The 143,290-nt window shown below is 44.3% G+C and overlaps 1 protein-coding gene across 3 annotated transcripts; it reads left to right on the top strand.

Moving 5' to 3' along the window:
* Positions 1-46,982: 46,982 nt before the first annotated feature.
* Positions 46,983-125,998, top strand: CTDSPL (CTD small phosphatase like). 3 transcript variants are annotated; one of them, XM_063416737.1, is made up of 9 exons: positions 46,983-47,503; positions 92,169-92,323; positions 99,203-99,235; positions 102,762-102,815; positions 105,920-106,021; positions 110,938-110,994; positions 117,706-117,798; positions 119,444-119,629; positions 121,485-125,998. In XM_063416737.1, exons 1-9 carry the CDS (start codon positions 47,428-47,430, stop codon positions 121,608-121,610), a joined length of 882 nt encoding a protein of 293 aa, XP_063272807.1. In that variant the 5' UTR covers positions 46,983-47,427; the 3' UTR covers positions 121,611-125,998. The 3 variants fall into 3 exon arrangements, with proteins under 3 accessions (XP_063272807.1, XP_063272823.1, XP_063272814.1); XM_063416744.1 differs by lacking the exon at positions 102,762-102,815 and having other exon boundaries at positions 46,986-47,503; XM_063416753.1 differs by lacking the exons at positions 99,203-99,235; positions 102,762-102,815 and having other exon boundaries at positions 46,985-47,503.
* Positions 125,999-143,290: the final 17,292 nt, after the last annotated feature.

Below are 143,290 nucleotides of genomic sequence, written 5' to 3'. Positions count from 1 at the left end.
CAGGAGGTTGAAGTGGCACTAAGGAACTCCACTGGGCTTGGCTCCCAGGTTGTTTTTCTCCAGATTATTTTCCCCTTGGATCATAGTTCCTAAAACATCCATCTGCTCTCAAAGCCCAGGCAATTCTGCAGGGGGACAATGTCCTTGGCTCACTCAGGGGACAATGCTGTTTTTCCATGTAGAGGTGAGTCTGTACCCAACATTTTTACCTGACTGACCTTCCTGCTGTCCCAAACAGGGCTGCAGTGTCCTGCCTGCACATCAGGAGTGACTCTGGGCACCTCCTGTGGGGGAATTCACTGTTCTGGGACAGCACACGTGCTGTGGGTCAGGCTGTGGATGATCACAGAAGCACAGGCTCCAGCCCAGCTCTTAGTTAGGTGACACAGACACAGCAGATGTGCTTTTAAGACAGAGACAAAGCCCTTAAAAGCCAAGATTAAAAGGCTCTTCCAGGACTCTCCTGTGTTAGACCAACACAGTGAGCTACAGCATCATGTTAAGCAAAAAGAAGTTGTAACTGTTGACCAGTCCCTGCTCCTCAATTCCCAGTGCCAAAGGCAGAGAAGAGACCCCCAGACCTTGCTGAGGTTAGAACTGACTGGATTTGCAGTCACCCAGTCCATTAATTACCAAAATACCAAGGCACAGTCCTGCCCACATTTGGGTGAGCATCACCTCAGCTGAGATCTCACCCTCTAGAGCGAGGTGGAAGGTCCTCTCTCCCAAAAAGAGAAGAGCCAAAGAGGGTTTGAGAGATGAGAGCCCACTCAGGGGCCCCAGTGCTGTGCCTGCAGCTGGAAAGTGAGTCCCACCCCAGCCACATGTGCTGTTTCCCCTGTGGCATCTGCCCTGCAGAAAGCCCCATCTCACCTTCTCTGCTTCCAGCTGCAGAACTCTGAGGTGAGGCCAGGGCTGAGAAACACCAGAGATCAGGGAGGCAAGAGGAGCAGCAGAGAGCAGCGTTTATTTACTTCAAGCACAGGGAATGGGGAAAAGCTGAAGCTTTACTGCCCAAGGAAAATTTTTAATTAATTTTTGGGGGATGTGAAGTGGACGATTAAAGAATCTCCCACCATGTGTGCAAAGGAGATGAGCACTAGTGCCTCACCCTCTAGGCAAATCTCAATGCAGGTAATCAGTTGTCACTCAAAACCATCCCTGGGGTTTCCCTTGCAGCTGGAGCCCCTTTCCTCATCCCAAACTTTTTCTCATTTACCCTAGCATGGACAAGAGTGATTACTCATGAGATAACAGCATGACCCAGGAGACTCAGCCTCTGTCTGCAAAGTCATGTAAAAAATCTCCCCTGCTCACCCTGGCCTCAGACAGAACTGGATTTTATCAAATATTAAGCAACTGAATATATTTTTCCCCCTCTTTTGGGGCTTTCTTGATCTCTGTCCATACAGATCTGTTTCTCTTCCATTAGGGTAGGGAAGAAGATGACTTAAATCAGTGCAAAAAGCCCTGGGAATGAGAACTGTTTCAGTGCCAAAGCTGTCACAGGGTTTGTCCCAGATCCTTGCCATGAAGCCCCTGGTGTTGCTCAATGGGTCAGCATTACTCCTATGAGTCATTTTGAATCCTTTTTCCTGGAGGACAGGCAAGGGCTGCCAGGCTGGAAGTAGAACAGCACACACAGAGCAGCCACAGGACCAAACATCTCCTCTAAACATCATCAGCAGGTGACAGATTTTTGGTTGCTGCCTTGTTTTCTCTCTCCCCATCACCCTTTTCCAGCGTGGCTCCAGTCCTTTCGCTCTGTGTTTCATTGCATGCAGAGTTTCATTAAAAGAAAAATAAAAAAGCACATTTTACACCACTCCACACATGTAAAAATAGAAAAGGGAGCCTTGAACAGAAGCTGCATTATGTTTGGAGCAGGTTCCTCCTGCCAGGCGTGACGTGATGCTCCTTTCCAGGCCTTGGCATGTTTCAGGAAGGGTTCATCCTTCCTGCAGGCACTCAGGGTAGCTGGGGCCAGAAACCCGACAGCTCCACTCACAAATTCCTGTGCAAACCTCGTGGGCAGCCAGCCAGGGCATGAATCACAACCCAGGTTCAGGCTTCCGGTGGGATTGAGGCTATTTTTGTCCCCTTTTGGCTAATCCAAAAGAGGAGGTGTCCTACTGCCTCTGGTTCAGCCTCTTGAGGACAGATCCCTTTGTCTATGGCTTCCAAAGCTTTTAGAAATTCAAGTGGGTGCGTTTATAGTCCCAGTAAAGGATAGATGCAACCAGGTACCTTTAAATCCATGAAGACCAGAAGCAGCTTAAAATATTTTCTGCCTTAGGCTCATGGTCCCTAAAGTCCCCAAGTCCCGAGGGGCGTGACAATCTGTCTGGATCTGCCTGTGGACACCTGTGGGTGGCACTGGGTGCTCAGTGGGCAAGGTCAGGGCATTCTGGAGGTGTGATTCACCTGGCATCTTTTGGACACCTTCTTCTTGGCATTCACAAGATCTCCACGGCCTGGCAAAGGGAGTTGAGATGATGAAATTCCACCAGGGCATCCCTGCCCTGTGCCTGGGAGAAGCAGATGGAGGTGACAAGGAGACACCAGCTGGGTGCTCCCATCCCCAGGCAGGAGAACTGACTGACCCAGTGCCAGCACCTTTGCAGAGCCCAGTGCAAAGGAGAAAAGGAGGGAAAGGAAACACAGGCAACAAAATATCTAGGCAGAGCTCTGGACTTTTGAGCACGCAAACTGTTAGGGTACTCCTGAACACTTGGGTGCATAAATATTAAATAAGCTGCAGCGAGGAGGAGAGAGGTGTCTGTGCTGTTGGTAGCCTGGGGTGGGGAGCAGGGGCTTGGCCATTCCACACATCCCAACACAGCCTTGGACCAGGCACAGGAGGAGCCAGGGCAGCGCTGAGCAGCCCTCGGGGGGCTCTGCTGTCATGGAGCAGCTCCTTGACAGAGGCTGGCCCTGAGGTTCCCTGCTTGTTGTCCGGACTGCTGAGACACTTAGCAAATCCCATGCAGCTAATTACACTCTGGTTCGATGCCTCATAGCCTCTGGTTCTGTTTCTCATGTTAATTAGCAGTACCCAGCAGGGAAAACACATCCTCACCAGTCTTGCTTCCCCCTCTCCACGAGTGAAGGGAAGGAGGCTGCTGAGGGGAGCTCTACTCCACGGCCCTCAGAACTGAGAGGGTGGGACACGCTCCACCACACAGCCAGGCTTGCTGCAGACATGTTCCTGTGGCACCAGGAGCAACTGATAGAAAATGTCCCTTGTCAGGACCTTGCAGAAAAACTCGTGGGAGGGGATATGGTGTGTGCAGCTGGCTGAAGGAGGAACAGACATCCCTTCTCCTTCTGGCCTGGTTCCCTATGGCATTACACATGGCAGTGTTTCCTGTGGGCTGAGTGTCTCACAGCAGCTTTGGGGACCTGTCTGTGCATTAATTTAGTCCAGACCAACCCTCTCCTGGCCCTCGAGGGCCATCTCAGCTGGCAGCATTTGAAGCCCCTTGACAGCGCATGAAATCTAAGCAGCGCTTCTGCAGGCACAGGTGGGGGACAAGCAGCCACTGAGTTGGCTGCAAAACCATTAAATCTTGGCTTGGGAGGAGATTGGAGGCAGACAATCTCCAGCTGGCACGATCCCAGCTGTGCCTTGGCACTGAGCACACAGCCAGTGGCACGGGGAGGGCTTGCACACAACTGCAGCTGGGAAACAGAGGTGCCTGAAGGCCAGGTGGGATGGAGAGCCAGCAGAGGCACAGTGGGTCTCAGCTGCTGCAAGCTCACCTGCAGAGATGTCTCCTGAACGGTCAGAAGGAGTTGGGTGCTCCTCATGGGGCACCTGCAGCCAGCACTGTTCTTCTTTGGGCCAGGAGGTGTCAGGAGCCAGGGCTCAGACCCAGGTCACTGGGCTGATCACCCCTTATTTCCAGAGGAGAGGATGTGAGGGGAAGTGTGTGACAATGATGCCTGACCCCAGAAAGGCCTGGGGAGGCAGAGGGGACCTGCAGAATGCCAGACTGTGGAGCAGTGTTGCAATGAAAGCTGGAGAGCAGCAGAGCAGGGAGCACTGGCCTGGACCCCCATCTCCCTGTCACAGAAGAGCATCCCCAGCGTGTGACCAGAAACCTGAGTGTGTCCCCCGGCCAGCAAAGGCAAGGCAGGCTCCTTCCCTCCAGACCACTGCTCCCACGGGGTCTGCAGTGACCTGACTGTTTTATACCTGCTAAAATCCAGCCACACAGCTCCTGCAGGGTGAAAAATCCCCAAAGTGCAGCCTGCAGCTGGTTGAAACCCACGGGCACCCCCAGGCACCCGGAACACGGGGAGCTGCTGGGACATCCCCTGGCTGGCAAAGGTGCCAGCTCCTGCCCTGGCTCCCTCTGTGCCTGCCTCAGAAATCTGCCGTTGTTGCCTCTGTTCACCCCACCCCACCAATCCTTTTTCTTTTCTCCTTGGATTAAACAAACCCCGCGGTGCTTCCAGCATGACTAATTCCATAATGACAGCAATATCCCCTGCCTCCCGTGCAGCCCGGGAAGGTGCCAAGCACCATTAACGTGCTGGTACACATTGCTATTGCACAATCAGCTGGATCTTCCTGGGGGAAAATGAGCTGAATTAGACACTCTCCTTTGCTGGGATAGCAGGCACCAATGGGGATTTCCACGAGAGAGATGGTTATAAAAGGAAAATCCATACGACGCTGCCTGGAAAAACTGCTGTTGTCTGACAAATGCCAAGAAGGAGCCCGTATCTCTCTCTGACACACATTCATGTGGCTGTGAAAGTGAAGGGGCTCTTTTCTTCATTCCTCCCATGCTCCATGTGCTGCTGCTCTCACCCTCTGTGTGGCTCTGTTCATGTCTTCTCTCGGGGGCTGAACCTGTGGCAAAGGCTGCAGCAGGGTTTCTTCAGCACCACTCGGGCTGGGCTGAGCTGAAAAGGATGTGATCCTCAGCCTGGCACAGCAAAGAAAATCCTGGGAGCACACCTGGAGAGGCTGAGCACAAGCCACAGGCTCCTGGTGAGATCTCAGCACGGTGCTCTGCCCCTCAGACACCCCAGCTCTGCAAGGAGGGGTGGGGATGTGATCTGGTGTGTGGCATTTGGCTGTCACATACCAGAGGAAAGGACTGGCATAGTCTCTATCTCATTACCCCGGAGTGATTTTGGACAAGCAGCCAGGTAAAGAACTGAATTAATTATTCTGCTTTGGCAAGGAAGACGCTGCCCATGAAGTCTCATTACTGATGCATTGCCGAGGAAATGTGTGGCAGGAGGGAGGAAATCTCACCTGCAGTACTTCCAATGTAATTCCCTCCTTTGTGCCCGAAATTAAAAGCCAATGACTGGAAATGCAGCCGAGAAAGGCTTTAACTTGCAGCCACTAAGTGTTGAAAACTGACACACCTGATGATGGATGGTGAAACATCTCTTTAATTTCATTGCTCTTGCCAGCAATAACAGCCTTTGTTGGCTCTGATCTCTGGGCTGGCTCTCCTGAATCGGGGGCAGGCAATTCCCCATCCCCTCCTCCAGGGATTCAGGCCTCTGGGTACAGCCCTGCGCCAGCATTCCCCTTTATCCTCGCAGTCCCTCTCTCCTCTCTGCTAGATTTCCCTGACTTGGAAGCACTAATCCCTCCCCGGCATGCAGGAATGTTCCAGATGACTCTGTTTATTATTAATAAGTTTCTATATGTGTGTGAAAGTCCCTGCAGCTCCCTGCTAAATGAACCTCCAGAGGCAGATTTTGTACTGCTTCCCTTGGCTGCCTTTCCCCCCTCTCTGCAGAGTACAACACCAACGGGTTTCCAGCAGCACGTAGGGGATGGGGAGCAAGGAAGGATCAAATCAGCTTTTGGGAGCTTTGTTTGGTTGTGACCAAAGATGTTTTCTAGGTGATGGCTGAGCTGTGAATTTGGAGTGTTACCTGCATTACTTCCTGCCCAGCACAGCTATTGTTTGTAGCCTCAAGAGTAGTTGGCTCACCTCAGTTTTGTTTGGGAGGTGAATGTTGGTTAGGACATCACCCAAGTCAACCCAACACTCACATTTAATGTGATTCATTCTGTGGTTGTCAAATGCTTGTTGAAGAAGCCTGCAATGTTTTGTGAGTATGATTCATAGAATCGTAGAATCGTGGAAAGGTTTGGGTTGGAAGGAACCTTAAAGATCATCCAGTTCCATCCCCTGCCAGGGCAGGGACACCTTCCACTATCCCAGGTTGCTCCAAGCCCCATCCAGCCTGGCAGTGGACACTTCCAGGGATGGGGCTTCAACAACAACCCTCAGCAATGTGTTCCAGTGCCTCACCACCCACACAGGGACAAATTTCTTCTCACATCCAGTTTAAATCTACCCCCTATCATCTTAAAGCCATTAAAGAATCTCCCCGTCTTACAGAGAGGAGACAGTGAGAGGCAGAATGAGTGGCCCAAGCTCAGAGCTGGGATGAGAGCTGCAATCACAGCCCAGCATGGTGCCTTTCCTGGTGATCTATGTCAAAAACAGGGGGCAAGAAGGTTTTTAGCAAAATGTCTTGTTTTCCTGGGGAAACAGCAGCCTTCACAGGTTATCATAAGGCTTTTATTTTTTATTACTCTTCAGCTCAGCCAGGCTGGATGAATTGTCCCCCAGTGTAAGCACCAGTGCTGCCCGTGTTTTGGGGCAGCTTTGCTCCACAGCACAGCAGTTACCCAGAAGGAACTGAGAGAAAAGCTCTTGGTTTCCTCTCCCATAAACAGGTTTTCCCCAGGCTTTGGCTTACACACATCCAGAGGGCCAACACTCTGTTTTCCTGACGTCCCCTTCCACAGCTCCTGAGCTGGACTTGCGTTGTGGATGTAAAATCCCAGCTGGGTTTGGATAGGCACGTTTACACCCTTACCTGCTGAAGGAGGGGATGGTTAACAGGATGGTTGCCTGGACAATGTCAGGTGGTTCTCACACAGACAAACTCCTTCCCCCTCACAAATGGCCCATCACAGGAAATTGGATTGACCCCCACTTTATTTATCGTCACCATCTCTTGCTCTGCTCTGTCAGAGACTGATGACTGCTCCCAGTGTTTGCCATCCACCCAGAGCTCAAGGAATACTATAAGGCTTTTTGGAGAGATGCAATCACAGAGCTGTGGGCAGTTGGCCAGATTAATTCCTGATTACAGTGTAAAATATATGGCCAGTGATTTCTCAAATTCCACAATCAGCTGTTTTAGGCAGCCATAAAATATAATACTGCTCATATAATGACTAAAATCCATCTACAACACCAGGAGGATTTAGTTCCTTCTTCTAGGGTTGGCTCTCTATTCCTCTGACCTTCTTCACACTCCTTTGGGTTGAAATCCCTCTCCTTCTACCCAGGGGACCCTCATGCAGCATTCAGGATGAAAACTTCCAAGCTTTCCATAAATGTGATGGAAACACTCTCCTGATTTTGAAATTCAGGGCAAATCCGTGGTTTTCTGGCACATTTTTCTGCTGTCTGTTGCTGACTTTGTCACACATTGTGGGCTTGCTTAGATGAGCAATTAATTGGTCGAGGCAGGATTGCTTGGGAAAAGTCAAGTGAGAAATGCCTTTCATAGAACATCAAGCTGGATTCAGTACTCAAAATCATGGGAGAAGTGCTGTCACAGGACATATTTGCATGGTAAGCCAAAGGGGGAAAAAAGTGATGAAGATGAACACTGGAGTGAACTGCTTTGTACTGGCCAGCTCTGGTGGTGGGAGATCCTTGCCAGGACCTGAAATATCAGTGCCACAGCCCCACAGTGCAAACTCTGCAACCTGCTCTGTGCTCTTGGACCCCTCAAAGTCTTGAAGGAGTTAAAGCCCTAAAATCTCCCTTGCTGACCTGTCCTAGGGGCTGCCCCTGGCAGGCAGACCTGTTCCCAAAGGATTACAACCCGTATCTGTCCCGACCCAGCAGCTCCCCTGTGCAGGAGCTGTTATTGCCCTGACCAGCCCAAGGCTCTCTCACAGGAGGTCTCCCCCAAACCGTGGCCACTTAAAGCCCCTCTCAGCCTGCTGGCACTGCCCTGTGTCCCCACTGCAGCCGTGGTGGCACCCTGCCCACTCCCAGGCATCGCTCCCATGTCCCCAGCCCCACTGCCAGCCTGCCCACCAGGGCAGGGGTCCCTTTGTGACCCCTCCAGCGGGTCTGCACCCATGCCAGTGGCAAGAGAGGCTTTCTGAGGCCTCTCCTTCCCTCTCTGCCCCTCTCTCAGCATGCAGGATGCTCACACAAAGGAGGAAGCATATGTGTGGTTTGGAGGGGAGCAGCGTGGCAGCGCTTGTGGACACCTCCGTCTCCCGACACCTTTCCTGCCTCTCCTGTCCTTTCATTCCTGTGTGTGGTGGAGGAGCAAAACCTCTCTGCAAGCCTGGCTTATTTTTAGAAGGCTGCACAGCCAGAGACACCCTTTCACTAGCCAAAGTAAGAGGACACCAAATGGTGCTGACCTTTCTGTCCAAGGCCCCATGTTGGGCCGTGCATTGAGCGGAGCACGGGGTGGAAGCAGGGAAGGAAGGAATTCCTGTGTGTTTGTTTGGCCGGCTGCCCTCGCCCGGGGCTTGAGTTTATATAAAGAAGATGAGGACACTGCAACGGGATGAAGGATTGCTGGCCATCACAGGGCTCAGAAGCTCTACTGACAAGGTCATGGGCTTGAAAACGCTTTCAAAACCCTCCCCAGCAGATATCTTGGAAATGCTTCTCCTCATCTCTCCCAGGTGCCAACCTGAACATGCACAGGGACCCTACCTAGAGCCTGTGATTTTTTCCCTGTGTTCTTATGACAACCCAGTGCTGCAGCAGGAGCTCAATGCAGTTCCCCATGCATCGGAGCCACTATTTGAAAAAAAAAAAAAGGCAAAATAGCACGGGGTTTGTCCCTTGCTATTGCTTGCAGATGGGAGTCCTGAGAGGCAGAGAAAAGGAGTCTCAGATTTGCTCTGCCTTGTGTAGACCCTCAGATGTCTTTCCCTTTATTTCAATCCAGTCTCATCAGGCTTGGTGCTGTGACCATTCCCCTGGGGAGCCTGTTCAGTGCCCCACCACCCTCTGGGGGAAGAACCTTTTCCTAATATCCAACCTCAAGGTCCCTTGACACAGCTCCAGCAATTCCCTCAGATCCTGTCACTGGTCAGAGAAGAGATCAGGGCCTGCCCCTCCTCTCTTCCTCATGAGGAAGCTGCAGACTGTGATGAGGCCAGATCTGGTCCCTGCTTTTGGAATGGATTTTGGACATAAACCACCTGCTATCCTCTGTCCCTTGGACTCACAGCTCTACAGTGGCAGTGTTCAGTTAAAATGATTCTTCCTGTGCACAGAGCAGGGTCCTGCAGGGCTCACTGCTACACAAACATTAAAAAGAAAGGGGAACTCTGCCTCCAACAAACTTGCAAGATGATTTTAAGACAGGAGTGAGCACACAAGTGCAGATGAGCAGGGTAACGAGATGCCTGCGGTGCCTTTTCCCTGGCTTTGTAACCTCTTCACCCATCCAAGCCCAGCAGGGAACGCATGGACCACGGGCACAGCAAAGGGCTCAGACGTGTTCTGCAGCTTGGATAATTGATAAAAACAGCCCTCTCTCAGCCCCAGCCCTGGCTTGGATGTGACAGCCACGCCAAGGAGGCCTTTAGTGCCTGGGACTGCTGCAGACAATGGGGAGGCCAGATTCCCGGGAGGGCAGCAGGAGAAGAGGAGGAGTTGCTGCTTCATGACCCATCAGCTCTCCAGAGCATAAGAACGCCTTTGTTTGCTTCTCCTTCAGCCTCCTGTTAGCCGGAGTGGGAGAGGCAGGAGATGCAGAAACCTGGGATTTTGGAACATTTTCTGAGTCAGATGCAGCGGGAGAGGGGGAGGAAAGCGTTCCCACAGCCCGCCAGGCTGAAACAGGCCGGCAGCGCCTGGCCTGGAGCAGACCCCAGAGCAAACACCAGGGCCTGTGCAAACCCCAAGGGTTTGGGGGTGCTTGGTTATCTCCCCCAAAATCCACAGGGCAGCGCCTTGCCTGGGGGCAGCAGTGTTAGTGGGGTGTCATGATGGGGGCTGGAAGTTTCATCCTGGCAGCCAGGGATGTGCAGAACGCTTGGCTGCCACTCGCCCAGCCACAGCCTACCCCAGCCCTGAGCCCAGGGTGTCTCCTCATCGCCTGCTCCTTCCCCAGATGGAAAAGTTTTCCAGCCCCAGGATCTGCTCTGAGAGAAAGAGAGACTCCCCAACAGGTTTGCTCAGAGGTTTGTCAACTTGGGTATCTCCCCCACCAACTCCCCCCAAATTATTTCAGAGAGAAGTTTTAAATTACAGCATCTGCCCCTCCCTCCTTTTCCTCCTGTGTAAATGTTGTATGGGACTGGAATTACCTGAAGGTTGGGTTTCCATCCAAATGTCAGGAGGAAAAAGGCTGAAATGCCATTCATTATCTCCAATTGATTTTATTTATCAGGCATAAGGGAGCAGCTGGAAGCCAAACAGACGTGTGGGTAAATATGTTCAAAGGGGCTGCTATCATTTAAAGGGTGAAATGATAAAGAGCTTTAGCATGAGGTGAAGCTGGCACAGAACTCCAGGACTCTTTTCCCAGGTCAGCAGGAAAAGCTGAGGACAACTGCACTGACTTTGGCTCAGCCCAGTCAAATATTGCAACGATTGTTTTTAACTTGCAGTCAGCTTGAAGGCAGCAAAAGCAGCTCCAAACCTGAAGGAAAAGATCACGTGCCTGAAATCCTGCCTGATTTTTTTTCAAACTATATCATCTAGTCTAATAAAAGACAATAACTCCTCCTTCCAACTTTGCCTTGCTCAGAGCCTGAAAACACCAGAGCTCCAACAATTCTCCTGTAACAAAGGAATGAGTCATTCATCAAAGCATGCATTTGGAGGAAAAAAAAAATCTGCATATTCATTTATTCTGGTATTTAGCTAAAAAGATTTGGTTTACCTGTAGAAAATAATACTAAAAAAAAAATTAAAAATCAACAACCCCCCCCAAAGCCTAATCAATGGCTCTTGAAATTCAAAGTCTGGGTGCAAATGGCTAAAAGATATTTTTGGGCATGAATAACATAAATTTTCAGGCATAAGCAGAATAGTGGGAGCAAAGGACTTGCTGAAGGATTGCAGCTAGAGTAAGATCTGGGGAAATAATTTCAACAGGCAGATGGATGGAAGGACACCCAAATGTCAGGAAATGGCACCCAAAACCTGACAATATCCAGATTTCCTGAGCCCACCGTGCAATGAGGAAGCTGCTGCTGTTTCATATCACACATAGGGATTGTCTGTGTACAAAAAAAGAAAGAAGCTACGTGGCTTTGAGACATTTTCTGGAGTGACAGAGACGTGGTGACCACAAGGTGGGCACACTGTCAGCTGCAGAGTTTTAACAACACTCCAAAGCCCCTTTTAAAAATGGCCTCTAGTCTGCAAGGCAAGCAGAATCTCTGTTCAAAGACACTTCCCTGGATCTTCATAAAGCCTTTTTTATAAAAAAAGGTGGGATCTGTGCTGTACCTCTAAGCACTGGGAGGTGCTCCCAGGGCCAGCACAGCCTGGAGTTGCAGCAGTGCAGAGCATCCCTCCTGCTGTCTGCACAAGGTGTCTTTGCCCCAGCACCTGAAGAATGGTGGGGTTTTGGTAGCTTCAGTGAATCTTAATTGCACCCATCCAAAAGTAGTGACCTCAGCCCTGCTAACCATAAAACACTGCTCACTGCTTGGGCTTAATGGTGTGTGGCCTGCCGAGGAATCTTATTTCTCTCCCTTTCAGAGACAATCTGTGGGAATTTATTGGCTTTTTAAAGCTGTCTGATCTTTCACTGAAGGAAACTAATGGAATATCAATGACACCAGGTATTTGTCACAAGTATCATTTATGGAGGAAATATGGGCCTGGCTCAGAAGGGCTCTCCTGCACATGGTTAACCAATTCCACACACAGGAATGCAGCAGCTGGGATCAAACCCAGGCTTCTCTGTGGCTGCAGGCTTATCAGCCACCACCAAACACTGAAAAGCAAAGAGCATTCCTAATTCAGTTGACTAATTCAATTTAAAACCCCGATGAGGACAAGGCAGCTTGAATTTTCATGGGAGCTTTAATTTAGGACGACACCTTTGCAGCTGGAAGGAAGAGCCTTTGGTTGATTTTAAGCACCTTTTCAAAATAACAGGTTAAAAAAATTACTTTTAAAAAGATGAAAACATTCCTTTTCCTATTTTTTATTGGCATCTCCATTTTTTTCTGCTCTGACTTTTCACTGAGCTACACCCTATTTGGGGAAAGGTCTGCTCTTTTTCCATCTCTTTTTTCTGACAGGTTGAGAGTTACCTAAAAAGAAAATGATGCCTCAGAAGTGTTGTGACAGATGTGAGGCTTCAGTTTTTAATAGAAAAAAAAGAGCTTTATACAAAGGCTGCATCCTATGGGGTCATCTAACCCTTGTGAAGGACTCGAGCCTCCCGTGCTGAGGTTTCACCCCACATCAGAGCCATGATCAGGTCCCCAAAACTGAGATTTGCTAACATCCCATGCTTAAACTCTGGTTTTTGGGACCCAAATCTCCTTTCAGGTTTTCTCAGCAGCCTTAAATCCAGCTCGGGTTCTCAGGAGCCTGCTAAGGACTGTGCCCAGTGATGGGTCTTTGCAACGTGGTGGAAAAATTGCTCTCCAAAAATGAAATGTGCCAGAAAGGAACAAGCAACATGGCTCATTCCTCAAATTTTTCAGAACGGGGTTTGTATAACAGAAGGGATGGTGGCAAAGGGAAAAAAAAAAAAAAGCCACTTTTGTGCTCAAAGACTGGAGAGATGTTTAAGTACCCGAAGCTTCGTGTTAAATTAGTGCAAAACGTGGTGATTTGCTGCAGGGTTTGAATTTCAGCTACTGCAAACCTCTCTCAGGGGAGAAGTGAAAGGGAAAGCGCAGGTCCCGGGTCTGAAAACAGTGAATAAATGAAGCCCGGGATCCTTTAACCCCAGGAGTGTGTCAGGAGAAGCCCCCTGGCACAGGGAATTTCCCGCAGAGCTCTGACAGCACAGTGAGCAGCGGGCTGGATCCGGCAGGGAATGAGAGCAGGGGCGATGGTTTGTCGGCTCATGAGCTGCAGAGGCTTCTGCTGCCTATCTTCCCTCAGAGCTGGCTTAAACCATGGTGCTCTGTCCCGCAGATCCAACCCCCGGGCTCGCATCCCTCCAGCATCCCGCAAGGAATCGCCCCTGCCTTGCTCTGCGAGCTCCCGGGGCTTGTCCCCCTTCAGGGGAAACAGGTCAGGGATGGCTCAACACCTCCGAGCCCTTCAGTGCCTCTGTTCCAGCACAGCTTCTCAGAAACGAGCCAGAAATTAGGGTCAAAAGAGGGTTCAAAATGTAATTTTTAAAAAATGCTGTGAGCACGTTGCGTGGGTTTCGTGATGTCCGTGGGGTGGTCCCTAAATCCGAGCCCAGCAGTGCTGCAGGTTCACATCTGAGCTCTGGATCTGTCTGCAGAACGTGCTGGCAGCTCCTGGAACACAGAGCAAGGGAGAGGGAGGAAGAGAAAGAGCAAGAGAGAGACGTGCTGCAGATACTTGTACACCAGAACATCACATGAACATGTTTAGTATTTTTCCAGAGGAAAATATCATCCAAGAGGCATAATTATATCTTAGGTTCCCTTTTTTTTTTTTTTTTTTTTTTTTTTAACAGGGCTTTTAAAGCCGTTGTTTTGTTTCATTCTTCTCCTTTTTCTATTTTCGAGTTACAGCGTTTGCAGAAACAGGAGGAGGATGACAGCTAACACAGGAGAGAAGCCACGGGTGCCTGAGAGGGAGAGAAATGCTTGGATACATCCCTGGAAGTATCCAAGAGCTCTGGATGGAGCTCTGAGCAACCTGGCCTGCTGGAAGGTGTCCCTGCCCATGGCAGGGGGGTTGGAATGGCATGATCTTTAAGGTTCCTTCAAACCTAAATTGTTCTAGGATTCTGTGACTCAAAAGCAGCTAAATTTAGGCCTTGTTCTGCAAGCTGACTCCCCCGTGGTAACTCACAAAGGGATTCTTGCTTGATGATCTCTCAAAGGACAAGATCTTGGGAAGAGAGAACCTCTTTGAATTCCCACCACCCCAACATGTCCAGAGCTCCAGTTTCCCTGGGACTGTCCTGAAGAAGGTGATGGAAGCATCTCTGACCAGCTGGATATTTTGTACACCTCTATCCTGCGAGGTGAGATGCACCCCCACAGTCACCATTGGTGATGCTCACCCTCTTCCCAGTCATCACTTGGAATCATTTTGTGCTGCTCCACTGACTCAGGGCCACAACTGGGTGCCAGGGGAGCTGGGAACACAGCACGTTTTCACACACAGGAGGTATTTAAGATAGCAAACTCACTCCTTCTAGGCTGTCACCACAGTAACAGGGGGCTTCCCAAAAATAATCAACAATACGATTCCGAGCCGCTCACTTGTCATCTTGGAATCAGCAGCTACTCAACGTTTTGGCTGAGAAATGAAATACCCAGCAGGAATTGGTATTAGGTGTTTCAGAGGGGGATTTTACATGAGGCACCTTGTCCTTGATCACCTGTGGGGACCTGTGGCAGTAGAGGAGAGATCCCTTCCTGACACCAGGATTCTTTATAAGGTATGAGAGTTGGTGACAGCAGAGAACCATGAAAGCTCTTATGGGTCATTAAGTCATTGAGGTATAAAAACCTCTATTTACTGTTTGAAATCCCAGCTCTAGCCATTGCCTCCTGTGGCACAGAATTCCAAGGAGGAATTTCTCACTGTTTACTCTCTAGGCACGGAGAGGGTGAGGTTCCCAGCAATGCTTTTTACTGCTCAGCTAACAGTGTTGACCTCTTTAGTGAGGATGTGCACCCATCTAGCCATTGTCATTTACTGAAATTAGCTTTGCACTTCAGGATTTGTCAAGTTGCAATTGTACTAAATGCTTTACTGGCTGCAAAGTGACAGTCCTGACACAGCTAATGCCATGAACCTTTGGCCTCAAAGCAGTGTGAGCAGACCCCTTGGTCCCTTTCCTCGCCTCGGGATTTGCATCTCCTGAAATGTATGTCACTATCATTTTTTTATTTTTGGTTTTAGCAGGATACTTCTTTTTCACATATTCTAAGAATTTCAAGCTGTGCATGGATCACGTTTTCAAAATTTCCTCCATATTTACAAAGCTCAAAAGCCTGTTTTTATGTCTGAACTTATTTATTTCACCAAGCATCAGAGTTGGGAGTGGGGAGCACAGAACCAGGTATTTCAGGTCTCACAATAAAGTCAGATGAAAATAACTTGCAGCAAGGACGAGGGACAAAGGTCTTCTCATGCTGTTCTATAGAGAGCCCAGCGAGGGCAGTGGTTTGGGGCTCAGTCCCAGCTGGACTGAGGGCTGAAAGAGCAAGATGCCAGCTGGTGCAGAAAATATTCAGTAGAATCAGACCTCCTGGTCCTGCCTGTACAGGCACCTTGTGCTCTCACACAGGATGGTGTTTAGTGTCTGGAGAAGCCACCAGAAAAAACAAAATCCCATTGATCTTAGCTCAGGAGATGTTCAGTCCTATCCCTAAATCCATGGAACTGTAAATTGCTGGAAGATCCCAGCCCAGCATAGAGGTCCTGTTTCCTTGAGCACCTGCACCTGTTCTCCAGGTGGCACCTCTGGGCTGTGACACTGCTGCAGCTCACCTGGCTGATGAGCATTTGTGATTAATTAAACCCCCACTGCCCTCCTGTTTTCCCTACAGATGTCCCATTAAGATCCAAGCAACAGCCACAGTCGAGAACGCAAAGACAATTATGCACTGGAATTTAAACAAACCATTAATTACCAAAATGCTCTGGCAGATGATGGCTCCAACAATGCTTATTACAAGAACCTTCATCAAGTTATCTGTTCTTTCATGTGAGCAGAGGTAACGATCTCCACTGAGATGGGAAAAATAATTAAAAACCATACAACAAGATGTTTTATTAATGACACGCGCATCTCCATTGCTCTAAGAAAATTGGGCAATCTGTTCCTACACCACAGCTCTCCATCAAGGGTTTGTATTTACCATCACTTTAATAATGGCTTGCTAAAGTGCTATCTAGTTCCCTTGGGTTGGCTGGAAGGAGGAGAGAACAAAGGGAGGATTTATTTATGACTGGCACCCATTGAAGAGCGGATCTATGGCACAGAGTGGAATAGAAAAAAAAGCCTTGCAAAGAGGGTCCTTGCTTAACTCATTGGTTTTTAAAGAAGGGGTCTAGCAATGCAATAAGAAAATACAAAGTGCTTGAAAAAACTGTCTTTAGGAAAAATATTTCCTCAAACAAAAAAAACCCTCCATGGTTTCCCTCTACACATCTAGACCTGATCTCAGCTGATCTGGTGTCCAGTGTTTCCAGTGGGAGCAGGAGCAGATCCATCAGAGGATTTGCAAGGTCTGGTGAACCTGAGTTCAGTGATGGGCTAGCAGAGCACAGCCCTGCGACACGAAACTCTTTTTCATTGCCCTTCATGGAACACACGAGGTTGACGTGCCTGAAAATTGAAGCCCTCTGTTAATGTCTGCCCAAAGCCCCACCAGGACCAGCTTTTCCAGCCTGCTGTGCCAGCTCAGCCCGGTGCTGCCTGAGGACTGCAGCAGGAGCATCCGCTGCTCCTCCCGCCCTCGGGCTGGCACCAAGGACATGACTCACCACGGTGCCCAGCACCTTCCCTCTTCCCACTGAGCTCTCATTTACTTAATCACCACAGATTAAAGCGTGTCTAATTAAGGACAGGCGTTAGATCTGATGAGGACCCGGCTCTTTCCCTGTTCACACACTATGGGGCTGGGCAAGCCCAGGGTCCCTCGCCCGGTTTCAGGCTTTCAAACGGAAATGTTCTGTTCCTTTCCCAATGGAAGTTCAAAGTGTACATTTCACCTCAAAGAGGAGGATGTAGAAGAACCTATAAAAACTACTTTAGGTCCCGAAAATATTTTAGAGGAAACTTTTTTCTCTGTCACAGGTATTTACATGCAAGGGCTGGGTACCAGCAGGGATTTAGAAGCTTAGACTGGGCTGAAAAAATAATAAAATATTGTTGTGAGGGCTACAGAAGGAAGTTCACTGGCCACAGGTTCACTGCCCAGCATGACCACAGCTCTGCATGGAGACAAGACAGGACCAGGACCTTCTCTGCAAGGGTTGCTTTGCTCTGCTGACCTGATCTTCAGTGCAGGCACAGCCTCAAGGGCTGTGGCACTGAAATCAGTCCTGCCTCATCCACATCTTGCTGGGTAGCCTTGAGTGAGTCACTCAGCCTCTCTCAGATGCACACTGCACAGCTAGGGAGGCATGGATACTCCTTTTTACTCCATGGACACTCCATCATTTGGCTGATGGAATTGTCAGGTCTCTGTGGTGGCATCCATTGGCTACGAGATGTAGACGCATTTCTAACATTGGAATAAATAATAATAGGAATATTTGGCTTTTCTAAGATCCTTAGCACAAGCAGATCTTAAAGTGCCTTCTAGAAAGTGTACCATTTCATTATTCTTGGTTGGTAAATGGGGCCTTAGCCCAGGCAGGAGTTTCTAGAGATTGCCACAGAGCCTTTCATTCATATTGTCTTTGAAATTCAGTCAGTAACTGAGTTGCCTCACAGGCTCACCCACCAGTGGTTCCTGACTCTCATTCATCAGGGCACACTCACAGACGTCTCCCTGACCTCCAGCAGAGCCACGTGCCTGCTTAGGTTACAAACAGGCTTCAGAAAGCATCTGCTGGGCTGGTTCACTGCAGAGGCTCAAGTTTCGCTTCCCAAAATGATGAAACACTTATTTAACACTCTTTTAGTTGGATGGAGCCATGAAGTTATTCAACTCTGCTGAGGTTTCACTGTGAGAAAAGACCAAACAGTTGAGGACTAGGGCTTTTCTTTGGTATTTAGATAATTCCAACAGAAGAAGCACTTGCCAAACGCTGAGGTGAACCAGGGCATGGCCAGGAGTGTGCAGCACAGTGAGCACCACAGCTGCCCACCCCAAAGCTGTCGTCACGAGGCCAGAGCCACTGTGACAACCTGCAAAGGGTCTCCCCTTGCAATAGGCCACAACATGCCAAGGGCTTCCCACGGGTCTCACAGCTCCCTCCCAGCACAGGTGGGGTTTGTAGGAGGCAGAACAACCAGCAGTGTCATCTTTCTAGTTAGAGAAGGGATGGCTGCAAGGCCAGGCCGGGAAAGGGGGTGCTGTGAGCACCGCCTGTGCTGCCAATGCTGAGGGAGGGAGGAATGGTCTGTCAGCCAGGGAGAACACGAGCCCAAGGCCAAAGGGAGGGATATCTGCCCAAGAAAAGCAGGAACTCTCTCCTCCAGCTGGCCCTGCAGGCTCACAGGCCCCAAGAGTCGGTGACATGGATGATGCAGACACCTGGTGCCAGCAGTGCCCTGAGCCGTGCATGCAGAGAGGTCACCATGGGTGCAGTGGGGACATTTGGGCTCACCGTGGGTGCAGTGGGGACATCTGGACCTCCCCAAAGCCCATCATCCCAGCCTTGCCATGGAGAGAATCTGTGGGTGCCTCACTGGGATGCTGCCAAACCTGCATCCTGCCAGCACAGAGAAGGGAACAGCAGGGAGTACACGTCTGCATGTGACCTGAGTGACACGAGGCTGCAGGCACAAATTACACACTTTACAAGTGACATTTGCTGTCATGGGGGGAGGTTGGAATGAGGCTGTTTAAAATTCAACTAAACTCTGCCCAGAAACAGGGCAGTATGTGGCCTTCTTTCCTTTTCCACCCTCCAGGGTAACACGGTGATGTTTCCAGCAAGGAAGTCCCTCTCCTGCTCACAGATGTGGCAGTGGGTTTTGCCCAGGGGTGAGATTCATGCTGCATGGGAATGTCTGGCTGCTTTGCAGGCTGCAGGCCAGAATCTCTGTCAGTAGGTACCACAGGAATTGATTTACACCATCAGAGGTCTGAGTTAGACCAGGCAGAGCCCCACAGCTGCAGAGATGCTCAGTAGCATCCTACAGCTCCACTGTGCAAATGGAGAAACTGAGGCACAGCAACTCCACCAGAAGAACTTATAGTAGGATCAAGACCTCTGCAGAGCAATCCTCTCCTTTTTCTTCCTGTAGAAATGATGAAAAAGAACTGAAGGTTATTTCTGAATTCACATCTGCAATCCATTTTCCAGGTAACTCAAGATGTGAAAGTAAAATGAATTATTGTGCCCCTTCTCTCCATGTGCTCAGCAAATCCTGACAGCATTCCTGTGACCACATCCACTGGATATTCTCCCTCCATTTTTCTGGTCCTTCTGACTCTCTTTGGACACACACACTTCCATATACTGTTAAACTCTCCCATCCATGAGTTGCTTGCACGTAGCTTTGCTCTGATTTGTCATAGATGGCTGTACCATGATCATGCTATTAAGGCAGTTATCTCATAACACAGAATTACTTAATAATTGGCTCCATTTGTCCTCATTGATGGAAACAATGTGCTCAACCATATCTTATCTCAGTTCTCAAGGATTTTAAGCAATCTGTCAAAGCCTTGAGCAGCTCCAGCTCTTCATTTTATCAATGGGAAGATCAGGATATGTGACTCATTGCAGTGCTGAAGGATCCTTCAATCTGCAGAAGAGAAGCAGGACATAAACTGAGCCAGGCAAATTCAGATGAGACAATTACCAGTCACAGAGAATATCTATCAAAGGAATTGGTGGACTGTCTATGTCCTGAAGATGCAATTCTTTTGATGAATGCCTGTATCCACAGGGAAAAGCCAACACTAACTCTGTCTTGATGTGCACATTTAGACCCTGGAGAGTTCTAGTCAATGTGCTCAGGAGAACCAAGGGGTTATTCTTATCTCTCTAGAGGACACTTCTAAAAGTGGGCAGATGAATCGAGCCTTTGGAGTGCACATCTCCTACCACCTATGCTAAAAGGAGCTGGGAGAGGCCACGTTAGATAAAAATACATTATAAATGTCCAGTTAGGAGAGATGAAGTCCAGTTTTGATGCTCAGCTCCATTTCTAAACTGAGTGCCCAGTGCTCTTTGGATATTGGGTATCTGCACACAAATCTGGCATGATAAAGCACCTACGGACACCTTCATCTCTCTGGAATTTGATGTCATCCAGACTTGGGCCTCCTTTAAGTCCTTTGCTGTGACTGCCACTGCAGATGCCAGAGGAGTCTGTCGCATGTGCTAGCTGGGACAGGCTGGAGCATATCACAAATTAAAAGATGCCAGTGCTCAGAAACCTGAGTCCCTCCTAATGCAGCCAACAGAGCTGCTCTTCTGGCCAAAGGAATCACTCCCTGGGGTCCATGGACAGGGTGGACAGGCACCCACTGCTCCCTGGACACTGTAATTGAGTTGTGTCTCCATCTCTGAACTCTACCCTCCATACCATGCAGGGAGCTCAGCTCTGCTGACAACACATCGCTGTCTCACACTCCTGGAGAGCCTTGGGGCTATCTTTTCCAGCTTTCAGCAGCTGCTCCAAGAGGGAGGGAGTCTGTAAGCCTGCATCATTCCCTGCCAGATTTGTGTGGATGCCTCAGATTCTAACAGCATCCCAAAAAAACACCCATACACCTCCATTTAGACAAGTGAACAGTGCCCTGTATGTTTTCCAGGAACACACACATTACTCAAGAATGCATTGCTGGATACATTGCATAAATACAGGGGTGAGTTTTTGTGGTGTGTGTACACAAACGCTCAGACTCAGAGACTTTGTTTCTGGCCATAAAATTTCTAAATGATCCTTACCTATCGTCCAGGATGTTTGCTTTGCTCAGTTCATTAGTGCAGGCAAGACACTTTTCCTGTGCTTTATCACAGGATCTCAAAGGGTAAACGATTTATGTGAATACCAATGTTTATTCTATCAACAGGAACACTCAGAGGAGTTAAAATACAGTCAAACAAGATGCACTAGGACAGAAAACCACAAGCTGTGTTTCGTGCATGGCCATAAACAAGCTCAGCTTATCAGAAAAACAGGTCCAAATGTGTCAGGAGCCAGAGAAAGCTCTTGATTACGCAGCATCAAGCCCGTGGCCAATGTGGCTGTTGGCCTCTTTTCAGAGGAGCAAGTTATAATCCATGTTGGCATGTGTGAAATAAGGAATTGGCGGCACTCATTAAGAAAGAAAAGAAACGGAAAACCGTGAAAAGGAAAGTAGCTTTACCAGTATTTCCAGTGGTGAATCATTGGCATTCAGGGCTGTGGCCTGGTTAGGGCAAGAAGGCTTCTAATTTGTGTGCCCAACACTGACAAGTCCTGCTAGGGAAAAATGCTACCCCTCTTCCCGTGGAAGCAGAGAGGGAGGAGAGTTAGAACTCTGCTAGGATTCTTTTTCTCCACTCTCCCCAGGAAAGCCACCCCCCTTTCGAGCCCCTCACTCCATCCTGGCCAGATCCTAGCACCCTGTTCCCAGCCCCACGGGCTGTCTTCAGCCCTGTCCACAAAGGCTGCTCTAAAGATGTTCAACCCTTCCTTTCCCAAAAGAGAGAGAAAATCCTGGTTCCTTGAAAACCAAAGTCAATATTCTCAGAGACTGCAGGGAAAAATCAAGAGGACTTTAATGTTTTCACCATCTTCCTGAGTCTGAGCTCTCACTGGTGCAGACAGGGAGAAAACTTTGGTCCCTTTCACCAACAGTGCTTTCCCTATAAAAATAGGAGTTTCCAACAGAACAAGTTTCCCTAATTGTCCCTGGCAGGCGTTTCATCATCAGCCTCTCCGTGGGCAAGCCTGCTACTGGTCCCTCCACTAAAACCACAGCAAACGAGGTCTGGAGAACAAAACTCAACATGACAGAGAGATCCTTAAATAAAAAGGAAGGAAGAACAAAACCTACAGCAGGCACATAATCAAGTGAACCAAAGGGCTTGTCCAAGCTACCAACAGCTGGGTGACAAATCTGCCTGTCTGGGATGTAAGAGCAGAAAAAGTGGCTCAGCAAACCATGCAGGGCTGAAAGTCAGCACCCTACAATGAGTCACTGGGGCCAGGACTTGAATTTTGGGTGTCTGGGAGTGAAGAGGACAACCCAGTGCAGCCTGGAGCCCTGAGTTCTCCAGGGAGGTGCCTGTCTCCCAGCTGGTCCAGCACTAGAGGGTAACAGTGAGTCAGGCTGCAGGGCCACTTGTTGGATAGGTTATGTTGATGGTGATGGAAGTGGTGATCCCAGGGAGGTCAGGGCAGGCAAGAACAAACAAAGGGGCTGGTTGTTCCCCTCATTGTCCTTGCTTTGGGGCACTTGTGGGGCTGGACTGCCCCAAGGACAGAGCCATGGGGGTGCTGGGAGGGGTCTCTGTGCATTGGTGGGAGAAGAAATGAGGTGACATCAGAAATGGGTCGCTGAGCATTGAGGGAGTGCAGGGCCATGGGGTGGGAGCCCAGGGAAGGGGATGAGGAGCCTGGTGGCAGGTGCTTTCTGCCCTCACAGGATGATTTTAGGCCAGGAGCCAACTCACTGCTCAGCTTCTGCACTCAGAGCAGGAGATGCACCCACTGAACTCCATGTTTTACTCTCAAAGCCCTGGTTGCTCATCTTTAGCAGCTAAGTCTCTTTTGAACACATAACACCACCAAAGCCCAGCTTGAGCTGTAGACACACAGCTTGGTGCTGCTTCAGTTCAGGACCTCATTTTCTGTGGTCAAGCAGAGCCCTGGCAGCCACCTGAGCTGTCTGTGGGGGCAGGAGCCAGACCTGTGCCTGTGTGTGTTGGCATCGAGCCTGGGACCTCATGTGCATGCAGAGCATCGAGCTGAGCAGCTCTTCTTAAACAGCGTCGTGTTCCCAGAGGGGCTGTGCCCAGTCACACATCACTGGGTAAAGTTGTAGTGAATTACTTTTCTTTTAAAGCTTCAATATTTTTTAAATCTTTAATCAAAATTGTAAAGTCTAAGAGCAAGTTCTCTAGCAATTGAAGTCAGGTATCTAGTGGTTAGAAAAGATCAGCAGTCAGGACTCCTGGGTCCCATTTTCAAATCTCCCACTGACTCTTTGAGTGACCTTGAAGAAGTCAATTAATTTCTGTGTCATTTTCCAGACAGGTAAAAATGAGGAAATAATTCTCCCCTAGTTCACTGGGGGATTTTGAGTGTTAATTGTTTGCAGGGCACTTTTCTCTCCCCAAATGAGAAGTGAAGTAAGGGCTGCAGAAAGGCTGAAGGTTGGCATGGCAGGCCATGAACGCTTCAGGACCACAGTGCAGTGCTCAGAGTGCACATCTGTCTTTGCTGCAAGGAGGGGCAATCACTTGACCCTACATCCCACGCCCTGTGGATAAGGATTGAAACCTTCCAGCACTGTACTTGAGGTCCAGCTCTCCCCACCAGCTGCCCCACGGCTGCCTTGCCCCAGCTCCTCAGCAGCTCTGGAGGATGATGTCTCCTTGCAGTCGTGTTATGGAGGCAGAGGCAGTGAGAAGGAACCAGCTGTCTCCATCCAGAGCCTCTCACACGTGTCCATCTCCCATCCCCCCAGGCTCCCAGCCTTGGCATGTTTGCTGATCCTCACCAATAACATGCTGATACCTCCCCAACCTCATGCATCACCAGCTGGCAGCCTCTCAGCAACCAACCACAGCTATGAATTCCCATCTGGGCTATCAGCTGCTTTGTAGAGCCTACCAAAAAATCCTTGGAGGACTTGGCTTTGTTCTAAAATGGAATATTTTCACATCTAGAATGAGGTGATCCTTTATCTGGGGTGCCCTGTTGAGGCCAGCAGAGCTGTGTCAGGCCACACCAGCCTGCCCTGGAGTGGGAATGACTGCTGGAGGGAAGGATCTCTGAGTTTATACATGTGGAAGTTTATTTTTGCCTTGAAGGGAGGCTTGTCACTGCCCTGTCTGCAGAGCTGGTCACTGCACAGGTTTCCCCGGGCAGGAGAGAGGACAGGGAGCTGCCACCAGGGAACCCCAACCAAATTAACCTACTTACAGGCTGCTCTGCTGCCTGCTCCAGCAGAGAGCTGTTTGTTTGCTTTAGGCCAATTCTGTGCAGCAGTAACCAGAGATGAGCAAAATTCAGAAAATTTCTGCTCCCATGGGAAATTCCAGCCTTTCAGAAGTGGTTTGCATCCCAAATCAGGCCAGTTCAGCAAATGAAATTCTGGTTCAACTCACTTGGAGCAGTTGGATTCTCCCTGGTGAAAAATCTGGAGAAAGAAGGGAGGGCAGAAACGGGGGAGATTTTCTTTTACTTACAGGAAACTTCTCTTTATGAAAAATTGTATTTTTTTTACTTGTTCCAGTCCCAAACTGCTCCAGAACTAATGCCAGGAATTCCCTCATCTATTTATACTGTTTTGCTGTCTGGGTCTTATTGTACCTGGCATTTGCTGTGACATATGACTGTGTTGCAAATAATACCAGGAACATTTACCTTGGGAAAGCATCATGGAGGGAAGGCATCCAAGGGCCCTTTGTCAGCCTGCTGTCAAAAACCTGCAGGGATCACCCCAGGCCCCCCAGCCCTGCCAGCAAGGGTCCAAAGCCCTGTGGGTTTTAGAGCACTGCAGCTGCAACAGTGTGGGCGTGCTTGGGGGGGATAAATGCTTTTTCTGGTGAAAGAAAGCAGCAACACTGTGAATTTCTGTCACTTTTGCCAGGAGAATTCATTTAGAGTTAAAAAACATAAGTTGCTTGAGATGGATTTCACTATGAAATGTGTCTTTGTTCAGAGATTTCCTTTTGCTCTGTTTTTCTTCTTAACGTGAAAAATCCTTGAAGAGTGAACAGAAATGTTTTCTCTGGGATGGAGTGAAACTTTTTTATTAGATCAGGAACAATATAGACGTGTGCAATTATCTTTCAGCATCACCAGCAAACCAAAACATCTCTTACTCACCTCGTTGTAATTGAAAGCATCGTGGGACACCCTGTTAAAACTGAAGCCGCTCGCAATTGGCTTGAATCCAAACAAATAACTCTTAACTGAAACTCTTGTTTTTACAAAAGGAGCCATGAAAACATTACCATAATGAAGATCTGTCGGAGTTTACTTTGGGGGACAACTGCCAAGTGGCGGTTCTGTATCTAATCTCATCAACACTTCTGTAATTACAAGCAAATTCAGGTCCGTGGATTGCTGTTTTCTTGGTATTAAGTTAATGTCAGCGTGAGACAGACCAGATCTGGGATGGAGTTTGGCTGATTGCATGTAAATGTCTAAATTTGAGTTCCCTTCACAGTCACAGAAGTCTAGTTATGACAGCCCGTGGTGTTTAGGGAACTATTCACTAAAGAGGTGTCTAAAACACTTTGGCTAAACCCCACCTTGAAAGAACATAAGTCACTGCTGCAAAAACAGCCCAGCTCTGATAGAGACAGAGGGTGTAGATGTGCAGGAAGGAAGACAGGTGCCTAAATACAGCCCTTTTGGATGCCCTGGTGTATCTCACCTGGCTTCTGGCTGCTTCTAGAAGGACACGGGTGTCACACAGGTCCCATCTCGAACCTGCCAGCCTCATGTCCCTGCTAACACGGGGCATCCGAAGCAGCACTTCATCACTGACTTATTCCCCTGAAGTTGCATGAGGTGAAAAATCATTTCTGAAGTCCCCAAGTCAGCAGGACCTGGAAATAACACCATTTGGAAGCACCCCTGATGGGCCTCTGTTCCCAAAGATGGATCATGTAGCAGCAGCCTGCAGCGTGACAGCCCTGCCCAGAATTTGGGGAGGTTGCCCAGCTGAGCAAGGCAGTCTCTTGTTACCTTACATAAGACACACGGCAAGAGGAGGAATTGCTGTGGAGACTGCACGGGGCTTTCTTGGAAAGTCTGCATTAACTTCCAACCTTTTCTCACCTCCTGCAGAATCGCTTCCATGATTTTCCTGCTGACAAGTCACACCTCTTGCTTTGTGGGGGGCAGGGCCGTGCCAAACTGCCCCCAGTCCTTGCAGAGGCAGGGCTTGCTTGCATCACGCTAGGAAGCAGGAGATTTACACCAGTGGGATTGCACAATCACCCCAGATAAGGGGAATGTAACATGTCAGCAATGTCCATGTCTTTATCTCTGTAGGGAAGACATACAGGAACACTCAGATCTTTGTGGCATTGATAGAAAGAATATCCTTCCCCTGCATTTCATCTGAGCATGAGCAGGGAAGAGTGAGCAGTGCTGTTTGACCAACAGCCCCAGCCCTGCTTATCTGCTGCAAAACCAGAGCTGGCACTGCTTTAAATCACACATTTCCCTTTCCTCGTCATTTATAATCAATGGAGATAGTTTATGTTTATGCAGTTCTTTCATCCCAGGGAACCCTCAGTGTGCTATGAGGCATGATCCAGATGCTGCCCTCCTGTTCTGCAAGTGCATTCACTCATGAGGACATCACAGAAACATGAAATGGTTTGAGTTGGAAGGGATCTTAAAGATGATCTCATTCCAACCCCCTGCCATGTGCAGGGACACCTTCCACTATCACAGGTTGCTCCAAGCCCTGTCCAGCCTGGCCTTGGACACTTCCAGGGATCCAGGGGCAGCCACAGCTTCTCTGGGCACCCTGTGCCAGGGCTCCACCTGCCTCACAAGGAAGAATTTCTTCCTAATATCTCATCTAAACTTGGCCTCTGCCCATTTAGGCATATTCCCCCTTGTCCTAACACTACATGCCCTGGTCAAATGTCCTTCTTACAGGGTACCTTTAGGGACTGTGGAAGCACATCTGGGCTTTCTGCCCTGGTGGATTCTTTGTTCATGGATGCACTGGTCAGTGGTGGTGTCCCAAGAAATGGTGGAAAGAACAACCATCCCATTTATATTCTGTTAAAAATATATCCTAGAGGATGGTTGGAAAGACAGGTATGCTCCAACACAGGAAACTTGTGAAAGCATGACTTCTACAAAGTCAGACTTTTGCAGACTTTTGCAGACTGTTAGGGACTGAGTTCACATTATATCTTTGAAAAAGGGTAATCCATCTCCAAAGGTGATTTACTGAAGACAAAATAGACTGAACAAAGGTTTGTTTTAAAATCTGAGATCTAGTAAAAACTACACTCTGAACCTGAGGCTCTCTGACCAAATGTGAATACCTCAGCTGTAGATGTCTGTCTCTGAACTTATTTGATAGACCCCACTAGAGTCCAGGAAGACAACCAGGGGTTTTTAGGGCATAACACAATAGGGCAAGGGTTTAAAATGTCTGCTTTAGGATGAGATACAGTGCTGAACTGTAAAGGGAGTCAGGATGACTATTCAAAAGTAAATGTCCATGTTGCAGACATCTGAAGTTAGGAGAGATGAATCTTACCATGTAGCAGCACCTGTGAGCCCAAAACTAAATACAGGATCGAACCAGACAACAGGAGGCATTCTTTCATCTTGGCCAACACCTTTGTGTTCTCTGTCCTACACCTTTCAGAGAAATGGAGGAGAGGTGACAAACAGCACTGGGCTCTTTGTTGCTTTGGATCCAGGTGAAAAGGCAGTGAAACAGGCCTTGCCAGAAAATCCTCCAAAAGTAGCCAAAAGCTTGCTTAGTTTAATTACCAAGGCCAGAAGAGGGTATAGAAATCAGCAAGGGCAGAACCAGGGATTCACACCCAGAAATAACAACCTTGATATTTAGTGCACTGAAATAAACAGAGTGGGAGATGGGATGAGGAACAATAATCTTTGAAACACAACCCATTTTAATGTTTCTTTGGAGATCATAATGAGAACTGTGGAATTACAGGATGAGATGCAAGTTTCCTATTTAGCAAATTAAAGAGAGGTTTTGAGGCTTTCCAAGAGCTTCACCCAGCTTCAGAACAAAGTGGACCAAAACTAAGCATCACCCAGACTAACCACAGCTCTGGTCAGAAGAAGAGATCCAAGAATATTCTCTCTGAGCACCTGAGTCACAGTTGATGGGAGTATTTCCACTGACTTCCCTGGGTTTTGGAAACATGTGGAGTTTTTTCCCCTTAGACAGACGATCTTAGACCCCTGCCTAAAGCTGCTAATAGAGGCAGCCTGTTTGCCTGTCTGCATTCCAGAGCTAATGCACATTCCACCCGAGGAGGACTTTGCCTCACCTCCGATGCACAAGGTCACCTCACCTTTGATCCTCTGGTTGGTGTGGGGCTATCCGAGGAGGGCTGGGGAATGACTCAGCAGCTCACCGCCGCTCTGCTTCTCCCTTTAACCGGATTTTTTGCTCCAGTGGAGCTGTTCCCAGCCTGGCTGAAGCTCACATGCCCGATCTTGAAGCGAGCGAGAGGGCAATTATCCAGCAGGTGTAAAGGCAGCTAACGTGGCACAGCACGGCTCGGGTGTGCGTCAGGCACAGGGAGGTGGCAAATAAATCATCACTGGCATTGCCACGGGGATAACAACACAGCAGAGGAGCATCAGGTAACAACAAACTGTCACATGTCACCCTCACCTGCTCCGCCTCAGCAGGAGGAAGGGACAGTGAGCTGGGAACACTGGGCACCTTTGGGACAAGCTGGATGAGTCCTGTTTGTGTTGCTGAACCCCGGCAGTGACTGGTTTCTCCTGAGCTCACGAGACATGTAGCAGGAACATAAGATGGTCAAAAGCCACAAGATAAGCGACCAGTGGAAGGACAGATTGAGAAGGAGCACATAGACCAGGTTTGTCAACTGCTTCCTAGCTGCCCAGTGCCCCTTGTGCCCCTTGTCTGCCCATCTGTTTTACAATCACAGAACAGTTTGGACTAGAAGGGACCCTAAAGACCATTTAATTCCAACGTCCCTGCCACGGGCATGGACAACTTCCATTAGGCCAGATTGCTCAAAGTCCCATCCAGCCTGGCCTAAAACACTTCCTGGGATGGGGAATTCACAGCTTCTCTGTGCCAGTACCTCACCACCCTCACAGTGAAGAATTTCTTCCTAATATTTTACTTAAAACTCTCCTGTTCTAATTTACAACAGGTAAGGGTTGACACACAATGTGACAGCCCTATCTGGTCCATGATAGCGACTTTAGTAGGAATCCTGCCTGGAGTCCTGCCTAGTTTTGCTTCACTCCATATCCCTGACCTCCCACAATCACGACTCATAAATCCACCGATCACTGCGCCACATCCCACCCCGTGATACAGCTCAATTCCCTTTAGGACCTGCCTCTGAAGACACCACAAGTACCCCTGACACACCTGCTGCTGAAATTCTCCCTGAATTTCAGCCATCATTTATGTACACTAATTAGTACTGTTTGGAACCCTTGAGAAAAGCATGGATAAATACTAAGAAACTACTTAATGCCCAAAAGCCTAAACCATCTTGGCTTTAGCTAGTTTATACTGTATCATAGTATCCAACTTGCAGCACAGGGCACAAAAATAGCTTCCAATGATATTATCACTTTGTTCTAATGGGCTAAATTCCACCCTGAGGGGCTGTAGAAATTAACGGGGTTTGGCCCAACCTGTAGTTAATGAGGATGGTCTACTTTAAACCCATAAGGTACCACATTCTGCCACTACAGATTGGCTGGGAATAACTCACCTCTTTAGAGACACTGTATTCACTTGCAGCCCTGGCTATGTTTGCTCTAAATAGAGGCAGCAAAAATAGACATCAAAAACAAAAACATTTCTTTCAGACTCCAAATGCCTCTGGCTCTGATTTTGATCTTGCATGCAGTAGAAGCTCAAGTGAGTGGAGAGGTTTATTTCCCATTTGTGTCAGTAAAAATAAAATGGGCCCACTATGTTTAACACTGCTTTAGGATGCAGAACATTTAAGACAGTATCTAACAATTTAGAAATCGCTAATCTTGGTTCAAAAAGGCTAACCTGTACTTCTTCCAATCTCTTCCTATGGATAATCTCTTTGCATCTCTTGATTTCTGTACCCACTTAGTTTCTAACTTTCCCTGCCCATACAGCCAGATTCACCTTGGCAGAAGTCCCTTCTCAGGAGCTTCAGAATCAAATTCATGCAGCATCAGGTTTCTAGTTCTGCACAACCCCGTCCTCATCTCTACAGAGCTTGTTCTTATAGCCAGACCAATATGTTTTTACCAGTTAGAAGAGGTGCATAAGCATGGGGGTTTTTTGGAGTCTGCACTGCTGCTCCCTCCTTTTGCATCTCAGTCTTATCCCCCAGGTTGAACTTGACCTTTAAGCCTTTGCTGCTGTTTGTTTGTTTTGAAACAGGGCACAACCACAGAGCCTCAACATATACCCTCAGATCCTGTATCCCAACTCTCCATTGTGCCTTGTATTTTTGACACACACTGTAAAAAAAGCAGAATGCTCCAGAAAGTACTAAACTTCAACCTAAGTCATGTCAGGTCTTCCAAACAGTCTTGTAATTTTTAATGTAGATGATTTGTGTAAGAAACCTCCCACCTTCCCTCTCCCTCTCAAATCTTACCCCAGCTGTTCTTAGCTGAAGGGGAAACTGAGGAAGGATCTCCCCTGAATGTCTGTTTTGGCTTCATCTTGGAGTGGACTAAATTTGACCAGGGGACATTTTATGGTCCAGAAGGCAACTGCCACAGTCCAGCTGTGTCAGAGTCCTCCAGCCTCCAGAACAGGGTGACTCCATCCAGACTGCCCGTGGGGAAAGACCCACAACATGGGAAACAACTTCCAAACACCAGCTGAGACCGTTTGGGACAGGTCCAGGTGGCCTGGGCCAGAAGTTGTGCCAGGGATAATTCTAACAATAGAAAGCAAATTCTAGGGGCTCAAAACTATTTCACTATTGCAGCTATATGCTTTAAAACCTTCCCATCAGTATATAATGGAAAACCCTACTGGACCTCTTTTTTTCCTGGATTACTTTTATTTTATGAGTTGCTCTCCTTTCCCCAGAAGGAAAGAAGTGTTTACTGCTGCTGAGGGCAGTGCTGAAGAGGAGCACATCCACCTCTTTCCTTTGGGATGAGATTCTGATTTCATTCTTACAGCTCATAAACTTAACTCCCCAAACTTGCTGGCTTTCAGCAAGACAGACAAGGGTGGAACTTGGGACAATGAGTCCATGAGCTCATGTAGACTACAGCTTTGGAGATGAGAACTTTCCAAGCAGGAGAAAGAACTCAGTGCCCACCTCCCTTCCTATCCATAGGCTCTGCCTGGTTCTTCCCTGATACAGACAGCACCTCCCAACACCACTTCACGTTCCAGCAAAGATGAATGGGGTGATAAGCAGTTTATTATGTTTGGTCTTTTACCACATCCAAACACAGTCCATGAATTACTTGGATCACAGAAAATAAAGAGCTGATTTGAGATTCTCGTCTACTTAGTAATTTGTTAACTTCTGATAAAACTGAGCTTTGTCTTCTTATCTCTCTTTGCCAAACAAAGAGGCCAAGGCCAGCAAGTGAACCTCATCTTTCACACTACCCTCCTGATTCAATCAGTCACATATTGTAGTTGATCATTAAATTTTGTAGATAACTACTTGCCCTCTATTCTAGGATGTAAAAAATGTTTGGCGCACTAACCAGCTAATGGGAAGGAGGAGGAAATGCAAAGCTCCACTGGTATCACATCTTTGTTATCAATTTATTTGGTGTAAAACTGGCAGTAATTTCACAATTTATTTGGTCCCTAACAAGGTGGAATAGCTTATCTCCCTGGAATGAAAACAGTCTTTATCCTCAATATACATCCATTATACCTCATTCCCCAGGGACCCTTCTAACACAAAAGCTTCTCAACAAACAAATGTCACCATCTTATCTTCTATCATTATGATTTCTGAATCCTCAAAGCTAGTCTTTCTTCAGGGAGTTGTGATACCACTTACTACATGTCACAACTCAGGTTTAAGGCCTAGCCCTTACTCATGGGTGCTCTGTGTTTCTTGGGAATGTTCTCTCAAATACAAACATCATCAGGTCCATTTTTCTGGCTGATGTATCTGCTCACATCTGTCAGGCCTCTCACTTGGAGGACATTGGGACATTCTTGGCAACAAGATGACATCTCTAGCCTACATTCTTTGAAGTCACAATTCCTAGTTTGTCACCACATCTAAGGGAAAGTGGAAATCTTGAAAATTTTGAAAATCAACTTTAGAAACTTCATCATCAATTCTGAAAATCTCAGCTTTGGGCTGATGCCCCAATGGTGGGAAGACCTGACTTCATTTGGTGGCAGTTGATAAAATTTTGCTCTCAATTTGAACAGCATCATTTTGCAGCAGATTTAATTATTCCCTGCAAACATTTCCTTTGGCCAAGGGTAGATTTACACGTGTTTAACAGATCATGACCTTTCTTCCACCTGCCCAAAATCTTTGGCACCACGTGTGTTTATGGCACTGTGCACACAGCAAGCAATCACCCTGCAGACAGGAAGGGAACTCCTCAGAGCGAGTCATTGCCAACAGCAAAGAACTGGTTGGTTAAAAGAGTGGTTAATATTCTGACATACTGAGTGGTTAACAACTCGTCAAGTGGCTGTTGAGAAAATGCTCATATTTACTCAGAGGTCAATTATTCACTCATAAATTTATTGGTTTAATTTCCTTGTAGTCTATTTCCTCTATTACATATTCATAATCATCTTCTCATAAGTTCTCCTCCTACAGCTACTAATTATTCTCTATGTTTGCCACACACCCTTTTGTGCCATATAGATGGGGAATATTAATTTCCATAGAGCAGAGATTTTTTTTAATTAAAGCAACGTTTTTTAGAAATAAATGCAACAACCATCAATTAAACTCAACAAATAAGGAAAAGTCATTACACAAAACTGCCAATCAAAATGCTGAGCTGAAATTCAAATGACATCAATCACACTTCTGTTGTTCCAAAACGCTGATTTAATCAATGCAAAGTCCACAGGGCTTCAGTAAGGGAACCATTCTCACACATTACTTTTTATTTCTCTGGAAGACGCAGCTCTTGGAAAAATCAAACATCATCTCAGCTACTCTGGGAAAAGGTGTGCAAAAGGTCTGCTCCATGCTCTGGGTGTCTGAGAAATCATCACATCTCAGAGTCTGCATGGTATCTTCACTCCTCCACGTGAACAAGAGCGGGTACAAATAACTGAATTATCTGAAATATTTCACTGAAAATAAGGGCTCACATTCTCGGGGGACTGAGAACTATTTACTTCTATGGGAGACAATCAGGTGTCACTCCTTTTTCAATGAGGATCTTCCAAGATGCTCGAGCCTTTTAGGGTCTGCAAGGGAGTGTTTCTGCATCAACACTTCTCTGTTGTGCTTAACCAAAGCAGTAAAGAGGGAACAACGTGGTCACCGAGAAACTAGAACTAGATTAAGAAAAGTAGTCTGGTGGGTCTTAAAAAATTTAAGGGAACAGGGTAAGAAACTTGCATGAGTTATCATGAGTATTTATTTAGTATGGCTACATATTACATAGGTCTGAGCAGTTACACATGGTCATTCATACTGTAGTTACACAGAACAACACAAAAAACATAACGTGCATCTTGCCAATTGTGTTTGGCCCTGAGCTAGAAAAACTTCTACAGCAGAGGAGCCTCTTGGTCCAGAGGCTGGATTGTGTCCTGGAGCTATCTCATAGATCTGTTTTCCAGAATCACAGCCAGACACACACAACTCCCATTACAGTAATTGATTGCTCTGTGAGCTTAATACTTCAAGATCCCGGGATCTATAGATCACAGCACAATGCGCCGCGTCGTAATATATGGCAAACTGCACTGAAGTCAGCTGGCACTGGCTAAGTAAAGACCAAAGAGAAGATGGATATCAGAGTCCAGGAAGAGGCACGAGGGATATTTAGAAGCCAGTAGCCAGCTGTGCAGAGTTTAACCTGCCTATAATATTTCTGTGAGGGCTGCAAGCAGAAAATCCCATCCCATTATCTCCAGAGAGGAAAGAGGGATCATGAAGAGAGAAGGGTGAATTATTAAAGGATAGGCCAAGTATGACTGAGAGCTTATTAAAAAGGGAGGAGGATGGGTAAGCAGAGAAACAGCTTGCTAGGCTGGTTCTATTAAAATCTAAGGCCAGATCCTCTGTGTAAATTAGCATAGCTCCATTGACTCGGGTCGACTGGTTGACTTCTCTGGCTTTATGGCAGTTTACCAGCTGACATTTTAGCCCATTAACTTGAAGCATTGCATGTTTTCCTGAGAGCTTGGTCTTTGTTCTGTCCCCCACTCTTTTTTTCTCTGCCAGAACTGACAAAATTCTTCAGCTGAAACATCTGAGGAACGACATCTCATCAAAGATGGACGTTTCCATGGAAATATCTGTTTCAGATGAAATTTTTTGAGTCTTTCACAGATAAAATATAAATAACTGGTTGGACAAGTTTTCAATAAATCAAAATAGAAACTTTGCTGGAGAAACTGAAATGTTGTTTGGGTTGCATTTTTCCCTCTGTTTTCTCAAATAAAGAACATACAATGCCTGACAAAAGAAATGGCCAAAATGAAAATTTGCTGAAAAACTTCCAATAGGAGACGAAGCCCTGTATTGGGTTATTCCCCTACAGATGCCAACATTTATACCCCTGAGGGCAGAAAGAGATGATGAAGAGCTGACGGCAGTGAATGCAAGGCAGAAGAGGGAGAGCGAGAGATAAGCACTCCTGGTTTTCCTCTGGCTGAGAGCCTTTTCTTTTTTTTTCCCTCTTTTGCCTGCTCCCTCCCTTCCCACTCCTTGCAGCTAGTGCATCAAAATGTAATCTGGTGGAAAAAAAACCCAGAGCAAGCCCTGCCTCCCCTGCACCAGACGTTGCTGATAGAGAGATCCTCTGACATGGATCCACAGGGTATTTTCTTCCTCATTGTGAACCCTGATTCACCCACACAAAGGGACGAACATTTAATCACATGGGGAGATACACTCCAGGGGTGAAACTGCTGAGGCTGTTTCCCAAAATATGATCCTAAGGAAGAAGAACTGGTTATGGAAGATTATGCCCTGAAAAGCATTTTAAGAATGAATATGTAAAGTGAAATAAAGAGCTCTGTTCAAACACATAAAGGAATCTGACCACAATAGAAGTCGGTAACTACATCCCTGAGAGTCTCATGGGGAGTTTCATCCCAAGAATATTAGAGGAGTAGGAATGCATTGAGGATCCTGGACATATCCTTAACACCTCCACATCTGCTGGTAGTCCCATACCCCAAAACATCACTGGGGAACCACTCCTGGGGGTCTTAACTCGATACATGCAGTGACAGCCAAGGCTGTGATTTACAATGCCAAGAGATTATCGGAGATACAAGACTCACTTGAATATTTCCACCTTTACCTTATACCAACTGCTCAGAAACCTCTCCATGAATGAAATCATAGAGTTACAGAATCATAGAATGGTTTGGGTGGAAAGGGATCTCAAAGACCATCTCATCCCTGCCATGGGCAGGGACACCTTCCACGAGACCAGTCCAACCTGGCCTCAAATACTTCCTGCGATGGGCAGTCCACAACTTCTCTGGGCAGCGTGTGCCAGGGCCTCACCATCCTCATAGGGAAGAATTTCTTCCTAATATTTAATCTAAACCTGTTCTCTTTGAGTTTAAAACTATTTCTCCTTGCCCCATCACTATCTCCCCATGTGAAAAAAGTTCCAACTTAATCAGTCCCTGGTTCTGGAAATGAAGTACCAGCTTCCTTGGCACAGTTGAGAATACCAAAAAAATTAAAGATGCCTCCTACGACTGGGGAAGAGAGTTTGAGCTACCAACTGCTTTGAACATTTGTAGAGGAATACTTGGGGACTGGGTTGCAAATACAGTGCTATATTCCACTTTCCAGCAGCCTGAAGTGTGTTTGGCAATATAGAAGAGAGAACTGCTGTTGGTGTGAAAGACCAACCAGAACAGGGCCTAATCCTACACATGGATGAATACGGCCATGCCATTTTACTGCTGTGCATGAGGTCCCATAAAGAATATGTCACTCGACTTACATTCCCCACATAAAGAATAAAAGATATGTTTGAGTCAGTGCTTAGCTTTAGGCAGTGCTTAGGTGCTGACCAGCATGGAAATCCCATCTGGAAAAGACATGCAGATTTGTCATCACTGCCAAAGTGGTTTTCTACAGCAAGTGCTAATGCAAAATGAGACAAGAACTACTTATTCTGGTGCAGGCAAACTTCAGCTTTTCCATGAGCTTGTTGGGTAAGGTCAGCCAGATTAAAAAAAAAAAAAATTAAAAATTTGTAAAAAAGTTTGTTAACTATAAATACAATTAAAACCAAAGAGGGTGCACTGGGGGTAGGTGTTATTCAGAGTGTTTGAGGAGGTGCCAGAATCTGGCTCTGAATAGTTTTGATTAACAAACCTGGATCTGAATTGCTGGGGAACTGTTCATTTCGTTAAGCCATTATTCATGGCCTGTGACTGGTCATAAGTAATGTTCTGCATCCTGATGAGAGGATTGAAGCTTATGCTGGCATGATGAATGCCTGACAGCAGATAATGAATAGTGTACTTCCCTCACAATTCACAATTGCTCCGGGGTTTCTGAATTGTAAACTACCAGGCCAACTCACTGAACAAGTACATTGAAATAACATTCCCAAAAGCAGCAGGATCCAGATCTTTCTCTATGGGGTAGAGTTTAATTTCCTTAAATCAAAGCAATACAGGTCAAGCAGGTGTCCTAAGAGCTGCTTGTTGGTTTTGTCTCAGGCGCAGGCTCCCTGCAAATACAACCCAACCCCTGAACCACAAATCCCTCCTCAGGGAGAGAGCTCGGGGCTCCCCACCAGGCCAAAACCCAACTCTCCCTAAAAGTACCATCCCTCCATGACTCCGCCAGTCCCACTTGTAGCTGGAGCTGTTTAAATACTTGCAAACAACAACTCACATGGTCACATAAATAGGAGCCAATGGAAGCCCGAATAATTCATTTATCAGTATATTGGCCAGTGGACTGTCTTAATTATTTAACTATTCTGGTAAAAGCTAATGCATAAAGAACCTAAACTGTGTGTGGATCTTGCGCAGGGCCTTCAGCCAAGGGGAAAATTCAGGCTGTTCAAAGCCTCCCCTGCATGCAAATGGGATGGAGAGTGTTCCTGCTGCGTGGAGCTGTGGGATGACTGGCCAGGGGCAAAGCATTGCAAGGGATGCTTGGACCAACACACTGCCATGCTGTTTTCCAGCTTTATCACCATCTCTAAATACCAGTTTGATTTGTACCAGTCATAAATATATCCCCAACTAAACATAACACAAGTATGCAAGGAAAATATTTCGTTTACTGACCCAAGGGGAAGTGAAATGCAGGATAGCTGTCCTGTGAAGCCTGGAGAAAATCACCTGGGAACATCAAAATGCAGGTGCTGCAGCTGAACACTTGACAGACAGCCATGCGTAGAACACTTTACCCATAGCAGACAAGAAAAAATTGTTTGGCTTGAGATATTTGTATTTCACAGGCTGATCTCTCAACCAAGCTGAAGAAGCAATTAATTGAATTAACAGGGCATATCAGTCTCTGGAGCACTCAGCACTCTGTTGCTGTGACAGGCCTGCTGCCCACACATCTTCATCTGAGAGCCCTGCACCTCTCTGCTTCCACTTCAGCCACATCTTTGCTGTGCACGACAGCCCTGGCACTCATTAAGTTGGTGGCTTGGGACAGGCTTTAGGTTGGGAACGGCTTCTGAGAGAATCTCAGTTCAGCAGGATCCTGCTGGGATGGCAAATCCAAAAATAAACAAGCGTAGGCCTCCCGCTGACCCACTGACCCAGCCTCGGTTACGTTTTCACACTTGGCACCTTTCTAACAAACGATTGCTCGGTGGTTGCATGAGGCCATCGTGCACGCTCCGTGAGCCCTTTGTGTCTGCTCACAGCGCTGAGCTCCCGCATCCCTCCGAGCCACACCAAGCTTCTCTTCCTGATGGCTGGGGGATAGGGCCAGGAATTATGGACATTGCCTGTCTTCCAGGAGGGGTACACAACTTATCACACCACAGCCCTTCCTGTGCCTTTACCAGGTTGATTTTCAAGCTCTTAAAGGGTAGCCTTGGACTGGAAAGAGAGCAGACTAGGTAGCCCCGGCCGTGCCAGAAATTGTCTGTGTAATTTCAGTTGAATTACTCTTTCTGTGCTTCAGTTTTCCACAGGAAATTATATTTCCTTTGACACTTAAAACTGTAGATCTTTATGCTGTGGGTCACTTCCTACTACTTTTTGTACAGAACCCAGCACGAGACTAGTTTTGACAGGATTACCGAATTATCTTGATCTCACAATCAAATATTTTTATTAAGCTCAATTTCATCCTGGCTGTCCTACATAAGTGCTTCTTCCTGATGCTGAGACACTTCTGTTATTTGTAGATATTTATCAGGGAACATTTTTCATGGCCTTTTCACTGGAATACAAATTCTACAGTGAAAAGTGGAGGATATTGCTCCAAACTATTGGTGGGTGGCCAGTGCCTCTGGCTTTGGGAATCACCAGAAACCAGTCAAGCAGAAGCACCTGTGTTGCATTACATGTTCAGGAAAGCAAAGTTATATGGAGCCCCTGGTGCATTCAGAACTGGATTCCTTTGTATTACACAGGCAGCAAAAGAGACAATTGGAGAAGACAAAAATACTATTTCCTAGGACAGCCACAGAATTCCTTTAAATCATCTCTGCTTTTCCAATATCTAAAGCTCCTTTTCCCAACAAAGGTCACCAAGTTTCTTTGCAGCTCTCCAGCAACTGGATGCTGAAGACCACCCTACATTTGCAATTCTAAGGGAAAAGACACTAGGATTGAAATGTCAAAAGTTGTTAGCAGCTTTTCTTCAAGGATTTCCTATTTCCTCCTCTTTTTGTAGTCCATTTTCCTTTTCTCTGCCTTACCATTTCCTCCATCTACACTTTCCCCTCATAGTTTGCGTACAGAATTCACAGATGCCTTTCATAAATCTCTCCTTGTTCCTTCCTCAAACCTCCCCACTTTGACTCTGGTCTCTCCACTTCCAGCCACACAGACCACATCACATCATGAAAAATGCTCTTTCACATTCCTGACACTCTCAGGTTGCACTAGCAGCCTCGTGAATGAAATTTCAAATAGACAAATGGTGCGAGTGGAAGAGTCATAGCTCCAAAGGCTTCAAAGAGTGCCTGTGGTTTCCTTGCCAGCATTTTTTGTGGTAGTCACTGCTAGTAGGGTCCAGTATCAGCCTTAACCAACCAAGCCACTTCACTTTCCACAGCCAGCCCATAATTAAAAAAGGCCAATAGACTCTCAGTGATGATGCAATGATGTGTTCTCAGGTGCTTCTCTAGGCAGGAGGCCAAAAGCTAAGTTACCATTTACGCAATTTGAAATGAAAGACACAGAATTAGGCAGTGACTAGAATTTCTCATTGCAATTCTTAATCGTTTTGACTTTATTTTTCCAGCAGTCAGCAGGTTTTTCCCATGAAGAGTCCTCTAAAAAATAAATTAGATGGCTACTTACCATGACTATCAGTTGACTCAGATGACAGGACATTGCACTCACAAGACCTTTTGTGTTCCTCACTCCTCCTTTTCTGTTTCTCAATTAGGCCAGATTCTACTGCCTTTATTCATACTATTGCTTTATTCCATAGCTCACACTAATGATTTCAGCAGTGACTCCTGGAATAAATTACTGCTCCCGTGTGCCAAGATGACCTGAAGTCCTTGCCAAGGGCTGTTTAAGGTCTTTGTCATGACTTTCTTATCCCGCTTCATCCTCCACAAAGCCAGGACTTTCTCACAGCTCATCAGCTGGTTCCCCCAGAATTGGTAGACAAATACCTTCCCATGTTTTCTGTGCCTCATGGGAAACCACAACTGTGTCACTAACGTGGCATGTATCGACCATTGCTCTAATTAACTCAGCAACCCCATCATGCACCTATCAGTAAGAAAGTGTTTGTTGTCCCTTTTTATATGTGACAATTGTCAATGCCTAACTGAATCAGGTATTACATGAACATTTCCCACATTTAGGGGATAAAGCACACACTTTTAAAAATGGGTACCAGCAGTTGGAATGAGAATGCTGAACATTTAGAAGCATTTAAAAATATGAACCTCTAAGATTTAATCAAAGCATCATGGACCCATCGTATTCCCCTCCAGTGAAACTCCAGCCAATCCCTTTTAAGTGCTGTGAAATCCTCACTGGAGCTGGTGCACAGGGCAGAGCCTAATTATGGAGCCTCTTGCAAATCAGTTGGAATCTTTGTAAGCATAAATCATAGAGCAAAATCAATTGCTTCCGAATCATGTCTCAGAAAGAATTACCAAGAGCATGCAGGAAGTCAAATCCCCAAAAGATAGGGAATGCCAGAGTTAAGATGATCATGACCTAGTCTGGAAAGGACAAGCTGCTACACTTGATGCTACGTAGCCTCAGGGGAATGTGCAGTAACTGGTTACCCCAGTGCTCTATAAAATCCACTCTCAGGCTTTCCACGGTTGCTATTAATAGGAGTTATAAACAGCCACGGAACCATAACACGAGATTAGCTGTTGTTATATCTGTTTCACAGATAAACTCTCTGACAACCAGTGAAACTGAAATGGAAACCAAGCCTCTATGGCCCTATTGGCAGGAATGCTGCAGCAGGATACTGGAGAACAGAGTGCTCACAATGGGTAACCAGATAAGGGCAAAGCCACCTTTTATCCCGTTCCACTCTTGTGCTCAAGTGAAACAGCAGAACAATCAAAAGTGAAGCCCTGCTACTGTTGACATGTCCCACCTCTCATCACTCACTAACATCAAAAGGTTGTAGAATCATGGAGTGGTTCAGGCTGGAAGAGACCTTTAAAAGTCACCTAGTCCAACCCCTCTGCTATGGGCAGGGGCATTTTCAGATCAGGTTGCTCAGAGCCCCATCCAACCTGACCTTGAATGTTTCCAGGGATGGGACATCCACCACATCTCTGGAGCATTAATATGGTCTAAGGCTGCAGATAAACAACTAGTTCCACTGCTTGAAGTTGCTTTTGCCTCCTAAATGGTTGGGGTTTGGCCATGGGGTATTGCTTCTGGAGTTTGAAAGATTCAGAGTAAGCCCTGATCTGGTCTAGGACAAATTATTTGGGCTAAAGAACTTAACCTTCAGTCACCTGGGTTTGACTGAGGAGAACTTTGTCACAAATGTTTCCACTAGCTGTTTCCTGGAAGCATCTCCCCTCCAGCTCTTATGAGGTTGAGGAGCATCTTAGGGCAGGAGGAGACTGTTTAAGATTGATCAGATGAAGGAGAAGATGAAATGAGCACATGAATGGGACACTTCACCAGCCTTTGAAAAGGCTGGCACAGGATTTGGTTGCTTGCCAAAAGAAAAAAAAAAAAAAAAAAGAAAAGAAAAAAGGAAAAAGAAAAAAAAGAATAAAAAAAAGCAGGCTGTCTTGCAAAGGTATAGCATTTGCAGTTAGGTAGAACTGGATATGTCACTTGTAGGTCACCTGGTGATGAGCCCTCAGAGCCTTCTAGCCGTGGGTCACCAGCTGAATTCAATCCAGAAGCAAAATTACAGCCAGGCATGTTAATTATATGTTTGCTTCCCTCTGGGTCCAACACTTTTCAGGCATTGCTTCTCCTGGGGGTGTCTGACACCTGGCACAATCAGGCTTCATCTTAGTTGGGTTCCTTAATCAAAACTTCTGGATGAGGAGTCTACAGAAATGTGGGATTAAACATAAATTGTTGATGTTAGTGAAAAAACCCATTCACCTTGTCTTCAGCACTAATTTAGCCGAAGGTAAGGAACTACATTTTCTATCATGTGCGCAGTAAAAATCCCAGGAGAATAAAAAACTCACAAGAACTCATCATTTCCAACGTTACTTTTTTCCTAAAAACCTTTATTAGGGAGAAAGAAGAGAGACATTTTCTGTTACAGTACTTGAAAGCCAGTTTCATGACTTTCTTAGATTGACAGTAATACTGATTCCACCCAAACAACTCAGCCTGAAACAGACAACTCATAATGTTAAAGTTCATGATAGCTGCAGTTGACTGAAAAAGGGACTCGGAATGGAAATTGCTGTACAACTGCTACGTTATGACTTGCTGCCAGATCTGGAGATAAAACTAAAAGCAGCCATTTCTTTTGATTTATTTGGTTCTCTCTTACCCTCCTGTGGAATGACAATAGTAACATCTAAATGATAGCACTGCTTGGAGTTTTCTCCTTTTTTTCCCCAGGAATAAATGCATTGTATTCAAAGGCACAAAATCCTCAGAATTCACAGCACTCAGTGAAACCAAAAGTGATCAAACAAGCACTAGTTTAATAAATTCTGATATGCACATATATTCCAATAGGGAATATGCTGCGTTTTACTTGGGTAAAAGCAATGTCCCAGCACACTTAATGCTCAACTGTTTTCTCATCAGAATCCCAATTTATCATAGCAAATAGGTCACTGTGTGGAAATCACAGCCATATTTTGAGTAGATTGAGTTAACTTTATGAATGCATCATAAAATGGGAACTTCATAACTTCCTACTGACACTTTTTTACTGTTGCAATTTACCATTCTAATGGCACTATTTAGGAAACAATGACTGAGCTGCAATGAGATAATTAAGGAATAATGTCTATTACTTCAAAGTATACAAAGCAGTAAACAGCTGCCAAAAGTGATTAATAGCTGAGGTGAAGTTAAGACATTTAATCAATCTAATAAACCATTTATTGCAAGAATATAGCCGCTTACACTAAGTATGAGGCATTTATCTTATTGATACAAACTGCAGTATTTTCCTTTCTTTAGGATATAATATCATGAGACCTTGATTGTTCTTCCATTAAAGTCAAGGATAAAACTCCCATTGTGGGCCCAGGGTCAAGACTTCACAGAGCTGATACCAATGAAAATAAATGCTTCCTTTTAATGTAGAACAGTTTGCTAACACCACCTCCCCTCCCCCCCATTATAAAACATCCTGTGGCATTGAGAGAGGAACACATTTTAGTAGCAAGGACAAATGTCAGAAGTCGTGATGAAAACCTGGATCTCCTATAAGCTGCAATTCCCTGCTAAGTATTGTTTTGTCTGTACCTCCACCTCTGATCTGTGACAGGGAGATGAAACCATTCCCTTGTTCCATGGGATTATTTAGGATTTAGCTCATGTAGCACGCAAAGAAACATAGATAGAAGATACTGTACACACTTCAGACTGTTCCTAAAGTAAAAACAGAAAGGATACAACATGGATTGCTCTTGATTCTGTAACATCTCATAACTGGCACAGGAACGGGAGTGGTGGGGGTGGGAGAGGCTGATGCCATGCCCAGGGGAAGGGACCTGTTTCCGAGGTTACAGCAATGCTGCCAGGACAAGAACAGCTGCACTTCCTCAGCTTCTATTCTTCTTTCCTCTGACCTGCAAGAGTGTGGACTTTCTACTGCTCCTCATGTGCTGTCAGTATCTTGTTTTTTTGCTCTCCACCTTAGACTGGAGGGGTGAGGGAGCTGCATGGCAGCAGCAAAGGGGCAAGCACGGGGAGAGACAGCGCCTCCTGGCACATCCTCTCACCCTATTTCCCCCTTATATATTACCACAAACAGCAGTTCCCCCTGAACTGAAGCAAAGACCAAATTCCCGAGGAAGATGAACACACAGTGAGCTGTTGGACTGGAGTTTTACAACATGAGTTGCAGAAACAATCTTACCAGCATTAAAATCACACAGACCACATTGGCTCCAGGTGAACATTGTATTTGTCAAGCCTTGCAAAACGTGTTTTTCATCAGACAAGATGTTTCTGTCTCCTCATCCCTGCATAGAAAAGAGGCATTGGAACACGTTCTCCCACCACACATTTCATTCTCCCCTTCTCTGCAAAGAAGTGGAAGGTGTTCTTAGTGCTGGCTGACTCCTGAACTTGCTCTGAAGCAATTCTTTTGTCTTAATGGTTGCAGGAAGCTTCTTTGGTTTTACCCAAATATAAATATTGACACAGAAACTCATACCAGATAATAACAGAGGTATGAATTTATTGTTTCAGCAAAAGCTCCTATGCAAATTAACCCTCAGATAATTAAAAATGCCTGCAGTGCCTGGGCGGGTAAAAGATCAAGCACTTGCAGGGTTACAACATAACCAGCACTGTGATAAAGCTGCATAATAGCTCTGGAGCAGCAGCTCCCAGCCTTCACAGGCAGCAGGGCTAATTCCACCAGCCAACATGTACCAACTCCTGTTCCTCTGCACCCGATCCAGCCTGCAAGGGACTGTTTGCAACTGCAAGACTTTTGTCTGGAGAAGCCAAAGCCAAGGAGCAGGTTGGAACTTGCACAGCTGGATGCAAAGCAAGCAGTGGCATCGCACTCACTCCCCATGCAAGTGTTTGTCATAAGAGCAGGACAGGAAAACCTAAAATACGAGTCCCAGAAACCTGCAATACAGGTATCTCTGCCTGCACTGCTCTGTAGGGAGTGTTAATTCTGGAGACAGAAAGCACAGGTAGATTTGGAATGACTTTTTCTACATTGAAAAAAATGCAGTGATTTGAAGGCTCACAGCAAAATGTTTAAATCTGTTGACTGCAGGAATGAAACAAGGCCCCCGAGCTGTTAAGTCATTTCCTCCAGAAACTGGATGTGGCACTGCTGCAGAGCAGAAATTCCTCGAGGCTGGGCCCATAGCCTTCTTTCACAGCGAGGAAGAGTTGTAACAAAAACAGCTGCTTAAATTGCTGGAATTAAACACAGTGGTCATTTCTGCAGTCCAGTTTGGCAGCTGAAAGGAATCCCAGAATCCCAGAATGGCTGGGATTGTAAGAGACCTTGAGGATCATCCAGTTCCAACCCCCTGCCATGGGCAGGAACACCTTCCACTATCCCAGGTTACTCCAAGCCCCGTCCAACCTGGCCTTGGACACTTCCAGGAATGGGGAGTCAATTCCATGGGTTTGTTACTGTTAGGTAAAACTGTTCACAGAAAAATTTATAAATATTTTGTTACTGTAAATGGTCAGTGGTTTCCTCTTTTAGCACAAAAAGAAGAGCATTGTAACAAATATTACTAAAATTCATGTTGTCTGGGTCTATGTCAGCTACAGAAGGATTTTTCCCATTTATTTAATTAATTATAAAATTATATCTATCTTTGGTGTAGCAAGGTTACAATACAGGCTTGAATATACATTCGATTTCTTTTTTCTAGGAGGTAGAGGAGGTCACAATTCCTTATTCATGTTAAATACACCAGCATGCTTTTTTAAAGGTTTTGCCCTGGGTTTACACTCTGGAAGCCCCACAAAAGAGCCATTATTTGGAGTGGGTTTCCTCATGTACTTTACCCCAAGGCCCTGGGTAATGCCAGGTACCAAGGATGGTGGGAGAAAATACAGTTTGTATCTTCATGCACCAGCAAGCAGCAATGTTGGGAATTCCTGGAGAGCCAGATATGCCTTTTAGGAAAAGGCATTTTTCCTTTTAGGAAAAATACGGAGAGTATTTGCTCTGAGAGAAGCAGCCAAGCTTGCCATCGGTACCTCTGCAGTACAAGAGGGACATGGAGCTCCTGAGGTGGATCCAGCAGAGGCTGCAAGGAAGATTAATGAACAGGGAAATCTCTCTTATGAGGAAAAGCTGAGGGAGCTGGGGTTGTTTGGCCTTGAGAAGAGACGCTGAGAGGAGACCCCATCCCTGTGTGTCCCTGTCTGCAGTGAGGGCTCACAGCAGGGACCGGGCCCTGCTCTGTGGGGTCCAGGAATGGACCCCAGGGAATGGGCAGGAGCTGATGCCCAGGAACTTCCTCCTGGACAGGAGGAAGAATTTCTTTTCATACAGTGGCCAAACACTGAAGAGATTGCCCAGAGAAGGTGTGGAGTCTCCTCCCTGGGGATATTCCAGAACCATCTGGACATAATCCTGTGCCGTGAGCTCTGGGTGGCCCTGCTGAGGTCCTCCCTGCTGGAGCAGGGACGTGGGACCAGATCACCCACCGTGGTCACTGCCAAATCAAGTGATTCTGTGATTTGAGCTACACATGTGCTTCTGAAAAAGACACCTTACAGTCACCTGTAAAAATACTTAGCTCCACACGTCTCCTAATCAGATGGTTTATACCTGTTCATGAACTCATTCAGGTCCAGGGGAGCCCAGCAGAGCTGGGGAAGGCTCTGGAGCACCAGGAGCAGCCGAGGGAGCTGGAAATGGGCTCAGCCTGGAGAAAAGGAGGCTCAGGGGGAACTTCTGGCTCTGGCAGGAGGGGGCACCGGGGTTCAGGCTCTACTCGCAGGGAACAGGGACAGGATGAGAGGAATGGCCTCGCATTGTGCCTGGGAGGTTTAGGTTGGACATTCCGAAGAACTCCTCCACACAAAAGTCGACTAGAGATTACAAATAGGACGCCCCAGTGAGGTGGTGGAATCACCGTCCCTGGAGGTGTTTAAGGAAAGCCCGCGCGTGGCACTCAGTGGCTGACACACTAGCGCCAGTCCACAGGTCGAACTCGCTGATCCCACAGCTCTTTTCCCACCTAAACAACTCCAACTCCGTGATTTATTTTTTCCCGCGCAGCCCCAGGCGGGAAATGGCGGCCGGGCCCGCCCCGCTCCCTCACGGCTGCCCGGCCCCGCCCTCCGCCGCCAGCCCCGCCCCGGGCCGCCCCCGCCGCGCCCCCGCCGCTCTGTGCGCGCCGCCCGCTCCCGCCCCGCCCCGCCCCGTTGTTTACCGCGCACCGCCGGGCGCTGCCGCTCCCGCCCCTCGCTCCGGACCCGGCGCGGGGCGGGCCGGGCGCGCTCACGGGCTCGGGGCGCGGCGGCGACGGCGGCGGCGGCGGCGGGCGGGTTGTGGCGCAGCGCGGGGAGCGGCTTGGCCCCTTTCCCCTCCCTTCCTCCCCTCGCGCCGCGCTTCCCTCCTCGCCCGCGACCCGGGAACGGGGGGAGGAGGAGGAGGAGGAGGAGGAGGTGGAGGGGGCGGCCCGGCGTCGCTCCGCCGAGCGCTGCCCGCGGGAGGAAGGGGGGCGCGGGGATGAGATAAGCGCGGGGGCGGGCGGCGGGGGGGGGTATGTAGGGGCGGCTCAGGTGGATGCGGGGGGCGGCGTGAGGCCGCGGGGGGAGGCGCGGAGCGGAGGGACGGGGGCTCTTCCCCCGCCTCGGGAGGCGGCGGCGGGGGCTCGGGGGGAAGCGCTCGGCGGGCTTCCCGGAAGGGTGAATTGGATTAATTCTCTTTTTTTTAAGAGGGGGGGGGGTTTGCGTTCTTTCCCCCCCCCTTCGCCGTGCAGAATTGGCGCCGGCAAGAGGCCGCGGTGGCATCGCGTTTGGCGTCCTTCCCACCCCCTGCCCCTCGGTTTCGCTCCTGGAGGTGTTGCTCGTTGAGGTTTTGGTTGTTTTGGGTTTGGTTTTTTTTTCAGTAGTTTTTATTTTTTTTTTTTTTTTTCAAATTCAAGCCTAAGTCTTGATTTTTTTTAAACAAACAAACCAACCCGCTCCCCCCCCCCCTCCACCCCCTTCCCCCCCGCACACAAGCCTGCCTCTGAGAGGGAAATAGCCAGGTGGAATCTCACTCTGTTTCCATGGACAACCCGTCCATTATCACCCAGGTGACTAACCCCAAAGAGGAGGAGATCCTGTCCTGCACTCAGGATAAAGGTGAGCTGCTTCCTATCTTTCTCCATGGTGGTTTTTTTTTCCCCTCTCTGTTTAAAAATGCACGTAGTAACAACTCGCATTCTTCAGTGACCGTATAATCCTCTCTAGGCTGCTGGGAATTGAGGAGGGCTTGCTGGGTTTTTGTTATTTGGTTTGGGTTTTTTTGTGGGGTGAAGGTATTTGCGTGAAGAGTCTCTGAAAGTGCGTGCCGGATACAGCTGAGAACTTGTTAAAAGTGTTTAAATACCGAATTTCATCAGTCATTTAAAGAAAATGCTCTTGTTTCCCGAGGTTTGAGGAGGTAACTTTATAAGGTGGTCACTGTGCAGTTAGTGCCCTGCTCCAGGGAAGGGATACCTGTGCTGGGTGTGTTGGAAGGGTTTGAAATATCCGCTGTAAAGATTTGAAATTCTTTTCCCCCCTCTTTTTTTTTTTTTTTTTTTAAGCAGATTTCTTTCCTATATTCCTCCCTTCCTCCTATTTCAGAATCTGTGCAGCTTTCGGGTTTGTTGGAGGTTGCTTGTGCTTCTCAGAAAGAGACACAGGCTACTTGTAAAAGCAGGCTCTATTTGCTCCTTAGATAAATAGTTGTTGCTTGCGTAAGGCATCGCACTTGGATTGGGTTTTACTCCCAAATGGGATGAATCCAGCGTGGCTGAAGGAGCTGCTTCCCTCACAAGTCTGGATGTTGACGAGTGCCCTTAACCTTGTTTGCTTTCAGAAGCTTGGAGCAGGCTTGAGGCTGTAAGTGCTTGTATCCTGGTGGGTAGCAGGAGGGTTCAGGTTGTGGTGGTTTCTTCATGGTTTTGGGGAGTTGTTTGGATGTCACTTTTATGCTTTGTTATGGGCAGTATTGGTAAATAGGAGAGAAGGGGCAGAAATTAGAAATAAAGAGTTACGTCCGTGTTTCTTGGTAGGTACGGTCAGATCTCTGAGCTGTTGTCTAAAATGGTAGATTGCTAGATCTCCCTTTGAAATGGATGGATTAGTGCTCAAAAAGCTTGCATTTTTGTGTGGTTCATCTTGGAAATAGTGAGGGCTCCTATATTGTTTGGAGAAGTTGCTCCCAGTTACTTTTGACTGTAAGGCCATACGTGAAATCTGTCTTCTTCCTTCACTAGTGCTGACTGCAGACGTATGGAGGTAGATTTAAAAAAAGCCATCAGATTTGGGGGTTGTCTGAACAAAAATTTATTTATTTTCAGCATAGGAATGTTTATATAACTCTTCAATTCCTTTTGCATGTGTGGTGGTACTTCAACCACGAGGCCTGGTTTGGCTCAAGAGATTTCTGATGCTTTCCTCTTGTTTTGGCAATATGGAGCGTGGGGTATCTACAGTAAATAATGTGCTGTTCTCTGCCTACCATGTCTGTTAGGATCTGGTTTGGGGTAGACATATGTGATACTGTGCTCAGATGTTGTGCTTTTAATGGCCCACGTTATTGTATGCAATGGAAGGGCTTCGTTAATACCCATGGCAGCTGCTTGAAATTTTAGTGTAAAAAAGCCAGTTGAGACAAGCAGAGGAAGATTTGACAGCTCGGAATAAGAGTAGGCATCCACATCAAACAAGTGGCTTCGGAGTCCTCGGCAGAGCAAGTGAAAATATGCATCTAACTTGCATAACTCTGCAGTAACTTGCATAATGTGCATTGTGTTCTTGCTGTTGGTTTGTCTTTGGCAGAAAATCGTGATGGTCTTCGTTGCAGAGATGGAGCTTTTCAGGCTTCGTGTTAGCTGGGCTGGGCTGGGGGAGAGGGGAAGGAGGGGAGCTGGGGATGAGGAAACTCCAGCGTCATCTTCAAGCAGGAGGTGAACTATCTTTTTTTTCGGCTTTTTGGGTGTGTGTTTTTTTTTAATGTGGTTCCAATGCATGCGTTGGATTGACGATGAGCTCTGTGGTAAGACTTTCAAATCACTCCAGAGCAACTTTTGCAGCAGGAGAACCGCGGGTCTGACCGTGCTGGGCTCTGGAAGGAGAGCGCTGCTTGCTCCAGCCTCTTCCACTACAGGTTTTCCCGGTGCTGGAGGTACGGAGCTTGTGGGAAGCCGCTGCTCTGCCTGCCTCCCTGGCATGGCTGCACATCGCCTCACCCATTCTCTGGCAGATTTCGGAGTGGTTTTAGCAGAGCCTTTGGGTCCGGTGAGCTTCGAGAGAGCAGGAGCCCGGAGCGGAGATGGGGAATCCAGATAAGGCTCCTAGCAGGAGGCTGCTGCTGAGTCTTTGCTGCTGAGGTTGAGCTCGGTGTGTTGGTACAAAATGGCTCACCAAAATGTTAAGGCATAATGAATTAACTCTGTTTCGTGAAATCCAGAATCGGCTGAGCCTGCGTTCTGGAATGTTGTGATACGGTGAAATACAGCAGCACTGTGCTGTGGGAGCCAAGGCTGTCCACTTCCATGAAAAGATGATTTTTTTCCTCTGAGTTTAGCATTTGGCTGCAGAAGTAAATTCCAGGGTACTAAGTGGCATGTGGTGGCTTTGGGAATAAGGTTTTTTTAGCGTTGTTGAGACCTTGTGTTGGTGTCTCTGGTGGGAAAAAAATTATTTTCTTGTTGTTAAGCTGGAGAGAGGCAGCTCCAGAGTAACTGAGCAGCTGCTAAATAATGCATGTGTATACCTTCAAAGTCTTGATTGTTTTCCGAAGATTTTTTTTAAGCTTTTAATCAGATGTGAGACCAGCATTTAGCTTGATTTCCTTTTTTTAAAATGTCTTTATGTTTTAAAAGGAATTCAATGTGCAGTATAGGCTTTTGCCAGATTTCTCCTGTGCGAGGGAGCGAGGCTGACAAGAAACAGAGCTGGTTCTCTGGTCCTGGGGCACTTGTTTTTAGGTAAATACTGTGTTTTACCTAATGCTCTAGCATTTTCTTGCTGGTCCAGGTGTATTAAAAATAACTTTGGAGATGAGTAATGCTGTGGAAACTTCTTACGGGGGATCTTATAAACACTAAGATTTGTTAATGTTTATTTTTTAAGAAGTAGCAAAAAATTTTGAAGGTGGAAAAAAACAGGTCTTGGTATGTGAACCATTCCCTAGTATGTTGCCACATGGTGGTGCCCTGGATTTAGTTGTCTGTCAAAATGAAAGCTGAGCATGGAAGGTTTGCTACAATCATATTTTATTATTATTATTGTAATGTTCTCAAATGCCTGTGGTGTTGGTGCTGCTGGAGGATTTTAGTCCCTATCTGTGTTGTTAAATTTGTTCTGGGAAATAGAAACTTAGGTTCTCCCAACTGGAAATGATTCCTGGAAATACTTTGAACACTAAATTCATGGAGAATTCAATTCCCTGTTAGTTTTTTTTAAGTAAGATGTAGTAGTTCTTTGCAAAAATATTTTATGTTGTGGTCATCTGGCACTTCTGGAAATTGGGAACATTAACAAACTTGAAGCTAAAATGGAGACCTAAGTATGTGGAAAGAGGTTTGTTGTACCAGGAGTAAATGTGAGCAACTAAGAAAAATATAAGTAAAAAAGTATGAAGGAAAACTGAAAGTCTGGATCTCTATATATCAATACAGATAAAATCAACCAGTTATTTTATTTTTTCATTTTTATTAATTCCTATTATTCATAGACCTCTAATGTAAATTCTGTGTGGTTGAATGTATGGAAAACTGAGCAGTGCTGACAGAGCTGCTCTCAGTGTCACACTGAGAGTGGTCATGGCAGCAGGCATTCAGGCCAGAGAAGTGAATTTCCCTTTTTTACCTGTCTGCATTAATTTGATCCTCATAAATGATGCAAATTCTTGGTTGTCTCCAAGTGCCAAGTTAAATAGTAATGAAAAATAGTCCAGTCTTTTAGGTACCTCCTTCAGGCTGTGATGTTTTGTTTTCTGTCTTCAGATACATCTTTCTTGACTTCTATAAAATTTGCCTGTCAGCTGAGTGTCTTTTTTCAGTTATTTAGAGTACCAGAACGTTTTAGTGTCCCTACAGATGTGAATTGTCTTTTGCAGTAAATTATTTGACAGAGGTTCACAGTGGAACCTGAACCATTAGAGTTTTTTTTTAAATCACAGTGTGAGTGAGTCCCTGAGGATGTTTTCACAAACTTTTTTTTTCTTTCAAATAGAGTTGGAAAAAACAGCAATGAGAACAGTGCTCATTATAATTTTAAACAAGGAGTTCTGAAGAGCTCGTTAGAAGCCAAAATAAGTCTTCAATTGTGTCTTCAATAAAAAAAAAAGTTTTGAATATAGCTGAAAATGCTTTGAATGTACTTTTTTGCCATTACATCACCAGGATTCAGAGTGCTCAAACACTTGAACATATGTTAATGATCCTGAGACATTGTCTCAACAGATTTTTATAATATTGACTTCAGAATTTTAACACTAAAGTGGCATTTTAAGGGGAAGGAAGAAAAAAAAAGATGTGGAAACCACTCCAGCAGTCCACTGGAATGTGAATTGCTCACAGAGGGTAAAATTTTAAATCATTAACTAATGACATAGTTGTTATATGAAACCAGAGTAGCCATACAGTAGGTTTTATGTTGCAGGGAGACTGTAGTAACCTGTAGTAACCCAAGATTTGATTTAGGGTTGCAGTTAACAGGTAGAAGTGCACTGGCAGATGGAAATGATAAATTGCCTGAATATCAAATATTCAGTCAGTCTGTAACCTGCAGTGTGATCATTTCTTCACAGTGCTTGTTCACCTCAAATTCATGCTGGTTTTAATGCAGTGATTTAACTAAAATGTTCAGAAGTTTAACATGCCTTTTTTTTAAAAAAAAAAGAAACCCAACAAAGTTGACCTACATTTTGTTAATTCAGTATTCAGAAATGCAAATAGCATTTTTCTGACATAATCAGTAAAATGCAGTGTGATCGATGCCACGCTTCAGCTTTCAGAGTTTAAGCTGAACATTCCAAATAAGCCTCTGGATAACGGGTCCCTTTTTTTTTTTTCACTAGAGGGATAAAAACTGAAATGCTGAGAAGGCAAAAGGCCAAGAGAAATGAAACTCCCTGACTTGGTCATTGTCGTGAAGGGCATTCCTGTTGCCCTCATGGATAGGTTTGATTGTGGACAGCTTGTTTTCCCATCATGGACTGCTGAATTTATGAGTTTCTGTCATGTAAAAGTTATTGTTCCAACATGAAAATGGTTGCAAATTAGATCTATACCACAGTTTATGTATATATCTTCTGTAAGCAAGTGCACTTTTGTTATCTGCTGAATTTTGAGTTGTTGGCAATGACCACCGTGGTTGGGACTCAGTTCTAAATTTTCAATTAAAAATCCAGTTTCAGACAGTCCTAGATGTGGAAATGATAACTCAGGGGTTGAATTTGTCCATCACTCGTGCCCAGCCAACAGAGAATTAGACAATTGTTTTTGAAGTTTTTCTGTCCACAAGGGCTAACATTTTCTTTGAAAAAAAAAATAAGGAAAGCAAAGACAGGTCTAATTATCTACATTCTTCCTTAGGTTTTGCTCAGTGTGTGAATCAGTAAGGGAAAATGTGGCTCATCCCTCTTTCTCCTCCCTGCCTGGGGGATATGTCTTGCTGGGAGAGGAGTGAGGAATGTGGATGTATGTGGGACCAGGAAGGAGCAGAGAGCTGCCAGAGTGCTCCAGCCTGTTTGGGGGACAGGGCAGAGTCAAATCCTGCTTTTTGAGGCTGTAGAGCCCAGGCACAGGCTGGCAGGGGGACAGGGAATAGTTCTGGTGTTTGAGGTGGGCTCCCAACCTGCCCTGACTGCTCAGGGCACCCCTGATGGAATCTGAGGGTCTCTGCCCACCCATTATCTGTCCCCTAATCCCATCTCAGAATTATTGCCAGAAAGGGATGGAATCTCCCAAGCTGAAACAAGAGAAGGGCTGATAAAACTACAGCGGGCCAAGCCTGTTCAGATGTTTATAAAGATCACATCTGGATTGCTGGTGAGGATTTTAAACCATCTGATGCCTCTCAGAAAGGAAAACCTGGCTGGAAAAATCTCCCAGAAACATTCAGCAGTATCTCCTAAGTCTCCATGAGTCGGTTCTAGTGGATGTCCTTGATCTAAGCTTGTTCTCAGCTCAAGCAGGGTGACATCTCCCTGGGTTTAAATTGTTTGCTGAACTCCCAGAGCTGTAGGCAGGCACAGAGGAAAGAAGCCTTTTGTGCTTTAATGTCATCACAGACACTTTCAAGTGTTTCACGTTGGAAATGTTAATCTTCTATGAATTCTGCTTTTGCTGGAGCGTGAGGGGAGCTTGCTTTATTTTTACTTGGAGAGGTTGAGGCATAAAACAGACATGGATGGGATGAAAATGAAAAGCATAAGTAGCATCTAAATAGATCTGAGTGAAAATATGTTCCACGTGATCTGCTGTGGGGTAATTTTGGCCTTTTTTTTTTGTATTTCTGGAATGTTTGCTGTAAGACAAGAAAAAAATCCAAGAGTCTTATACAGTCCAGTTCTTTGAGTGCCAGCTGCTACTGTGTAACACAGCAGTAAAAATACCAACTTTAAACCCAATGAACAGAGAAAGTCCTGTTCTAAAGCTTGTAGGCTTTATTCAGCCTGTTATCAAAATGATCACTTGCAAAGTGCCACTTCTTGTTTTCTTTGTAGAAGATAATAAAGTATGATTTGTAAAAAGAAGAACCCAATTATTAGAAGTGATTGGCTGCACTAGAAACAAGAATTATATTATCAAGAAAATTTATAGTGAGTTGAAGCTGAATAAATATATGATAGAGTTGGATTCTAAGGGTGTCAGGAGGTTTGAAATGAGATTTTTCTCTTTATTTATTTTTTCAAGAAACTGTTAGTCTCTTCTGAATGTTTATTAATATATTTAAAGCCTGACAGATGGGAAAATAAGACTCTGCAGGACCTATTTTGTACAGAGGAACAGCCCCAAATAATGGATGCCTGATCTGTCAAAATCTAGTTTGGATGTAACTTTTAAAATGTTTCTAAAATATCAGGACCGGTTTGTAGGAGGCAAATACTTCATGAACCTCAGCCTGCAGTTACAGTTTGCATGTAGATGATATTGTTTAAAGTCAAGTCCTCTCTGCTGAGTAGCTGGCCGGTTGTTTGCTGCCACTGTTGCAAACCTTATTTTCCTGGTAGCAAGTGAAATATTGATTTTTATTCCCTGCCATGCTCCCCCCCACCCCCGCAGCTCTCTGCTTCCTGACTTGTCCTCCAGGATTCCCAGCGGAATTGGCACGAAAACCAATCTTGCTGTTTCCTGGCCTGCTGTAATCAGCAGTAAAATTTGAAACTTTCTTGTTTATTTGATGATTTGCAAAGCTTGGCCGTTCCCTTGGTGTGTGGACCTCCTCCCCTGGCCTCGGGGAGCCAGAGGGAGGGATGTGCTTCCAGCTCTTGAGGATGAACTCCTGCCTTTGGGAACACTTTGGGGTAGATAAATCCTAGTTTCCATCCTCATAATCCCCATAAAGGTGCTGTTACAGTGGACAGGTGTAGAGGAATCCAGGTGTGTTTTTGAAGCAATGTTAGTAAAGAGTTTTTGTGGGTTTTTTTTTTTTTTTTTTTGAAAGATGGGAATTTTATACAAAGTCATTCTGAGCATGCATGTAACAATGGGCGGACAGTGCTGCTTTATTTCTGTCCACAAAAGCTGTCTTGTATTTTCATGCCTGAATATTTACATATTTGCATTCGTTACCCACGAGTGCACGTACATGTGGTTCCCAGGGATCTGATTACACAAAAGCTTTCACAGCATCACAGAATGCTTTGGGTTGGAAGGAGCCTTGAAGCCCATCCTGTTCCACCTCCTGCCAAGGGCAGGGACACCTTCCACTGTCCCAGGGTGATCAAGGCTCCATCCAGCCTGGCCTTGGACACTGCCAGGGATCCAGGGGCAGCCACAGCTGCTCTGGGCACCCTGTGCCAGGGCATCACCACCCTCACAGGGAAGAATTTCTTCCCAATATCCCACCTAACCCTGCCCTCTGTCAATGTGAAGCCATTCCCTGTGTCCTGTCCCTCCATCCCTTGTCCCCAGTCCCTCTCCAGCTCTCTTGGAGCCCCTTCAGGCACTTCCAGTCTTCCAGTACCTTCTCTTGGTCTTCCAAGAGAATCTCTGAGGTCTTCCAGAGCCTTCTCTTCTCCATGCTTGGCTCTCTCCCCAACCCTTTGTCTGTCTCCATGCCAGACGTTCTCCAGCTCTCAGAGCTTTTTCGTGGCCTCCTGGTGTTCCTGCAGCAGTTCCACCTCAGTAAAGCTCAGAATGGTGGGTGTAGATTTTTGAAGTTGGTTTGCAGTGTGAGGTTTGCCAGTTTTTCCTAGTGATAGCCAGATAGAGGCGTTCTGCAGAGGAGAGGTCAATGGTGACACATTCCTAGAAAATATTTAATCATTTATGTACTTGCTTCAGCCAAGCACAAAGAAAGGTCTGACATTTAACACCTGGAGAGAAAGGTACAATTATGAAGTATCTCATTACACCTTCACAAAACCCTTCAATTTTTTAAAAAATGGGCTTATGAGACATCTTTCAACTAAAATTGGTTAAAGATACACGTTAACAATTTGATGAATGCCGTGTGAAGCTTTTCAGGGGAAACACTTCAAGTAGGTATTTCACAGGGATTTTTGGAATTAACCTTTGACCTTTTGGAGTTTTTTAAAATTCTCTCCCTTGCCTTGTTTTGCTTTCTTGCCTTTTTATCTTCTCATCAGAAGATCTGGACTGCAACAGCTGCCTCTTTGTGCTCTGATTTTGTTTGAGCTCGAGGGGCTGGAGTGTTTGGTGGCTGTGTCCAAGGATAATTCTGGTGTGTCAGATGGTCGTACTCTGTCTCAGAGATCTTTTCCAAGCTTTGGGATTCTGTGAGAAGTTGTAGTGGATGTTTGGTGCTGAGGTGGTGCAGAGAGGAGGAACCCTGGACAACACTGAAGGGACAGATTGGGAAGTTGGCCAGGGTGGTGAAGGAGCTGTCTTTTAAGGAGAGATGTTCTATGTATTGAAATTCAGGAAGATAAAGGTCTTTTATCACCTCCAGTGGATGTTGTGCTGTATTTAAAGGGAAGAGATACATGAAAAATAACCAGAATAATAGAGTAAGTATTCCAGGGCTCTACAGGGTGGCTTCAGAGTGGAAGGCAGAATGTTCCATTTGTGTAAAAGGAAATGTTTGCTCGTGCATCATACAGGTGACCTGCATAACCCGTGAGGAAATGGTTTCCAAAATTGTTTATCTGGGAGTTTCTAAACAGGATTAACTGGCAGTGATTTGCATTTGTTATAAGTGATGCAACCTTATAAAGGTACTGAAAACCAGTATTACAAAGGTACTGATTGTGTTTCAGCATATGAGCTGTGTGTCATCAGCCATGGAATGGATTGGATTGTAAGGGACCCTGAGCCCCATCCAGCCTGGCCTTGAACATTTCCAGGGATGGGGCAGAAGAGGGAGGAAGGGTAAAATTTTGTTACGTGGTGACCAATGGAGCACCTCAAGTGCTTGTATTTATCCTGAACTCCCCAACGCTTTTCCTGGGCTGAATTATGGGTGCTGGAAGATGATTACCTTTGCCAAGTCATTTGTTGGCCAGCTGCCAGTTCTCATTAATTTTTATGATGTGAAGGTGATTTTGTTGTGAATCCACAAGTTGAAGATTTTGAGAGTTTTGAAAGTGGAGAAGGGGGGAAGGTTATGTTAGTTGGGGAATTCAGAAAAGAAAAGGAGAAGAATGCTGAATGCAATCTGCAGAGCAATTCATTTGCTAATTACACATTGACATAAATTGGAAAGTCCCAGAAGGAGGGGGTTTACAGCATAACTGGAAAACAATTTGCATCTGTGTAGAGGTCTGTGCTTATCCACAAAGGAATGAGATTTTAACTGGATTTGTTTAATCGGGTTTATCATGAGTGCATAGTTGTGGGCTTCCTTTTTCCTCACATTGCAGGATCTCCTGTCTTTCTGGAAGATTCCCTCTTGTCTTGAGATTAAATATGTCAAAGAAGGATGTATGGTGAAGTTTAATGGAGATGGAAAGTAAAACCTAAGAAAAACCAGGAAGTGTCCTTCTGAATTTTAGAATGGATTGAATACATGAATGTTTCTGGCTCCAGATTACCATGATAAAACTGACAGCTCAATGCAAACTCGACCCTGAAATTCAAATGCCTTTTTATTTTTTTCTCCCTGCCCTCTAAGAAATCTGAAACTCTCCAGCAAATTCTTGACATGCTAACTCGTATTGCTACAAAGAGCATTCAATGTTAGTATTATGGTAGTTTGGGGGTTTTTCCCTATAAATCTTTCATACTTGCTCGTGCCCAACATGTTACCCTGCAGTTGCCTCCACTTTTCCTTTGGAAAATATGTCACGATGAGGAAAAGACAAAAATTTGAACAAAACTCAAAATCAAACTTGACAGTTTTGAAATAGGAATCTGTTTGGGTCTCATTCCTGTATTTACTTGTGCTGTTGCTGCTGCACATCATAAATTACCTGTTTAGCATCGTTCTGGCAGGCAAGGGAGCTCTGAGAGCAGAATGTTTTTAAAAATGTCACTTGTGGCAGTGATGGATTCTTTCCAGTACCTTTAAATCAGTCAGTTGTTTATCTTAAAGGTAAGAGCTAAATACTGTTACTGTCTCATGATACAAAACTGTAATAATATTAAAAGGAGAAAAATGAGCTTTCAGCCCAAACCTGCCCCAGATGCAGGAAACAACTTCAGCAGATTCCTGAGGACCAGGTGTCCCTGGATCCCTCAGTCAGGTGCCATTTCCTTGGGATGCAGAATAGCATTTAGTAGCTAAAAAGAAAAGATCAGAAGGAGGTTTTGCTTTATAATTTTTCAAAGTGTTCTTTCAGGAAAAGTCCTAAATGGAACAAAACCCTGCCATTTAATTTTGTGTAATATGCTGGGTTAAACCCTGGAGTACAAAAGTTTATGTTGACCTTGTGCAGTTGTGGTTCTGTTCAAATAGAGTTTCCACAGTGGTGAATTTCTGATGCCCCAGATGGTTCTGGTTCTTTTCCTCGTCACCCAAAATTATTTGTTTCACTAAACTCTCCTCAAATAACACTTGCAGTCTTCTTAAGTTGTAAATCTAAAAATATTGATTATGGCTTTGCAACGTAAAAAAATAATTCCCTGTGCTCCTAAATCCAAGAAAACAGAAAACCAACACAAACCTCACCCAAGAATAAAATCAATCAAACCAAAAGAAAGCACAGAAAGAATTCCCAGTAATATTAGCAGGGATCTAAGCTGTGATTGTGAAACTGCTCCTGGAAATGTCGAAGGTGACCTTGTGGTGGTGACCAGGAGGACACAGCAGTACAATTTTTAGCAAGGTGACCTGGCACTCAGCCTGTACAAACCACTCTGCAGCCCCTGGAGAAAGGGGGGGATGCTGGTGGACAAGGGTGTGTGTTTGTCTGAGTAATGTTTGCACTAAAACAAAAAAGTAACCCTGTTTTTATTTTGGAAATGCCTTCAATGGGCACTAAAAGACAGATAAGAGTAAAATAAATCTGAGCTGACTCATTGCAGAATGTGCTGAGATAATCCTGAATTCTTGTTGAGGTTAATATCTGTTTACTTTAGGCTTTGTTTATCCTTGTGCTGTGGATAGGGGGTGTTGGGATTCACTTGAAATAATTTTAGAAAGTCATAGGTAAAAATTCTTTTTTTTTTTTTTTTCAGCAAACAATGCACATAGTAATTAACAAAAAAAAAGAACCAACAAAACAACAACAAAAAAACACCTTGGTTTTTTTCTATTGCTGATGGTGAAAGGCTGAAGTAAAATGTTTCCACTGGCCACTTAAAATACCAGGTGGAGTCAGATGGGAAAACAAAACTTTATTATGCTGTTTTTAAACTGTTTTCCAGTAATTGTCAGCCTGCTGCTCTTACAAAAAAAAATACTCTGCAATTTTTGTTGTGAAGATGATTTCTTAAGTCCCACTGTAGGTGGTCTTTGTATGAAAGCCTTCAAGTAACAAATGGCTTTATCTTCTCTTCTGCTAATAAGGTCAGTAAAGGTTTCTCTTTTGGGTAATAATAACAACACAGTTTCAAAGGCATGAGAATCCTGAGTGGAAAACACGTTCAGAGTTATCAGGTGATTGGCAGCTGCTGCTGCGAGGAAGTGTTTTACAGGAATAAACTGGTTTTCTTGCTTTAATTAGGACCATATGTGTACAGCAACTGTGATTGTCTGGGAAGCTGCATCCTGTATTTTCAAATAGCTGATAAAATGTTGCAGTTGTGGAAATTACTATTAAGTCTAGTGGGCAGATGTCTTTGAAATTTTGTTTTGTTTTGTTTTCTACTTATTCATTCATAGCAGTCAAACGTTGATTGAGGTTTGATGGTTTTGTGCTGTAACAAAATAAATACTGAGTATTTTCCTCAGGAGATAAAGTAACTGTTTGGACCTAGTATCCAAAAGCATGTCTGAAAAACCCATCAAATTTCAAGTTTACTAAGCAACCAAAGCACCTGTGAATTGTTTTCTTAGTAGAGTCTTCATGAATTAACTTCTCTGTAATCAGTTGTGTTGCATGAGAAATTAAAATGAACACATTAAATTCTTGATCTGTGTTCTAGTGAAAGGAACCATCAAGTATTTGCCAGAGAAGTCACTTTTTAATTCTTCTAGAAACAATTCAAACCTGTCAGCTGAAGGGAGGGCTTGGCTGCTGGACCTGAAGATACTTCTTTGGCAATGTTTGGGTAAAAGTGACCACTGACGCCCTTCCCTCTGGAAAACATCCCATTTATTTATAGCACTTCCCAGAGGATAAATGCAGCCCTTGGAACAGTCACAGGAAATAATACCAATGTGCCTCTACACCATGAGCTGCCTTTTGGTCCAAGTGGCCAAATATGCCACTTTTCTTGATTACTGAGGTGACCACATCATATTATTCCTGCCCTGTGTGGAGCCAGGAGGTGCCAGGAGATGTCCCAGGGCACTCCCTGCCCATCACTAACTCCCCTCTCCTCTGGCTGGGGTTTTTTGTTAGTTTGGTTTGGGTTTTTTTTTCTGTGTTTATTCACAAACACCACTGTGTATCCATTTCAGCCCTTTTCAGGAGAAGCTGAGCCAGATGTTCTGTTGTCCCTCAGCTGTGGATGTGTGACTGAAAGAGGCAGTGTCCTGCTCATCTCTGATCCTCCTAATTTGGCAATAATTGTCTTCCAGACAAGGCTTTCTGCCATCATTGGTGTTTTCAGTTCAGTCATTTGGATTGCTTGGAGGAGTCCTAAATAATGCAGTGCTTAAAAATCTGGTAGGACTTTTTCAGTCAAGTATTCAAACTGTTGCTGGAACAATTTCCATATCTGAAAAGAGGAAATATTGCTGTGCCCATTCCTTATCAGGTGTTCAGGAACAGGAGAATTTTCCTTTTATTGGTTGATAAAGTTTGAGGTGAGGGCATCTTCATTTTTGTTCCATGCGTTTGAATAGTTTTCAGGTTTTGGTGGGGGGTTTTTTTGATAAAATAATAATTGATAATAAAAATTTAAGTGTGACTTTGTTCTGTGTGCATGTAAATAAAGTGGGTTTGTATTAAAAGTTGATGAGGAAACACAGGTGCTGTAGGATGCAGCTGATCCCACTGTTGCAGTTGTCTGCTTTAGGATGACGTGAATCTTTGGGACTCCATTGACAGTGCTGAAGCCTGTACAGATTTTCACTGACTTCTGTGCAAAGATAAGTTAAAGGGAGTTCAAAATCCTAATTTGACAGCTTTGTCACCAGCTTTGTCACGCTGCGTGTCAGCACCGAGGTTTGGCTCCATCACAGTGTAACCAGGGATACGGACTTGCAGAGTGCCACCATTTAGCTCCTCTTCACAGGAGAAGGAGAAGAGGGGGAAAAAAAAAAATTCTCTTGGCAGGAGAAATTCAGTGGTTGGTGGTGGTGTTCTGCGTTTAGCAGCCTTGGGGGTGGTTGTTAAAAGGAGATTTCAGATTTTGGAGCCCTGCGTTGGGAGCAGCGTTAGGTAACGTGGGGCTTCAGTGTGCTGGAAGCCCATCAGTGCTCAAACCCCCAGCACCTGGGTGAATTTAATCAGTAATTCAGCAAAAATGGAAGGGGTTTAAAAGCTCTCCCCGTTGCAGGCAGGAATTGTGTCATTTGCTCAGGGATGGGCTGGAGGCAGAATATTTAAATTGCGGTTTGTAGAGGTTTCATGCTCTGCTCCATAGAAGCAAACCCAATCTCAGCATCAGCAGGGGCTCGTTGTTTTGCCACTGTAGAGAAACTTCTTGTGTTTGTTACACAGCCAGGAGAACAATATAGAGGCTTATGGAAAGGCTGCGTTATTCCAGGGGCCTTTTGGGTGCTTTTCACGGTTTCTATAGGATGTTAGCAAATCGCCCTTTGCAAAAAGCTGCAAGTGAATTCGGTAAAATATCACCTCTCCCAATTCTTTGTCTGATGGATTTTGTCAGCTGCCTTCCTGAGTGAGTACCACCAACTTTTTTTATGTTTATCCTTCAGCATCACCACAAAATCTTAATTGCCTGTTTCTGATTTTTTTTTTTTTTTTTTTTTTTTTTTTTTTTTTTTTTTTTTGCAAGATCAGGATACTTTGCATGATTATTCAGGAAAAGTCTTTGTAAGAAATTTTTCGTTTCCTGCTTTTTTGAAGGAAGAGCATTTCCTGCTCTTTTTCCCATGCATCTAAGGAAAATCAGTACTCAGGTCTGAAAGAGGAGGGGGATTCATCTGAGATAATGACTTAACTCTGGCTGCAGAGGGAAATTGGATGTTGTTGTGAAGTGAGGGAAGAGCCATCACATGAACACTGGATTCTGACTGGATTTATCTTCTATAAATTTTGATAGTTCAGGGAACTGCTGATAGAAAAAAAAAGTCCAGAGCCTGCATTCCACTGGAAGAATTCTATACTGTCCTATTCTCTGCTGTATTTCTTTTTTAATGTATAAGTTTCCTGCACTCACAGTAAAATGGATTTTTCACAGCTGTTTAGAACTAAGACTTTATATTGTTTTTAATGAATTTCATTGGACTTGCAGTGATTTTGATCTTCAAGGCACTGCTGTCAGTGGAGAGAAAGATGCAGCAATGGGGAAGCTGTGGCAGGGCTGTTCCCATGGCCTCTGTCTCCCTCATACCCATCCCTCTCCTCTTGTGAACTTAAAGCTGTGATATTTTGGAATCTTGTCTCATCCTGCAGGTATTTGTGCCTTGGCCCCTGTACAGGACTTCTGTGAGCTTAGCTCTGGTTCAAGGGGAGGCATTAACACAGATATTTGTGTTTTGGGTTGGGAGGGGGTTGAATTTACAGCCAATTTGAAACTCTTGCCCTGAAATTCTCCCTTAGGACCAGGTTAAATCATTCTGCAGACTCAGCTGTGAGCTCAGTGGTGTGATTTTAGTGGGGCTGGTCTGTGGCACTAAGGATAAAATTTAGCTCACTGCTGGAGCTTGGCAGGGTAAGATTCATGATCAAAGCTTGCAATTTAGGAAATATTAATGGGGCATTTAGCAGTTAGTGAAACTCTAACACTGTTCACCCTTTTTCTATGATCAGTGATTAGCAAGGTGGTATTTTATTTCCACTGGCAGATTATGAGATTGCTTACTCTACCTCTACTCTTAATGTCCCAGGAAGTAATTTAAGGGAATGAGGATGCCTGAATAGTTGGGATCTAGAAAAAGAAGATAGGCCAGTATTTCTACTGTAAATAGAAAACCGAGAAGAAGGAGAGCAAGGTAACTGGAGGAAAGCTTTTAAGGAATTCAGTGTCATGTAAATGTCAGTTTAAAAAAAAATCACCTTTCAGGTGTCACACAAACCCTTTTTAGGTTTTCTTCCTTAGCAGTATAGGTTTTCAAGATAAAAATACTAAGCTTTAATTTTCTGCTGTGGAAAAGAATTTAAAAGGAAAGGCTTATTGTTCATACAAGACTGGCAGACTAATATTAGAGAGGGATTTTTTTTTTGTTAAACCCGAAAAAACCACCTAGTGGGGTTTTTACCCATTAATGTTATTTCAGTAGTTTTAAATACTTGTGTATAATTCTTTAAGCAGCTGAGGGTTAGTTTGGGCTCCTGTATCCGCATGGAACAACAGTAGGTAAACACCTGTTGCCTACCTTTGTTAGTTATTGTGAGAGGAGGTTCCAGGCTCATGGCACTGTCCAGGAATTCAGGTTGGGAGGGACATCTGGAGGTCCTGGTTCAAAGCAGGGCTGAGCATTCTCCAGTCAAATTTGGAGTATGTCCAAGGATGGAGATTGCACAGCCTGTTTGGAGCCCTATTTTAGAGTTTGACCACAGTAATTCCTAATATTTCGGAGGAATTTATCCTGCTGCAGCGTGGATCCATTGCCTCTTCTACTGCTCCTGTGTCTCTGCCTTCACGAATCTCAGGCCATGTTTTCCTCAGTAGCTGTATCTGCTTAAAATGTGAACCTAGATGTGCAAATGAATAGTAAAATGCTTGTTTGTCCAGTGTTTCCCTCTTACTCAGGCAGTTCTTTGTTTACTTAAATATAATTCATCTGCAAAGATCCTTCTCTTCCTCAATGTTTGTGGTGATTTTCATTTTAAATGAAAATCACCACAGTGCTCCATTCTATCCTCACACTTGCCTTGGCTGTATTTATTTCCTGAAGATACTGTGGCCATAGATTCCTCCTTAAAAAATAATAACAATTTCATCATGCTCTCATCTAAGCTGTTTTTTGGTTTAGCACAATCATTTGTTGGAAGTAGCTGCCCCATTGTGCATGCACAGCTTTTATTTCTAGAGTAAATAGAAATCTCACTTCAACTAAGTCATACTAGGTGTCAAAGCCCTCTCTGAATTAAGTCACTTCATTTGAAAGGGATGTTCCTCTTTTCCAAACTCTTTTGATAAAGATTTAATGTGCTGGTTCTTGAGACACTCTACCCAAAGTGTTTCAGAAAAATACAAACTATTCAACTATCAACTTTCTTTATTTGCCCAGTGATGTATCCAGAAAAATGATTTAAGGATGAATAGAGTATATTCTTCCTCAGCCTTGAATTCAGCTGGAGTTTGGATTCAGAATTTAGATGACATTCTTTACCTCTGAAATTCTACTTTCTCTGCTTTGAAATTTGGCAGTTCTTAATATCCTGCAGCAATTTTGTGTGGCACTTTGATATCTTTTCTGTAAAACACACAGAATCTGAGTCTTTATAATTTCAGTAAGTGTGAGAATGGCTCTTATATAGTTAGAGTTAATGTGAGGAAGCTTTGGGCAAAAGTGTTCCTGGTGTACAGAAAATTAGAGTGAGGATTTTAATGGCACAAGGTGATTATGGCCTCCTCCAGAAATGAGATGATGATCCATAAACAGCTCAGTGTTCCTGAACAAGAAGCTTAAATGATGGGTTACTTCTAAATAAATTTACATCTGACTTTTTTTTCCATTTTTTAATGGTGGTGGCTGTTGTTGTTGGGTTTTTTTACTAAATGTATAACAATTTAAGAATAGAATTTGAGGTTATGCTGTTAGATGGTATCTGTGGAGGTTTTGGGTAGAGAAAGTTGGGTTTTGAGGGAGTGGCAGCACAGAAGACCTTGGTGCTTTGGGTTTGAGGGACTTTTCAACCCCTCTTCCCTTCTGTCTGTTCTTACTGGCTGAAGCTGCCAATCACATCTTCCTTCTGAGGTTACAGAAAATAGCTGTTGAGACTAAGTGAGTAATTTTTTTGTGGCATTAGTTCTGGGGGCTTTTTTGTTGTGGTGTGGGGTTTTTTTGTGTTTGTTTGTTTGTTTTGGGGGGGGTTTAATATATATATATTTAGCTGTTGTGGGTAGGATAATTTTCCTGCTGCTTGACTTTTCCTGGGATATGTAGGACAACAATATTCTAGGTGCTAGTTTTCACCTGTTTATGGTCTTATTTTACCACAGGACCTGCAGAGTTAAACTAATTTAATGCTTTGTACAGCCTGCTGTTCTCAAAGCCTCAAGAAGAATTTTAATAATAATTATTATTATTTTAGTATTTAATTAGAATACCGTGAACGTTATTTTTAAATGCAGAAGATTCAGAAAAATTAGAGGCCAGATAGCCCTGTAGAAAATCTGTACCTCATTTTACAAATCCTTGTGAATCCCGTCTTCAGAGAAGAAAAATATATAAAATTCCCTTTGTATCTTCCAATAAAATTCTGACATCTCCCTTTTTTAGCTTCAGCTTTACGTTTTGCAGTGCCCTTTGTTTTATTGCTGTAACACCAGCTAGCCCATAAGAAGCCAAATGCAAACTGCATCATGATGGCAGGCTGCTTCCATTCTGTTAATTCTCTCAAATAAAACAATTTGTGTTAATTACTGCTTGGGTTTCTCACATTATTTCTGCAAACAGCTCTGTTACACTCAATAGCACATTTTCTGATTGTTTGTTTGTTTGGGGAGAGTATTAGTGTTTCCCTTCAGTGTTTTGCTTTAAGATTAACATATCATTAAGCTGCATAATAAGACACAGGCTTTATTCTCGTGCAGTGAAATGGCAGGGGAAGGCAGGGCATAATCTTGCAGTTTAGTCAAGAGAAGTAAAAAAACAAAACAAAAAAAACAAACCAAAACAAAACCCAAAAATCTCTGAAAGTGGATTAGTCTGTTGCAGGATAGCAAGGCCCAAACTGAAGCATCTACAGGAAAACTTGTAGAGGTGGATTATTTGTCCATTTTTGTCAGATGTTTCAAAATATTCGTCCATTTTTGCCAAATGTTTCAAAACGTGGACCTTTAGTACCAAATTAATCCATGCAGCCAGGTTTTGCATATTTTGGGGGAAAAGCATTCTCTGATTTATCAGCACTCTTTGGTAGATTTTATAATAGATTGTGCTCTGTGTCTCTGGTATGGATTAGTTGAGGTCTCTCTAATAACAATTTGGGAGATTACCAGTTAAAAGAGTCTTTGCTTTTGGAGGCAAGAAGTTAATCTTTGGCTGCATATTTTTTGACATGTTACTGGAAATCATTCTGTGCACTTGCTCTGCTGCTTTTTCCAGCATTTTTTGTGGGGCTCATTTCAGCAGAACTGCTGTCAGTGAGAGCCTCATGAAGCAAAAAAACCAGCAGCTAATCCACGTGTGTTGTATCCATGGAGTTAAGCACCTCACTTAAATGGAGCAGAGAATTGCATACACAAAAAAACCTCTTTTTAGTGGGATGCTGCACCTCAAATCCTGTGCTCAGTTGTGGGTCCCTTGATACAAGGAAGACTTGGAGGGGCTGGAACATGTCCAGAAAAGGGGATGGAGCTGGGAATGAGTGTGGAGCAGCTGGAGGGGCTCAGCCTGGAGAAAAGGAGGCTCAGGGGAGCCTAAACTCCTTTTTCTCCTCTATGACTGCCTGAAGGGAGGGTGTAGCAAGGTGGGGGTCAACCTGTTCTCCCAGGGATCAAGTGACGGGACCAAAAGAAATGACCTCAAGTTGCACCAGGGAAGGTTTAAATTGGATATTAGGAAAAATTTCTTTTCCGAAATGGTTATCAGGCATTGGAACAGGCTGCCCATGGCCATGGTGGAGTCACCACCCCTGGAGGGATTTAAAAGATGTGTAGCTGTGGCCCTTGGGGACAGGGTGTAGTGATGAGCTTGGCAGTGCTGGGTTAATGGTTGGACTCAATCTTGGAGGTCATTTCCAATCTAAATGATTCTGTGGTTCAGTGATGCTGTGGTGTGACAACCTGCTGCAGCCTCACCTGTTCCTTCATGAGTTTGGCTCCCTTTATAACCTAAGTTTAAATAGGAGTTGTGTTGGGGAGAAGAAAGACAAATTTAAACCACACAACCTTTTTTCTTTGTGCTTCATAGGACTTTGCTTTTAAAATCTGATTCCACGTGGAACAGACGGTGGTTGTTCCTCTTCTGGCTTTTCATGGGTGGTGTATTCTCTTCAGCTCCTGTGTTGACTGGTACCAAAATGTAGGACACTGGGCTATCTACTGGCAGTGCTCCACTTAAAGTTCAATGAGGAAAAGCATTTTGAAACCCTGAGCTATGAAGTGTTTCAGAAAAGCTGCTTCAGAAGTTCTTGAAACACGTGGGGTTCTTTTCTCAACGTGGAGCCTTGGGGAGTTGTCCATCCTTGTCTGCCACTGATGGTTGGTGGCTTCTCATTTCCTAAGACATTTACTTCTACACCTCTGTCCACAAAAAGCTGGGCTCTTATTTGTGCACTTACGTCTTCCTTAAAAGGGGTTGCAGCCTTATTGCTTAATAAAAGGATCATCAGGCTGGAATGATGACCTCCTACCACACTTTCACAAGTGCCACTGGATTTCCTTAGGATTCATCCTTTTCTCCCAGCTCTCTTTTTGACTTCATGACCCACCTGTGGGGACAGATGTGCCAAACAGGCTGTGAATTGTTGTGGTTGCTGCAGATGGGGTCTGCAATAAGACATCTCATGATGGAAAGGTGGTTGCTTATGTTGAAAACCTGAGAGATGAACATGTCACCAGCGCCACAGAACATGACAAATGTGCCTCCAGCCATTTCATTCATCACTACAAATATGATTCTCTTCATCTGCTTGGCATGAATAGATATGCAGAACAGATTGGAGCATTCCTGTGTCAAGTGATAGTGTGGATTGAGTGTGGTGGTAGGAACATTGGTTGTTACAAGAACCTCTTAATTTTGGAGACCTCCTCTGTCAGGTCTGCTGTGTGTGACAGTGGTTATTGCTTGAGACATGATGAGAACCCATTGGTGTTCTTCTGAGTTGTCATTATTGACCTGGAACATTCTGTCTCTTCTTTTTTTTGCACTCCTTGAACTCTTGAGGTCATAATTTTTTAATGTTATAAACAGTTGAACATGCAAAGTAATGTTCAGAAATAATGTGTTTAAAAAATCATCAGCCTGGGACAACCATAAAATATTTTTTATCTTTTCTTCTGAGGGTGTTTAATACTGATTAAAGTGTTGGTGGCAAGTTTATATCCTACTTGTAAGGAAGACTGTAAGGAAATGCATAGGTGTTGTACAGACCTGTGTATTTTGCTATACTGTCCTCAAAAGTTCCTTTAAAAACACTACAAAATTGCACAAAGGTTGGTTGGTTGTTGTATTTAACCCTCTCTCTCAAGCATTTAAGAGCTAATTTTAAAAAATGCTTAAACAAGCAAAAAAAAAAAAAAAAAAAAAAAAGCTTTAAAAAACACTCACCAAACAAAAAAATAGTTGGATTTTCTGTGGTTAATTCCAGAAGGGGAGCCTTGGTCCCAGTGACAGCTTTCTTAAAAGCAGCTGGGCAGAACTGGCCCATGTTGGATCAGAGGGAAATGCACTTGTCAAGAGCTGCTTTTGTGGGGACCTGAGCTGAATTCCAGATCACTTTGTGTGCTACTCTGCCTCTCTGGCAGTTCTCAAACTCTGAAAAATACAACCTAAAACTGTCTTGGTAGGAAAGTAAGATTCATCCCCTAAGGATTAATATGCCCCTCTCGAAATGACTTCCATATTTTATCTGGACATGAAGATTTGTTGCAGCACTTAGGTTTTTAAATATCTGAGTTGTGCATTGGTGAGGAGGGATCAGTGTGAGCCACGTGCTGTGGCAGATGTGGCTGGTAAAAGCTGTGGTTGTGAAAGGAGGGATCTGCCAGGGGCAGGAAAATGCGGGGTCTGTCACAGGAGGGGATTTCAGTGTGGACAGTCCTTCTTCACCTGGTGACACCTCTTGAGTCACAGACTCACAGAATGCTTTGGTTTGGAAAAGACCTTGAGGACACCCTGTTCCACCCCTGCCATGTGCAGGGACACCTTTCACTGTCCCAGGGTGCTCCCAGCCCTGTCCAGCCTGGCCTTGGACACTTCCAGGGATCCAGGGGCAGCCACAGCTCCTCTGGGCACCCTGTGCCAGGGTCTGACCACCCTCACAGGGAAGAATTTCTTCCTAATATCCCATCTAACCCTGCCCTCTGGCAGTGGGAAGCCATTCCCTGTGTCCTGTCCCTCCATCCCTTGTCCCCAGTCCCTCTCCAGCTCTCCTGGAGCCCCATCAGGCCCTGGAAGGGGCTCTGAGCTCTCCCTGGAGCCTTCTCCAGGTTAGCACTTCCAGCTCTCCCAGGCCTGGCTCCAGAGCAGAAGGGCTCCATCCCTTGGAGCACCTTTACAGCCTCTTCTGGCCTTATTCCAACAGGTCCTTGTCCTTCTTATGTTGTGGCTGTTGTTCAGGCCATGGGAGAACTTTGGAGATGCTGGGAGAGACTCTCCATGGTCCGTGTTCAGACTCATGCATGTGTTGAAGGGTGGATTAAGATGAGCTTGGCGTGGAGAGGAGCAGTGATGAGCACCCAGAGCACATCAGTGACATTTGCATTTGCTGTTTGAAGGCTGCTGCCCTGTGCTGTGGGACATCATAACAATGTACCCTAATTCTGTCCTTGCTCACCCTCAGGATCCTGCTCTTGTTGAGTGGTAGGGCACCGTGAAGGCTCTCTGTGACACAGCAATTAATATTTGAGTTTCATTTATGGGGTTATCAGGAAAGGAAGACTGAGATGAAATGTTACAAATAACAAAACTGACAAATAAATGGTAGCACCAGAAAGCTGCTGCAGTGGACAAGTTTCATTAAAGCTCGTGTGTCCCTGCAGAACAGGCTGTGAAATGAGCACTGCTGGTGTCTGTACAGCCACATTGGAGTTTTCCTTGGAAAACCTCACAAACCCTCACTGTGCCTTCACTCAAGCAGCTGCCCTTAGCGTGTGTCCTGTGTTGGGTGAGTGCTGCAGGGATTCCAACCACAAAGGTGCTGCTGAAGTGATTTTTTTTTGCAATAGACACTTGGGGAAAGAGTACAGCAGGGCGTGATGTCCAGCACATCCTTCTCCCATTCCAGCAGGCTTTGATGCAGGAAGGGCAGCTGAGAGAGATCCCTAAAGGCATCACAGGTAAGGAGGCACCAGAAGACAGAAGTGGGAGGTGGCTGAAATGGGGAGATTCATCAGAGGTTCAGAGAGCAAAAACATTGAAATCAGTCAGCTGCAGGGTGGCAAACTTCAGTAAGCTCTGAGGAGCTGGAGACATGACTCAGTTCCTTCAGATGCAAACCTGACAGAAAAATAGGATTTAAGACAATGTAGCAGTTTAACAAGAGTTTTTTATTGTGGAGACGGGCACAGGCTGTGCCAGTTCAAATGAAGCACAGAAAATATAGTAGTTCACTAACTTGATAAGTTTTTCCAGCACGAGAGGAAGGAAGGAAGCCTGCAAAAAGTCTGCCCTAGTTTCCAGTAGGGATGGTTTGAGCAAGAATATTTTTACTTCCCTGATATTTTTGGATGTTGTTTTTAAATTTTTCTTAATTAATTTTTTATGTTCTCTGTCTTGTGCTTGCCAGAACATGCACCTGGCAGTGGCTGTGGAGAAGGCAAAGGATTGGCAAAGTATTGTAGTAATGAAAGGAAGACAAAGGATTTGATTTGGTGCTCAGAAGGAAAGGGAAGTCACCAACTTCTGACACTAAAATATTGTATTAAATTGGGGGGAAGGCAGCTTATATCAGTCTTTAGCTAAGACTTTAATTGGAAGCAGATGGTGAATTAAATCACTGGATGCCTAGTGCCTGGTGTGAAACTGTACAACTTCAGAACTGTGAGCTGTTACCTTTGACACCTTGGGAAGAGTAAATAAGCTTCTAAAAAAACTCCCTAAGAACTAAAATAGTGCTTGGGCTGCCTTATTCATAATTTCCAATTTCAGTTTTCAGAAAGGAGCACAGAAACTTGAGAAATATTGCAAGAAACCAAGGAAGCCAATAATATCCAACAGATTTTTCTTTTCAAAAATAAACCATGCCACAGAGACTGAACTTAATTCTGTAACGTGGTAACATGGGGAGGAAAAAAAGAATTAGTAGATTGCCATGAGCTGTAAAGAAGCTTTTTAAGAATAAACTAGAAAAGTGTTGGTCTGCATATAAGTTGCTATAAAATGGGTGCAGAAATTTTTGCTGATGTATCATTTGCTCAAGGCCTTTAGAGGGATGTGGCAGGTGGGAGTGTCCAGGTCTGGTCAGTGGAGCAGACTCTGAATCTGCAGGTACTGAAATCATACTGGGAGTTTCCACTAAAAATAGCAAGGATCTGCATAAGCAAAACATAAATTGTGTGGTTTTCATATTACTTAATCAGATTATTTCAAGTTTTTGTGGAATAAATCACTGCCAAAACTGAGGACAACAGGACAACTGGTAGCATTGCTAGACCTTGGAAAATCCTGAGGTATTTGTACTAGTCAGATCTGACACGTAGCAATAAGAAAAAAAAAGAGATATATGTCTGTTTATACATTCCAGCGTGACAGCTGAGTTGTAGGAATGGTGAAGTCGTCCTGCTGTACCCTGTTTTGGAAAGACTCCTTCTCTAAGCTGCTGTGTAAAACTTTCTCCTCTGGATTTGGAATTGAGAGCTTTCCAAGGAGCTGGGAGAAAGCAGAGTAGAAAATCTGACCTGTGATAAAAGGCTGAACAAATTGAGAATTTCTTCTTTTTGTCCTGGGAGGGCATATCCTGATTTTTATTTATTTATTTACATATTTGCCCCTGGTTTCTGTGACTGATGTGACCACAGCATTTCACCAGTGAGTTTGCCAGTAGAAATCACAGTAGTGCTGATGCTGCATACAGGTTTTCATATAGAGAACGTGTGTTGGTGTGGTTAATCCAGGTATAGTCACTTCTTTTCTTTGCTTCCCAATTCTTGTTGCTATTCCATTATTAATCATTACATCTGCAGCTGAGCACAAATTAATAAGTGAGGGTTTGAAAGCATCAGGTTCATTCCTGCCATGGGAAGCACCTTGAATCAGCAGTTCAGACAACCTGAAATAAATCCCTTCAGCTGGTGCTTTAAGCAGTGCCCATTCTCCCCTCCCTTTTCAGAAAGCACCTTTTCTCTTAGTCATATTAAATGCTTTTTCCAGAATAACTTGATTTTAAGGGGGGTGCTTTAAGGCACCCTTGATTTGTGGTGCCCTTTGCACATCCCCTGGTATTTCCATGAGCAGCTGATGTTCCTCAGCCAACCACAGGCATCAGCTCCTTTGGATGAGGCTCTTGATACAGCATTTAACAGCAATTTGCTGCTGTACATCTTAAATGTTGTAAAATTATTTCATTAAGCCCTGTAAAAGTTGTGGTGGAGTTGTGCTGATCCCAGTTGAGGGAATGGTGAGTCTGGGATCCAGGCAATCCTGTCCTTCCAAAGTGCCATGGATGCATTTAAGCAAATTGCAGATGTCTTTATGTGTGGTGTAGGAGTTTTACCCACAGTCAGTAATTGAGGAAGCGCCAGAATAATTGGAAAGGATGACAGGAAGGCTTTTTTACTCTATTTTGGGCTGTGAGGTTCAGGAAGAAGGAATTGAGGAAGCTGCTGGGAGGGGACACACACACAAATAACATTACAAAACACTGTGTTTCAGAATATGATGCTTGGTTGGTTGGGTTTTTCCCCCCCTGGAACATATTGGGGTGAGCCTGGCAATGTTGTAATGGCCAAGAGACAGAAGATTCACCCTTATAGATTGAGAAGGAAAGTGTTCTGAGGATGGAAGGGGCTGCTAGTGCAGTCCAGAGGCTGGCATGGAGCAAGCAGGCAGAGAAACTCAACAGCTTTCAGAGAAAAAGGAGATGAATTAGAGTTGTAGATGACTCCTTCCTCGTTTTGCTTCCTTGATCTGATGCTCTGAGTTCCCAGGCTGCTGTGGCCAAGCTCAATCTTCTTTCAGCCACATCTTCTCCATCTTCTTCCCCATCTCCCACAGGTGCTGTTGCTTCCCCAACCCCAGGAATGAAAGTGCCCAATGAGTAACACTGAAACCTGTGAATAAAGATCTTGGGACACTGCAGATTTTCTGGCCACAGTGGTGTTGCAAAGTTTGTTTGTACGTTTTAGGTTTGGATTATCTGCTCTGTCTCGATGAATAACGTTCAGTGTGTTTGTTCAGCTGCAGGAATTTGTTAATCTTTCCTTCAGTTTTCTCTCAGAAAAAAAAAAATAAAAAAGAGAAATAATCTCACCGTGGAGAAGTTGAGCAAAGATTGGATTGCAAGAGCTTTCCGTGCCTCTTTTTTTTTTTTTTTTTTTTTCTTTTTCTGGGAGAGTACATTTGTAGTGGTAGCTGGAAGAGCAGAGAACTGAATGTGCAGGATTAAGTTTGAGGCCCCAGCTTCCTGTATGAGGGGAGAGGAGCTCACGAAGCCAAGGCAGCAGCCAAAAGGAAAAGGGTAATGGACAAACATAGAATCAGGGAGCTGCTGGCCAGCTGCTGCTGGGGGGACATCCTGCCCTGGGACACCAGGGACCTTGGGGACAGTCATTGTCAGTACAGAGCGGAGCACTGGGGCTGGCTGAGGGAGCGCCTCGTGGCTTTAACAGCTCAAAAAGCAACGGGAGTTTGTTTCTGAGAGGGTTCAGGGCAAGAGCTGCTTAGGGGTTTTGTATTTAAAACAACGGCAGAGAAGGAGGGAAACAGAAGTTTGTGGGGAAAAAGTAGCACAAGAAATTTAGAGGTCTTTGGTGGAAGAGATGCAGGTTTATAGGAGCTTTTTCATGGACACTGCAAAACCAGGAAACTTCACGATTATGATTCCAAACCTTGCTTGGAATTCACTTCCCTTCAAAAGCTGGGTTAGAAATGTGTTTGTGACAGGGCTTACAGCTCGTTTCCACAATCTGTGATCTGGGAACAGACCAACAAACTGTGTTTGTAGATAATTCTCTGCAGAAGAGGCATGAGAGAGACTCTGATTCCCATGTCTTGCACCTTAACTCTGCTTTTCTCTGGGGAATGGGAAGAGCCTCCTAGAAATCCAGCCAAGAGTGAAATCTTTGAATGCCAATACCTTAATGGTAATTTTAAAAATCATAATAAATTAAGTGAAGAACTATTTCCTGCTGTTTTGCTGTAATAATGAGCAGAGTATCCCAACTCATGTGGAGCACAATACCTTAAAGAGAAATTGGAAGTTACTTGAAAGGGTATGGGGGGTGATGGTTGGCTGAAATCTGTAGTTGCAGCCCTTCAGTCAAGTTTGTAACATTTCATCCAGTTAAGTTTGTAACATTTCATCCAGTTCTTTATAATTTTAATAAAAATAACTCTTCTGCCAATTCTTCTCTCCTGTTTGGCTCATCCTTCCACCAGGCAGTGCATGGAAATCCTACACCAATTTAGGCTGGAGAAAACCTTTAAGACCATTCAATCCTGCCATTAGTCGCTCTCTGTGCTGAAGCTGCATTGGTGGCCCAGCCCTAAACGGTGAAAGCAAAGCTTGTGCTGGTTCTATTTGTCCTTTGTGCTGCAGACTGTGTGTGCTCCTTTCTCAGAGGACACCTTGTCCAGTTCCTCAGAGTGTCATGAACTTGCTGCTGGCTTCCTGCAGAAGATGCTTGCAGCCTCCAGGGAGCTGAGCCCCGGCGGTGCCGCCGCCAGACGCGAGCACTTAAAAATACTTCTCCCGTAGCTGCAGGATTGGATTCCTGCTCTCTGATTCCTGAAACATCTGGGTTCGTGCTCCACAGTTTGTTTATTTTTGTACAAGCCTGAGAAGGGCTCGGGAGCCTGAGGCCGTGGCAGAGCCCTCAGCCTGCAGAGTCAGGGCTTGAACAAGTGGCACAGGATCGATGCGGCCGCTTTCTTAGAAGGACTCTGCTCTTCCTAGAAGTTTTCATCCTTATTTTCCTCCCTCACATCATTTTTGCAGCTGTTTGTTTCTTAGGGGTTGGGGTTTTATTTACATCTGCTGTTAGTAACGTGGACTGTAGATGCTTCCTTGAAATCAAGATTCTCCTCCGTGTACAAAAAAATGGGTTTTGTGAATGGCTGAAAAAAAATGTGTTCCACTTCAGATTGTAACACTGAGTTATGGAACAAAATGTCTTACACTCCTTATTGTGGATATGGTAAGAGATTCTCTTTTTAATGACAATTACAAAGCTTTACAGAATTGTTTCAGAATTGGGCTGATAAATGGTGAAATATTTTGTTGCAGCTTAATTATGGAGAACAGGAGCTTATGGTTTACCCTTCTTTAAATATGTACATGAATCTTTTCAAAGTAATAGGGCAAATATAGTACTGTTTCTGGAGGCTTAAAAAGAAGATTTGTGCTCTAATATTAAATTTTTAATGTATTATTCATGAGGAAAGCCAAGCTGAAAGCTTTTTCCTTCCCCTTGGTAGAAATGAGCTTGAAGAATACATTATCTGTGTAGAAAAAAAGAAAAAAATGTAAAGGATTCTAGCTCTTGCTAATATTGGTGTGGTGCATGCAAGTACTGCTGGAATTTCCTCAGGGAAAAGAAAACAGAATTTGGTTGAAAATAAGCTGATACAATCATTAAATAATTCGTACAACATTACTGGAATTCAATTCCTAAAATAAGTCAGGGTAATTCCAGTTAGAATGTGCTTTTTAGAGTGATGGAGTGATTGTTTATTGAAGTTGCTTTAAACTCCATGTCTAAGAATTATTGCCTCTGGTTTGGATAGAGGGCTGGACTGCATATTTTTGTTACTTGTGCCACTTTCAAACTGGCTTTTGCAGATGTGTGTGTATGTGCACACCATGTATTTTTGCAGAGCTGTGTGTACTTTTGGGTTGTTAAGGCAGGAAAAATGTGTGTGAGCTTTGGAATCTGGAGAAACTGTTTAGTATTATGTAATTGATTGCATCTTTTCAGTATGGAATATTTTATACCCGGTGCAACCTGATGTTTGTAATTATATTTCCTGCTGTGGTATAACTATAAACAAGAAGTATAAGCCAAGTGACATAATCTTTGGTGTTCTTTTCCCTTTGTACTTTCTCATTCCTAGATCATCCTTGGTTTAGTGGCCTGAGATGACTCCAGGAAAAAAACAAAACAAGTTGCATGTTTAAGCAGCTCTAGAGATACATTTTTCCATTGCCTTGCTAAATCTTTCATAACAATTAGTTTGTGAATAAGAAAAACATCAGTAATTAGTAATATCCTGACACCACAATTATATCTTATGGAAGGCATAACTGAAATTGTTACTTAAATGCTAAGACCTCATGTAGCAGGATTTCCTAGATATGGCTAATGTCATTCCTAGACATTGGATAAAGCCAGGAATATTTGCTCTGTGTGATAAGGGAATAAAGTTAGGATGTAACAAGCTAAATGCTTCTCTAGAACCTACTATTAAATTATATGAGCACCTCTCAATTTTTAATATATATTCAGCCCCAAGGTCCTACTGAAAGGCTGCGTGTGTGCCTTCCCTAAGAATAAAACTGAAGTAGAAAATGTTCTGCAGTTGGTTTTTACACTGGGTTTAAAAAATTATGGGCAAGGACCCATTGCACAAAATCTTGGAAGCTGCTTGTCCAAAAAATGGAAATTTGGATGGGGGAGAAAAGTGGATCAGGTTCTCTTTAGACTTGAACTGGTTTTCATGGGTGGGGCTGACCTTATTCCCTGTGCTTTGCAGGACGTACATCCTATTAAGAAGTACAATGCAGTGTTGTCTTTTTGCCACTTGATCCAGAGTTTAATAAGCCTCAATTCCACGTCCCCAGCTGTCATTTGGAACAGTTAATACCTTCTGTCATTACTTGGAACTTTTGAATTGTCTTTTCTTTTGATGGGAGTGTCCAAAACTTGGGGTTGCAAGAGCAAATACCAGTTTGATACATACTTGGACCCTTAATATTCACTGTGAAACTTTCAGTGGCGTAAATAACAAACTGAGACAGGAGTACCATGAGGAAAAGAACAGGAGGAATGTCTCAGCTTTATAGAAACTGCCATTTTTGAATGCTAACCATGAGTACAATAATCTTTGGGATTGAAGAGAAGATGCAAGGTAGGGGTGGGAAACTTAAAACCTGTGGCCAGAGCGTGGGTACAAACATCCCAGGAGTGTTGCAATCTCCTCGTGGTGTTATCAGGTGCTGGTGGAAGCCTGTTTTGACTTGTGGCTTGTCACAGGTGGTTGGAAACTGTGCTCATCCTTCCTTAAAGGCTGGGCTGAAACAGCCTCAGTGCTTGGCCTCAGCTGTGAGTGTACACCAGGTGATTCAATAAGGCCTTGGAACAATTGGATTTCCTAAATGAGAGAGGAAAAAAACACCCCAAGTTTTATGGATAATGTGTTGTTTGCTTAAGTGCTCAGTGCCTGAGAAAACTTTCCACTTTCACCTCTGGGCGACAGGAGGAAGGAAGAGTGTTAAAAAAAACCCTGCTGTGAAAACCCATCCAGAAGCTTTGCCCTGTTTGTGTAAGCTCTTTCCCTTGGGAATTGTGTCGCGGTCTTCCAGCTGGTACACAAAATACGTGAAGCAAACACTCTTCTATTAAATGTTCTGCCATCAAAATTTTCTGTATGGTGGCATTTTTCTCACAGCACCTCATGGAGAGCTCACAGGATTCCTCAGGAATCCTGGAAGCAGCACCTGAGAGGTGCAGGAAACTGCTGTGTGTGCAGAGCTCCCAGTTCAGCCCTGCTAAGGAACATCATGTCAAGCCCTCGTCCTGTGTTTTGTTTTCCTTATGAGCAGGGTTTTCCATCTGTGTTTTGGATATGCAGATCAGTAGTGTGGAGCAGTCAGGAAATGGTAGCACTGGGCCCAGAAGCAGGAGGATTAAATGAAGGGGTTATTTTGCAGCATTTTTAGGACAAGCAAGATTTGCTGGGCTGTTCCTGGTCTTGGCCAACTCCAGGGACTTACAGGAAGGGCCAGGGCAGTGGTGTGGGGGTTGGTGATCTTTCCCTTAACTGTAAATGTTTGCAATATAAACAGCTGAGCTGTTCATCAGGGGTTCCCAGGGCAGAGAAGAAAAGCAATATTGGCATTTTTAGGGTGGGTTCTGGTGTAGACAGATCAGATGCATTGTGCCCTACAAGTGCTTATCAGCTTGGCTTTGTGAGCCCTGCTGTGGTCAGCTGGGCTGGCGGCCGAGCTGCCTGGAGGGTGAGGAGAATATTCACAGAGCCTACTTGGGAGCTATAATGATGTAGTTAAAACAAGAAAATAAACCAATTTTTTTGCAGTGTCGAGACCCAGTACTACCCAGAGACTTCCCCCCACCAGCTGGCTGGGTCTTGGCAGGAGGTTTTTGGCAGTGAGTGTCTCAAACACACTGGACCTTACTTTGTTTGTTTTGTAGGGCTGGAATTCCTTTCATATATGGGGACCTGTGGGAGGGGACTTGGGCCTTGATTGCTGCTCCCGTGTCACTGGAGTGCAGTTCTTCAGCAGAAAGGAGAATATCCCTGCAGCACTGCAAGGGTTACATCCACATTTGTCCTCTTGATACTTGATTTTGGTCTGGGAAAACCCTGTTGGGTGGTGGATTTCACAGAATCCCACAGTGGTTTTGGTTGGAGGGGACCTTAAAGATTACACAGTTCATGGCATGCAAGGACACCTTGCACTAGACCTGGTTGCTCCAGGTCCCATCCAGCACTTCCAGGGCCTTGGGCACTTCCAGGGATGGCACATTCACTGCCTCCTTGGGCAATCTTTTCCAGTCTCTCCCCTGTTATGTTTTTCTATGTCACCAGGAGAAATAAGATCTAAGACAGGCCCTAATGAAGCCAATAATGCAGCTATTTGTCCTCCTTTTGGTTATGTAGGAGCGGGAGAGGTGCCAGATATTTATCTTGCTTTGCAGCAGGCGTGCCAGTGCATACAGAGCTTTCCTGCTGCAGCTCTGTAGAGCTTTGGGAGATCAATTCAAATGCAGAGTCTGTTTAGATTTGAGTAATTCATTGAATGTGCCGGGGCTGGGCAGAAGGAGCCAAGTGGGCTCTGCCCAAACTGATAGCGCTCAGCCAGCAGCCAGAAAAAAGCCTTTCAAATTACTTGTGCCGTGGTGTGGTACAGAACATAATACTTTTGGTGCCAAAAGGGGTTTTTAAAGCTATCAGGATAAACAACACACCCAGCTGTGCAGGTGTGACTGTGTGAGGCGCTGCTTTGCTGCACACAGCTGGGGGGTCCTGGAGGGTTTTTGGTTAGAAATTGTTTGGTTTGTGCCCCTCTTTGCCTCAGTGTGAGTTGCAGCCCACATGGCAGGGGGTTGTTGTGTGAACACCTGCGTGTGGGGTCAGTGCAGACACCTGAAGTGCAGAGGGGCACGGGCTGAGGCGCTGAGAGCAGCACGGGGAGCGGGAAGAAGCAGAAGAGGAGCGATGCTGGGCTGGCATGGGGCTCCCTCAGCTTGGAGCTTCTGACCTGCTGGGAGAGGAGGAGGAGCAAGAGCTCAGGATGGCTCTCTAAGTGCTTGGGTACATCTGTAAGTATAGATTTCATGTGATTGAGCATTTATGTGTCCTCATGCCTGGGGTTTCCCATCTGAGCTAAGTGCAGTGAAATGTGCTGGGTCCATCATCCGCTCAGGGCTCCTCTCCTGCTCTCTGCCCTGAGCCCAAGTGGGACCTCTGCTCTTGAAAGTGCTGCTGGTAGGGCAAGGCTCCTGCCCCCCTAGGAGATGCAATGTGCTCTGGTTTCCTTCACCTCTGAGAGCAGCAGGGCTGTAAGATCTCTCACCCTATCCCTGGCAGTGTCCAAGGCTGGGTTGACCAGGGCTTGGAGCAGTCTAGGACAGTGGAAGATGTCCCTGCTTGTGGCATGGGGTAGAATCAGCTGATCTTCAAGGCCCCTTCCAACCCAAACCATTCTAGGCTTCAATGTAAGTGGTGAAAATCTGGCTCTTTCATGCCAAGAAAGAAAAGGATGCAGAGCAGTGGGGATAGTATTGCTCCATTATGCACTGAATACACAGCTCACCCTGCCTCAGTGCTGGAGGAGAGCAGCAGGGGTTTCTTGCCAGATTGGGCAGAGACCAGCTGATCTGAAGTGTTCTGCATAAACAGCTTGGGCAGGAATGTAGGCTAAGAGAGGCTGGGGCTTGGGCAAGAGGCAGAATTAGAATAATTTCTCTTGCCTCATGCCTGGATTCTCTCTTAAAATTAGCACAAAGGCACATGCTGAAGAAGTAAGCTGGGGAAGAGTTTCAGCCTTGTTAATGGGGTCAGGTGCAATTTTTTTACCTCCTTTTAGTCTACCTTTGATAAGGTCAATATGTGGCCTTAGTTGTGGAGTTTGTAGAATGAATCCACATAGTTGCAATCATCATCATTTGCACTCCAGTAAGCAGCAAAAAATTACTGTACTGGTTTTGTTGGGTTTTTTCCCTCTATTATAATTAAGGAAACAGTTTATTTTTAACGTTTCTAAACTTGCAGTTCTGAAGACACTGGTTATTTAATATCCTCAGTTACACAGCACTCAGTTATTCATGCTTTCTCATGCCTCCTCTGTGAAACAGCAAGTGGGCTGCTCTCAGTGCCACAGCATTGTCAGGAGTTGAAGCATGGGCATTAAATCTTGTGCATTCCTTTAGTACAAAGTTTAGGATATTTCAAATAGGTCAGAAGCACTCGACTTTGTGGGTATTTGGAGAGGCAATTAAACGTGTCTGCAGCTGTTCCAACCTGCAGCTCAGCTGTCAGCGTGGTGGAGGCATCTGAGTGCTTGTTTGAGACACCAAAATGCTTTTTAAAAAATCCCCTCCTCTTAAAATTTAAAAAAAAATAATAATTTTTCTTATCAGCTGAATTTCTCAACAGGCAGTAAACTGTGGCTTTGTTCTAGAAAGGAGTTGCTGGAAGTTCATCAAGTTTCACAGCTTTTATTTTTTGTCAAAACTGTAGTCACTTTATCGTACAAAGCTGGCAGTTTCCTGTATCTTTTGTTTCATTTTTAATCTAGCTTTAGCTTTCTAAATATCGTATTTCCAGGTGGGAATGTGCTGCTTTTAATGGTCTGGGAATGCTGAATGGATAAAATAACCCATGACTCCAAAGTACAAGGTCAGAAGAGCTAGGATTGAATATTTTCCAGCTTATTTCTTGGGATCAGTTGAAAACACAGTTAATATTAAAAAAAAAAAAAAAAAAAAGAGTTTGAAAAGGAGAGCTGTAGCACCAGGGCAATGCGAGATATCTTAGCAAATTATTAATGAGACCTTGCAATGTGCTTCTGTGGGGGTTTTTTCCTTACTTCTTTACTTAGTGTGTAACAATAGATGCTCTGTTACAGCTTCAATTTTTTGTCAGAGATACCTGGCAGAGCTGCTGTTCTGCAGGTGACACTTCAATTGAACTGAAAACCCACAGTGGTTGATATTGTAATTACTTTAGATCTAAAATAGTTACAGGAGATGTGTAGGTTTTACTGAAAACGTAAATTGATCAAAATTCTTTCCAGCTTAACTGCTGGTGAGGGTGGATTCAACAGCTTGAAGAAGAAGGCAGCAAATAAAATTACATTTTTCTCTCTGTAATAGGCATTTGTATTACATGTCTATAAATATTGTAATTACCTTTAAAAAAGAATTTATGAAGAGCAATCCAAGATGGGGTAAAATCTGCTTCATGAAAGCTAAAGCTGATGAAGAAATTACCTTCGCAACAATTTCTCCAACTGAGATTCTGTCCCAACAGATAACACTCCAGTATAACCCAGACCTCTTCTTGAGAAATCCCTGCAACAAATAAGTTTATAATGAAAATCTGATGTTTTTATTTTGCTCCCAGAAGGGCTGGATTCGAGTAACCTGCTAAGTGATACTTGCTGTGTGATGCCTGTAAATTGATTTTAAGAGCATTTCTAGTTGCTAGAAACAGCTGTTACTTTTTAGATTCTCTAAATGACTGCAGCACAGATAATAAAGTGATTCAGAGAAAGTTTCCTCTTCCATATGAGTGGGATTCTTCTTTATTCCTTTGTATCTGGGTTTCATAACATAGAGAAATCTGAGGAGGGGCATGCACGAATGCAGAAAAACAGAAATCACACCAAATAAATCTACATCTTTAAGTCAGTGTCTTTTTGAAGCTAAGCCACCTCTCTTTTTCTTGCAAAGAAGCAAGGTAAATATTTCATACATGGTCACACATCGTTCCCTGCTCCATTAAGAATCTTTTCCAGAACTTACATGATGTAGATGGCTCTGGTTCTGTAGAACGTGACACCAGAAGCAGCATCAGTTTAAATGTGTGTTTTCTCACAGGGTGAATATTTTATGAGCCCTGCACTCAATATCCACAAAATACCAGTGGGCTGGGAGAAATAAATGGGGTTTAGAAAGAGAAATCAAAGGAACTGCAGAAAAGATGTCCCAGTTTGATTTTTTTGCTATTAGGGATGTATCTTTTGGGGAGCAAACTTTGGATGAGTGAATTTCCCTGGCAGGAATTAGACTTGTAGCCTGGCCCAAAAATATCCCCAGGGAGAGAATGAAAAATTCATAAGGCAAAATGGAGAAACAAAACTTTTCTTTGCAGAGGAGCACCCTTTACCACATTTTTGCAAGATGAATTTGTTAGAGAAGAGCTGTTCCTAGGAAAGAGAGGAGAAAGCTTGCAAAAATAGACTAATGCTTTGGATTTGATGTCTTGCTGAAGTATTTGCTGCAAAAAGTACCATAGAGAATGTTGCTGTCTCTATGGGAACATCTTTGGGCTATATTTAGGAAAATTACATTAGGCTTCTTCTCCTCAGATGAGCAAGGTTTTGATAAGGCTTTGGTTAGAGGTGTAGTGGTATTTTTGGGGGGAAGAAGTAGAGGAATTTCTTCTACCTTTGTCTTTGGTGAACCACCTGTCTTACACTTCTCAAGTCAAAAAAAAACCAAAATTGTCACTTAAATTTGAGTCAGCTTGTGCAAAGCAGGAGGCAGGAAGAAGCTCTGCTTAATTTCACAACCCCAGGCTCTGAATTTGGTCACCGAGGGGGGGAAAGAAAATCCTATTAAAGCCCTTATAAAAATCAATTTATTAAACTGAACAGATTTGATAAGGAAACGAGCTGATTGTACCGTGTCCATCAATATCATTCAGATTTGGATCTGTCTTTGTCTTGAAAATTCAATAATTGGGTAAAAGCTCTGTGGCAAGGTGCATAACTTGGTGTTTTCCACACTCTGTGGTGCCTGTGGAGCACAGCAAAAGAGGTTTTTGCAGCTCTTCAGTAACTTCATACTAATTTCATGGCATAAATTCTTCAGGAACATGTGGCCTGGTGCTGCAGAGGCTGTGTGTGTGTCCGTCCTTCTGTCCATACCCTGTGCAATAAGAAAACACTCTCCCAAAGGGCTTTTCTTTAGCTTGTTTATCCCTCTTTCTTGTTCAATCAGCATTACTTCCAAGGCTTTTAAAAATACTATTATTATTATTATGATGCCAGCTGTGAGTTGCATTAATGTGTGGGGTAGCAGTTACTGCCTGGCTTGTGTGACAGCTCCAGGCGCCACCCATTGCTCTCCTGTTCTGCTTTTTCCCTGAGTTTGAGCTGCTGGGGATGGAGCAAGTTGTTCCTCCCTGCCTTTCCCACCGTGCCCCACGTCAGCAGGAGCGGAGCAGAGCGGATGCTGGACATATTTGTGCTCTATAAACACGTGCCTGTTTACATTCACTGCCCTGCCCTTCCCACTGGGATCCTCTCCCCATGCCAGAGGGGGTCAGCCCTGACTGACAAACGCCTTTGACCCATGTGCTGCTCCTGTTACCATTTGTTTGTTTCTCCTTTGTCTTCCTTCCCAAGTATTTAACAAATCATCATTAAATATTTTCCAGATTTTTTTATTTTTTTCAAAGAGGCCAACCTCGGAGCGATTCGAAATTGAGTTGAGATACGCCAACATCTGATCTGGTTGCTGCGTGTTACGGATGGTGGAAAACAAACTTAAATGCTGAGTGAAATGGAAATAAAACAAGCCTTTTTATTGTAGGCTCCTACTAATATTTGGCACACCCTCTGCCGTGGGTGCAGCAGCTCACAGAACCTCAGCACTGCAGATTTTGCAGCTTTTAAACTGCCAGGTCTTTGCTGATCCAGCTTCACCAAACTGTGACGTTACACCAACATTGCAAATACATCAAATTCTTTTTATCAGCACAAAAGGCTGGGTTGGATTCACGGGCCACATCTGCTGGTGAACTTTGTGCAGTGTATTTTTTTTTTCTCTCTCTCTCTTTTACTAGAAGAAAGGTTTGTTTGTTGGCGGCTGCTCGGGGCGGGACAGGAATGTAATGCATGCACAGACTGCGCAGTATTTCCTGTTCAACTGCCCCTCCAAACCTCGGCGCTGGGAAAATATCCAGATCCAGCAGCTCCAGCCTTGTTCAAACAGCAAAGAAAGGCTGCAGAGTCTGAAATGCTTTGTTTTTCACAGAAAATACCATTTTTAAAGTGAACTGTCATGGTGTGCCAGTGCTGTAAATGGACCAGTCTGTGGTTGTTGCTCTGTAATATTTATAGACTATTGGGCTAAGACAAAATGCTTGAAGCACTACAGGGACAGGGAGATGGCTCCATAATGCCACAGCAGAAAGTTCTGTTTGTTTTGTATCATAATACATCTCCATAGCATTGCTTGCATACTTCAGTTAGCTTGGTTTACCACCCAGCTACAAACCATGGCAGTCTTGTGGCACTGCAGCTACTTTCTCATTATTTGCTGTGTTTTACTTTGCCCTCAAACTGGTTTGAAGCGTCACTTTTGCACTGCATGAATTTGGCTCCAGGAGTGAAAGATTTCATGGCAAAAAGCTTGGAGTTGAATCACTTTTGCCAGCTAGCACTGAACTCCAGTGCTGCAAACCTGGTCTTGAGTGTAGTGTGAAATGAGTGTAGAGTAGTGTCAGATGAGTGTGTTATTTCTTTTCATTTTTCTTTTTGTTTTCTTAAGTGGTTCTGGTTCTTTTTACATGTTTCAGACTGTCAGCTGATGGGTGATTGTGGGGCATGGCTGCTTACTTATTTACTTATTTAATCATTTACTGTTCTAAGCAGATGTATATTTTGAGCACATGTATTTGCAGGCTCCTCTGGAACTTACGAAGTGCTATCACTTGTCTGAAAAAAAGCAAATAATAGGAAAAGATTTTGCTGTGATCTGTGTATGCTAGCATTAAAAAATTACATTGTGTATCCTTGTAGCACCTTTTTTTGTGTGTTCAGTGTATGTGAAACCAGATGTGTACAGGTATTCCTTGAAGGCTGGGGCACATCCATCCTGCTTACTCCAAGGAGAGCACAGGCAGGGCTGGGTGGGCACATTCAGCTCCTCTTTAAGAACTGTCCAGGTTTATTTTTATTTTTATTTATGCCAAAGGCAAAGGTACAGCAGCTCCCTGACTCCTCTTGCTGGGGGATTTACTGGAGGTGAGCTGCTCCTAACTTCTCCTTTGTATTCTCATCCATCTTCTAGCCCAGTGGCTGTTTCAGTGGCAAGCAATACAGGCACAAGAATGAAAGTGCTGCTTGTTAATTAGTTCCTTCCTGGATTACAGGAGCCCTACTTTTCAGTCCTTTGGAGATACAGATCTACACATGCTGCTTCTCAGAATTGGAAGTGGTCTCAGTGTAGCCCTGTCAGCTTGTCAGGCACTGGAGCAGGGGAGGAGGCGGCCAAATTCTGCACTGCTTAATTTGAGCTTGAAGGTATTTCACTCAGAACATGGTTCAGCAGGTTAATTGGGTTTTTAAAGCAGTATTTAACTTCTCAGTTTTGCTCTGAAATGTGGATGCCCCTAAAGCCGTGGATGTGCCTTCAGTCTTGGGGCTGAATAAATGCCAGAGTTGGGCTTTGACAGATGAATTTTATTTTTACATGATCTTGCCTAGTAGCAGCTCTCCTCACTTGTGGAATACTGCAAAAGATGTTTAAATCATGGCTTATATGAGAAGCAGACACATGTATGAGGGTTATACCATCATATATATGTGTCCAGCCAAACCACAGTGTGAAGGCTGAAGTGCAGCAACAGCTTTAAGGTTTTGGAATTTGCCTTGAGATCCATCAAGTTCTTGTGCTGTTTTGAGCCTTTTCATGGTTTGTTATCCCTCCTTGTCATTTAAGAGGCTTCTGTGTGCAGTTGGTGTTTTTAACATTCACTGGCTACGTTTCATGGAGCATCACAGCCCTTACAGAGACAGCAGTGCTGAGTTCTCAGTTGTGTCTTTTTCAAGTGACTTTAGAATTTCACTACCTTTGATCCTTCAAATATGAGCATCCAATAACCAACAGCAGGTATTTAATCTACCCAGATTTGAGGACTGTAATAAATAATTTATATAGGGTGAAATAAGGGGGGGAAGGGTTAGCTTCATGCTGCTGCAACAGAAACATTTCCAAAGCTTTATTTGTTTAGGTAGAATTCTTTTTTCTTCATACAGCTTTAGCTGAATTGATGGATGAATTATCATCCATCTTGATGATTTTTATCCTAGTATGTGAAATTGTCTTCTTAGAGGACTTTGGGAGGTATGGAAGTGAAACTGTCGTTTTCTGATAACCACTGGCTTCTGTTAGAGTAAGTAGATAGAAGGATAAGGTATAGGTAAAGCATTTCTTCTGTAGCTGTTTCATCCTGGCATACAGGTGCAACTCATAAACTTCTTTTTCAAAGCATCATGAAATCATTTACTAAGTAATGTTTTTTCCAAAAATTCCTCAAAGCTCCTAAATCATGTTGACATTTTTTTTTCAGATCCAAGTGCACTGAGCTAAAGAAATTGTCTCAAAAAGAAGTTACTTGGTTATTTTTCCCTCATGTGCCCACCTGCCTTACGTATTCAAGCTTTTTTCCTTGCCCATAACTGTTTAATCAAGTCCATCCAGAGCAAACTACTCATAGAATGCCTGGGAAACAGGTTGGTGGAGAGGGAGAGTCAAATGTTTTGGAAAGATTTTATTTCACTCAACTACTCTGGGATCCCTCCCTTCAAAATAATAATTTCAGTGGAAAACCCAAAACCTTTCTTTCTGGGGAGAAAGATTGCCAGTTTCGGTTGAAATTAAGGTAATTCTGGGTTATAACATGCTGAATTTAAGCAGAGCAATTAGCTTGGGCTCTACATGCTGGAAGGTTAAACCAGTTGTGAGTGGTTGCTCCAGGTAGGTGACAGTGCATTTATTGCTGTATTTGCTGCAGAGTTTACAAGGGAGATGAAACCTTTCAATGCTAAACTGCAAATGGCATTTTAAAACCCAAGTTATGAGAGCATCACATGCAGATTTGGCACCAAGTGTTGTAAAACAATTTCTGTCCTGGTCACATCACAAAAAGAAGAGCTGTGTCAGCAAGTTGCTGATTTTCTACTTAACTGTTTCTATCTCGAGGCATGTGGGATATAAAATTTCATTTTTCTGAGAAGATCAGATACAGCCTTTTAAGAAGTTGGAGAAATTATGCATTTCTAATCGTGTAGAGATTTAAAGCTGCTTCCTTTGAAGAAAGGCTTTGTTTAATATAACTTCATTCTGACTCCCCTCTTTCCATCCTGTCTTATAAACAAACTTAGGGTGAGAGCTCAACATACCCAGATGTTCATTTTATTGCATTTAGTGAGTTCATCTGTAAGCAGGGAAGTCTCCTCATTACCCAGTTCATGTTATTTGGAAGAACTGGATATTGCATTCATTTAATTAGGAAAAATTCAGCAGTAATTAGTTCCCTCCTGCCTGCAGAGGGGTGGGCTTGGAGCCTTCCAGTCATTCCTGCAGCAGCGAGGGGTTTGTGGTACTGTGGCTGCACAAGAACCTGCTTTTGTAATTTCACACCACTACAGCAAAATCTGATGGGAGAAGCCCTCAACTAAACTTTTTTGGAGTACAGTGCATGAGAAGAAAATCTTTTTATTCTGTGTGACTTGTGCTGCTGCTGGAAGTGTCCTGTTGGGAGAGCAGCACAACCCTTGTGCCTCCAGAGGATGCTTTGTGTGAAAGGAGCTTGGGGAAGATGCTGTAGATTACTCCTATTATCACCTCCTGTATTAATTTCTGTTACAACATTTGAGTTATTATAGCTGTGTGTTTTAATACTTGGGGTTTGTTATGGCCTTTTTCTCCCTGGTCTCTTGTAAACCACCCAGTATGGCTCCATACCTCCCATTTAAACTGATGTGATTGCAGTAATTTATTTTAAAACTTGGCTTTATTTTTCCTTGGCCCTGGCTGCAGATAATGTTTTACAAATTCAGGTAATTTGACCAAGTGCCTCACTGAAGGCTCTTGCAGACCTCCAGGAGATCCCTGGCAAAGCAGTGTGGAATCTGTGCACTCTGCTCTTCAGTGTGGCCTTGAACCATATGGAAAAGGAAATAAAGTGATCAAAATTAGTGAGGGAAAAGGTTATGTATTTGTTGGTGCGTGTAAATAGATGTGTGTGTTTATATGTGCATCTGTATATAGATTTAAAACTTAACTGTGAAAAGTTGTGGGAAGGCAGCATGATTTTGAATGACTGGCCTTTAAAATAGCAGATGGAATTAAATGTAGATACATGTGACATTTTCTGCATGGGAAGATAGAAGAATTCTTGATTTATATTTGCAGTGATGCCTGAAATCCTTATTAATAAAGAGATCTTGGTGTTGTAATCAGATCTGAAAAATCACAGCAGCCCAATGCTCACTTGTTGTAAACCTCAAGTAAGGTATTAGGAATTATTAGAAAAGCAAGAGAACAAAGCATTGTGTGGGTGTATAAATTCATGGTGGAATTTTTTCCTTTCATCCTGGATATTATGTGTGCTTCCACTCCCTCTCTTCCTACTTCAAAAACACAAATTAGGGACTGCAGAAAGGTAAGGAACAAGGATGCTTGGAGTTCTGAAGCAGCTGAACTCAGCTGAGTTGTGAGCCTTCCTTCCATATGACACTTTGGGCTCTAAAAGTTGGTGTAGGATGCAAAAGTGATGGGACAAAGCCACGAAAGAGGAATTTGTTGAGGATTATCACACACACATTTGCTGATGAGGAGGTCCTTAAACTGCACTGAGAGTGAACCTGGGCTGATGGGAGGGGAAAGCTTCTCTCCAGCCTCACCCTGATCCTTTCTTCAACCCTCCTGCAGACACCTGCTGCTCTCAGTCTTCTCTCTTTCACACATGACATATTTTCATGTTGTGGGGTTGTTCTGCCTGGGCTTTTTTGGGACACAGCGTTGACGTGTTCCATGTGCAGGGTTTGAGATGTGAAGCGTCACTGAAGTGTCCCCGGCGTTCAGAGTGTGCTGGGGGAACGATGGCTCAGGGTGTCTGGAGAGGGAGTAGGAAATCAGCTCCAGAAATTGAGGTTGTAACTTCTAACAGATGGAGAAAACAGAAAATCTTAATTTTTTTTAAATCCCACATGCTGGGTGCTGCTCAGACTTGCAGTTTGGATAGCTCCGTTTACCCTTCCATTATTGTTCGTACCTGGGCTCACCTCTGAGCTTTTAAGGAATGCCAGGTTTTGTCCTCAGCAGTTTCTTCTCTTTAAAATTTGCTGCCATCCAGAACGCCTGAATTTGTGTTGGTAGTTCGAGTTGGTAATTCAACACCAATGCTTCTTTGCACCCTTATAATTGTTACATTTGTGCTGTCCCTGCTTCAAGGAAAGCAAATCCAGCAAACAGCACGTGGATTGCAGGTGGCTCAGGGTAACTAAGGAAGGAGAAAGTATTTTCCATGATGCACAACACTGTCAGAGTTGCTAAATGTGAGATGTGGGTGCAAACATTTTCTGTGTGTGCAGTACTTGTATCTTAATGTAGCACAGCACATAAAGCCACCTGAAAACTTGTGTTCCTTACTGCATCCAAAATTATCATTTGTTAAGTCACTGTAAAGTCTCTATAGTAGCTTTTTAAAGAAAATCCCTTTAAAATAACATCTGAATTAGGGGAAAGACCTATTTGAAACAGCACTGTGTTACGAGTGGCAGAACTGTCAAGACTAAAAGCCAACATTATTTATAGTAAGATGCTTCAGTAAGTGAAAGGGAGTGGCCAAATTTCAAATGTATTATTGGATCCAAATATACTTAGAAGGTTTGGACCAATTGTCTAGAGATTTTTGATGATTTATTTAGACAATTTACTGTCTCTTTCTGTAATAAATGCAGATAATAGAGGTATTAGTTCTGGAGTGGTTTTGGTGTTCCCATTGATCTGTTGTGCAGCTGAGGCTGTGAGTTAGGAATTTAAGCACCCTGCTGTAATTGATACCTGCATTCAGATGAGCTAATTTGCCCTCATATTTTTAAGTAGAGGCTGAAAACAAACCAGAAATTATTAGCAAGGTTTCTGTGGCAGTAGCTGTAGGCAGCAGGACACGCAGCATTGTTCTTCCCGTTCTAATTTCAGCATATTTCAATTTTTAATGTCGGAAAAGAGTTCTCCTTGCCAGGATTGTATTGCAACTAACTTGCTTGTGCTTGCAATACCATTTTTTCTGAGTGCTTTTGAAAATGTCCTTCCCAACTGCCCAGGTATCCTTTGGGGATTTCTAAAACTGCATTGTTGCAAACAGAATGTGACATTTTGAGAATTAGTCTTTTTACTGTAACTTGTACCACTGGTGGCCAGAGTTGTTCATGTGTTTTCTGTTTAACTGGAATATTGGTAAGTGGTGCTGGATTGGTTTCAGTTTGCAGATGTCTTTTAAAGTAATGAAACACTTCTTAAGCACACAAATCTCTGCACAGTTCTGACTTCATCCTATTATCAGAGCATTTTTTTAATTGGTGAAAGTCTATAAAACCCATTTAGTTTTTGATATTGGTACACTTTGCTCTTAATAGCAATTAATAACTGAACCAGGGCAGGGTTCACTGCCTTGAAGTGGAAAAATATTTTAGCAAATATGGAAATTATGGGACTTACCAAGGAATTTCACTTATCCTCTAACTTTGGGATGGGGAGGGTTTGATTTCCTACCCAAAGTAGGTAAGAAATACTTCTAAATAAACATTATCTGCAAGTATGGATAATAAATATTATCTACAAGGTAATAGATCATTAACATATTCAGTAAATAAATCAAGTATTAATTAAACATTCTAAAACTTTTCTCAAACCCTTTTATTCTTTTTTATTTTAATGTGTGTTCAGGAGTTTGTTTTTTTCTTAGGGGAATCCCTAGATGTCTTATGTGCATTTCTTTTCTCTAAACTATTGCTTTTAACGACAGTTTTCATTCTTTAAAAATGCTACACTTGCTTTCATTCAGCTGTATGTAATTTTTTTACCACTTGAGGGTTATTTTTATCCTGGTAGACCAATAAGCAAGTTGAAAGTCAAGGCCAGGGTTCCTGTTTCTTTAGTACCATCCTTGTTCTTGCAGCCTCTGTGTTGTTTTCTGTCCTCCAGCAATGCTGTCAAACAGCAACAGAGGAAACTCAGAAACATCTCAGAGCTTTTCCTGACCCTTGCAGGACTTCTGAGTGTTCCACATGTGGTGTGTGTAGTTGTGTAGAAACACTACAGTAGGAATTTAGTGCACCTCTGATTTTTGGATCTCTCTGCTTCCTCGGTCCAGAGATAAATTTTAGCAGTGAGTTATTTTGTGTGATTGCAGTATCCACCTTGGATGTTACTGGGAAAACTCCCTGTGTTGTCTCAGTGTGATCATGCAGAGTTCCAGGATGTCACTGTAGGAGCCTGGCAAGGGAAAAAAATATGTTAAAAAGAAGAAAAAGGATCTCAATATGCTGGAAAATCTCAGTAATCTGAAGACTTGATAAAGATTTCTGGATATAAAACCCCTACATCTTCAGTTCAGTTGTTGTAATCTGGAAAACCAGGTCTGTACCACATGAACTTATTTTTCTGCTGTATGCTTTTATTTTTTTCAGTGTCCCAATGTAATATCAGCTTGAAGAAGCAGAGGAGTCGAAGTATCTTTAGCACCTTATTCTGCTGCTTTCGTGACTACAATGTCGAGCCACCATCCACCAACAGCACCAGTGCTCTGCCTCCTTTGGTGGAGGAGAATGGAGGACTTCAGAAGGTCAGGATCTTGTCTTTCTTTGTTTTGTAAGCAAGGCTTAATTCTGCTTCCAAAGGTTTTTTCCTAACAGTTTTCCCTCGTGGAAAATTTTCTGTTACAGGAAAAGAATTCCTGGTTTGATGGTGGGTTGCTAATACTGTCTATTCATCTGTAATATAAAACTAATATTTCTGTTATGGGTGTTGGCACTCCACATTTTATAAGCAACCAACGTTTAAAACCTGACTAAGACACTAAAAATGGAGACTTCTCATAAAATTTCAGCTGCTGAATTGTCCCCAGCTTTGGTTCCCTTTCCTGCGTACAGGAAGGTTAAAGTGTGTCCCACTGGAGCATAGTGGAACCTTCTGAACATCACTTAAAAACGTTTTCAGTGACATAAAAACAAGTCAAATTAACCAATATTATTTAGATTTTTTTTCCAAGCAGTCCACTTATATTCATTACATGCTGAATCCAATGATAACAGCTTTTGGCCATTTTCCAGGTTATTAAGTTTTGTTTAATGAGTCAAATGAATGGATGGAGATTTTAGATGCAAATACAGACAGAATACAAACAGTGCCACACAAATTTGTGTGTTCTTTATGACTCTGATGACACCGAGAGCATTTGTGTTGTGAACTGAAGAATTTCAGTTCAATATGGCAAACAGGAATGCCAAGTTTTCCACACAGCTTCCAGGACTCTGAAATTGCAAATACAGGTGAATCCACGATGGAGAATGGCAGGAATGGAGATGTCTCAATGGGATTTTTACCCTTCTGCTTTTCACACAATTTTTCATGTTTGATGCAGCTAATTCCTTACTTCCTTTGCCCAGTCCACATTACTGTGGTTTGAATTTTGCTGGTTGTGTTTGAATTCTGAAAAGCTCCAGAGAAAGAGCAAGGAACTGTTTGGTGGGAGAGAGGGAAGGAGAGCAGATGAAAGTGATGGAGATGTTGAGTACATGTGGAGGTGAAGTCTGGACTGTAACAGTTCCTGCTGAAACTGCTCTCACAGAGGTAAAATGCACTGAAAATCCTGCCAAGAGGAGGGATTGTACATGTATTTTTAGACTACTTCTGCTAGCCAAGGTACATTTGGAGTGAAAGGAGGGAAATCTAGCCTGGATGTGCTGAAGGGAAAGCTGAGGAGTGTGTAGCATGTATGCCACATTCATCTGAAGAAAAAAAAAAGGGAAACTACTAAAATTTCCTTTCCACTATGCTGGGGAATGGAAAGGAGGCAGAAGTGAGGCTACTGGCAGAACGACAGCTGAGAGAAAATGGGACTTCAGTAGAAACTAAAACATAAAACCAAGTTTGTTTTTTCTGTAGAAAAACTTAAGTTGAAATGATCTGGAGTCAGTAGTGTCCAGATTGCATTTTGCAAAACAGTGATTTTTCTAAATATATCTTATGCCTTGAGAGATTGCGTGTGTGTCCACACAAGTTTTCATCCTCTCTGTGCTGCCTCAGTGAGCAGTTTTGGAGTTGTGCAATGCTTGTACTCGAGACCAGGACACAAATCACAAATTCCTAAAATTACCAGATCAAAATTTACAAGATTAAATACAATTCAAAGAATATATTGAATATATTGAAGAGAATTTAATTAAAGAGTGTTTTCTTCAGCTGAATGAAAAGCACTCAGATATTCGTATCTTTTCAGAACAAATCAATATACCTAAAATTTTAGGTGGTTCTTGAGGTCAAATAAGTCTGTGACATTGCTATTTTAAATGCAGTATTAAAGCTCAATAAGCTCTATATGTGTTCATACTGTTTTTATTTGAGTACTAACACAGTGTAAGTAGGAAAATCTTCCAGGGAAATAAAAAGAGCATTGAAGACTTGACTATGTTTGAATATTGTTGCACTGTCAGACTGGTGATTTTTACCAGGAGAGCTGTTTCAGAGCTGCTTGAATTTGGTGGATTTACACTGAGCATCGTGTCCAGATTCAGAAATAAGTAAGGTGGGGGAAGCAACAGTGGGCCTTGGAGTCTAAATTGGTGAAATGAAATGTCCAATGAATGACAAAATTGCCTCTCAGGAAAGAAAATGAAACCTGACAATCCACTGCTTAAATTCCTCTGCTGTTTCATTAAAGCTCCTTTTTGCATTAGTTTCACTGCCAGGTAGGAATTGTTTAAATTCTGTTAAGCTTCTGGTCACTTAGTTAAATCTGCTTTCTCTTTTATATTTTAGTAATTATTTATCACATCACAGTTCACTTCTGGCCAGGCCCAGTCAATTCATGTGCTGTGACCCTTTCCTTAAAAAATGGACAAGGAAAATTGCACAATAATGTCAAGCAGTTACCACTAGAAATGAGAATAAAATGGCTTGGATGTGCTTCCCTTATGTCTTTGCTGTGCAGTGGAGTTGGGAAATGAAAACTGGTGATAAAGATTTCAGGAGAAGGAAAGGAATGGGGAAAGCTTCTGCTGGTTTCACTAGAATTCAATGTTCTGTTGCTTCTGGCACATTCTGAAGCTGATGTGATAAGCCAACTTCCTTCTAATTAGGAATCTTGATTTTTGTAAATGTTGATCTGTTCAAAAGGAGGGAAAGCAGGGGAGGGTATTTTATGAAGTAGTTGAAAGCACAGCACTGACATTTTGTCCAAAGTAATTGTGATGTGTAAGACAACTCCTACTGTTATTATTATTTGGTTCTAATAGAAAAAAAATGAAATCAGTGCTTCAGATTAATCAGTGCTTCTTGATGTGGCTTGATGGTGCTTGACATGTCAAGTGTTCTCTCACTTCTTCATGGGAGTGGAGGAAACACCAAACTGAGTGTGGTTTTGATTGAACAGTTCTTTTCAATGTTGAATTCTATTCTGTAAGTGGGGAAAAAAAAAGCCCAAAAACTTCTTTAAAGTGTTGAGTTCACTTTTAAACCTTCTACTCACAGAGCTTGTCCAAGTGTGACTCTAATACTGGTAATCAATGGTCCATTCTGTCTCTAAAGTTTCAATACAACATTTTTTTCAATAATAACTTGTATTTACTGAAACTGTGGCGTATTTATTTCCCTTCAAATGCAGCAGCTACTCAGCACAGCAGAATCACATCACTGTAAGATGTGATATCTGTGACAATGGGGATATCAGCCTGCCTGCAGCTCGGTGCTGAGCCAGATGTGTCACTGGGAACACAAAATATTCAGCCTCACAAACTCCTTTGTAAATTTTTCCTGCCTCCTCAGCAGCAGGCAGCTCCCCAACACCTTCCAGACACTTTTTTTTTCTTTAAGGTGTTAGGAGAGAGAATTGTGGCTTGTTTTCTTCAGGATAAATTCAGATCTCAATTTTGTTCTTCATTTAGCAACTTGACTCGATTTTTGTATTTTCTGGATGTCAGTTTTTTCTTCTGGGTAAATTTGTTACCTGACTTTTGAGGTGTTTGTGGATACACATTTCATTCACTCAGGCTTGAAGGGGAGTCCAGATGGAGAAGGGTGAGAAAAGCAAGATACAAACTCTTTCTTCCCTTTGCTTTCAGTTATGGTGGGTGAGGGAGCCCTGACAAGTCTGTGGGCACTCTGCTGTTTTGCTCTCAACCCACTTCCACTGGAGTCATCCTTGCTTTTGTTTCACAGCAAGATCCAGACCAGGCAGATGGCTCCAGTTAATGAGATGAAGCATGAATGAGGAAAGGGATTTTTATATTTGTTGGGTTAGACGAGAAGCTCTTGATGCACACTCAACAGGGAAGAAGACAGAACTAGGAGGAGGCTTTTTCTGGGGGCAGCAGCTGCTCCCTCTGCTTTTCCTGTCACTGCATTTCCACCTCACTCCACTCAATAAACACTTCGGGTTTATTTCCCCCAAATTTCGGGGTTTTTTTCCCTCAAATTTTGCAGTTTATTTCCCACAAATTGCGGGTTTATTCCCCCAAAATTTGGGGGTTTTTTTCCCCCCAAATTTCAGGTTTATTTCCCAAAAAATTCAGGGTTTATTTTCCCCAAATTCCGCATTTATTTTCCCCATATTTCAGGGTTTTTTTCACCCAAATTTCGTGGTTCATTTCCCCAAATTTCGCAGTTTATTACCCCAAAATTCCACATTTATTTTCCCAAAATTCCGCATTCATTTCCCCCAAATTTTTTGGTTTATTTCCCCAGTTTTGCGGTTTTTTTCCCCCAGAATTTCAGGGTTAATTTCCCCAAATTTCTGGTTTATTTCCCCCAAATTTTGAAATTTATTTCCCAAAACTTTCGTGGTGTTTTTCCCCAGAAGCTGGGGTTCCTTCTCCCCCCTGCATGATGCCATCCTCTCCCAGGTGATGCAGGAAAGCTGTGCAGACGCCCTGTGGTTGTGTCTCCAACACTCTTCTCTGCTTCAGGGATCTCTCTTTATAACACAGTGCAGGGAATAGAATCTTCTCTCTGTCCCACATGAAAATCACGCAGCAAAATGAGGAGAGCAGCCTGTGGGGAGCACATTCTTGGGCTCAAAGTGGCATCTGCATCATCTTGGGGACCTCGAGGAGCAGCAGGAGTGTGAGCTCTGTGATGGAGACACCATCAGTGACAGCTTTCTGAGCAGACATGGAAAACACTCTCCAGTGGGGAGGAGGATAGCTGAGATTGAAGTAAACCATTGTGCTTTTTCTCCTGCCTAATCTTTGCTGTGTTTGGTTCTGTTGGTCACATCAAGATGTGGTATGGAAGGTGTGTTTAGAAAAGATCTCCTCTCCATAGCTGTGTTTGATTCCTCTCTTTGCCTTCTCATTCTGGTCTTCTTTGCCTCCCAAAAAGTCTTCTTAATCAACAGCTTAAGAGAGTTCATCAGATCACTCAAGTGTCAAATAATAACTGTACTACTGCTTTTAAAGAACACGGTCCAGAGCAAGCTTTGTGCTAAAGAAACAAATGGGATAAATCTGTTATTTTGGTCAGCTTCTTGTCTAAAGTGAGATAGCTCCTTACCTCTGAATACAGACTGTTCTGAAAAAAAGCAAAATACTGTGGCCTGTCACTTGGTGCTCATTGAGGCCACCCATGACCATAGGCAGTGTTAGTGAGGAACACAGTGCTGGAAATTGTTGTTTCAAACTGAAAATTACGCAGCTAAAGGAAAAGATAGGATTTATCATTCCATCTGTGTATAGCGTGGAAAAAATAAAACCCATGGAAAAAAAAAAATTATTTCAATGGCTGGGGCCAAATCAGTTCCTGGGTTGTCTTAGGGATACAATAGGGAAATTTTGGCATTCTAGGAACAGCTTTGTTCTCTTACCAACATCAGGAGCTCGTGGAAAGCCTTCAACAAATGCGCTCATCTGTCATCTCTTTCAAACCATGCTGTTGTGAGCCATTTCCCTTCCTGTTCCAAGGCAGTAGGAAATGAGGCAGGACACTTGCAAGAAGTTTCCCAGAGCCAGGATTGTTTTTAAGAAGCATTTGCCTGTTCATGAACAGTTTCGCTTTCCCAGCAGACTCTTGCTCTTCTTTCTGCTTGTTTTTCCTGTTCTCATCACTCTTACTACTGTTCTGATTTTTGCATAGGTAGTTCCAGGGTTCCTCTTAAGAAATTTGCTTGTTTCCCCTTTTTTTTAAATTTAATTTAAGAAATTCTGTGAGAAAAATTAGGTAAACAGTAATGCAAGTCCTTTAGCAGCTTTGGTTTTGGATTCCCATGAAGTCAATTCCACTAACAGGACATTAATGTACTGAATTATATTTTGTTTTTCTGTTCTTACTGCTGTTACCCTGAGGAAAACTTGGATTCTTACCAACTTCTGTTTGTGTGTTTTTCTAGAAATCAGGTACTTTTTACTTGTGCCAAGTTTTTGATAGTTCATGGTAGTTGCTGCTCTTCAGTTGCTCCTTCAGCTTCTCAGGATTTTGGGCAAACTTCAGTAAAAATTTCTGCTGAGCAGCACTTAAAAAGAGCACTTTAAAAATAATACGGAATTATTTCTGTTTGTCAGTGATGTGTCAACACTGGTAGACTTGAAAACAAATAAGCAGGAGGCTTTTTGAGCTGGAAGAGGCTGTTCTAGTGTTGAAAACAGCCCTTTCAATAGTTCCTCTGCTGGAGATCAGAGCCTGTGTTGTCCAAATACTAAAGAATAAAATCATCTACCCAAGCAACATCTATGCTAGAAGGATCAGCTTCCTTTTTTTTATGTGCTGTTCCCATCAGAAAACAAAGTTGGTTTTGAAGGATTAGAGAGATGAGAAAATAGAGTTCCAGCTTCAGAAATCTCTTACACTTCTGAGTGAGAGTTTGAGTTGAGTTTCACATTTGAGCCGGGCTTTGGCCATTTTGGAACTGTCCTTGTTTCTGGAAGTCCCAGGATGAGAAGGAAAGATCAAGAATTTCCTGCCTTCTCCCAAGTGCAGTGCAAAAGTGAGACCATGGGAACAGCATTGGTAGTGCTGGATGAAGACAGTGGGATTCCTTGGATTAATTTAACATCATCATGTCCTTCTCAGACATTTTGCTGTTGCCTAAGTGAAAATGGTGTTTTTTTCAAGTCAGTTGTCTCAAATGAAGTTGAATTCAGGAGTGGGGTTCTGCCCTGCTGGCTCAGCCTCTTGCTGCTGCAGTGAAAATTGACAAATACATCCATTTGTAGATTTTAAAGCTGAAAAAGTTCCAGTAAATACAGGTACTTTCTTATTGCCATCTCTTATTAATCATAGCATGGGTTTTATCAGTCCAGTCTCCTAAAAATCATAAATGCCAGTATACTAACAGATCATTTCAGCAACTAAAATGCAAAACCCTGGTTTTATTTTTTTTTTTACCCTGGTTTCTTGAATACTTTGAACTTTTGGTTTAAAATGTTTGAGTGCTACATTTACTGCTCCAGACCTTTGTTCTACCCTTTAAAAGCCATTACCCTTACAGTGATTTTTTTTTCTTTTTCCCCAGGGTGACCAGATGCAGGTCATGCCTATACCAAGTGTATGTATTTTTATCCCTTTTTCTTTTAATAATTTTCATGACTTTTGCTTTGATTCATTTTTATGTTGCAGTCTAACAGGTCTGTTTTGTGTTGCATGTTAACAAAAAGATTTTATGTTCTGTCTGTAATGTTGTATCCCCAGAGGTGAATTGAACTGCATGTCTTCTACAGGGACTGAAAGAAGAGTTTGGGTTTTATCTGGGTTTCATCTGAATTTTTAGCATTTTGAACACATATGAAGTAGTCTGAAAGATTTTTATTTCAACAGAGGCAAAAGTTGACTCATCCTCACTATGTGAGACACAATTACAAAAACCTTTTCCTCTCATTTTCCCCTATATTCCAGTTGAAAAGAAGAGTTGGAAACTGCATAATTTATTTGAAATAAGTCATGTTATGAAACAGAGCACACTGACTATTGCTCATTACTGCACTTGTTTGAGATGATGCTCTTGGTATCAGCTGCTGCTTTATGGGCCATAATATTTCTGTTTATCTTCCCTGGATTAAACTTGGAATGCTGTTTGGCATCTGAATTATTTTTCAAAGCTAAATAAAAGGAAGAAAAAAAACCCAAGTCCTTCAAACTAAAGCTTTTAATTTAATTAGTTTTAACCTTTTTTGGTCAAAAAGCTGCTCTTTTTGGTTTTTTTACAAGGATGAAGGCTTAGGCTTTGTAAAGCTGAAAATACTGGGGTTTTTTTTTAAGTTCCTTTGCTGTTTACAATACTTCATCATTGCAGAGTTTCCCAGAAAACAGCAGTGCTGATGTGTGGAGATAATAACCCAGCCCTCTTGTCTGAGATATTCGGTAGCCTTTAAAGACCTGGATATTCCCAAGATTCTTTTTCTCCTTTCCCTCCCTTCTCACATAGCCCAGCATTCCAAAACCTCCTGTGAGAAGCCCCCTGTGTGTGCAGCAGTGCCAGGAAATCCCTGTGACTGTGCACATCTTCCCTTTTCCAGCAGTTTCTCCTGGATTGGAGAACTGGTGGAAATTCTTTCTCATTGCTTACCTGTTATTTCTGACATGGCTCATGCATGGTGTGTATGCAGACAGGCATGGACATGCACGTGATTTGTATTCCTGCAAGTCTAGGAATAGAGAACCTCAAATGTAAATCAGAAAATACTGATTTCCAAACTGCTTTTCTTTTTTACACACCTGCCAAATTCTGTTAGTTGCTCCACTAGGAATAATTTGAACGTGAAACATGTTCTGGCTGTGCTCTGACCTGGAATAAAAACCTTTCCCAAGAGTGACTGTAGGTACTAACAGAATTAGAATTGAAACAGAACAAAATTTTTGGAAGGATAAATGAGTAGAGCTTTGACAGGTACAGAAGTTAAATCAGATGCTTTGTTAGAACACTGTCTTTGCAATGTTAAAGCAGTGCTCTGTTAGATTTGGGCAGTGGTAGGAAAAGGAATGACTCAAGAAGGGATATATTTTTTTCCTCCTTTCTTTTTTCTTAAGCTCAGCTGTAATTTTAATTCCCAGCACTAACAAGGCAATAAAATTAACTTATCCCTGCAGCCATGACGTCGAGCTCAGAGGGAGCAGGTGACTTTAAGCACTCCTTCCCCTTCTCCAGGGCCATCTGATGCTGCTGCTTGCAGCAGGACACGGCGTTGTTGGCAGGCAGCCCTTGGGCACTGGTGTGACATTTACTCCCCAGTATCAAAGTGCTGCTGGCTCTCAGGAGCCAGCCAGCAGCACTGTGTCATCATCTAAATAAAGGCACAAGGGAGCTGCACATGGAGGAAGTGCTAGGAAGGAAAAATGCAGGGTTATGTTAGGAAAAACACCTAAAATTGAAGTGTTGCTCTGCCAGTCACAGGAGGGGTGTTGGTCCTGAGCTCTGGAGCCCAAAGGTTTGCTCCAAGTCAACTCTGATCTTGTGTTTCAGATCCATTAAGGCAGAAATTGGGGATTCTCTGCTACCTAGGGATGAGAACTGGGCTGTGTGAGCTCCAATGTCTTGTACAAACCAGGAGAAAAATCTTCTAAACAGACACAGAGCTTGGGCACAATGAAGTGGACATTTACTTTTCACAGGGCTTGTTGCAAATGTCACCAGTTCAAGCATTTAGAGATTTCCTGAGTGACTAAAAAGAGCTCTGCCCACTCCCCACTTTCAAATTGAAGCCTCCAGTCAAAATACGAGGATTTCTGGAGCTTTCTTGTGCTTTTTATCGTGTATTGAACCTGGCAGTGTGCTGAGGTCACCTGTTTGAAAGCTTCCATTGCTTTATGTGCATTTTGCATTGCTTTTATTTGCATTTATGTGTGCAGTGCAGTGAAATGGATCTTTTGCTCAATCAGATTTGTCCTGTATTAATTGCATTGAATTGAAAAGCTTGACTTAATATGAAATTTCACTTGGTTATTGATAAAGATGACTGCTAAACAAGAAATATTCCAGCTTCAAGTTAGGTTCTTGAGAAAGTAGAAACAGCATTACTTTGGGTTTTTTTTAAATATGAACTTTACCATGTTTGTAGCTCATATTTTGAAACCATTTCCAGATAAGGCATAGGTTAAACAGCAGCATAATTGATCATTTTCCTAATACTGCAAAATTAATTTTTTTTAGGGCTGAAATAAAGACAAAAATTTTAAAAAGGCAAACCCAAAACATTCCCAGCTGACACATTTTGATAGACCTGATTAAAAATCTATTAAATATAGCTCAGGGTTCCTGTGTTTTCATGGATTTTATTCAGCTTTGTTTGGAAAGGAATATGGTAGAGGAATCATAAAATCATACAATGGTTTGGGTTGGAAGGAACTTTAAAAGATTCTCGTTCCAGCCCCCAAAACAAAGTCGAAGCAGGTTCACTATTTTATATTCTTTAATGAAGATGTAGATGGAAATACAAAGCCCTGCTCATGCAACATCTTAAATGAGGTGTTGTCAAACTTCTCCTAAACAACTCTTAAATGAGTTGGAGTGGCCACTTGTTTTGTTCAGCTTCAAATTCCACTGTTAACAAGTGGTATCAAAATTATCCCTCAGAATCCCTGCAGAAGTTAAATCTCAGCACAGGGATACTGGGTTTTTTCCACTTGTACTCAATTACATTAGATAAATCCCTATTAGAACTTTTTCTAGAAGGAATTTTGGGAACTGCCTGTTCCACAAGAGGAGCTGGCATCTTCTGGCAGCTCTGTGTTAAGTAGGAATAATTTATCTCCTGTAAGAGTATTTCTGCTCATAACTGCTGGGAGAAGCTGTTGGCCCTGCAGAGTGCAGCCCAAAGTGTGAGCTGAGGAGGACACGAACACTAAATTAATGTGCTGCACTCAGGCTTGACAACACTGCCAGTACAGAGAGACAAAACAAAAAAAAGCTTATTAATTTTGATACCTGTGGGAAATACAGGCCCACAGGGAAAAAAGCTGCTGATTGTTCTGTACAGTGAATTTCTGCAAGGTTTGTGTTGACCAGCTGTTTATGCTTCAACCAAAAGTCCTGTTCTCTTGCCGCCACCATCCCCTTTTTTGTTTTTTTTTTTTCTTAGGGAATATACTATTTCCACGGGACTGAAGCAGTGCAGCAGTCGTTTCACTACAAGGTCTGTTGAGCTGATCAGCCACGAGACCTGGCTGGAGTGCAGAAATCCCAAACAGTGACTAGCTTAACTTGTGTACAATTTGTGTCTTGTTGGAATTGAAGAGCAAACCACTCGTAATTTTTCTGCTGAGTTTTCTGCAGCCTTTCGGGGAGTGTTGCATAGTAAATACGAGTTGCTGTTAGCCACAATTAAAGATTCTTAATCATCTCAGATGTCTTTAAACTGCTGTGTGTAAAAAAAGAAAAGACATTATCAAACTTCCATGAGTATTCACTGTTAACTGTGCTGGAAATCTGGTATTGAGAACTCTTCTTGGGTATGCCATTAGTGAGAAAATTAAAACACAATGTTGAATAATGCTTGTTTCTGCCTAAAAGCTTTGCTGCCCTTGACAGGTGGAAATTGCTTTAGATCAGAAAGCTTGAACAGCAAAACAAGTGGGCTGATACTTTGCATACAAATCCTTTTCAGTTCCTAAAAGCCTCAAAAATGCATCCCTTACCCCCAAGTCCTACACCAGCTATTTAGCAGCCTCACAACTTGTAGTGACTTCAGCTGCAGAATAATTTCCTTATCCCTGTTACCAGAGGTTGAATGTTCTCACAGCTGAGGGCAACAGAATTGCAATTTGTGAAATGGAAAATTTATTTGTTCTGATCTTCAAACGTGTGAACCTAAGGAAACAAGATCAGGTTAAACTCAAGATGCCAGAGCTCGTGGGAGAGTTGGTTGTGCCCTTGTTAGATGAAGTTAGGTCAATAATTGCACATGAGCTTCTAAAGCAAAGCTGAAAAGGGAGAGGAGCTCCAGCAGTGACCAGAATCTCTGTGTAGGTGCCACAGGTAAACTGTGCCTCTCCCAGGCACTGCTTTTGAGAAAGCAGAGGTGCAGCTGGGTGAAAAAAGCACTCACAGGTCACCTCGCTGTGCATTCAGGGAATTTGGGCTCTCAGAGATTGAAGTTCTGGAATTTTGTAGTCCTTGGTGTGTGCCCATCCTATTCCTGATGACAAATGCAACAGTTTCCAGCTAAAAAAATTTAGATACTTGTGGTAAGACAGTGCTCATATTTTTCATATGTGCATTTTTATATGGAAGAATATATATTTCCAAATGTTTTCCATAGATACAGATATTTTCAGTTTGATAAGGAATTCACATAGCAGAAGGAATTTCTGCCTTTGAACTGCTTGTGCAGATTAATGTAGTCAAAAATTCAAAGGAGATAAGAGATTTGAGTACAACAATAAGCTGAACTATTTTTTAAAAAGTATGTTTAAGGTTTCTTGGGATGTTTCTACCTTTTTTCATCTTCAAAGGCAAGAAGTAATGGAACATGGGTTCTGAAGGCTATTGTTTTTAAATGGGTTGAATTTTTCTTTCAATGAGCTTTTAGTTTTATTTGGGTTGCAAGTTTGGAACCTTCTTAATACGAAAAACTGAGGTGGGATGCTAAACACCTTTTAGGCTTTGAATAGGAGGGAGAAACCAAAATTCTTTAGGTGTGGTCCTAGCTGCCAGCAAGCAGAGGTGGAACTGAAGCAGCTGTGGGACTGTGCATAACCCAGCCAGAGTGTTGTATTTTATCATATATAAATTTCAGCCTGGTTAGGGGCTGTGATGGGTACAGCCTGTGCAGGCATTAGGCAGAAGCTGTTTTAATTTGAAGGTCAGATGTGTATTGAGAGGAAATACTCTGAGAAAAGTGGTTTGCAGGCAGGGCAGCTTCCAGTTGGGTGGCTGAGGGATCTGTTGTCGATGTTAATTGTAAGGAACTAAATCAATTTCAGTGAACACTCCTAAAAATCCCCCCAAGAACCCCTGCTTTAGCTAAAAACACTTCATTTAAGTCCAGAATCTGATTTGTTTGGTGCTTCATTTGAAGAGTTTATTAAGCATCGTTGGCCAGTATCTATCAAAGTGACACTTGAATTGAGCCAGTGCTTGAATAATCTGTCCTGGCTCTGGAGGTGTCCAGAGGTGCCTGCCTCACCTGTGTCACCCCTGCCTCACCTGTGTCACCCCTGCCTGCACAGGGGTGGCCTCAGATCTCTGCCAGGACCTCTGCAGAGGGCCACAGGAAAGAACAAACCCATGATGAATGATGAATCCTTAGCAGAGCAACAGTGAACAGATGAAAAGATAGGAAAAGAATGGAGTTAGAGTTGTGTATCCAAGTCTAAATTAATTTAATTTCCTCTCAGTCTTAAGCTTCTCCCTACTGATGCTGTTCTATAAAGCTAATCCTTTTCCTTGATCAAAACAAGTGGCAGCAGTGTTTCAGCTCCAAATGGAAGTGTTTTCTCACATTTCTGTGATTTCAGAAAGTATCCAGCACCAAAGTCTAAAGCAACATATTTGTATTGCAAACTGGGGTGTTGAAGTGGGAAATGATCCAAAGAATATGAGACTGTCTGCATTGCTTTCAGAAAAAAATTCAATTCATGGGATTGGTGCCACTTTTAGGAAGGGCAGTGTGCTGTAGAAGAGCCCAGTTTAGGTTCTTCACTGCAGTTTCAATACCTTGACTGGGAGCATAATTCACATGGAAGCTGAGCACCACCCTCATAAGTAGTAAAAACAAGAGTGAAGACATGTCCTGGAAGATAAAATTAGGAAAGCTGTCTTCCATCAGGATGGATTCCTCAATTTTCCATGGCAAACAGAAATAATGATTTGGGTAAATGTCCATCAGCCTGACGTGGCTGCAAATGGCATTGACTGGAAATAGGATAACAGCAACCAAAACCAGGCATTGGGAAAAGAACCACTGGAAAAAGATGTTGTATCAAATATCCTGGTTTTTTGCTTTTTTTTAGATAGTGGTGGTGTTTTACCATTTCAATTTCCAGTGCTTTGGGGGTCATTCTAAACAAGTCTCTCATTTAAAAAAGAATTTTAAAAAGAAAAGTCTGTATGGGTATTGCAACTGCATGAGCCATTAATATCCATACATGAACTTGAGCCCAGAAAAGCATTTGATTTCAAGTCATGTATTCCAGCTCCCAGTAATTACTAGAATAGTAATGTTGACAGAAGGGTGCCCCTTCCATAGAGATTTTACTTTTTTTTTGTTGTCTTCCTCTCTTTTTTTTTTATTTATAGCCACCAGCTAAATACCTCCTGCCAGAACTGACAGCATCAGACTATGGGAAGAAGTGTGTGGTCATTGATTTAGATGAAACTTTAGTGCACAGTTCATTTAAGGTAAGTAAATTCAAAAGGGATCTCTTGCAGCTTGAATCTGTCAGTGAATGCTGCAGGAACTGTTAAGCCTCTTAACACTTGAACTGCTCTTCCATCTTCTGCCTGGGAGTCCTCATTGCTCTCCTGTGATTATTCATCCTAATTTAGCTCTCAGGGGAGTAACAACAGAGATTGCTTCTTTAATTTAATTTTATTTTTTTGAGAAAATCACGCTGACTGCAATAAGGCCTGGAATAGGTATTGACTTCATGGCTTTAAGTGTTCCACCACAGACCTGTGTTTTGGACAGGTCCAAAATTTGTTGCTTTGAAAATAGGGTTTTGTTTTTGCAGTTGAAATTATGCCATAGTTAGTGTGGGAGCGTGGAGAATCAGCACAGCATTATGCTGGGTTAGATGTACCTTTAACCAGATTTTAGGCACTTCTCTATTGTTTGTTTTCCAGGTCAGGCTTCTGTCTGATCACTGTAATTGTTTGTAGGGATTTAGTTTTCAGAGCTGGAAAGCAAATACCATTTAGGTGTTGCTGGTGAGTCACTCATCTTCAAGAAGCAGCTTCTGTAACCCTCCAGAGTTCAGCAAGTGGTGACAGAACTGGGTTTTTTCTGTTGTTTAAGTAGGGCTGAAATTAAGAGACTTCAGAAATACAAAGAGTCTAAATTGGCTTAGGGTACTGACAGCATTTCTGATTAGTACATCTAGTACTGATAAAGCATCTGCTGGTTTTATACATTGATTGGAGAATTTGTAAGAATTAATAATGTTACCTTACCACTGCCAAACCAGATTAACCACCCTCACATCTCTAGGTGCTTGCACTCAATTTTTCAGTGCAAGCATCAACTCTACTTTTTTAGTCCTTCACTTGATGGTTGCCAGTATTAAAAATGCAAACTTGTAATTCATGTTGTGGTTAGAATTTGGCAGCAGCCTCTCTTTATTGACTTAAAGAAAACCTTATATGGAAATACTAGAACAAATATTCCTGTGCCTCAAACTGAAATGAAGAATTTTCTGTCTTTATTGTGCCTGATGCTATAAAACAATTTATGGGGGTGTACAGGAACCTCCCAGCCTCAGTCCATATTTGTGTTCTGTACCCAGACTGAGCTTGCACTGGGGAACGTTTTAAGGAGATAAAAACCACAGCTGGTTGGGAAGGGAGGAGCCATGCCTTCCCATTTAAACAAGAGGCAAAAATAAGAAGGGAAAGCTGAATTTAAAAGTCTAATTGTGTATAATAAAAATGAAGCATTAGGCTTATTGTTACCTGAAAGGTACAAATACAGGTTTGCTTTCTGAGTGCTGGGGCTAATTTTTTACTGTGATTTTTTTCTGGTTTTGAAACAAAATGAGATTCATTTTAGGTGGTTATTAATTTTTTTTTAACCATTATAAAGAAATGCATGTTTAATGGTTGGCACAGTTGCAAATCTCTCTTGTAGGACTGAGGTTTGCAGAGTATTTCTTAGAGGGCTCCTTTTAATCCTCCCATTAACTCAAATAATATTTAATGGGTATTTAAATGATGCTGAGTAGATATTTAGGAAAAACCAGAATATTTTTCTGCTTGATGATGAGCACCGAATTATGTTTTGTGTGAGGGAAAGAAAACTGGTCCTTTTTTGTGTGAAGTGAGTAGAGCTGGGGAGATGTTGGGAGTTTGTGCAGTATTTAAACCTTGGGGTTACAGTGGTGTTACTTCCATATGAAACCCTGTGAATGGAGGTGTATAAAAAAAAACAAGTGCTGGAGGAAATAATGGAGTTGTTTAGTGGCTGGCACTGCCCAGTGGTGCTGTTTGGGTTTGGTTTCATGAAGGGAAATTCTTCAGCTGAACTAAGACCACTAATTGTCATCAAAAGTGATGATACATTCCAGCAGAGCAGGGGTTTGAACACCTGTGTGCACCCTGCTCTGCTCTGTCAAGTTACTTCTGTAGGTTTTTAGTTTGTAGGGGTTTGGGGATATTTTGGGGTTTTTTTCTTCCATTAAAACATGTCTGCTCTAAGCAGGTAGGTTCCCACTTAAAAGCTGGAAAAGCATACATAAATCCTGAGAGTTTTAGTACAAAAGGCTTTATTTAAAACACCTGATACTTTAGAATTTGTAATTCTGTTATGAAATAGGCTTCATATTTCAAATGCAGATTACATGGGGGGTTTTTTTGACATAGCCAGAGATGCAGAATATTTAAAGTGCTCTTTATGAAAGCAGCAACATCTGAGGGAGGGTAATTCTCATCTTTTTATGCCCCTGCATATTTGTGAAGCTTTAAGGAGGTACTGGTCTTTCATGTTAGGTGCATATTAAAGGAATAAAATTTGGAGTTCTTTGGCGAGAGTAAAAAAGGAATAGATAGACAGGATAGTTATCATTCCCATCATAAAACAATAATAGAAGCAAAAAATAATAAATTATTAAATCAAGGAGATGTAAACATGGTTTTGTATGAAATGTATGAAACCACATGCAAGCCTGGAATGTAGTCCTATTCAAAACTGCCAGTGAAACAACTTTAGAACATAAAAAATGCTGAAAGTTTTTGGTGTTGGTTTTTTTTTACATAGAAACAGTTCTAACTGAGCTGAAGATTTTCAGTGGAGATGCATTGCCTCCTTCCAGCCTCTGTCTCTGTGGTTCCCACTGGAGGCAGGGACGTGCCACAAACCTTTACCCAGCAAATTGCTGCAGACTTTTCTCCTCCTTTCCCTCCCTGAGGGGCACAGAACTCCAGCCCATGCTTCTTTCCTTACCACCAACAAGAAAGCAACATAATACCTGAAGTATAAGTGGGGGAAGCAAATCTGTAGTTGGGAGTAATTTGGTTAGAAAGTGTGAGGGTGAGTTTTATTTGTTAGAAAAAAAGAAAACAAAGTTTCTCACACTGAATGTGTTTTTCTCTGGCATCTGACTGATGTTGTTCCTTTTAGGATTAAATTCTGTAAAAGCTGTAGTTTTATCAGTGGGTTTCAAACCCTCAGCAGCTTGCAGTGACCTATTCTGCTGCTGCTGCTGCAGAGTGTTTCTCTTGCTGAGGGAAGTCATGCATATATAAATCCTTCAAGTGTGTGCAAGCCTCTTCAGAGTCTGCAGGGAGCTGGCACCCACTGGAAAACTGCTGGCTGAGGCTTCTTGACAATTCCCTTGGGTTTCTTTTTAAGGTGAAGCATCAACAGATACACTTCATCTGTGTATCTGTTCTGTGGCTGTTGGAGCTGCAGAGTGTCTTCTCTAGCTGAGGGGCTTCATGCAGGGGACAGATGGGAGCCTCCCCTCTGTCTTTTTCCAGAGCAGAAAGGGGAATTTGCTCAGTGTCAGATAAGAAAAATCTAGATAGATCTGTGTGTATTTGAGGGATTCTTCAGATCACACCAGCACAGGGGTCAGCAAGAGGATGGAATTTGCCACCAGCAGCTGCTCTGGAGGTCTGGTTGCCAATCCTGGCTGGTCAGGATGAGAGGATTCCACACAGCCTCTCCTGTGTCCTCACACCCAGCACTTGCAGGTGGCAGATCAAACCATCTTCTTTATTTCTTTACTCCTGAGAAAGGGTGTTTCTCTCCACAGAAATTCTTGTGGTCATTTTGCTCTCCTGGCAGGAGGGTTGTTTGACAGTGGAATTAGAATCTGGTTTATGCAGGGAGTGGGATCAAAGTGCTGCTGGCAGGTTAATACTGCAGGATCCTCTTTTCCCACCATTTTTTCACAGAGCACCTGTTCAGACTCCCCACTTTGTGATCTGCTCCTTAAATCACTTTACCTGAGCTGTTTCTCTGCTTTCTTGGCACACCTTTGCCCCCCTGAATGGGTTTGAAGTCTGTTTCCAGTCCCACAGATACTTCAGGGGCATTTTTGGTGCTTCCTGAGATTAGCCTGTTGCCTGGTCCAGAAAACCAGGTGGGAATGTACAAATCTCACAGAGCTGAGTGGAGATCTTTTCCAACCTTGGCTAATACCAGTTACAGACTGGGCAGTACCCATGGAGGATACTGGCTGTTCTCAGTCATGTTAAAGCTGGTTTTGGCAGCTCTGGCCCAGCCATTTCCAGGCTGCAGCTGATGGAATGAGCTCCAGGCTTCAGCCAGGCGTGCTCCCATGGCTGTTTTTTAGAATGGACAATAGTGCATGAGCTGTACCTAAGTGTGGTGTCCCCTTGAACCAGTGAACATTGGCAGCAGCCTGTTCCCAGCTACCCCTGCTGTCTAGCCAAGATTAGATTATGCACTCCTGGACTGTCTACAAGGTCTCTTTCCTGCTTTCCAAGGCAATTTCACTTGACCAGCAGTTTTTTCACAGTAAGTCTCGAGAATTAAGTTGTGTTCGACAGGCTGGAAAAACTGATTCAAGGGCTTGGGCAGATTGTGTCTGCTCTTCCCTTTGGAATTAAAATGCAGTTTTACATGATTAGGTTGATTAGTATTGGCATGTTTAGACTCCTTTAGCTAGACAACTTACATTGCAGCTGCTGATTCAAATACAACCATTAGGTATTACTTTTACAACTGTCTTTATTTTTAATTTAGTCACCAATTGATGACCTCGAGTAGAATGTGTGCAGTACACAGTTGATTTTCTTGATGGTCATTTATCCACAAAGGCTGGATGGAAGAGTTTCTCCAAAGAGATGTTTTCCTGATGAACACACTCAGTGGTAATGGGGGTTATTCAAGCAGTGAAGCATGCTAGATTTTATGAAACTTAAAAACAGGAGAGAAGAGAGAAATGCAGCATTTGGAATTACAACAATGTGAGCTTCTGACTAGTGTAAGAGCACACACAGAGTGGATATGTGTAGTCAATAATGATTATTAACTTGTTCCTCAGAAGTAGATACTCTTCCCTTTTATGCCCCAGAATTTTTCCCTCTAACAGTCTTATTTTTAATGCTGATTATTTCCTTGTCATTCTTTCTAGCCAATTAGCAACGCTGATTTCATTGTTCCTGTTGAAATTGATGGAACCATACATCAGGTAAGAGCTGGTTTTTTTCCTTCAGCATTGTGTCCTGAGTTCCAGAACGTTCTCTTCCTCCATTTGCTGCTTTATATGTAATAATTTCTCCTTTTGCAAAGCATGGAAGCTGTGTACCCTGGAATGCAGACAGGCATCCCTGAGTGGTCAGGTGGAGGCTCTCTCTTAGGACTTCAATACTTGACTCTTTGTCAATTTTAAAACATTTTCAAAGGGGAAATGATGTAAGGATGGGGTTTCAAACATTGCTGGACCCAGAAAAAGCTGCTTGAACACTGCATTTTTTATTCCCTCCAACACAAAGAGGGCATAGGTTTGCTTTAATATCTGTTGGTAACTGATATACAAAAGGTCATTTATATTTTATAAAAGTATAAAGGAAGAATAGATCTTTATTCAGTTTTTGTGGCAATCTGTGTTCAATTTCTGTCCCCTTTTATTCCTGTAATAATTCAAGTTCCTCTGTTAGGACTTACATACTTCAGCATATTTGAAAGGTCTGGACAAAATCATGAGGAGAATGATTTCTGTGTCTTATTCTTTAAGAACTTCACTTAAGGCTCTAAGAAATGATTTTGAGTAAATGCAAAACACCCATAATTTGAAAATCAGTCTCCTCCATGTATCTTAGATTGGTGTCTTTAATCAGTAATCATTTCTGAAGGGTTGAATAAAACAAATTACAGTGCTGTTACTTCCCCTCTTCAGGCAGACATAGAAGTTCTTGCTGGAGGTGAATTAAACAGGTTAATGTGAAGTTGAACCTTTCTGATACATGAATTCTGTAAATTGTTTGAAACATCTTCTGTTGGGTGTTGGATGTTACAGTTAGTGAGGAGCAAACCTTCCCAAGATGTGATTTCACAGAAATTTTAAATACTTTAAATTCTGAAATGTTGTTTGTATATTATCTTTATGGATTATTTCTACTTGAACAAAAATTTTTGTATATTTTCATCTTGTACTAATTGTTGGATCATAAAGTTAGTTCACAATTTTGTCTGATTTCCTGTGATAGAAACTCTCCATGTATTTGTCACTCTTAAAATGATTACTGAATATCAGTCAGTAGACTGAAACATGCTTTAAAGTAATAGTTTGTTTTGGCAGTTTTTACACTGTGCCTGTTTTATGCAGAAAAAATCAGTATCTAGGGTACTTCCACCTATAATGTTCACCAGAGCTGATGCTCACAACATTTAAGTGATGTTTTGGGAGATTTTCAATCCTGATTTGATGTGGGCTTCAGTTGTGCTTGGTGCTGTAGAACAAATTCTCTCTCCTAAAACTTTGCAGAATGCTTTTGAAAGTGAATTTTTAATGGCTTAGAGTTGTGATCACTTAGCTTGTCAGGATGACATATTTACATTTTGAAACAAAGCCCAATAAAAGGCTGGAGTTTTACAGTCAAACCTTTCAAAAGCCTGTTGCTTTTCCATTCCCTGCTGCAAGCACTCAGATTCTTCACCAAAAATGATTCAGTTTGGCACCTGAGATGACTCCATGTGGGAGAAAAGAGAAAACAGCAACAAAAAAACCTCTCCAAATGAACAAAAACCCCACAACTGGGTACAAAGGGAGTGGGTTTGTGCATCTCCTTCTCCTTTGGTCAAGTGAAATTAGTCTCTGTGCTTTGCTGGAAACTCCCTGCATGATTTTCAAGGAAATTGCTTCACTCTCTTTATTTCAAGTTCTTACCCTCTAAAACAGGTAAATACCTCAGGCACATTGGGATGGTGAAAATTAAGGTAATTGTAAGGAATTTGTGATTTTTGAGGTAAAGGTAATTTGTGTGGCACACAGAACAGGCAAAGCCTGTATGTGTAATACCTCTGGTAATATTGCTGACATTCAGGAATCTGTTCTTTTTTGTTTTGTTTTTTGCCTTTTTTGTGATAAAGGGCAAAAATGGATATTCTGGCTGAGTCTGATGTGCATTAACAGAGGCTGTAGATCTCTGACAACCTGTTCTACTTCAAACCTGTAATTCTGTAGTCACTTAGAGCATAAATGAACTGATCTGAGCAATTTCTGCCATTTATCAGGATTTGTCATCCGTATAATGCGTGTCCATTTTCTTAAGCAGTTTATAAACTCCCATAATTAATCACTGACATGGAGAAATATTTCTACCTGTGTAAAATACCCCAAGATATGAAAAATGTTGTGGAACCACACTGTCCATAGTGCATATCCCTGTTTTACCAGTGAGCCTGGTACCTTTTCAGGCAGGAGGTTGACAGATTTTTATTGATTTATTGTCCTTGAACTCTGCCTTGAGCAGAACCCCAAACAAACTGGGAAACTCCATTTCAGAGGTGCCCATTCATAGAGAAACTTGAAATTATCTGAGATTGTTCAGATCTCGTATACCAAAAAATACAAGACAACTTGTATTGAATACTGAATTGCTGTACTCCTGAAAGAGTTTTGAGATTGACTTATCTAACAGATTTTTTCATGGTAAATGCTGGTTGTTGGGGGTTTTTGTTTTGTTGGTTTTTTGGGGGTTTTTTGTGTTTGTTTGTTTGTTGGGTTTTTTGTGTGTGTGTGGGGGGTGGTTTGTGTGTGTGTTTTTTTGTTTTGTTTTTTGTTGTTGTTTTTGTTTGTTTGTTTGCTTTGGGTTTGGTTTTTTGTCTTTTTTGCAGATCAACAGAGGTCTTAAAAAAATAATGTCTTTAGTTTGGGGGATTTGTTTTCCCTTATATAATTTATAATCCAAAGGTCAGAAAGACTCCTGGGGTGTTTTTTATAGGGAGGACAATTCATCATCTTAAAGGGTGCTGGGGTAAACGAGCTTCCCTAGATTAAAAACCAGCTTTTTAACATCCCTTCTCCCTTTCCCAATGGGGGTGAAGGGGTTTAGGGAATGCTTGTCCTTCATCTTTCATCCAAATTGAATTCCAGGGGCTTTGTGCCTTGCTTTTAGTGTCCAAGAGTGAAGAGGGCAGCCAGGAAGGGTTTGATTTGGTGTTACTTTGAATTTAATCTTTAAACAACATTTGTTTATTGAGTAAAACTAATTTTTAAGTGGTTGTTTGAGGTGAGGGGGGAGTTAATTAATTGCTTATTTTTAATTGTTGAAAGCTGAAGGAACATTTGGCATTTATACTTCAAACATAATATGCAAAATTGTTTTTCTTTTTTTAATGATGGGGGGGGTGAAAGGCTTTTAGAATAATCAGTTTCCTTCCTGTAAAGCACAGAATTCCTGGATTTTCTTGCAGAAGGTTGTGGCCTGGTTCAAGTAATCCAGGATAGGCTGTATCCATTCTAACTGGCCTATTCTTGGTTACTTGCACTGGGACACAGCCACAGGACCACGAGGGACATGTGGCATTTTCTGCTCAGAAGAGACATCAAACAGGAGATTACACGAGCTGGAGTTGTCTTGGGCAGATTTTTTGGTCATTACTTGCACATTTCCTCATTGTAAAGCTGGTTTTGAAAGGCAATTTGATGTGTCCTGTTAAATTGATTGAAAATGAGCTGGGTTTGTCTTTGGGGTTCACAAATGCTGAGTCTCTGTAGGTTGAGGCTGCTTTGAGGTATAGAAAATTCATGTGGAAGTATGAAATGCTTGAAAACAATTAAAGATAATTGCTTGTGTTCTGCCATTAGCAGCTGTAAGAATCCTGTGGAAACATGCCTAGTGCCTGATTTGTGCTTAAAGTGTTGAGTAGGGTTCATTTTAAATAACAACAAAAAAAGAAGACTATATTCCTCTAAAGTCTTGCTGTGATAAGGAAAAAAATTAGTGAGCATAAAACAAAAAAAGTGGATGGATTTATTTTTTTTTAAATGCCCTGAAGACAGTATATAAATCTCAGAAAAATGCCAGGAGCCAGTTAGTCTCAAGATTTCAACTGAAGCCATCAGGCAATGGAGGAAAAAGCCAAGCCACAAATAACCATGCAGCATTGACATTCAAGTCCAGCCACTAACAAAGTAAAGGGGAAAAAATTCCAAATGAGAAGGAAGAGGAGAAAAGAGCTGCACTGTCAGCTGAAGAAAGCTTTTTATGTGGAGTAAACCAAAGAGATTTTGTAGCCCAGGATACCAGTACATTTTGGAGTTGCTTCCAGGCTCTAAGTAGGACTTCTCAAAGAAAACTTCAAGGAGAATAACTATCCAGAGTATTAAGATATGTTGTTCTGCCAAAAAAAAAAAAAAAAAGAATTAATGTTGTTTAAAAAAAAAAGGCGAAGGAATTGGGGCTTTTTACAGAGGGAAATAATTAAGAGAAAAATTTGGTGAGACTTCATCTTAAGAGATGACATTTATTATTAATTAGCCATTTAACATGAGAAGCAAATCTGTTGGCCAGATCCCAGTAGGGAAAGATTTAAGGCAAAGCAGCAGGAGAAACTCAAGTAGAGGGGGCTGTGAGTGCTCTGTGGTGATCAGGAGCCCTAAACTGCAGAAAGGAAACCATCCAACAAAAAATGCTGTGTATTCACAGCTAATCCTGAATTAGGGGCAGAATTAGGAGCCCCAAGAACAGCCAAAAGAGTGTTTATTGCAAGGACTGGCAAACGCAGCCCGGGCTGTGGCTCCGAGCTCTGGGCCTGCAGCTCTGGGGTGATTTACGGGGTGCTCCTGATGGAGGAGCTGGGTTGTGTTGCAAGCAGCAAAGTTCAGGTCCTTGGCAGGGAGTCTGTAATTACATTCCAAGTGGAAATACTTCACTGACAGGGGCAGAGATAGGGATGGAGAGCAAAGAGGAGACTTCTTCTGCCGAGGCTGGAAGCAGTGGGCTTTAAAAGGGAAATTAGCGCTGAAATTAAATTCCAGCACTTACTCTCCATGAATGATGTTCAGACTCTGGGGTGCCCCTTTTGTGCCCTCAAAAATAAGTGTAGGAATAAAAGTTAAGGCTAAAGAATTGAGAACTTAACTATTAACTTGGATCCTGCTCTTTCCTCTCACATCTGGGAAGTTGGATACTGTCTGGGTAGCCAAATGCAGAGGGACTGCAGCTGTCCTTCTGTCCTCCAAAACATTCAGAGGTAGAATTTGGAGAGGAAATACTACAGCACAACTTTGTGTAGAAGGAATTAAATGAAAAATTAATTGCATTGTTATAGGAGAGGAAATTGCTTGGTTTATGCCTGGTGAAATACAGGAAACATTGCTGTAATTATCTGGAAAGAGAGTGGTGTTGAAGTACATCTGTTCACTGTCTTTAATCCATAAAATGTCACAATTATTTGATGGGTTAGGTGCTGCTGTGGTTGTTTAAAAAAAAAATCTGGGTTATAAATTGTTATCTGTATCAAAGTTTGAATGTAATGCTTATGGGGCCAGAAACAGTTTAGATAAATTTCATAGAAATAACTTAAAAGAGATAAAGACTTCATGGTATGATCTGTATGCTGCATAAAGGGGAAAATTAACATTTCTGCTTTAGTCATTAAGGTACAGCTCCATCATATGTGTTTTAAAAAACCCTTTGCTTTCAAATTTAGGTTTTCAATTTCAATTTCACAGTTTCTTTTTTCCTTCTTTTGCTGAAGGCTTTAATTGTTACACTTGAGTTCAAGCTGCTGTTTCCATATTTTTCTCCTTCAGGCTTTTTCTCTGGGTACCTTGATTTTTTTTTACATCTTACTAATAGGAATCTAGTAAAATACATACAATTAATCTAGTTTTACATATCAAAGAATGAAATTCCTGAAATAGCATCAGTCTTGCAATTCCTCCTGAATTCAGCTCTATGCCAGACTTCTCCACTTGAAATTTCCAGTATTAGGGATTATTTGCCAAACAAAAGAAGATAAAATGCTGCCAGTGTTTTCTCTCAAACTTTTAATCTAACTGCAAACAAGACAGATAAATATTTTTCAAGCATACTCCCCTCTTCAGCTTCCCAGTGTACTGTGAGCTGTTTCCAAGCTTTCTGAGCAGCAGCTTCCTTGTGTTGGTGTCTTCTGTGGGCACAAAATCATCTTGTGTGCTCTGAAAGGAGAAGCAGGGAGGTTTTAATATCTGCTAATCAGGTTGTTAACAGCAGGCAGCCAGGCCAGTGCTAAAAGGCAGCAGAGCAGTGCTGAAGGCAGGAGAGAAATCCTGGGAATTTGCCATCTTTTGGCAGGGTCCTCTTTAGGAATGCTGTAGACTTTGTCAGCAGACTTCAAACCCAGCATTTTTAGACATTCTGCATGGTGCTGTGAAGATTTTTGGTGAAAAAAGTTCTCTGTGGAGCTGGAGGGCTTGATCACTGTCCATAGTGAATTATGGTACTTAGCACATGGGATTTCAGAAATGAAAGAATCAGCCACAGAAGGAAAACAGATCCCTGTTGTGAATTCCCAATTCCTGCCATCACAGAGGCTTCATCAGATCCATTCCTTCTGTGGAGCTCTTCAGCTTCCCAGCACCAGAGTGGCTTTGGTGGAGAGATCAGAGTCTTCACCTCCTGAGGAGCCCTCCTGTCTCCCTTTGCCTTTGGAGAGGTTTTCCAAGGAGCAGCACTCCTGATGCTGCTCAGTGTTGCACAATCAGCAGGGGCTCAGCAGCCTGTGCCTGCCAGTCTCTCATTACTGGGCCTCTACTTTTATCTTGCATGCTTTTCTTTTTCCACAGTGTTTCATTTGAACTGCTTCCCTGTTAAGTTCTGTTTCAAGTGCTGGGATTGCAGGAGTGGGTTTGGGTTTGTTTCTCTTTTCTTTCCTGGAGCACCATCTGACCTAAATGCCATTACCATTCCAGGTTTATGTACTGAAGCGACCACACGTGGACGAGTTTCTTCAGAGGATGGGAGAGCTCTTTGAATGTGTACTCTTCACAGCCAGTCTAGCCAAGGTTTGTTCACAGCTCCCTTCATCTCTTTAACCCTTGTGGTGCTGGTCAGTGGACTTTTGGTTGGGTTTTCTATGGATAATTATTTCCACAGTTGGTACTATCTTAATTTTTCCCCTTCTTTTCTGCTTCTTTGTCTGACAGTGTGTACTTTGTCTGCTAGTGTGTGGGTAAGTGTTTCCATGGTAACACCATCACATATGGGCTTGTCTCATAATGTAGCCTCCATGCATTGCTCATGATGCCAATATGAAAGGCTCACAAGTTACCATGGTTATAGTGAGAAATTAGAACAAATAGCGTGCGAGTGAAGCAGCACATTAAAGCTGGGCATGAAATAAAACACCAAATTAAACCCTGTCTACACCATCAACCAGTGACTCAGAACCCACTGGAAATTGGCACCCACGGTTCTTGCTCTGTCGAGGTGCAATTGCAACCTGGAGTTAGGAACTGAGGCCTTTTTGCAGAGCTTGAAACATCCCCAGGAATATTTTGTGCCCTCTGGTTCTGCAGTAGCAGTAGTGGCTCGTAGGTAGTTTTTTTGTGGTAGATGTTACAGTAGTAGACTGAGCTGGAATTCTTCCCTTCAGTGTATTGTATTTGTGGTGTCTTGTTTGTAAAATGATATTGCTTATTTCTGAGTAGTGCTCTAGCACAGCAAGCTTCTGCTCCAGCCTAGTGTAGAGATGTGGAAGGGGAGAGAACCCTGACCTTCTATAAAGCCTTTTTCCCTGTATTCTCTTTACCACACACTGTTCAGTCATGTTGAAAAAAATCCTAAATACCGCCCCAATTTCATACTGAAACTCTGCCTTATTTCATAATCAAAAGATGATTGATTTCAACATCAAATTTTTTTCTCAGTTTAAAATATAGGAAAATGGTAACTCCTGTTGTGCAATGAGATGTAACAACCATTTTCAAATATGTGGTTATTCATGTTCAAGTTTATTTGGATACTTCTTCTTGGTCAGTTCATGTAAATTGTTGGATTTTAAGCTGTGCCTCACTTAAAGTACCATCTTATGTATAAAATGAGAATTTCCCTGGTATTGTACATGAGTATTTTTATTAATAACATCTTTGGCTGGTTTTTTTTTTGGCCTAATTATGCAATTTGGTAATCTTAAGAGTCTTGGTGACCCAGTTGCTCCAAGGGCATCATTTGGCAGAGCCACATCAGGCTCAGATTTGTTCACTGCAGTTTATCTTCAGAGGCACATGGAAACAAATCAGCTGGGGAAAAGCTTCCTATTGATTTTCTATTAGCATTGGCCGGTTTTATGGTAATGGTAGGTGAGATCTCTGGATCCATCAACCTCTAGAAGACTCTCAGGGTAACTCTAAGTTGGCCCTGAGAATAAAACCTCAGGGTTTTATTCAATAACCTTAATCAATAAATCACAGAAAACATTTAGAGTGCAAGTTAGCCTTCTCTACAAAGGTAATTGTCCTACTTCTGCTTTATCTCTTTATTAATCACTTCAGGTTTGCAGGCAAGTGAGTTAATTAACAAGGAGCAGGGAAGCAAATGGAGAAAAAGGGCATTTGATCTGAAATTATTTCGTGTCCCTTCTTTGTCTGGCTCTGTGAATCACCTTATGTGCACGTTGCTAACTCGACGTTTCTGACTTGTATTTTTAAGTATGCAGACCCAGTAGCCGACTTACTGGATCGCTGGGGTGTGTTCAGGGCAAGGCTCTTTAGAGAATCCTGTGTTTTCCACCGAGGGAATTACGTGAAGGATCTGAGTCGACTGGGCCGTGAGCTGAGTAAAGTCATTATAGTAGATAATTCTCCTGCATCTTACATCTTCCACCCTGAAAATGCAGTAAGTATTCAGAGCACTCCAGCCTAACTTCATCTCTCTGGCCCTTGCCCAGGTTCTGGGATTCAGAAAATAGACTTTGCAGAGCACTGCCTTGTGTCAGTCTGTGTTTTTTAGGCTGCAGGTGGGTTCTGGGGGTCTCTGCCAAACGCTGAAGGACGTGGGCAAACTGATCTTGACAGCGTGTCACAGCCATGACTGCTCGTGTGCTCTGAGCTGTGGCTGCTGGCTGGAGGTCCAGCACTTCTGAGAAATACCAAGTGGTGTGGAACCTGAAAAACCGACCTAGCTCTAGGGAACAAAGCTGCCCTGCAGCACAGATTCTGTTCTTTGGAGTAGTGATTACAGAAAGAATGGTTTGCTTGAACTTCTTGAGGTAGTCCCATCTTTTTTTTCATTGTGTGAATAATATTTTATTAGGGAATATAATTAATGCTTGACTGGTTGCTATTGAGATCTGCATTTGTGGGTAAGGGAAAGAAAAAAAAAATCAAGATCCTGTTGTGTTGTTACGTGTTGTTATCCTGTTGTGTGTTATTATTTTTGTCCTAACTCCATAATTAGAACTGTTAGTCAACAAGTTCATCGGGGTTTAGGAACAAGGATAAAGGGCATGCAGCAGTTCTGTGGGGAGAACAATGAGGAGAAATGTGCATTTTCCCTGTGTGTTTGTGTCAGCTCCAGGAGCTCTGCTGGGGAGCTCTGGGGTGCTCCATCCGTGCAGCCAGCACAGCTCCTCACATCTGCTTCAGCTGCCAGGGGAGGAGCTGGAGCTCTTGGATCTGCTGACTTTTAGACAGCCAGGCTGTGCACTGTTTGCTTTGATGTTTTTAGGCTGCCTTCTTTGTGAACTGTTAAAATCAGTGTAGGAAATCTTTTATCAAGAGCACTGCTTTGCACAGTCCTGCCTCTCCCGAACAGCTTTTTTAGCTATTTATCTTTCAGCAGTCAGCTTTCAAGTTCAGATCCTAATATTGTGATGCCCTAAGTGATGTGGTGAAAACATTTTTCTGGTTAGTGCCACACATGGTTTAAAGCTGCCATTTATAATAACCAGGACCTGCAGCTCTAATTTATGTTCATGGTTAAAATTAAAAAGCTGATCCAAGATCATCATTTGGTATCTCAGAAATCAGTGCCAAGAAAATAATGAGCTGTAGAAATTTGGGAGATGAAATTAAGGGCCTTGTCAGAGTGGTTTAATCATGTATAGAAAAGTGCTGCTGGCTGACTGATACTCGAGTCTCTGCAGAAACCAGAGCTTGTAACAAGATCCAAGATAGTCTTGAAAAGACCTCAGTGTGCTCCCATAGTGAAGATACACAGAACACCTTCCCCAAACCCAGCCTGCATATTTAAGAAGGGTTATTATATGTGTTGTTTTGTGAACCCACTCACTAGATCTAACATTTTAGCCTGAACAATGTTCTGCCCCTGCAGTCAAACATTTCCTCCAAACCCCATGCCGGAAGGGGTTGTTGCTGCCTGCCTGTGCCTGGTGACTCACTCTGATAATTCTTAGAGGAAAAAAACAAAAAAGATTTGCCTGTAAATAAAGTGTCAGTGCAGCTTCATAAGCTGTGTCTGCCTCCCAGTCTGTTCTGGATACCAGGGAGGCAGAGCAAGGAGAGCTGCCCAGTGTGGGTCCTGTGGGTCACTGGACGTGCAGGTGAAGGTCACCTGTCCTGGCCAGGCTTGGGGTTAACCTGCTGCTCCACCTGAATGGTAATGAGCAGCTAATTGCCATGATTATCATAGCACGATGATGATGATGGCTGCAGAACACCCACACAGACAAAACTCACGTGTCTTTTACATCACGAAACCCTCTCAGTGTTTGTTGGTTGCTTTGTTTCAGGTGCCTGTGCAGTCCTGGTTTGATGACATGACAGACACAGAGCTGCTAGATCTTATTCCTTTCTTTGAAGGACTAAGCAAAGAGGAAGAAGTTTACAGTATGCTTCATAAACTCTGCAACAGGTAGCCCTTAACTGGGACTGACTCCTGCTCCTAGATTGCAGTTGCTAGAGGCTGTCTCCATCTCTTTCAGCTCTTTCAAATGTAAGCTTTGGGGAGGTCACCCCTGTCAGAAGTGCTACTCTTGATCTTCCTGTTACATGGGACACGAAGGACAATCATGAGTGATGCTATTAAGCCTTCAGAAGCCTGACTCCTAAGGTCACGTGTTCAGACTACTTTTTTAAAGGAAAAAAAAAAAAAAAAAAGAAGCTATTTTAAATGGGACTCTTTTAATTAATTTCATAAATGGACATCTTTTACTGGATCAGCTTTTCTTAAAACATGCCAAAAAAAAAAGAAGCTTGTATTTCAGCAGTTGAATTTCTCTCCCTTTCTTCCCCTCCCACTATGCAGACAATTTTACCCCCCTGCTTAGAGCAGTTGACCTGACTCTGAATTTTTTCTTACAGAATGAAGTGCCTTTTTGAATGTTATTTTAAGATAAAAAATTCATTTTTGTATAAGACGTATTTCCAGACATCTTTTAGTCTTGTATTGTCTAAATGCTTTAAAAGGAAAAAGGAAAAAAAAAAATTTATAGAGCACTGTAATATATAACAAAGGAAAAAAAGTTGAAACCAAGATGCTGGGTTCCTGTCTCCACGATGACACTGAGTTGTGTTAAACTTTGTCATGCTCAGAAGGTTCAGGCGTTGGTGGGAGGGCTGAATTGGGGTCATTCACGGGGGTTGTTTCACCCATGAGGATTTTTGGGCACAGTTTTAAAACATATCTGCAGTTGTTTGAGTATTTAGGGAGTGATGGAGTTAAGGAAACGAGGTGGCTGATAGACCTAAAGCACCTTTAATTCCAGACAGAGGAAGTTCTGCTGTCTCTGCTTACGCACAACTGCCATGCCTCTTCTTTTTTGGAAATCCATTCTCCTGGGAGAACAGCGAGGAGATCTATTTATTAGTTTTAAGATTCTTTTCTCAAAACAACCCGTCTGGGTAAGCTGGATCTATATTGAGCTGTTTGGAGTACTTTTTTCTTTTAATTGCTGCTACTGTATCCTCACCAAATGGAGTTGACCATCGGCTGTTATACTGTTTTTGCCACTGTGCCTGTGCTAGGAGACATTTTCTGTAAGCTGCAAACTTGGGCAATAAATAAAATGCAGGCTTCATAACCCACCCCCATGGATTAATCCATTGGTATCTCATATACCAGAAAACCCAGTTAAAGGTGACCTGTAAAGGATTTTTTAAATATTTTTTTTCAATTAAGATGAAGCCCTCTCCTATCTTCGATACATGAAAATGCAGGAAGTATTTTGCCCACACCTTTGACTTGCAATTCTTTTTCCCCAAGGAGTAAAGTGCAGATTAGGAGTTGTATCAAGTCTTGCTGGAAGGGCAGAAGTTACTAGCCTAGACTAAAATTAGTCCTCTGGCTTTAGAGTTGAGTCAGACTCATCTCTGAATATGAGAGCCTGCTTAACATCTTCTGCAGTGCCATAGGTACCTTTTCAGATGAATTATTTTTCAATGTTTTATGCCTTTGAGAAACAAGGCACACCTTTTTCTTCCTCCCCCCTTTCCAGAGTCACCTTTCAGTTATTGTCCACAGCAGAAATCAGCAAACATTAAAAGTGCAGCTGCATTTGGCTGTCATCAGAGAAGACTAAATGCATTATTTGGTGCTTCTGATTAGCCTCGTGCTAAATTCTGAATTGTAGTCCCCCTTTGCCTTCTCTCTTCTCCTCGAAAAGTCCCGACGACTTGGGGAAAAAAACAAATTTCTCTGCGATGGACTTGGGGCTTGTGATCCCTGTCTCAAAACCATTGGTGAAGCAGCTTAAGAAATCCATGCCAGAGGGGCAGGCCAGTCTGCACAGGCAGCCAGTGGGTTGTGGTGGGTGCAGTATCAAACTGAGCCCCCCTTGCAGTGCAGCTGTGCTCCAGCTGTGCTCCAGCTGTGGCTGCTGGGCCCAGGGGTGCTGGAGGCAGCCCCGTCACACCCGTGAGTCTGTACAGCATCACCCTTTTGTTTCTTAACCAGCTGGCATCACCTCAGTACTGTATAAATCTGTGCCACAACGAAAGGACAAACGGTTGAGTTCAAAAGTTAAAAAATTAAGAAGAACTAGCCTACTTTGTTTAAAAATATAACAAAAAAAACACAAACAAAAAAAGGACTCGTGGATTCTGGTTAGTCCATTAACGTTTACTTTCAGTTTAAGATGGTTTCATTTTGTGTTTGACTCCAGAGTAATGAAACTGTAAGCTGCCAAAAAAAAAAAAAAAATAAAAAGTTGTTCTCTGAGCAGTATTTTCAACTGTGCCTGTGGCTCCTGAGGCCCAGTGCAGTTTGCAGGGAAGTATTCAGGTTGTAGTTAGTCGTGCAGGTATGAGAGGAATGGCTGAAGAAATTCAAAGACTTTTTCTCGTTAGCATTAGACCAAACAATCAGACAGTGAGTAAATAACCCACGAGACAGGGCCCTGTGACAGTTGTGACCTGTTGGACGTGAGACACACCTTGTCACCCGTTTGCGTCTCTGCAAGCAGCGATTTCATGAACCAGTTGCCTTAAGTCTGTGAATGAATGTTGATTATATTATTAAAGTGTCTTGTATTGTTTTCAAATCCACATAGAATGGGCAACTGAACTTCTGCACCAGCCTCTGGGGGAACGGTTCTGATGGTGTTCTGTATAACCATACTTGTACTGTATTATTTTGGCTCTTAAACCCCCCAAATTTTAAAAAATCCAACTTACTGTAACTTAGTACAGCATTAAAACGACACTTGGTGACAATACAAAGACAAAAAACTTGGCACAGCTTTGATCTCTGTTAGTATTAAGAGTATTTTCTAGGAGTTCTGATCAGTTCTATTTTTTTTAACCCACCCAACTCGTAGGGAAATAAAACTCAGAGTGCTCTGCAATCTGGTTTGGACTCCCCTGGGTATTCAGATTTGGCCAAAGGGATCAAACTGTCACTGTTTATTTTGACATTATCATCATACTTGAAATTTCAAGTGTTGAGTTTGCGTGGATATACATACGCTATATATTTAGAGTTTCTAGAGTCTAAAAAAAGCAATAGAATTCTGTCCATAAAGTCAGAGAACGAGTGGAATGTTTGTAAAATTTGCAATACGGGTATTTGATTGTATTTTAAATACAAGATTTTAAAAAAATTCAAATAGGAAAAAAAAAAAAAACCCCTTGTTTCCTAAATCTCTTGCATATTCTGAAGTGCAGTTACTGCATGCAGGTCACCAGGGCTGTTATAAACCCTGGGTTTCAATTCTATTTCTGGATATTACAGAAATACTAAAAAGTCTTTTCCCAGTTGGTTATTCTAAAGTGATGCTGCCTGGCCTGAAGTTCCGTTGTCCTTTTTATGTTGGGTTAAAAAACCGGTATTTTGCCTGTATGGGTATTTTTAAATTAAGCTGTAAAGGCAGAATGCCTTGGACCCTTGAAATCCAACGCAAGTGTTAACAGTGAAATTGCCATTTGTAACCTTAGGGCTGTGCGCAGAATCCTTGCTCACACCAGGAAACGTGGCAGGCTGGGCGTGGGGAGGTGGTGGCAAAATGTACAATTATTGCTGTGTTCATTTAGGTAGCTTTGGAAGAATTAATTTGTCTCTCTGTTTCGCCCTTTTTGATCTTTATTAAAACAGCAAAAGTTGTACGTGGAAGAAACACCTGGAGACGTTTTGGTTGTCAGTGTACGCAATCACTTTTCTTACAGCATGATTTTGATTAGACTGGTTGGGGACAATAAAGTATCTAAATGACACTGGTGTGTGCTGATGTTGCAGCTTTTGAAATTTCAGTGTAAAGAAAAAAACAAAAAAAAAATCAAGAAAAAGAATCTGTAGCTCTGTGACTTCCAAAGGCGTAACCCTCTGTTGGACAGATTGTTTTTAACCTAATAAACCACAGTTCCGCACAGCCCTATTTGTAAAACAAAAACAAGTTTGTGCCTCTGATTCCAAGGTGCTGTGATGTTTTTTGCCTTTGTGGGACAAGGAGGGGTAGGTGAGGCTGGCGTGGGGCAATTGCTTCAAAGTCTCTGGGCTAACTATGCAAAACCAGCTGTCAGTTCTCTGTTTCACATGATGTTGTAAAATCCCACCTGACTCTCTCTTATTTCTTGTTAAAGATCTGTTGGGAGCTCCTCAACAGAGGAGTAAGCAATGGAAATGTTTCTTTCTTTCTTTTTCTCCTTTTTTTTCCTTATGATGGAGCTGTTTACACTTTGATGCAATGAACAATCCAGCAATACTTGAGAAACACTACAGATACCATATGAGTGTTTGCAGGAGAGAGGAGTGTTGTCAATCAGGTATTGAATGGTTTCTTTACTGTCACAAATAAAAAATTTTAACAATGTAGTTACTTGTGCATGTAATACTTCTCTGGGAAAAAAAAAAGCATTTCTGCATTTCTCCTTCAGTAACAGGCACTGCCCTGATTCAGCAGGGACTTTTCTCCTGCTAATGGACATCCATGTTAAAATAATGAGTAAAATCCTCCTGCTCTGTCCCACCCTGCTTCCCCTCTCCTTCCTCAGTCACATGCAGGACTCCTCAGTGGCTGCCCTGGCACCTGCTTGTGCAAACAGAGCTGATGAACTGCTGATGAACTCTGCTAAATAAATTGGTGGCGACTCTTGCAGATGTTCCAGCTATTTAGATCTCTTGGATGAGATCATACAATAATTTGTTCGAGTCTCAAAGCTGTGTGACTTCTTTTGAAGGGCTTACTTCAGCTACTTGAATAGCTGTTCTTAACATCACTGCCATATCCACATGAATATCTGAATAAAACACTTTCTTTGGTTGGAAAAATCTATTTTGGGACTTTTTATCTGACACAGTAAGACTGTGGCAGAGCCTTCCTTTCTAGGAAAAGGCACATATTATTGATGCTTTATGAGCAGAAAACCTCAGGCCTGTTGGAATTAGCAGCTGGCTCAAGATAGCACATTAGTTGCAATTAAAAATATTTTTTAGTTAGTCCTATGATCAGTTGGAATGACCTCGTCTGCCCTTACTTTGTACTGGTTGGTCAGGTTTACTGAATTTTTTTTAGGTTTGGTTTAGTTTTGTTAGTTTTGTTTTTAATTTTACCAATCTCCTTAGCTGCTACTTAGGATAAAGATGTCTTTATTTTTTTTTCTCCACTTGGTAAAACAAGTGTTTCAAAATGGATAAACAGCTCATTTCTGGTGGTGAGAAAGATCCTGTTGTTCCACGCTGACAGAAACCGAGTGTGTGCAGAAGTGAGTGCACAGTAGTCCTTACACCTATGGGCTTTCCAGTGGTTTTCCCACCCCTTTTTGTTGTGTTTTGACTCCAAAGGAAAGCAAATCCCTGCAGGATGGGCCGGGGCTGGTCCAGATGGGCTGCAGCCTCCAGCACTTCTGGCAAGCGACCTGTGCCACCCAGGCTCCCCAGCAGCCCAGCCCCGCTGGCAGGAGCCTGGGCAAAGCTCTGCTGGGCTCCTGTGGTTCTGCTGGAGCTGCTGGGGAAGGGGTGATCTGTGGGGACCCCTTGGTTTGGCCAGGTTGGCAGGAAAGGTGCCAGGAGTTGTGTTGGAAGGAGCTGTGCTGGCAGCGGGGAGGCCGTGGTTGAAGCCAGGGCATTCCCAAGGGATGGCACACAGGGATCACCGTGGTTCCTAAGGTGGGGCTGCCTCTGCAGCACACCCCAGGATCAACAGGTGAGGCTTGGCCATGGCTAAAATGATCACACTGATTTTGGGAGGTGCTGGCTGTGTCCGTGTCCCCTCCCGGAATCGGCGCCGCTCGGTTTTGCACCCACATTTTGATTTAATGGTGAGGACACATGGTGGGAATGGAAAGGCAGGAAAAGCTGGACACAAGCTCAGCACAGCTGGCACCTGCCAGCCTCACCATGTCAGGGTGCAAGGACAAGGCTGCTGCTGCTCCGAGGGGAGCAGAGGAGTCACTGCTCAGCCAGGAACGTGTCACCCCCTCGGAGACCCTCTGTCCCTCCAGATAACGAGGGGTGATCCTTTTGTCCCTACCAGTGTGATGTCACCGCCTCTGAATTCCCAGCCTTTCAATAAATGTTGCACTTGCAAGCTCGGGGGAGGTGGTTGGGGAGTTGCTGGCTTGACAATGGGTTGTTTTCTTTGTTTTTTAATGAGCTTTTGTGATGAGAACCAAATTTCTTTACAGTGTAACCTTGTAAATTTTTTTTTCATGCTTTGATTCAGTTTTGACAATAAACTATCTGTGTTATTTTTTTCATTCTCTTCATGTCTGATAATGCAAATAGTTCAAGTCTCTTCCCAGAAATCCCCCTTTCTCTGTCCACATGCCATTCTCCATGCGGGAAGCATTGGGAGGGGGAGGCAAAGACTTGAGGGAATCAGGCCAGAAAGTTCTCATTGCATTCTTCTCACAACTCTTGGGAGCTGCTGGGCTTTAACAAAGATGAAAGCCTTGACTGCTGAGCACCAAGGCCGCCTTCTCTGGCAGCAGATTTGGCAGAATTCAGCTCCTGTTCCTTTTGGTTAACCTGCTGAGGCTCGGATAAACCCCTCTGGCTGCTTCCCAGAGCCACTGAAGCCTGTGAGATGGAGCTGGGAAAAGGAGCAAGGTCCTGGATTGTGGGGGAGGAGAAGGGGGCAGGAGGAGGTGGGATGGTGGCTGGGGAGGTTCTGCACAAACCCCTTCCAGGCTCTGCATGCAGCACCCCTTGTGTGACATCCACAACGTCCCTGAGGCAGGGCTCAGGCTCCTCACCTGCCTGTCCTGGGTTTTTGGGGACAAGAGGGGCTGTGAGTGGCTCAGGATCGCTGCCTGTGTCCCAGGTGGGGTCACCTTGGGATCACATTTATCCCCTGAGGGAAAGGAGGAGCTGGGGGAGCTGCCTTGGCTCTAGGTGCCCGTGGCAAGCAGTTCCTCACCTGGCACATCTCAGGTTAGGTGTGCATGGAAGGATCAGGCTGCAGAAGGTGGTTGCAAGTGAAGCATTTGCTGGAAGACAAACCCACAAAAAGGTGTAAGTCTGGTGTTTTCATGTGTGTTTTTAATAGAAAAATTACTTAATAAATGCTGTGAGTTTCTATTATTTCTATTATTTCATTAATCCCATGGTTAATACCTGTTGTACCCTCAGAGACTGAGAACCAGAGATTGGTGTAAAATTCATCCGTGGAGTTTTTAGGGCACCTGAAATGGGCCATCCTCCTTCACAAGAAAATGCATCTAGAAGAAAAGGGGAAGATTTTTGTCAGGACCTGAAGAACCCATTTAATCACAGAATTACAAAATCATTTTGGTTGGAAAAGAGTCCCAGCTGAGAGGGACCAGGGGCTATGCAGGAGCAGGGCTGAGGATGAGCAGGTCCTGCCCTTGGCTCTGCCTCACGGGGCTGGAGCTCTCATTTCCTTCTCATTTTTCCTCTAAACAGTGACTGGAGCTTTGCTCTCACTGGAATCCCCTCTAGGAGATCTTGGAGCAGGTTCAGATGAGTGACCACCCCTAGTCTGGTCCCTGATCTGCTGGATAGATCTTGGAATAACAACCAGAAGGATCAGGCAAATACTTGGGATGACGATGCTTGGAAAACAAATGGATTTGTGTTGCATCCCAAAATGGAGCGGGAGGGAGGAAGGTCTGGAGGGCTTTTGTGGCTCTGGATTGTGGTGGCCCAAGCCGTGGCACGGGCTGGCAGTGGCAGCATTTGGCTTTTGATGGAAAAGCAGGGAAAAAGCAGGGGAAAAGCAGGGAAAAGCAGGGGTTTAAAGGCTGTGGCCATGCAGGGCCCGGTCACACCACGAGATGGTGCAGCCGTGCAGCGCTGCCCTTTAAAGGCGCCCTGGAGGAAATTTCAAAGCCATTAACTCAAGGACAGGCATCACCACAGCTTTTTCATATATGTTTTTAGTGGGAAAAATATTTTATAAATGCTGTTAGGTTTTTTTCTTTCTAATCTCGGCCTGATCCCATGGTTAATGCCTGTTGTACCCTCAGAGACTGAGAACCAGAGATTGGTGTAAAACACAAGCTTTGAATGTCTGAGTCCCCTGCCAGGACTGTGCTCCACAGGTCCATGGACAACACCTTCCTTCAGGTACACAAATCTCTTTTGTTATTTCACAAGAAATTTCTTCATTTGCCCAATTGTTCCTGAGTTTCCTTGGAGGCAGGAACTGGTGGCTCCACACCTCAATATAGGATAAGTATTCATGATAATTCTAGTCACTGATTGTTTTTTTCTTCCATGAAAATGCAGAAATATGTGATCAGCACAGGAAAATAAAAGAGGGAAATCAGCATTTCTCACATAGTTGAGTTCTAAATTACATCCTTACCCCTCCCCAAGTGTGCTAAACCATTTCTCCCTCCAGAAGCTTTGCTACTCACGTTTGGTTTTTTTTCCAAGCAACATCATTTTAAATCGAGTTTTGGCTGAAGCACACGATGAGAACTGTGGACAAATGTTGAATCTCCAGGAGGGGGAGGAAAAAAGAGAAGAAGTATTAGAGGTGCCAAGCTGGCAGGTGTGTGCCAAGGCACATTCCCTGTGCCAGTTCCGCTCCCTGCCCGTGTCCAGCGCGCGGGGGCGAGGGGACAGGGGCACAGGGACAGGGGCAGGTGATGCCTTGGGAAGGCTGAGCTGGAGCAGACTGGACAGAGCTGGAGAATAAAACAGAGATTTATTAAAAGGCCTCTAGGGCAGCACAAGAGCCTGGCCAGGGCTGCACCCAAGGTGGGCCCAAAATGGGCCCCAAATGGACAAACGCTGCCCAGGCCTCCCCCTTGGATCAGTTTGGGTCCATTGGCACTTTGGGGTTGGATTGTCCAATGGCAGCTGCAGGTGATGCAGTCCCATCCTTCTTGTTTTCTCCTGCAGCCACCGCTGGTTGTGCTCTGGGGCCTGAGAACTTGTGCCAGCTGTCCTTGGTGTGCAGCAGGAGAAGGATTTGTTTTGTGTGGCTGCTGTGTGCAGAGAGCTGAGTGAGCCTGGGTGTGAGCTCAGAGCTGCGCCCTGGGCAGCGCAGGGGCTGGAAAATGTGAAAGATAAAACTGAAGGCATCACAGGCTGGACCAAAAGGGTTGGACCTTTCCAGGGAATGGACCCCACACCTGCAGGGCTGCCTCTCCCTGTGAGTGACTGCAGCATCTGCCTTCACATTCCCAACACACTCTTGGGTTTTCTGGGAGAAAGGAGGGGTCTTCCAAGCCATCAGCCACCCCTTTCAGCGCATCTCCTTGGCTTTCTGCTCTCCTGGCAGGCTCCTTCCCACCTGGAAGTGCTCAGGGGGCCCCTCATCACAGCACCCCGGGGCTAAAAGGTGCCACAAAGAGGATGGAGGCTCTCTCTTCACACAGAGCCATGGAGAAGACAACAAGGAATGGCTGCAAGTTGCCCCAGAAAAGGTTTTACCTTGACACAAGAAATCTTTACAGTGAGAATCATGGCAGCAGCTTCCCCAGGGATGTGGCAGAGTCCCCATGGCTGGAGGATTTCAAGGTGTGAGTGGACAATGATGGGAAACCTCACCTGGCCTCCCTTTCCATGAGAGGCTGGAGCAGATGATCAAGATCTCTTTGACTCTGTGGTTCCCATTTATCATCCCCCACTCCTGGCCAGCTGTCCCCAGGAATGGGGTGACCATGGTAAAGCAGGAGAGCTCTGCAGCTCCAGCAGCTGAGGAGGAGCCACCCACCCTTGGCTATTTCCTTCTGCCTTGGATGCTCCCTCCTCCTTTGCCTCTCTTTTAATTCATGAGGGCAAGACTGCCTGGAAAGCCAAATCCCATCTGGGATCCCTGCCTGGGCCCAGTTCCTGGCTTTTCTAGGAGACAGCTTTGCCCATCACAGGGCACACAGGGCCCTGGGGATGTTGGAGCTGAGGGGAAGCTGCTGCAAGTGATGCTGCCAGAGATGTTTCTGCATCTCTGTCAGCAAAACAAAGGCATTCTCAGCTGCAAAAATCAGATTATCTGCAAATCCATGCTCCCCCTGGGATGCAGGACAAATAACTTGATGAATGTAACCCAGCCAATATGGAAAATTTAAATTAAAAGGAGAAAAATTCTTTGATAGGTATCTCTTGACCTTTCCAGTGTGCCTGGAAAGGCACAGGGCTGGAAAGGCACACCTTTCCAGTGTGCCTGGAAAGGGGAAAGGACAGGCTCCAGTTAATGGCTTGATGTTAAATCTGGGTCTCTCCAAGATCCAGTTTATCCTCAAATTCTTTCAGTTCCTTGGATGCTGTTGGGGCACAGGCACTTCCCACCTTCTCTCCTGTGAAAGGGAAGGAAATTATCCACACCTCATTTTCTAAGGGGTAAAACCATTCCACAAATGATATATTTTCTTTTATATTCCGTAGAGGTTGTGGCCTCATCTCATTTGATTCCACATCACTCTTGTTCTCCTGAAAGTCTTTGGGTGCTGGGGGATAAATGTTTTTTTATCTGCCTGCGATGAGTCAGCTACAGGCAGCAAAGGGAGCCAGATTTTCTGGCTGCTTTCGATTTTCTAATTTCAACTCCACAGAAAAACCAAGTTCTTCTTTTAACTTTTTCATAACCAGGTTGTCAGCTGTGACACTTTGTTGTGATGTTTTTTAAAATCATGAGTTTGAAGTGCTTGCTGACAGGCTGGATCTCACAGGCACTGGGTTTGTATGCTGTCACCCATTTTTAGGGCTCTCACCACCAAAATAGGTATCAGCTCCATCCTGGAGACAGTCAGAAATGTTGGAGCAGAGCCACTAATTAGTCATAATGGTGGGTTCTTTTCCCTAATATCATTTTGAGCTTTAGAGCAGGTACCTCCTGAGAACTGGTGTGTGATTATCAGTGAAGCAGAAGTTGGATCATTACGAGCCTCAGCAAATAAAGAGAGTTTCAGCCCATCCTGCAGCACGAGGGGCATACCCTGGGCTGCATCACAAGAATTGGCACCAGCAGGTGGAGGGAGGGGGTTCCCCCTCTGCCCTGCCCTTGTGGGACCCCTCCTGCAGGGCTGGGATCAGCTCTGGGCTCAAACACAGCAGAAATGTGGAGCTGCTGGAGCGACTCCAGAGGAGGCCACGGGGATGCTCCAGGGATGGAGCCAGGCTGGGAGAGCTGGGGGTGCTCACCTGGAGAAGGGAAAGCTCCAGGGACACCTCAGAGCCCCTTCCAGAGCCTAAAGGGGCTCCAGGAGAGCTGCAGAGGGACTGGGGACAAGGGATGGAGGGACAGGACACCGGAATGGCTTAGCACTGAAAGATTTAGATGGGATATTAGGAATAAATCCTTCCCTGTGAGGATGGGAACCTGGCACAGGGTGCCCAGAGCAGCTGTGGCTGCCCCTGGATCCCTGGAAGTGTCCAGGGCCAGGTTGGATGGAGTTTGGAGCAGCCTGGGACAGTGGGAGGTGTCCCTGCCATGGCAGGGGTGGCACTGGATGAGTTTTAATGTCCCTTCCAACCCAAACCACTCTGGGATTTTAAGAGATCCCACCTGCCGTGGCCCTGCTGAGAATGACAGCAGTTAGAGATGGGTCAAAGTGCTCTGAGCTGCCTTTTTTAAATGGCAATATTTCATCAAAACAAACCTCGACGCTGTCAATTCCTACAAACTTTCTGATCCCCTCTCCTGTTCTACGACAGCTCTGGAACAATGCCAAAAAAGTCTTTTTTTGCAACAGCATTTTCACAGTTCATAACAGTTCTGTGATTATTATTTTATTTCCTTTTTTTTTTTCTTTAAGTGAGCAGCAGCTACAGCTTTACTGCTTTCATCAACCAACAGCCTTGGGGCTGTTATGAAAAAGCTGCACTGCTGTAATGACAGAAACACAGAGATGGGGAAACCAAGGCTGCTACTGCACCAGTGAGCTCTGTGTGGCCTCTAAACATTCGATTTTAGCTTGCAAGTAGCCTAAACCACTATTCAAGGAAGGGAAGGGGAGAGAGAGGGGCAGAATTCTAAATGCCCCCTGCCCAGGTCTGTAAAGTGTGTGAAAGCACAGCCCTGTTTTCCTAAATGTTCAGAGCTTAGCCTGATGCTCTGTTTAAAATGGCAGGGTGGGAGGGGGGAATGACAGGCTGGGGTGGGAGGGAGGATGGGAAGCACAAGCTGTCAGTGCTGGAGCTGCCCTCACATCCCCAGGCGAGGCAGCAGCTTCAGAGCACGGCACCAAACCCAGCTGAAAACAGGCAGGGAAAATAACACCAGGTGCCTGTTTGCTGGGAAAAATGGTGCAGGAGGAGCCTCTCCCAGCTCAGGTCAGCCCCAAGGTGGGAATGGCCAGAAAGGCATTCACAGAATCATGGAATGGTTTGGGCTGGAAGGGACCTTAAAGCTCACCCAGTGCCCCACCATGGGCAGGGGCACCTCCCACCAGGCAGGCTGAGCTCAGTGTTTCCCTCGCTGTCACCTGCTCCACCAGAGGTTTGTAAGGTAGCTTTGCTCATCCTTCAGCCCCCCCAGCCTGACCTGAACTGCTGCTTACAGAAAATCTGGGGGGAAAAAAAAAAAAAAAAAGCTTTATTCCAAAGTTCTTTCTAAGAACTAAACCCTCCTGTCTCAAGCTCAGCTACGTGAGTGGGCTTGGAGGGGCTTGCCAAGCATCATTTCTAGAAGCAGTTTCCCCAGAGAAAGCCCTTTCCTGTGAGGATTTATTTGGTTACTGCCTTGTGTGACCTGAACTGAGGAGCTGGAGGGGGATGAAGGGAAGGCACCACTGCTGCTTCAGGAAACCCCTGCAAAATCCCATTTGTCAGTGGATCCCTGGATACAGCCACCCCTGAGTGATGCTGCCCCAGCCAAAGCAGGGAAGGGGGTCAGGGATGGGTCCTGAAGCTGTGGAGGAACAATCTGCAGTTGAAACTCCATGAGGAGCAGAAGAGAGTTTTCCTTGGGAACGACTGAAATCAGAGATGTGAGCAGGGAGATCTCCCTGAGTGACAATCCAAGCAGATCAAGTACATGAATAGAGAGGGATAGAAATACATGGATAGAGAGCAGGGAGATAAAAGGAGGTGGCAATGAAGTGGGAGTCAGCCTCTTCTCCCATGTAACAAGCCATAGGACAAGAGGGAATGTCCCCAAGTTGTGCCAGGGGAGGCTTAGTTTGGATATTAAGGCAAATTCCTTCACCACAAGGCTGGTCAGGCCTTGGCCCAGGCTGCCCAGGGCAGTGTGGAGTCACCATCCCTGGAAGCATTCAGAAAACGTGAGGATGTGGCACCTGGGGACAGGGTTTAGTGGTGGTTTAAAGGCTGGACTCGTGGATCACAGAGGTCTTTCCCAAATTTAGAGATTGAATGATCCTGTGCAGTGAATGACAAGGTCTGGCTGAATCACCTGAGCTGTGCTTCAGAAGGAAAAACAACCACAAGTTTAAAACAACAAACCATTGCCCCCCCCAAAAAAACCCATCTCATTCGAGGAAGGGGATTTTCAAAAGGGGAGTTCTATAAAAACTGGGAAATAAGGGCTGCTGCTCTGCTGGATGCCAGGGAGGCTTTGATCAGAGCTGTGGTCAGTGCCAGTGGGCCCTAGGGCAGAAATCAGAGATAAAGTGGGCTAGGAGTGCCACAGAAAGGAGAGTGTGGAAAGCACAGTGGGAGAAAACACCACAAAGAGAGGCTCTTCTCTCCTCTGGTGTCCCTGCCCATGGCAGGGGGCTGGAACCTGACAATCTTTAAGGTCCCTTGCAACTCAAACCACCCTAGGATTCTAGAGGAGGGAGAAAATTGTTACCAGGATAAATGCCTGGCTTCCAGCAGGATGTCTGATTTGTGTCACATCAAAAAGAAGGATTAATTCTCAATACGAAAATGAGATTTCAGCAATGTGTAAGGACAACCATACAGCTACATCCTTGCTGCAAGGGCACAAGCTGCAGCTGGAGTGGATGATTCCTGCAGATCCTTTCCTTTCCTTTCCTTTCCTTTCCTTTCCTTTCCTTTCCTTTCCTTTCCTTTCCTTTCCTTTCCTTTCCTTTCCTTTCCTTTCCTTTCCTTTCCTTCCTTTCCTTTCCTTTCCTTTCCTTTCCTTTCCTTTCCTTTCCTTTCCTTTCCTTTCCTTTCCTTTCCTTTCCTTTCCTTTCCTTTCCTTTCCTTTCCTTTCCTTTCCTTTCCTTTCCTTTCCTTCCCTTCCCTTCCCTTCCTTCCCCTTCCCTTCCCTTCCCTTCCCTTCCCTTCCCTTCCCTTCCCTTCCCTTCCCTTCCCTTCCCTTTCCCTTCCCTTCCCTTCCCTTCCCTTCCCTTCCCTTCCCTTCCCTTCCCTTCCCTTCCCTTCCCTTCCCTTCCCTTCCCTTCCCTTCCCTTCCCTTCCCTTCCCTTCCCTTCCCTTCCCTTCCCTTCCCTTCCCTTCCCTTCCCTTCCCTTCCTCTCCTCTCCTCGAATCTCCTCGACTCTCATCTCTTTTTTCTTTTTTCTTTTTTCTTTTTTCTTTTCTCTTTTCTCTTTTCTCTTTTCTCTTCTCTTTTCTCTTCTCTTCTCTTCTCTTCTCTCTTCTCTTCTCTTCTCTTCTCTTCTCATTCTCTCTTCTCTTCTCTTCTCTTCTCTTCTCTTCTCTTCTCTTCTCTTCTCTTCTCTTCTCTTCTCTTCTATTCTCTTCTCTTCTCTTCTCTTTCTCTTCTCTTCTCTTCTCTTCTCTTCTCTTCTCTTCTCTTCTCTTCTCTTCTCTCTTCTCTTCTCTTCTCTTCTCTCTTCTTCTCTTCTCTTTCTTCTCTCTTCTCTCTCCTCTCTTCTCTTCTCTTTTTTTTCCCCTTCGCTTCCACCTCTTCCCCACTACTCCCCACCTCTTCTCACTTCTCCTCTCCTCAACAAGAATGTCAAACAAGACACCTGTAGCATCTGTGAGCTCCTTTTAGTGAAGATACTGAACAACAAACCCAGCCACAGCGTTTGGCTTGGCAGGAGCTGTGTGTCCTCTTCAGAATCCTCCACCTTTCCCTTGTCTGAGTGGGGACACCCCTGACCTGGACCAGCACACGCCCTGTCACTGTCACCACGCTGCATCCAACCCTGCATCCCTGGGACCACAGGAACACCTGCAGCTGGAATTTTCTGGCACAAATGCATCTGGAGTCGTCTTCAAAAGTAAATGTTGTGGAAGCTCCCAGCAGCCAGGAAGGACTGACTGCTGCTGCTCTGCTTTCAGGGAGTGTGAGGGGGCAAAGCAGCCCAGTGAAGAGACTTTGGGAAGTGCAATCCAGCTGGGAAGGCTGATTTAGGAGAGAGGAAAGGAGATGTAAGGAAATAACTTCAAACCTGCGTCACTGGAGATTTGCAGTGGTTTGATTTTGGCTGAAATGGCTGAGAGCTGGGGCGTGGGCTTTTATTGAATAATCACAATTTTCTGGGTAAAGGACAGAGATGTTCTTGAGAAACTTCTGGTTTTTCAGTTGTTCAGACCACAAATTTCCTGTGTGTAAAATGTGGGCCTTTAGAAATGTCAGGTCCTTTGCTCCCCAGGCAGGTTATCCAAGCAGCAATCCCTGAGTCCCCTGCAGTTCCCAATCCCTGTGTCCCTGCAGTTCCCAATCCCTGTGTTCCCTGCAGTTCCCAATCCCTGAGTCCCCTGCAGTTCCCAATCCCTGTGTCCCTGCAGTTCCCAATCCCTGTGTTCCCTGCAGTTCCCAATCCCTGTGTCCCTGCAGTTCCCAATCCCTGAGTCCCCTGCAGTTCCCAATCCCTGTGTCCGTGCAGTTCCCAATCCCTGTGTCCCTGCAGTTCCCAATCCCTGAGTCCCTGCAGTTCCCAATCCCTGTGTCCCTGCAGTCCCTGCAGTTCCAAATCCCTGTGTCCCTGCAGTTCCCAATCCCTGTGTCCCTGCAGTCCCTGCAGTTCCCAATCCCTGTGTCCCTGCAGTTCCCAATCCCTGTGTCCCTGCAGTCCCTGCAGTTCCAAATCCCTGTGTCCCTGCAGTTCCAAATCCCTGTGTCCCTGCAGTTCCCTGCAGTTCTCAATCCCTGTGTCCCTGCAGTTCCCAGTCCCTGTGTCCCCTGCAGTTCCCAATCCCTGTGTCCCTGCAGTTCCCAATCCCTGTGTCCCTGCAGTACCCAATCCCTGTGTCCCCTGCAGTTCCCAATCCCTGTGTCCCTGCAGTTCCCCAATCCCTGTGTCCCTGCAGTTGTTCCCCCATCCCTGTGTCCCCCTGCAGTTCCCAATCCCTGTGTCCCTGCAGTTCCCAATCCCTGTGTCCCTGAAGTTCCCAATCCCTGTGTCCCTGCAGTTCCCAATCCCTGTGTCCCTGAAGTTCCCAATCCCTGTGTCCCTGCAGTTTCCAATCCCTGTGTCCCTGCAGGTCCCAATCCCTGTGTCCCCTGTAATTCTTCAGTCCCTGTGTCCCTGCAGTTCCCAATCCCTGTGTCCCTGCAGTTCCCAATCCCTGTGTCCCCGCAGTTCCCGTGAGGAGCAAAGGCTCGGGATGGGCAGGGATGTGCAAACACACACAGTGCCCAGTGCTAACTGCTCTCCTTGCTTCCCTCAGCTGCCTGAAGCTTGGAAACCAGTCCAGCCTGTTCCAGTCCCCTCCCTCCACTGGTTCCTGGCCCTCAGTGCATCAGAGATGGGCTCTTTCCTTGTGGGACTGCAGAATGATTCATCCACCAGCACAGGAATGCAGCCCTGCAGGCATCGTTTGCAGCCTCTCCCCAGATCCTCTTCTGGAGCTGGATTTCTGTGTGGAAGGAATGTGGTCTGGAAAAGCCCTCCCCAGCAAATCTCAGAGCAAAGAGGAGTCCAATCCCACTCTCATTCTGATCCTCAGCCCCATCCAGACCCTTGCTGAGGAGAGGACACATCCCAAACCCAAGAGTGGGTGCAGCATTCTGCCTCAAGGGCCAGGACTCCTGCTCAGGTGTGAGTGCCCTGCCCTTCCTCAGTGCCACCCTCCTCCTCCTCCCTGTTTGCCAAGGGAGTGATGCCTCTGTCAGCAGGGGAGGCAAAACTCGAGCAGAACTCCCAAAACATGGGAGGGGCCCAAGTGCACATCGATGCCACCACGTGCGTGCTGCTGTCACTGGGGCCACCCCTGCCTGTCCCCAGGGAGTTTGGGTGAGCAGGGGAGTGCCTGGTGTGCAGGGCTGGGCTGTGCTGTGCTGGGCTGGGCTGGGCTGGGCTGGGCTGGGCTGGGCTGGGCTGGGCTGTGATGGGCTGGGCTGGGCTGGGCTGGGCTGGGCTGGGCTGGGCTGGGCTGTGCTGGACTGGGCTGGGATGGGCTGGGATGGGCTGTGCTGGGCTGTGTTAGGCTGGGCTGGGCTGGGCTGGGCTGGGCTGGGCTCTGCTGGGCCGGGCCGGGCTGTTCTGTTCTGTTCTGTTCTGTGTGCTGGTGTCCATCTGCTCCTCTGGGTAATTTGTTTGATTCAAATCAGCCAAACTCTGGGCGTAAAGGGAGGCAAGTTCTGCAACTTCTCATGCTTTCCCCTTGTGCAAAAGCAGGTGAGACAACGCTGCCCTTTGCAGGATGAGCTCTTTGAGTGAGTGCTGCTGTTCAGGAGAGCCTGGAAAAGTAGGAAGGAGACACAAGAATCCAGTCAATTCCTGCTGGGGAGTGGCACAGGGATGCCCCAAGAACAACCTCTTGCTTGTTTGAGAAGGAGTCCCGTCCCTCCTCCAGGGAAGAAACGTGAGCTCCTTGTTTGGTGTTCAAATGCAGTAACCAGAACTTCCTGGGAAAAGGCTCAGCTGAGCTCTGAGCCAGTGCTGGGCGGTGTCCAAGTGAATATCCCAGTAATTCTCATGGAATAACCCAAAAGGTTCCTGGGAAGCACTGGGTGTATCAGCCTTGTTGCAACGAAAACGAGAGGCAGCAGTGCTGCTCCTCTCCAGCCTGTCCTGCTCAGGTTGGGGGTGGCTGGGGGACACCATTCCCTGCTGGCACCCAGGACTGTGGCTGGCTTTTAAACTCCACGTGCAGCACAGCAGATGTGGCCCAGAGGGGATACAGGACCTGGGGGTTCAGCTCTGGTTTGGACTCTATGGAGATCATTTCTGATAAGGCCCCTGAAGTCTGCAGGATGTGATGTTGCCTAAAAAATGGCTGCTTGAATTCTCCACTCACTGAAGAGCTGTAAGAACACAAACCAGGCTTACACTTTATCTTAGGGGTACAGTTTGGTGGTAAATGTGGCAGTGCTGGGTTAATGGTTGGACTCGATGATCTTACAAATCTTTTCCAGCCTTAACTATCCCCTTAACTATCTCCCATTTTTGAGGGGTTCTGTGGGTCCCAGCTAATCCAGCTGGCTCCAGCCCCCCCAGTTTGTGATCCTTGAGCTGATCCTCCAGAAGGAGGTGGAGATGATGTGCAGAAGGGCCACACAGGGAGTGTGTCAGCACCCAGCAGAGTGCCTGCTGTCCATCCACCAGCTGAAGCTGGCTGTGATGGGCACCAGCACCCCTGTGGGGATGGCAGCAGTGGTGGCAGAGCTCCTGCAGCAGCCTGACGTGCCCAACACCTCACCTGGGGGACAATGGGCCGAGGAAGGACAGCAGGCACAGGCTGCACAAAGCAGGGAGGGGTGGCACAGGAGGGTGGCACCTTCCCAGCCTTCAGGGGTGGTGGGTGGATTTCTGCTGCTCCTTCCTGGTTGGCACAGGCAGGGCTGCATTCCTGCAGACAAAAGCTCCTCCTGGGCAGTGCCAGCCCTGGCCCCCGCTGTCCCCCCTGGCCATGCAGGCACAGCCTCAGCTCTGCAGCTTGCAGGGTTTGTCCTCACACTCCTGCACCTCCTCAGAGCTGGATTCATGAGCTCTGCTCAGCAGATGTGAACAAGAGGAGTGATGAGCTCAGCTCAGCCACCAGACTGCCAGAAATCTTTGCTCTGTTTTGGGGAACAAACTCAAAAGTCCGTAAGAAAAATCCGGATTCTCTCCCAGGGCACAATTCCCACCTGACACAGGACAAGGACATCCCCTGTGCTCTCCAGACTGGCACCACAGACTGGCAGCTGCTGTGATCCTAACGATTTCATGGCAGAGGCTGGTGAGCCCTGGCAAAGGCAGAATTCAGGATTTCACCCCCCATCCCACACCCGAGCACACGGTGACTTTCTGCACTCACATGGGCAGCCTGGTCACTGAAATGAGACAGATTAAAAATTAAGTTTGCAAGGGAGGGTGGAGTTATCTTGTGGGCACTTAGGTATGGTCACCAACAGGAGCAGCCAGGTTTCCCACACTTGTGAAAACCTCTGGTATGCCTGAAGAAAAAAGGAAACAAGAAAAAAAAGGAAATAAGGAAAAAAAGGAAATAAGGAAAGAAGGAAATAAACAGTGAGGGTGAGATCTCCAGCTGCCTTCCCCAGCAAAGCCAATATGTCTCACAGCTACCTCACACCAATCCTGATCCAGAGCAGAACAATTGGGATTAAAACCCACTTGGATTGCTGAGTGCTAAAGGAGCAGCCTTGTACCCTGCAGGGGGAACCCAGGTTACCTCTCCTACAGGGTGGGGGTGAGCTGTGGGGAAACTGAGCCAGCTTTCTGGTTCCTGCATGGACATCCCATGTAATCTTGTCCAAAAGGCAGAAATAACCCCTGCTTGCCTCAGCTCCCGTGAATGAAGGTGGTATTAATCCCTCATCTTGCTTGCTCGTGGTGTGATTCCCGTGAAAGGACAGATCCAAGGAACCTGAACCCCAAGGGCTGTCACTGCCAGGGCACAGGTGATTTCCTCTTCCACGGGATGCCGTGGGATGACCTTTGTCAGGCTCACACACCCATTAACCAGCGCTGGGGCTGAGCCTCCCCTGCCTGAGAAACATCTCCTTTCTGCTGGATTCAGCTGCTGCTGGAAATGGCAGAGGCTCTGCTTGATGACCCTGACCAAAGCGTGCTGGAATTTGCTGGGTTTCATGAGGTTTTCATTAGGGCTGCGAGAGAGCCCCTGAGGTTTTGTGAAAAACCTCCTAAACTCTCCATACAGCCATTTGCAAAACTCTTCTCTTCAGTTTTTACTGACCCACTCTGCTTTTTCTTCTTCCTCTCTCAGTGTCTCCCTCTTCAAGATGCACACGTTGCTCTAAGGGAAACATCTGGTCCATGCTATGCTGAAAGCGTGGTCAGGCATTGGCACTCGGGTGGAACCACCACCCCTGGAAGGGTTCAAAGCCACGGAGATGTGGCACTTGGGGACAAGGTTTAGTGAAGGACCTGGCAGTGCTGGGTGAATGCATGGACTCAGTGATCTGAGGTATTTTCCAACCTTAATGATTCTGTGGCTGAGGGATGGGGGCGGGTAGGAAGATTAGGAGGAGCTTGGGTACCATTAGCAAGTGGCCAGGCTCGTGTTTGGGTGATCTGGGTTTGTTTCTGCCTTTATTACTCAGTTCCTGCCAGTGGTCCTGGTTGGAAAACCTCTGTGTGTATCCTGTGCTCCCTCCCTGCTATCACCCCTACCAGGGCAAGCAATAATCCCTGCCACCCTCTTAAAACAGACACAGGACTGGAAAACATCTCAGTGCAAGGCTCCCACAGTGCCTTTCCTGGGATTAAGTCCTGATTAATCAGGGTTTAAGATCTCTAGAAGATTGTAATTTGATATCTAGAATCAGCAGCTGATGGTCCAAATGGCTCAGCTAGTTGTGGCTTGTGTACAACTGAGAAAAAACACTCAGGAACAGGAACAGCACAGCTTTGTTTTGCTGCACATTGTGCCCCCATGGCTACTCTGAAGGTGTCATGAAACTCACCCCATCAGACTCCATCTCCTTCCCTAAAGGCTCAGCTCCTGGGAGTCCTCACTGCCACCAAGCACTTCCCTAAAGCTCCTTGGCATTCTGGAAGAGCAGGCTCATTTTCTGCAGTGGCAAACCCAAGTTTTTCCTGGCACAAACCTCGTCCATCTCTGCAGACAGTGAGATGACCCAAAGGACATCTTGTGCCCACCAGCATGAGGAGCAGGGTTTGACAGCACCAAGGGGGTCTTGGGGGTTTGGGTGTTTCTGGAAGCTTCCCCAGGTAAAGCAATGGTCTGAACACATCCAGATGAGGCTGTGGCCCCTGTGCTGCACTCCTGCTGTGGCTGGCAGGCAGGCAGGGCTGCCAGGCCACGGTCCCAGCGGGGCTGTGCTGTTTTCTCAGGGCTGGTTCCCGGCAGAGGCGGGCCAGATGAAACAGAGGCGCAGAGCCCACGCCCGCAGTGCACACAGCAGGGACTGCTGCCCCTGCTCTGACACCTCCCCTGCTCCCAGCCAGGCCCAGGTGAACCTCCTGCAAGGGCAGGGCAGCTCTTCTGCTCCAGAACAGGAGCTGTTCAGCAGCAGAGGTCTGGAATAAACCTCCTCCCCAAAGACTGGGAGAATGTAATTCTCCCTCTGCAAAATCTCCACCCAGAGCTCGCACAGGCAGACCCAGGGACATGGCACAGCCATTCCATCACTGCTGTTGGAGTTATATTCACTGAGTTATTTCTCCTGGCTAGCAGAGACTTAGAGCTGGTTATCCCACCTTCAAGGATGGGTTACAGACATTTGAGGATGTAGGAGAGGGGTCAAGACCGACCAGGAGCCCTGCCAGACCTTGCTCTCAATGCTGCAAGAAGTCACCACCTCTGTCTCTCCGTCAGGAGAGCACTTCTGCCCATCAGCCTGAGGACACACGAGCCCCATATCTCCAGTCCACAGCCCAACACAGATGGCTCAAAATGGATTTTGCACTAACATGGCCAAGTAACAAATTGGAGCAACATCTG

The sequence above is a fragment of the Prinia subflava genome, chromosome 1 (genome assembly GCF_021018805.1).
Source record: "Prinia subflava isolate CZ2003 ecotype Zambia chromosome 1, Cam_Psub_1.2, whole genome shotgun sequence".
Lineage (NCBI taxonomy): Eukaryota > Metazoa > Chordata > Aves > Passeriformes > Cisticolidae > Prinia > Prinia subflava.
The sequence above is the reverse complement of the archived record's forward strand: the minus strand, read 5'-3'. Positions and strand labels throughout refer to the sequence as shown.

Coding starts and splice junctions, on each gene's coding strand:
- CTDSPL (XM_063416737.1), top strand. CDS start 47,428: ATGGACAACCCGTCCATTATCACCCAGGTGACTAACCCCAAAGAGGAG. Junction 117,799..119,443: donor TCACAGCCAGTCTAGCCAAG/GTTTGTTCACAG, acceptor TGTATTTTTAAG/TATGCAGACCCAGTAGCCGA. Junction 119,630..121,484: donor TCTTCCACCCTGAAAATGCA/GTAAGTATTCAG, acceptor GCTTTGTTTCAG/GTGCCTGTGCAGTCCTGGTT.